Raw genomic sequence first — 113448 nt, forward strand, 5'->3', positions numbered from 1 at the left:
AGACATGGTGGGTAGCTGTGTTACCATAAGGCAAGAAATCAAGATTAAGAAAGTTCGGTCCATATGAGTTTGAATTTTTCGTAAACTTTGGTTTTGAGAAATTCACATGGATAGGAACACATACACCATTAAAATCTAAGTGTCATAAGATTCCCTCCTTCATGGAAATGACTGTGAGGAAATGCTTTCACTAAGAGAGATTTTAAAAAGATAGTGACTGTGAAATTGAATTCTCGAATTCGATTATGGTTACGATATCCCTTTCCATGATTTGAATTGTGAGATTTGGCAATTAGTCTAAATTGTTTAGACACACATATGAGCTATCTAAAAGAAAGGTGTATAAGCTTAGATAAAGGGTTATCAAAGCATTAGGTATTAGAAACATGAACTTAAGAAATTCAATAAGTATTGTTTTTCTGAAAGTTAAGCTGTTTCTAAATACATGTCAAAGCTAGTGGGAGCATAAGTGTTATGTTTATAATAATCATCATGATAGTGGGAGCATAAGTGTTATGATTGTATGATTATTATGGAAAGTATTGAAAGTTAGCAATATTAATTATAGAAAAACAAAAGTCATACTTTGCAAAGTTGTAAAGGTTGAATAGTTGTTTTGCTATAATTAAGGGAGAGAATATTATGCTTCATTTCAAATTTAAGGTTTAGGTTGTGAAATGTTAATAAATTTAGTCAAGGAAACATAGTGTGTTCTCAAATTTCTATTATGATTACGGCATTCCTCTTCATAGTTCGAATTTTGAGAACGTAGCACATAAAATATCATGGCAGAAGATTGATAAAGTATCAATTCTTTATGTAAGACATTATGCATCGTGTCCCATACGCTTCAGGTATAGGATCAATTGCAAATGCTATAATATTTGACCATTCTAAAATTTTCCAAATGTCTAGCACATTTAGAGGGAAAAGGACAAGAATCGGTTTTGACTAAGATAATTAAACAACTATCAAAGGACAATCCAAAGTTCGCCTAGGATTGGTCGCTTGTGAGTAGTTGGAAGTATAGTATTGGATGGACCATATCAACATTATTATGAATAGATAAGATTCTATTGAGAATGAGTTGCCATATGGTAAGTATGGAAAGTTTTCCATATTGGGAATTGAATATTGAAAATATATGTCTAGATTAGAAACTTTTATGCAAAAGGATGTTCAAAGGAAAGTGCTTTGAGTGAGAGACATGATATCTACGGAATTGTATTGTAACAATCTCCGATAGAGGACCTTGTAATTCATTGGCAATAGTCTTTGTGATTTTGGTGCAGTGATATTACGAAAGGATCATTGCATAAAATGTTAGAATCTTTCATATTCAATAAGTGGCAAGAATTTGATATTCTTTCACTTATGAAAAAGGATTTGGAGTTGTGAAATGAGTATGATTGGAAATGTGTTCGTTTGATCTATTTCACAAAGTAAGAACCATAGGTAAACATTGTGTGCATGGTAAGAGCATGGGACAAGTGTTGTAATAATTCAAGAAAGAAGTTGATTACCCGAAACAACAAATAATGAGTAATCGATATGGTGATAAATAAAAGGTGTTTTATTTATACTCAAAGGTTTGAGGCCATATGGGACTAGTATTATCCCTGTGTTTCACTTTTCATGTTTTGACTTCCTGAATAATTTAATTGGTTGAGAACAGTCAAATTATTCAAACGGGCCACAGTCGTTCATATGTTGGAAGTAGGTATGAATAAAGACTATCATGAATTGGTGTGTGGATTGTCTAAAAGGTATTAGACATAAGCAAATGTTTGCTGCAACGTTCATGAGTGCTTATGAATATGATTTGAGCATTGGATTAAACCCACGCTCACTTGGATCACTCCATGAATTGTATCACGAGTGATTGGTGAGACGATAATATCTTATATTCTTGAAACCGAGATGTGTGAGTTGTATCTTGCAAATCGGTTGCACATTGATAATATGTAAACGCACTAGTAACTTGGTGTTATAAAACATATTGTTGTGTGTAATTCGGTGAGTGAGTGCAAGCAAGCATTGTATCAAAGTTTATCCGTTCCTTTTATCCAAAGTAGGATAAAAGCGATATCTTTGGGCCCCTCGATGATTTAGTGATGACAAACGTAAATGCTCGGCCGGGCTAGGGCTAATTTGATTTGTTCAATTAGTCAGTTGTCATAAATTGGAAGTCGAGAAATAGTACAAAGAGAATGATTTGAAATCATGTCTCATACGATATCTAGAATGGAGGAATATATGATCCCTTATCTAAAGGACACGCGTATCTGATAGGATCAGAGTTGACAGTGGCTTTGGAAAGCTACGATTGCAGATCAGGATCTGAAGTCATACGCATAATAGTTATTAGACTTATCCAAGTGGGAGACTGTTGGATTAGTGTCTAAGTCCATAACTATTTTGGTATGTACTTGACCCGATGGTGCATGGTCCTTTTGGGTTGCCTTCACCAAAACAACTTGATATGATGAATTATGGAGAGAAAGGATTAAATATGATTTATTAATATATTATGGGAATAATATATTAAAGGAGAAATTATATTGTTTAATTAATATTAGTCAATAATTAATTGATAATTAGTTTTGTGACTAAAAGAGATTAATTAAACTTAAGGGAATGGACTTATAATTACAGGATAATTGCAATTTGGGCCATGGATTGTCTTATATTAAGGAGTGGATGAATTCTATGGGGAAACCCATAAGGAAATCGTCCAAGGCCATAATTAAAGGAGTCCATGGGTTGCTTAGGGCTTAAGCATCCAAATTAGGGTTTCCTTGTTAAGATAACCCTAATAGCCTCCTATATATAGATCCCTTAAGGACCAAAAACGTCGCTAAGCTTTGTTCTAGGGTTTCACACGTTTTTTGGGCAGCCTCCATCCTCTCTCCTCTTCATCCTCTTGCTTATGGTGTTTGTGAACCATTAGAGGAGTGACATTTGTGACTCTAAGCTTTCTAAAGTCAATAGAAGAAGGATTTGGGATTGTTATTGCTACATAACAATCAAGGTAATATCTTAAACCCATTCTTATGTTAATATGATTACTTGTATGCTAGAATTAGGGTTTATAGTCTTGGATAACTTGCATGTACAATAGAGAAACCTAGATCCAAGCATTAGGGTTTGTATGAGCACATAGGATGTTCTTATGACCAAAAACCTATCAAATATTGCTAATAATACAAATGTAACCAACACTTTCATAGATGTCATTACAAATAAATATAAAGTAAACCAACTATATAAACCAGAATTTTACTTTTATTGATAATAAACGAAAAATTGGAATTTTTCCTTACAATGCATAAATGATAACAATGTTTCTAGACATTTCCTAAGCAATCTATTAAATTATCATAAATCCTAAGTAGTAGTTTCCAAAATCTAATCATCGAACCATGCGACCGAATTCCATATCTCACGATCAGATTCAACTCACTCTTTTTAAGTTTTCTTCTTTCTCTTAGATCCTGCAATACCATCAAAATGTGATCATCACATCATGTATTAAGAGTCTATGAATAGGAACTTATTAAAATAATGGAGTTAGATAATAGATGTACCTGAAGTAGAGTCACACGACTTGATTTTACCATCTCTAAGATCTTTCAGGTAGTTTGGGCAGCTTCGCAACCAATGTCCCTTCAATTGGCAATAGAAACATATGGGCTTTTTAGGGTTAGCAGATGGAACTATCTCAGAACTAGCTTTTCTCTTTACCATACGATCAAACAATTTGACCTTGGTCGATCCCTTTCCATTGGGAAGAGAAATCTTTTATGGACCACCATTGTGAATGTCCATGGAAACTTTGGAATTTGATCCTTCAAACATTTTTGCTTCATTTGTGCTCTTAAGCATTTATACTTCATCATCGATCAACATATGTGTCAGATCACTTAGGTTTATGTCGAGGTCGCTCATATAAAATTTCTCAATGAACTGACTATATGACTTAGGAAGCAAAAGTAGAACCAAATCAATGGCCTGCTCCATTGGGAAAACGACACCCAATCTATCCAATTTGTCAATGTACGATTTCATTTTCAGAACATGCGTACACACATAATTTTCATCCTCTTGTTTACATGCCAATAGGGCTTGAGTAATTTTGTATCTTTCGACTCTAGGAAAACGTGACGTGGGGAGAGTCAATGGAGGACGATGAAGAGTTAAAGAAGCATGACATCCAGTTCCACCATTTCCCGAAGAAGAGAAAACATTTTCTCCTTGATCTGAACGTGGAAGATCATCTTCAGAAGGAAGAAGAAAAGTATATCCAAAAGAATCAGAAAGACCATTGTTGTCTTGACTTGACATCTATAAAGGGAGAAAAGAGAATTCAAGTTAGTTGATTTTAATCCTTAATTATTAACCCATAAAATTAAACTAAGGCTAGGATCCATATTTTCGATTTGAACTTTGAAGAGGGATGTTGTAATCAAATGCGAATCTATTTTAGGTAGGCAAGGCTTTTACCAGTTTCAATCTTATGAAACTCCTAGATCATTTGAAATTCATTAAATCTAATCAATGACATGTTTAATCTCGATTATGCTCTCACTTTTGTGATTGGGATGCCGAGGATCACAGACGAGATGTGAATAACCATGGAAATTAGCTTGGTACTCTCGCTGTCATTTATCATCTCATTTTAAATTGTTGGTTAGCCACACACGCTCCATTAATCAACGATAATTTTCGAGAAACGCGTTACCACTCTTTATTAGTCCCCCATTAGTGTGTCGGTTAACCACACACGCTCCATTAATGACTTGTAAAATGCAATATGCAATTTCATGGATTAGCATACAAATTCACATTTTCCTAAAGTAACTAAGAGTGGGATTTTAAAATAGTTTAGTTACTTTTAATCACATTATACTTATTAATGAGAATTAATTGTCCTATCAAACCCGTTCGGCTAACAACCCTTCACCATACAAGAGAGAAGTAGGTAAGAATGGATACCCAATGACGGTCATTGTATAAGTCGCTTCCTTAAACTCCCATTATACCATGACTTCGTAAATGAGGCGTACTAGCGGTTCGAATGACTTTTCTTATATATATAATATATATTAAACTTTTAACTATATGCGTAGTATACAATGTATTTTAAAACATTTTAAAATTCCAAAGGTTTAGTCTTTTAATAAATTAAACTTTTAGTTTAATTAAACTTAAACAATTTTATGGAATTATTGATTATCTTTTAACTAATCACTTAATTAAATTAATAATAAGATCCATAATAATGTATTTTAAACTTTTCAAAATACTAGGGTTTATATTTTAAATATCGAAAATTAAGAAATTAATTTTAATTTAAAAGTAAACCAATTATGAATTCAAGATAAGGATATCCAATTACTTAGATAATTATTCAATTTTACTTATTTAAAACATTATTTAAGGTAATTATCATAATTAATTCATGAGATAAGCAAAAAATCCAATTTTTATGGATCTGACAGTCCACCACGTCGTGGTAAGCAATTACCACGCCGTGGTCGGACGAATTCGCAGGTCACCACGCCGTGGTGGAAACCACCACGATGCGGTGGCCGAACATAATGATGATTCTATTTTGCTTCTCCTAGTTCAAGTTCAACAATTGCAACAATTCAATAGAAAACAAACCCTATGCTCTGATACCACTGATGAGAATTATGCAAAACATATAAAATCTTATGTGTGCATGCAACCCTAGTTCTTGATCTATGTTTTCTCTAATTGAACATACAACTTTGAACAACAAATAAGAATCCCTACCTAGCATATTTTCAAAATAATACTAATTAGGGTTACGAGAAACATAACTTGATTATTATCAAAGAAACCTTCTTGTTGATCTCTTGGAAGCAAGCACCACAAGTGTTGCGCCTCCAATGGTTCACACCCAAACCTTAGCAACCAAGGAGCTTGAAGAGAGAGAGAGAGAGAGAGAGATAAAGAGAGAGAGAGAGAGAGTATATATGTGTATGCGTGTGTAAAATTCGAAATTCCTCTTAGGAATCAAGGATTGGACGAAATTCAACCCCAAAGAGGGTTTATATAGGTAATAGGAAAATATTGGATAAGACAGGTATCTCCAAGATAACCCTAATCCCTTTACTTCATCCTTAAGGTATCCAATGCACCCTTAGAGCCCGAGGAAACCCTACAAGGGATTCTAGAATTTGTCCCCTGTGACATCCCCATTTTCACGGCCAGAAAAGACCGATTTTGTTTATGCTTTATAAAAACTAGAGTACCTCTTTTAATAAAAATGTTGCGGAATTTGTTCCCAGTAAAACATGATAAATACGTTATCAAGACATTTCCGAAGAAAAGTATTTTTATTCATTTTAAAACATTTGGGATGTCATCGTCAATACAGAAACATACGCATAAACATAACTTACATTCATTATCATTAGTGATTTATATCTCCTTAACCTCTCAGTGTAATGTGACTTCATATCAACACTTGTGATATAAACAAACTGAGTGGGTTAGGTTGGGAAAACCGGTGAGTACATAGGGTTTTCAACCCACAATAATATAATTATTATGTTTAATCTTCAAACAATTAATCAACACAATTACCCATCCACATTATCTTATTTAATCTTAAGGATCTACCCTAAGAATCAGCTATTCCCCGTTACCAAGGTTTATAGATTACAACTGGTGAACATGTAGTCCAAAACATCTGGTAAACACTTAGTTCAAAAATAACTAGTGAACACACTTAGTTCAAAAATACCTAGTGAACACATTCAGTTCAAAAATACCTAACTCAGTTCAAAAATACATAGTGAACACACTCAGTTCAAAAATACCTAGTGAACACACTCAGTTCAAAAATACTTAATGAGCACCTACTTCAAAAACACCTACAGGTTACGAGCCTGCTAGCGTTTCACCGGACTGTCTAGTATAGTATGTGGTCATCATCTATACTCCACTAGATGACTGGATCACTATCAACATTGATGTCTTTCATTGTGTTATCACACAACAACTATTTCATCTACCCATGTTTTACCCAACACATTTTGTAGACATAAAATACATATACAGTTTAAATCATTTAAAACATATATAAAAATCTTTCACCTAGCATAGACAGCAAGTATTCAGACAATATGCACACATAACACATAATTTATATTAAAATACTTCATATCTATGTGTAAGATGAAAAGGACTATCCACTCACTTGGTTCTCAGAACCACGTAACATATTCATCGTAGTCGGACTCAATTCGATATGACCACTCGGGTCGGAATAAAAATCATCTTCTTAGTTATTACCGAAATGATGGTAACGACATATTTGAATAAAACGGTATCAATTACTAGCTTCCTGGCAACCTTGTGACTTTCCCTGATCCAAGCGTGAGTCATGTGCTTCCGGTAGTATATGCTTCTACTACCATTCACACCTACTCATACTCGTCTCAAGTATTGTCTTGTAGTTTTCCAAGTCACCATACAAGAAAATCACATAACGGTTTAACACGCCATATAACAAAACGAAGGTTTTATTATTTCTTGAAACTATATTACATAGGTGTTCAAGTTCACCCTGTGCCTATAATAGGCTACATCATATGATTCTATCCCCTTGGCTACTTCATAACTCGATCTTTGGGTATGAATTCCTCATCCTCAATTCCTTGCATTGTTTTCTGCTCCGTCGAGGATCATGTGGAATGCCCTTGGCCTTGGTGGTGTGTTTGGCCTTGCTGCTTCATTCTTTTTTGGGCAATTCTTTGAAAGATGCCCTCCTTCATTACATTCATAACACACCCTCTTGTTGGATGTACACTCATTGGCGTAATGCCCAGACTTTCCACACTTGAAACATGTCACCTCCTTGCCGCATTTTCCAAAGTGTTTCTTCTTGCTTTTATCACACCATCTTGCTTCATCTCCTCCTCCTCCAGACTTCGGGAATTTTCTCCCCTTGTTGGACCTTGAACAACCTTCATGTTTCATTTTCTCGCCAACTTCAGCTCTCTCCAGACCCTTCTCTCTTATCTGGGTCTCAACATTCCTGGCTGCTCTAACGATCGTTTTCAACGTATTTGCCATTTTGACTGTTGGGACAAAGTCTGTGGGCAGTCCGTTAGCAAACCTATCGATCTTGGAGAGTTCAGTAGGAACCAAGTAGGAGAATAGCTTCATCCTCTCGGTGAATGCGGTGGCATACTCATCCACACTCATCTTTCCTTTCTTCAGGTTCTGAAATTCGTTGTTTAGGTCTATCAGATCTATCCCTGAGTAGTACTGCATTTTCAACTGCTCCACGAATGCTTCCCAAGACATTCACATGGCTTCTCCTCGTGGCATTGTATCTGCTAACAACTTCCACCAACTTAGCACTCCAGTCTTTAGTTGTCTGACTGCAAAGACGGTCTTTTGCCTGTCGCTACAGTCACAGCTCTCAAACACCATCTCCACTTCGGAGATCCAATCCATAATCTCAACCGGCTTCGGGCTTCCGGAAAGGCTTGGTGGCTTGGCACCCAAGGAGTTCTTATACATTCGTCCATCCTTCTCGTTTCCCCCTCTGGGACATTCCTTCGTTCTACTTGAGTCCCAACTTGACTCACATGGCGGCTATAGTTCCTTTCCTCTGATTGCTCGGGAATCAGCTCAGGTTGCTCAATGGGCATGGTAGGTTCGTCCCTATTTTCATGCAACATCCTCCTCATTTCTTCCCTTTGTTCATCCAACATAACCTGAATCATGGCTTGTACTCCAGCCATGGTGATTGGTTCAGGTGCAACTTCTACTACAACAGGTATTTGTTCAATCACTAGGGGTTGTTGATTCCTATTTCCATTTGCGTTCCCGACTCCACTTCGGGTTCTTGCCATTTCGATCTATACACCAATTCGGACGTTCGGTGTGTAATGACAAGAATTAAGATTGGAAAAAGATTTTATTTACGATCGACGTGTAAATCTCCCTATTACTCCGAAAAGTTACATGCCAGTTCTACTACCGTAATTAATCGTTTAGAATTCTGAACATGTAAAGTTTCCAGATCCGGTCGGCAACAGACCATAAATCCGATCATACATTTAGCATCATAAAGCATCATAAATCATTTAGCACATAAAAGCATGTTTGGCATTTTCCCTAAATAAGCTAGTGCTTGTGTCTATTCAAGTGTATTACCTAAGACACACTCCTCACAATCATTTCTTAGCATTCTAAATTTAAGTCTAGAAATAAATTCATATTCCTAGTTCGCTTAAACTAATGCTCTGATACCAACTAACATCCCCATTTTCACGGCCAAAAAATACCGATGTTGTTTATGCTTTATAAAAATCATACTACCTCTTTTAATAAAAAAATTGCGGAATTTGTTCCCAGTACAACATGATAAATACGTTATCAAGGTATTTCTAAAGAAAAACATTTTTATTCATTTTAAAACATTTGGGATGTCATCGTCAATACATAAATATAAGCATAAACAGAACTTACATTCATTATAATTAGTGATTTATATCTCCTTAATCTCTCAGTGTAATGTGACTTCATATCAACACTTGTGATATAAATAAATTGAGTGGGTCAGGTTGGGAAACCTGGTGAGTACATAGGGTTTTCAACCCACAATAATATAATTATTATGTTTAATCTTCAAACAATTAATCAACCCAATTACCCATCCACATTATCTTCTTTACTCTTAAGGATCTACCCTAAGAATCAACTATTCCTCGTTCATTTATTCCTAAGGATTATCCTAAGGAATAGGTACGAAGTCCATCGTTACCAAGGTTTATAGATTACAACTGGTGAACACGTAGTCCAAAACATCTGGTAAACACTTAGTTCAAAAATAACTAGTGAACACACTTAGTTCAAAAATACCTTGTGAACACACTCAGTTCAAAATACCTAGTGAACACACTCAGGTCAAAAATACATAGTGAACACACTCAGTTCAAAAATACCAAGTGAACACACTCAGTTCAAAAATACCTAGTGAACACACTCAGTTCAAAAATACTTAATGAGCACCTAGTTCAAAACACTTATAGGTTACGAGTCTGCTAGCGTTCCACTGGACTGTCTAGTATAGTCCGTGGTCGTCATCTATACTCCACTAGATGACTGGATCGCTGTCAACATTGATGTCTTTCATTGTGTTATCACACATCAACTATTTCATCTACCCATGTTTTACCCAACACATTTTGTAGATATAAAATACATATACAATTTAAATCATTTAAAACATGTATAAAAATCTTTCACCCAGCATAGACAGAAAGTATTTAGACAATATGCACACATAACACGTAATTTATATTAAAATATTTCATATCTATGTGTAAGATGAAATGGATTATGTCCTCACTTGAAAAGGTGGTGAGTCGGCACTCGGACAACACTTCGTTATTGTTAAAACAATTTCCCTCGGACAAAACAACGACTTTTATTGAAAAACCGGGCTTCGCTGGAGCAGCGTTCCCGAGCTGAAAGACCCTTTTTCTTGAGACTCTGGGAGCCTTGGGGCTTCCTTCGGGTGCTAGGGGGTTTACCTAGACTTTAGGGAGCTTAAGGGGAGTTAGAGAGAAGTTTTAGAGAGAGAAAGTAGAATGGGATGGTGTAAGGAATTGGTTTCACCCGACACCTCTATTTATAGGGGGATGGAGGCCATTTCACATCGTGAAACATAAATTCACTTCGTGACCCGCTGGAGATAGCCAGGCACAGCCTATTGCTGACACGTGGCATCGCACACAGGGTGGAAATCAACCGATTTTCAAAAATTCACTTTCGCATGCGAGCTCTGTTTTCAACGTTCTTTTTTTCCAGGCGTAGGTAAAAAACAAGATCTACAACTTACATTTAGACTCCGTCAGCTAATTCTCGACCGATCTTAAATTTAACAGTAAGAGGAGATTATACTGTTAAATGTCTACGTAAAATTCATAACTTCTACATACGGACCCCGTTTTCGTTTGTATTTTTACCGTTGAGCTCCTATTAATGAGATCTTCAACTCTCATTTAGGTCGCGTAGGCCAAAAACCGCTCGAACTAAAAATTCGAGTTTCAGGCCGTGCACTGCTATGCCAAATGTTAGAAAATTCATAACTTCCTCATACGAAGTCAGATTTGGGCGTTCTTTTTATGGACACTCTCATTTTAACATATTCTACGACTTTAGTTTAGATTACTAAGGCTAAAAAGTCCTCTATCATAAATTCACTATTTAAGTCTCCCGGTGCCGTGCCGGTTTTGCCGAAAAACTTCGACGGGCCATAACTTTTTCGTTATAGCTCGGATTTCGGCGTTCTTTATATGTACGGAACCCTTGTAACATATACTACAACTTGGTTAAGATTAATCCTTCTAAATAATATTCCATCGAAAACTCATTTTTGATGCTCATCATCTCTAAATTGACTAGCCCGGATCTGCGGGCGTTACATCCCCCCTATGGGAGATTCTAGAACTCCTCAATGATCAACTATTGAACATTGTCACCTTTAGTCCTCCTACTTTTAATTAATCCAATTAATCCCAAAATTAATTTCAATTAATTATTAATTAAATAATATTATTTCCAATTAATATATTATTCTCATAATATATTAACAAATTATTTATTTTGATTTCCAATTAATTTATTAACCAAGTAATAAATTAATAAATCATTCTCTCTCTCTCTACAAGATATCATATTCAATTGCTAGGTTTGAGCGCAACCCAAAAGGACTGTGCTACCATAAATTCAAGTTTATACCAATTATAGTTATGGGATTACACAACCAATCCAACATAAATGTCCCAATCTATTGAATGACAGTACAAAGCAACACAGTCTCAACCCCACTATACTATGTCGACATATACATAACAAATAATATAAATCTAGTAACAGATAAGCATATAACTAGTCAGCAGACAAACGTACAGATCTACAAATCACTACAACATAACAACATCCTATATACCATGATACACAATCTTGTGGGTCGACATTAGTGCCTTCAACCCATGAGTATAGTGATGAAAACTCAAATCACAGTCTGGAATGATAGTTGAACAAATCACCGCTCCGGATACTGACTCTACTGATCACCTATACAAAAATAGTGACCTAACTCAATTTACTACTTAGATTACTCATAATACCCATGAGTCAAACTTGGTCAAAGTCAAAATCAAATCCACACTCGAAAGTCCCACAGTCACTCGTCACGTAGTGACTCTCTAATGGTGGTTGTGGATAGAAGTTCTCACCCGAACTAAGTGTTACAAGCTTCTCTAATGGTGGCTTTGACACCCAAGTGCACATATGTTCCTCGACTATTAGGGTTTTCCTCACTTCCTTTAAATATGGAATAAACCCCCCCCCCCCCCCCCCCCCAAATTAGGGTTTTCCTCTCAGGCCGGCCTTATGTTGTTTAGCAATATGTGCTCACATCGTGAGCCCAAAGATGATGCACATTTCTGTTATTCCTCTCACGGTGTGACAAGCATCCTTCACGTCGTGAGTCGGGTTAAAATTGCCAATTTTAAACTTGATAAAATGCTCACCCGAATCGAGTGTTACAAGCTTCTCTAGGGTTAGCATAGATCGCTCCTGATAGAAAAGGGGGGGGGGGGGAGTGGATCGCTTTGCCTGATTAGTGTGCCGACACCCTTGTATGACTTGGTGAGACCCGAAACCAATTGAATCACAAGTCGACTTTCCGACATCGATGCACCCACGTTCTTTAGTTGACCAACAAGCGACTTCAAACGTTGGCAATAAGCCAAAACATTGGAAAAATTCTCCATTTTTGTGTTGACTTTAAAAGTTACCACACAAGAATTTTTGTTATCTTGGAATATGTCTCGTAGCCTATTCCAAGCTTCTATAGCAGTAGCATCTGGTTAACTATGGTATGCAATAGGTTATTGTAGATTCTAGCATAAATCCATGACAGATGCGTTGCATCAAAAGTCGACCATAAGTCCTTTTCTTCTGTAGTAGTCGGGATCTTCGTGTTTTTAGGATGAATAATATGATGAAGGATCTTATGAGAATGTGTAGTAATTTTGAAGAGCTCTGCTCATGTAAAATAATCTCCTCAAAACTTTTGGAAGAAGATGAATGGATATTACTCTAGTATCTCTGATATCATAATAAAATATTTTCCTCAAAATTTTCATTCATATTCACGTCAATATATATATACACAATACACAGACATACATTTTGCCTAATATAATGGGGTCAAACCTTATTTTAAGGAACCAACTATTGACTGTTATTTTACATAATAACATATACAACATATATTTTACCGTTTAAAAAAAAGACATTTTTCAACGTATATTTAACAGTTTAACAGAAAGACATGGATGCCTTTGTCATCATCGTTGAAAATCGACTTGGAATATTTGTTTTGACAATATCTCATCGAGTTTAGTTTAGTCTTGTATCGTGAAACAAAGAGAATAAATCAAGTTAAAACCGAAAGCTCAAAATCTTGAACAAAACATGTAAAAAAGATGGAATGGGTGGCCCAATCAAAACCAAAAGTTACATGTGTCACGATGTTACATAATTTTGTTACATATATATTTATGTTATACAAGTTACAATAATCTACTGCCATTTTTGTTGACAATTTGGGTGATTAAATTGGTTTCATTCAAGTTACTTGCCGAATCAATGTGTCATCGACTGACCAAAATAGTATGCAACATTAGGTTTGTGACATGTTTGGCAACAAAAAAGTTGGAAACTAAATTAAGAGAAACAAGATACTCGATTGCTTTTACCATTCAATTAACCGTTCATTACAAAAAATAAAATAACATCATTTATAGAAAAATCAAAATATAATTATTAATAATAAATAAATAAATATCGTATCTAAATTTTAAATTCTCCCACAACATATAATATAAAGATATGGGATCTATCATAACTTATTAATTTAATTATAATAGTTATTCGATATCTACTCACCAAACCCCATTCGTAGTGGGATTCATATGTTGAATCGGAATAACTTGAGTAAGCAATCTAACGTTCACTTTTCCCCTTCCGCGGTGCTACCTATCTTGTCTCTTCCTCCACTATTGATCCTTAAAATCCGACTGTATATACACTAATCGCACACCCTCACAGATTGTACAGATATACAGAAAAGTAAATAGATCGAGAGCACCTAAGCCTTAAATTACACAAATGTCGGATTGGGGACCGGTGTTCGTGGCGGTGGTGCTCTTCATATTGCTTACGCCGGGACTGCTGATTCAGATACCGGGGAACAACAAGATGGTGGAGTTTGGTAATTTCAAGACCAGCGGTGTTTCAATTCTGGTTCATTCCGTTATCTATTTTGCTCTCATCTGCATCTTCTTGTTAGCAGTCGGGATCCATATGTACCTCGGTTGATATAATTCCCAAATTAATTCTCGTGTAATACTCTCTTCTTTCATCACCAGATAGTTAATAGTTAAGTTTTCTGGATTCATCAGGATTGGATTGGATTGGATAATGTTATGATTCAATTACATGTCTCCGTGAACTTCGCTGATTTCCTGCTTTTATCGGTTTTCCCTTAAAAATACGTTTATCATCATTTCTAGGGAATCAATTCCTCATCACATATTTATTTGTTTGTTTTCATTTCATATATATAAATACATCATCGATCCAATGTAGCATTCTATCTACTCTTTGTAATCCATCGCGATCATATGATTTTCAGCTCAATCTGTTTCTGATAAGATCGATTGTTACTTTTGTCATACAAAACCATAATGAGAAGAGCTTGAATGCAAAAAGGTGCAATATGTAATTAACCTCAACCTCTACACCATCTTTTATACATATTTGGGGACAAAATCACAACCGAAATTACCTTAATTTGAATAGCATATTGTAGAGGGGTGTTTGAAATTGATTGATTAGTTTTTTAATAAGTTGCTTCATTGCTTATTATAAGGGAAGCCAATTACCATTTTGTCCTTGTTTAAACCTTAGAAAAATGTGATGGAGTCTTCATCTTCAAGAAATCCAAACGTAGCTCTCACCTCTGCTTCCAAAATAAGAGTTTTGGCATTATAAACACAAATAGTGGGAATAAAGGCCTAAGTTTCCTTTGGATCCCAACTCCAATACGATCCTCATGCTTCATTACCCCAAACATGCATTGTATATCTGATATACTAATTCATGTCAACTTATACGAAACTCGGAAAGAGTGTAACTCAATGTTAATAATTTAAAAAATATTGATTTGACTCCAAACATCTAAAAAGTTAAATATAAGTGATCATAAAAAGTGAAGACATTTTTTGAGTGGATTTTTAGTAGGAAGATAAGATACAAGTTGGAAAAGCAAAGCAAAAGATGAACGTTTTACATGCAAAAACACAAATTCAGTTGTCCAATTAATAAAAGCTACAACCAAAAGTCGCTGGTAGGAAGCTTTGGATTATCTTTATTTGAACTTATTTCAACAATAGTAGTGGAAGTGGCTGAGGGAAATCTTGTCTTGGTTAGTCAAGAATATAGAGATGTAAAGGTAGAGTTTGGTGGAGTCATTTTTAAACCTTTTACCTATGAAATTGGGTGGGTTTGATATTATACTAGGAATGGACTGGTTGAGCAAAAATCAAGCTGAGATTATTTGTGGTGAGAAAGCTTGTAAAAGTCAAAATGTTAGAGGGATAGCCAATTTTAATTTACGAAGACAACAAGAGTTTTAATTCGCGAATTATAAGCATGGAAACAGCTAGAAAATGCTTAAATAAAGGGTGTAATTCTTATTTAGCTTATGTAATTAATACAACGAATGAGGAAAAATCGATAAAAGATAAAGAGATTATAAAATAATTCCCAGAAATGTTTATGGAAGTTCTGTCGGGATTGCCACTAGAGTAACGAGTAGAGTTCTAAATTTATCACTTACCCATAATAGTGTAATTTGCAAAACTACCCGGAACGGATTAAACACTTAATAGAAGAGCATGAATCGTATGATAGACGTGACTCGACAACCCTTGGTCCAGTCGCGAAGTGAAGGAATGATCGTGACAATTTTGGACTTTAGTGGTCGCAATGCGACCATGAGCGAGCCACGGCATGTTGACAGTTAACCATTTGACTAGACTTTTGGTTCAAACTTTAATGGGCATTAGTTTTGGACCGATGTTTGATCTCTAATCGGTAATAATTAATAAACTACGTCTCATGGTGAATTTAGGTGGTTTGTGTTAGCTAACTTGTTTGTGGAGACTTGTGTACGTGTGACATTATATGTCATTTATGTGGTTGGATGTATGTGTATTGTTATTTTACGAATTTATGATTACACTAGAGTATCTTTGGTTATGATAGTCGGAAGGTCGTATGATGATATCATATGCCTTCGTATCGGATGATGACTGGGAGCCTACAAGTTCGATGTAATGATGACTGAGAACCTACATGCCCGATAGGATGATAGCGGAATGGTGTTAGACCGCAAGCCTACATGCCCACGATGAGATCGTAAGCGTTTATTTTTATGTGCAACGTATGTGTAACGAAATATGTAGTGTATTGGGAAATTCATTAAACTTTGTGTTTACTCGATATATTTAAATGTTTTTTTTCAGGTTGTTCTGGTGAGAAGGCAAAGTCGTGGTGTGACTGTACTTGCATTTGTATTATGTTTTTGAGACTTTTATAAAATATGGCTTTTAGTTGTTTAAATTATGCTTCAAAAATTTTAAATTTGGTTGAAAATTTAGGACGTTACAAGACTTTGGGATGATGAAACACTTGAACGATCTTAGAAAACCATTGTACATGTGATGCTCTCTGAGAAAAAAAAAAAAAAGAAGAATTAAAGGAAAGTGAACACAAATCTCAAATCTAGGTCAATTCAATTTAACCTTAAAGTTTGCCAACTCATATCATGTTAGAAAAGTGGGTAGGGTTTATAGTGGAGATCTGGATTGTATAAATACATTCCGAACTGATATTTCTACCCTATGTCTGAGTTACAAGAAATCTAACCTAGGATAATCACAAGAGGACACTTACGAATCTAGAAAACGATATGTAGGGTTTCGTTTTAGGGTTGGTCGGCATCCGTTTTAGGGTTGGCCATCAGCGTATCCCCAACCAAGGGCACTGCCCCTAGACCCCGCCAAAGGGGTATTGCCCTTTCGAAAAACCCGAACCCTGGGGCGTTGCCCTCGGGCCCTCGACTTGTCGTTAAATCGGTTTGTAATTCGATCTTATACATACATGCACACAGCACATACCCGAACATATATTAGAGTACACATTACGATTAGCTCACATGTAATTTTCAATTACACAAAATGTCCTAGTGACACTAAAATTACCAAGATATCATATATGGAAGCTACATCAATTTTTTGTCTAATTAGGAAGTGAAAAAATGAAACACCGAAACAGATCATTGTTCAATTAAATTTGAAAAAAAAAAAAAAAAAAAAAAACAACAACAACAACAACAACGTAGTTTTTAACTGAGAAAAAATAAACACGATGTTAAAATTGAAATTGTATATAAATTTAATAATTCCTAATAAAACGAGTAAACTCACACTAAAGTATTTAATCTTATAGAAGATATTTAATTTCTTTTGTTTTTAAACACAGTAAAGGATTATTTAGGAACTTTGGAAAGTAATGTTTATTTAAGAGTTTCCCGAGAGACCTGAAAATAACTTAGTGACAAAAACTTGGAAATAAAGGGAAGAAAAAGTAGGAGTAGGAAAACGGAAACATAACAGCAGATGGAGAATTGGTGGCGCTGGGGCATAGTAATGGCGCTCTGCTTACCACTTATCGCAATTCCGATTGTTGACAGTAAGGAACTCCGGCCATCGGGTCACGGACTACCTAACGAGGCAGAGTCGCCGGAAACGGCCCAAGCAGATTCTCCGCAGATGTCATCGTTCTTCGGTGGCGGGTTTTCTTCAACCACACAGCCACTACCAGAGGCGAAAAACTTCAGTGATCCGTCGTTGAGTAGTTGCCACGTAGGCGGTGGAGATCACGTGAGGAAGGTGTTAATAGTGTCCAGCTTAGTTTGCGGAATAGCAGGCATCGTTTTGCTGGTTGTCGCAGGATTTCTTTTCCTCCATCGATTCAGAAATCAAAGATCAACGGTAGTGCTTTCCAGCTAATAATTCATTTTTACTCGTTTTCTTCTTCTTCGTCTTTTTTTTTTTCTTTAAATTTATTTGAAATCAAATATTACATAAATTTTATACTATTTTTATTAGTAATATTCGTTATTTTAAATCATCGAGATAACTTGACACCGTTATGTTGTAATTGCTAGAGTTGATCGGATATTTTTTGTGTTGAGTACGTCGACAACAATTTAGACGAGCGCTGAATGTTGTATGACCACATACATATAATTTAAAATATTTACACCGATGAGATTGGCATAATATTAGATATTGTTCAATGAACTACAATAATTGCAACTGGTAATGTTTTTTTATATGATTTCTTTTAGCATGTGATTATACTCATTATAGGTTTTGGTAAACAATTTTTTTCTTCTTCAGATTAAGATAAATTTCCGCCGTGTTATCAATTGCATTGAAATGAAATCGGAAGTTAAGTTGTTAAGCATTTTATAAAAAATTAATTACCCAAACATGAACAAAACCAAAAGAAAGAGTAAATTACATGAATGGTCTCTATGGTTTGGGGGAATTTATATTTTTGGTCATTAACTTATTTTTTTAACTCGGAAGGTCAACTGTTTATTTTTGTTGCATGTTTGGTCCTTGTCTTACCTAAAAAAACTATTGTGTCCTTATTAATTTATTTTTTAATTAATTAATTTATGTATTTATTTTTTTTATATATTTAAAAAAATTAATAAACCCCATATATATGTCTAAACCTGAAATCACATTTGAGAAATTTAATCTGGGTCTCACCGGTCACCATCTCATCTTTCATCCTTCTCAACTTCTATTTTCTTTCCATCTTTAGTGACATCGCCGTCTTTACAATCCCTTATTTTTTTGATCATTCAACTCCGGCGAACTAATACCATAAAAGATGGAAACGAAATAGAAGTTGTGATGCATTGAATTGTGGTGGTTGAAAATTCGATGAAGAGGTAGTAGGTTGTGGTGTTGGTTCATCGGAGTTAAAGTACCAAAAAAAAAGAAGGGATTGTGTAGACGTCGATATCATTAAAGATGGAAATGGAATAGAAGTTGAGGAAGATGAAATATGAGATAGTGACCGGTGGGATCCAGATTAAATTTCTCAAATATGGTTTTGGGTTTAGGATGAGGCGATACAAATATGTGGAGCCTATTATTTTTTTAAATATATAAAAAAATAAATGTATAAATAAAAAAAAAATAATAATAAAATAAATTAATAAAGATATAGTAGTCTTTTTAGGTAAGACAATGACCAAACGCGCAACAAAAATAACAGTAGGGACCATCCGAGTTAAAAAAATAAGTTAGAGACCAAACATACAAATTCCCCCAAACCATAGAGATCACTCTTGCAATTTACTCTTACTTTTCGTTTTGTTCACATTTAGATAACAAACTTATTGAAAGTGTTCACATATAACAATTATGAACGGATATAACCTGCTACAGCAGGTCATAATGGTTATATGTAAACACTTTTAAAATGTTCGTTACCTAAATATATAAAAAAAAAATAGTTACCCTGATGTGAATAAATTTAAAAGTTAATTACCTTCACAAGTCATATTCTCTTTCAAAAATTGGATGTTATTTAATGACCTATAATGCTCCTTTAGAGCAAAATCCTTAATATCGGTAATTATATATTCACGAATTATCTCTTCCAAGTTCCAACTTCTAAATTTAACCATTGAGTCATTCAGTTATACAATCACCAACCCTGAGGTCACTTACGATATCAACGATAGTGAGATTTTCACGTCGGTCAGAAAAGTTGTATATTTTCTTGTGAGTCATCAAAATTCACATGGCTGACTTTGAAATTGAAATTGGGTCTATAAAAGAATACATAAATTCTGATATGTAATGAAACACCTTTTTTTTTTTTTTCTTTTTTTCTTGAGACGACAATACGAGGTGCATGAGACATTTTAAAAACATTTTTTTCTTGAAAACTGGAGTATTAACTAAGAAAGTAGTTTTGATGTTTCAGTTGCTCTAAAAACATTACGAGGTGCATGACACATTTTAAAGGATTGTTTGGTCAATTTTGTTGTGAAAATTGTGTTTTTACAAGTTCCTAATGTCAATATCATCAATACTTTTCAACAAATAAAGACTTGCCGGATAAATTGTAATTTCGTTTACTTAAGCTATTTACAACTATGTTTATGCCCGTATATCCAAGTTTCTAGTTCTCTTGTAAATTCAATATTTATTGAATGTTCAATAAGAAAAATATGAAACAAAAAATATAATTTAATAAACAAATGAGTATAACTTTTTAATATTTTTCATTATATTTTTGTAAATTTTTGTAGAGAAAATAGTGAAGTTATATGCAAAAATAAATAAGAATGTGATAATTCATTTAATTTTATAAAGTTCATTGCATTATATTATAGATGTTTTTAATTAGGTTTTTTTTTAATCCGAAAAATCCAAAATACTACTATGTTACTTCAGACAAAAATATATAATAATAAACAAATAAATATAATTTGTTAATATGTTACATTATAGTTTGTAAAGTTTAATGTATTGTAAAAGAAATGGTAAAGATATATGAAAAAAAAATAAAAAATGTGATAATTCAATAAAATTTATAAAGTTCAAACGCATCATGGAAGTTTTTCCTAAGATTTTTTTATACCGTCAATTTAAAATACTCCAAATTCCATTTAACGCCCAAACAAAACTTAAACTCTCGGTCTTCAAAAAAAGAACACCTTTTACAGATGGAGTGAAAGTCCTTTGATGTCTTTAATTAGATGTCTAGATAGTTAGTTTATGCTAAAATAAAATAGTTAATTTAAAATATTTCCTAATGTTATATAAGTAAAAGTTCAATGTGTAATCTTTTTAAACCTTAAAACAAAACAACCAATCATATCCATACGTTTTTATAACTTACTTCTGACGTGCATGCATCATATTAACAATTTTATTTTATTTTATTTTATGGTTAATATTTTATTGAAATTTGAAAGTAACCAAAATTCATCACTTTTATATATATATATATATATATATATATATATATATATATATATATGAATTTTTTCCAAAAAAAACCAATCGTTTTGTTGTTTTCTTTTACATTTAGGTTTATTTTCTATCGGAAAAAAATAAAACAAATATGTCAAAATTTATAAATTTTAGTACCTTTTAAAAGATGTTGCTTTTCTTCAAAATTCTCGCTCATCTTTGAATAGTATAAAATTACAAATATAAATGTAAATAGTGAAAAAAACAACAAAACGATGTGATATTTTTTTCTAAAACATATTTTAATATATCAATACTAATATTTATGGAAGGATGATAAAAACTTAAAATTTTTGGTATATTCATTTTTTTCGATAATAAATATATCATAATCATTAAAAAAAACGAGTTATTTTTTTATGACCCTGTGCATGCGCATCCAACCTCTAAATATACAACCTATGTTTTTTTGCTCTTGATCATTTTATCTTTAACACGTGAGATTGCTTCTTTATATCTATGGTTTAAAAATGTTCTTCATTGAACCAACTCATGTTATATATTTCCAAAGGTTGCCTACGGTGGCCTTGTAAAGGGGCTCGACAGAGGTGACCTGGCTTGGTGCACACTGCCTTGCCAACTCGACATGTCGATGTGTCATCCCCAACTCGGTAGCTCCTTTTCGAATTTCTCTCATTCATCTCCTCTCCCATCATGTAGTTCTTTTTCTCTTATTCTCTTTTCTTCCCTACTCTTCCTCTTCTTCTTCTCTTATTTCTACTGTAAAATCCTAACATTCAAGACCAAAAATTTCAATTTGAATTTAAAGATTCATAAAACAGATTACTGAAAATGCCATCAATGTTATCTCATATCATGAAAAACCATATGCCAGTATCTCTCAAAAACATATCATAGGAAAATAATGTTAGAGTACAAATCCCAAGACTCTCATGTGCGGAAAATCGAGTGTACGATGCGTTGTAATCATGTCGGCTCCTTTCCCTTCGAAGAAGAGGTACCTGAAACCAAAACTGTAAATCGTAAACATGAAGCTTAGTGAGTTACCCCATCATATCACCTACCAAATAATCACATAACGCCTAGCATATCTGGGTGTTGGCCTCCCCTTCGGTCTCTTTCAACCGGTAACTGCCTAGCATATTTGGGTGTTGGACTCCCCTTCGGTTTCTTTCAACCGGTAACTGCCTAGCATATTTGGGTGTTGGTCTACCCCTTCGGTCTCTTTCAACCGGTAACCGGGAACTATTTCACCCACTACTGCTACCATATAATACCCTAGCATATACATATATATCATATACTGCCTAGCATATCTGGGTGTTGGCTTCCCCTTCGATCTCCTTCAACCGGTAACCGGGTACTATTTCACCCCTACCACTACCAAATGATAATACAACATACTAGCATATAAAGCATAATAGATAGTGGCATACCAGACAATTATCACAAAGACAATTATCTCAACTATAATCAATACTAGTAGGCCGACATTGGTGCCTTCGACCCACTCCTACTGGAAGGTAACCCACCTCATAAATCTGAGTGTCGAATATCACGAAAAGGAATCTCTAACAGCTGCTCCGATGACTCCCCGATTGAAATGAGTCAGAAATGGTGCTAATCTCCTGGATCTACAATCTCTCTTTAAATTCTTGCTCTTTCTTCAAACTTCTTTCTCTTCCAAAACACCAAAACAACACTAAAATGCTCTCAAGTGGCTTATAAATCCCGAACGTTACATCTACCTCGGAAAAACCTTGTTGTAGTTGAGGTTGAGGTTGGCATCTCCGACACCACTCCTCTTAGCTTAATACTTTTACTAAAAGTATTTCTAATTGACTTTTGTTGAGAAAAAAAACTATTATGACTTTTATAATACCTTAATTACTAGGTTTAGCTCGTCATCAACCTCCTCAAGCGTTAAAGAAACCCTAATCTCTTTCCTCCGTTGTTGAAGCTCTTTTTGGTGTTCTTGGAAGCTATTGAAGGAAGAAGGAGGAAGTAATGAGCTAAGATCCAACAAAAAAGTTTCCATTCTTCATCTTGGCACTCTTCTGGACCTTTATAGGTATCCTATACTCGATTTTTTTTTTTTTTTATCATTTTAGGTTTTTAGATCTTGAGCTTTGTCCCATAATCTCATAAAGTTTGTAACTTTATAAATCTCTAGGAAATTTGGTGTAGTTTGTGGCTTGGGTATGAAGTTTGGTTGTATTTTGAAGTCATGTGTAACACCTATTTTCTTGAATGAATCGAATTAGGGTTTCAAGGAGTCAAAAAGTTGGATTTTAGAAGAAAAGGAGCCTCATGATGTGAGACATAGAGGCTCGCGACATGAGATGGGTTTATATGGAACTTTTTTTCAGGACTAGTCTCATAACAGGAGACATAAAGGCTCACGGTGTGAGAACTGATGAATCCAAATCCCATGATCTTTTAGGGTTTCCTTCGTATTTAAGCACATTTAAACCCATTTTAGGGATCCTTATCATCTTCCAAACCCTTTTTCACCTCAGAAAATCCTAACCTTTATCTCTTGCTTGGTTCTTGGCCATTTTGGAGTATTTCTTAGTTCGGAGAAGAAGAGAGGAAAAATAAGAAGGTCATCTTTGGAAGATGCTTGCAAGGAATCATCATCATCATCGCCTCACATTGCTTCTGGACCATTGTAAGTGTCAAAGCTTCCACCATTATTGTTGATTGTGGCTAGATCTAAGTGTTTTTACCACTTTTCTCCCTGGTTGAGCAAGTTTGAATGAATGGAACCCATAAATTTGGCAACTTTATAGGTTATAAAGGTCTTTAGAGTGCCATGAAGTTCAGATCTAGTGAATGTTTGGGGTTTGGAACCTTGCAGGAAAATTGGATGATCTTCTCTTCAATGTTGGTCCCAAATGAGAGCTAGACATGTATTGGACATACATGCCCATAAAACATCGAGTTTTAAGTGTATTATGGAGTTATAAGGCCTTCTGGAAAGTTAGGGTAAAAGGCTTAATGGATTAAGGACTTAAATTGTTGGATTTTTGGCTTCAGACTGTGCTCACGATGTAAGACATAGGGTCTCACAACCTAAGGGTTGAATGATCTCGTTTCTGTCAAGATTTTGAGGCTCACGACGTGAGAGAAGGTTGCTCACGTCGTGAGGTCAACTCAAGTGATATTTCTTGACCGAGTTGGCTAGGTTGAGTCGAGATGAGTTAGAATCGGGTCGAGTGAGCTCTCACAATGTGACCAAGGGTTGGTCACGACGTGAGGCTGAATAATTGACATATTGGGTTGTTTACTTTGACTTTGACCGTTGACTTTTGGCTTGGATTGAATTTGTGTCAATCTCTATTTTAGAAGGTAGATTTAGGGTTTGCCTTGTGTGGATTGTTAGGAAGTATTTAGCACTGATCATTTGGCTAGAGAGTTGTTAGTTGTAGTCGGCATGGTTTGGAGCTGAGTGTTAGTCGGCTTTGTGATTCAGGTGAGTCTCCTCACTGTACTCAGGGGTCGAAGGCACCAATGTCAGCCTACTAGTTTATGTTATATAGGAAGACAGTGCGGTGACCCCTAACATTTGCATGAAAGACCTGGACATGGCTCCCATTAAATTGTATGTAAGACCATTGTGTTGAGTTTTGAGCATTCTAACACTCCTAAGTGTACATGCAACCCTAAATACCTTGGATCAATGTTTTCTCTATTATACATGCAAATATGAACTTTCCAAGGTATTCATCCTAACTAGCATAATAACATTGATTCATATGAATATATTAAGTTAGAATTACATACCTCTTTGATGTAGAATATCTTCATGAAGCTTGAGTACCTAGTGCCCCAAGTGTGACACCTCAAATGGTTCACACAACACCAAATACACATGGAATGACTTGAGAGAAATTGGAACACTTCATAAAATCGGCTAGCCCTTTCTATCACTCATAGTGGCCGATTTTTCCCAAGAATAAGATCTTTATATAATGTCACAATTAGGGTCAACCCTAATTGTCATGGCTTTCCATTTCCTTGGATCCATGGGTTCAAATACACCATGGAGCATCTTATGGGTTTTAGCCCAACTCTACAATCCATGGAGCATTAGCCCACTATATAAGTATGGATGATTTACACAATCAACCCATATATTTAATTAGTCTTATTTTGATCACTTAATTAATCCTAGATTAATTCTTGATCAATACTAATTAAATAATCTTATTAATATATTAGAACTTATAATATATTAACCAACCTTAAGTGTTATTTCTCTCATTATAGTCTATCCAAATGCATGATGCCATGCAACCCAAATGGACCATGCCGAGTCGGGTCAAGTCTTACCAATTATAGTTATGGACTTAGACATTAATCCAACACATAGTATGGAACTTGGAAATTATATGTAAAATACTAGTTGTCTCTGTGATACTTGCATGGAAGACCAGGAGGTGGCTCTTGGCACTTGTCTGTAAGACCTAGGGTTTTGGCCCTCGGACTGGCAAGTGAAGACCATGATACGACTCGTGACATAATGGCAAGACTATGGTTGGCACATAACAATCTCTATTGTATGTATGGTATTTGGTATTTTAGGTAACTCACTAATCTTTGTGCTTACGATTTTATGTTTATGGTTTCAGGTACTTCCGGTATGAAAGGGAAGGGTCCGACGTCACTGCACTGCATCCACCAGAGTTTTCCGCATTGGCAATTTTAATATTTACTCTAATGTTTAAACAATATATTCACTTTGATTAGATTTGGAACTACTCGTAAACGGTGTGAAGAATTGTAATACATGTCTTTCGTTACCAAATATCATTTTAGAAGATATAAAATGATATGAGGCGAGTAGGAGAAATAGAGCATAAAATTATTTTAAATTAGGAAATGATATTTAGCATAAGATAATTGAGGAATTTTGTAGAGCATGTTGAGAGGAATTCGTGGATATAAAGATCGTCGAAAACAGAGTTCGTATGAGAAAGTTATGGCCGTTTGAAGTTTAGATAAAAGTACATTGCTATTTTGAGAAAGTCAACGAAAGTCAAGTCAATGATCAAATTTTGACCATCACGATGTGAGGTTATAATGTCATGACAAGACAATTTGACCCTCACGATGTGAGGGATGATTCCTCATGATGTGAAAATACTTGAGTCATTGAGACATGCGACAAGAGAGTGCAACATGTGGCAGAACCGGGTCTAGATCCATCTCACAATGTGTGATTATCATGCTCATGATGTGAGACATCCCTGAGTATAAAAATGAGTGTTTTGAGCCATTTGGGAGAGTTTTATACGCGTTTGATCAAGGTGATGCATGGATTCGGTTATGGGATGTCATACCAAAGTAGTATGTTGATATATGGGAGATATGAGGCTCGCGGAGGTATCTTTTACCCCGTTCATATTGTTATTATGAAATCGTTATATATGATTATTATTAAGATCTGATAGACCCCGAGTATATGTTATGGTTATCCGTAATATGGTGCTATTACGGACCTGTTGGTAAGTTTTACGAGTAAATATTATGATTAAAGATTTAGTTAAGACTATAAAGTTTATAAACCCTAATATTTGTGAAATACTTGTTATGAGAGATTTAACTAATGGCTTACGGGTTAATCCTATTATGTTAATATTATGAGATTTTTAATTAGTTTGGTGACAAGAAGTCCTTGAGGATAGCTAGTAGTGATTTATGACAAGTTTTGAGAAACTTGTTATTTAATGATTAAGTGCTACCACATGACGAGCTAATAGGCAACATAGGATTGAATCCGATACTGGAATTAGTCAGCTAACTAGTTATGTGAGTAACACTACTCTAACACCCATTAATGTACTATTTGTATTATACATTACACGATTTATATGATTATTGTTAAAGAGAAATTAACTGATATTGGAGGAATCGATTATTCTGAAAGATAAATATTTGATAGAGAGATTGATTTTGATTGATGAGATATATATTATAATTGAGATATAGATTAAAGATAGATTTTTATGATTAGTTGTTAGATTTGTGATATATGCGATAATTATGATATTTATGATATGCGATATATGAATTGTACAGAGATTTTAAATATATTAATTTTGTTCAAAAATTATTCAATTCTATGAGTTAGAATATTATTGAAAAATACGTTATAATTGATAGGTTAATTATAAATAACAAATAGGTCATGATTGATGGATTATTCATGATCAAGTGATAGATTAGGATAGAGAGATTAATTCCCATTGGAAGAGATAGATCTTAATAGAGAAATTTATTAATATTGAGAAAGATAAATTATGATAATGAGGGACATTGATAGATTAATTGTGAATTGAGAGAGAGAGAGAGAGAGAGAGAGAGAAAAGAGAAAGAGAAAAGTAGAGAGAGAGAACGAGAGAGAGAGAGGGAGTGAGATAGAGAGAAAGAAATAAAGAAAGAAAGGAAGAGATCATTAATTGGGAGAATGATCACGATTGAAAAATAGATTAATGATAGGAAGATAGATTATTAATTGGGGAATAGACTCTGAATGAGAATTAGATTATCACATAGATGTTGGTTATGATAACACCCTTAATAACATAAATTAAATATTACCCAAGTGAAAAATAAGATATAATGTGATTTATATGATTATGTTTTCGTAGTTGTTATTCACTAAGCCGTGAGGCTTATGTTCTTATGATGATTTGTTTTGTAGGTTTATATTTGTGATGCTCGGCTCGATCCTATACTTGAGGCCAGTACAATCCTTGTGGTAACTACTTGTAACATCCATAAAATTCATAAAAATTTAAAACTTTTTCAAGCATCCAACAACCATTATTTATTACAAAATGATTTCAAAATAGTTTTATATCAGAAAATCCCAAAAATCAAAATCATAAAATGTGAGGAGGTGCACTATCGTGTATTCGCCTTCTCGCAATCACCAGAAGTACCTGAAACAAAATCCAAAACTATAAGCCTGAAGCGTAGTGAGTTCCCCCAAAATACCAACGCCATACAAAACAGAACAATGTCATAACAAACAACATGCATATAGAGTCTGCAATATGATTGGACCGCCCTCACCGGGCCTTCAGTCTGTCTGGCTCACTCTCAGAACCTTCAGCATGTCTGGTCCGCCCTACCGGGCCTTCAGCATGTCTGGACCATTTCCTAGGCCTTCGGCCTGACTGGTACGCCCCATTGGGCCTTCAGTCTATCCGGGCCACCCTGGGTATGTTGGTCTAGAGCACAAAGTAGGACCATCCTCAACCCACCCCCAAACATACAATCAACATATATATATATATATATATATATATATATATATATATATATATATATATATATCAAAAGCTAGCTAGCATGTACAAACAGTCAGACAGATCTAACAGATCACTAATCATAACATCATCCTATATACCAGAATATCAATCTAACATGTCACTAAACATAACATCATCCTATATATCAAGATACATATCTAATAGATCACTAAACATATCATCATGCGATAACGAGGATAACAATCCAAAAATGACCGACATTGGTGCCTTCGACCCTGTTAGTATAGTGAGGAAAACTCACCTCACAAGTAGTGTTGAACCAATAAATTGAATCCCAACTCATAGCTCCAAACTCAACTATTTGTAACCACCATATGACTGATTCCATTAGAATCCCAAATAACTAAAATACCCTTAGAAATCAAAATTGGTCAACAATGGCCAAAGTCAAAGTTAACGGTCAAGGTCAACAATCCATGTTGACCCAACTCGTCGAGTTCCTTCATATCTTAAAAGGTTGTGAAAAAATCAAGACAACTCGCTGAGTTACCTAAGTAACTCATCGAGTTCTTCAGTGTTCAAAAGACCGGGAAAACCCTAATCAACTCGCCGAGTCATCTCATCCACTCGCCTAGTTCACTTAGTATCCAGAAAGGTGGGTAAACCCTATCCAACTCGTCGAGTTGGCTAAGAAACTCATCGAGTTCCTCCTGTCTTAACGTGTTCAGCCATTTCCTGTAGAATCCAAGGCCCCGAACTATAGATCTAGCCTCTTAGGACTGAGATACCACGTAAAGTTGCCAACTTTACGCGCATGCAAGGCTTCAAAGGGATTGAAACACTAAAACTAATATTAACAAGAGGTTTAGGGTATGGAGGATGGCCAAAGCTTGATAAAGCTTGTATCTTTAGACCTAAGGGGCCTAGAGGTGTCCAGATCTGGAGTTACAACTTCGAATCATGCTAATCTTCCAAAAGTGGATCCAAAATGTGCTAAAAGACACTAAACTTTCATAGAAGAAGATCTAAGAAATAGAAAGCCAAGGTAAAGCCTTTTTACCTCCAAATGGTTCCTAACATAGAGTAAACGTCGGATCTACAACTTCTTCCTTCACTCCAAACTCTTCAAGCTCCAAGTTCATTCACAACCACACCAAAATCACTCTCCAAGGCTCTCTCTCACACACAAGAAGGTATAAGGCTCGAGCTAGGGTTTCTATGGATAATGATGTGGTAAGGGAGGCTGGTGAGGGGACTTAAGGTCATTTAAATATGGTGCAAACCCTAAAAATTAGGGTTTTCATGCACGACCTCAACTCATTGAGTTGGGGTCCTCCAACTCGTCGAGTAGGTTCCATAAACCACGCGGCCTGATCAGTTTCTACACGACGAGTTGTGCCTCAAACTCGTCTAGTAGGTCATAAGTGATGTATAAAAATTATTGAAATTCATACCTGGGAGTCGGGATGTTACACTACTTGTATTTCAGAGTACTAATGTACACCAAAACTATTGTAAACTTTAAAATGATAATTGAATTTTTTTTGGGTGTACTTAGTGCGAAATCCTAGGCGTTACAAGAAAGGTGTTTATTGGGAGACGGTGTTCGAAAAATTCCACAATATCTTTAAGGAAAAAACCATAATGCAATTGTGATATGCTTAGTAGCAAATGGAGTCAAATAAGCAAGTGGTGCACAAAAATCAATGGTTTATACAATAGGCTCCAGTCGCAATAGCAATGCAGAACCAACGACTTTGATTTGTTCAAATCCACAAAAGAATAATATCAGGTTGAGATGGGACACGTGTTTGAGTTTGAAAAAGCATGATAGTTGGTGTGAGTAGATACAAAATGGATTAAAACTCCTACATCATCGGAAGTTCAATCGAAGAGGTCTCACAATGCAATTTCGTTCGATGTTTCAGACGCACAGACTCACATTGACATCAACGCGGACACTGATGACATTCTAGATGACATTGAGGATATCTCCTCGCCATGACGACTGGCAGGACACGACAAAGCGAGGTGCCTTGTAAAACATGCGGAGGAACTTCATATGAAAGCAAGAGACATGGTGGAAATGAAAGCAAAGTTCGATGAGTACAATTTAATACAAAAAGAAAAAAAATAAGTAGAAACATCGGCACATGGAGTTCCTTAAAAGGCAAGCGCATAAGGAGAAGGAGCAAAGAGAGTAAGAACAAATGACAAATCAATTATCAATTTTTTGGCTAGCGATGAGAGTTTGTCGCCTCGAGATCTCGCAATACTACAAGCGATGCAAGAGCAGATTAGGAAAACTTATTTGGGCAATCAGGACTATGGTTATGTTAGGATTAATTTAAATGTTATGTTTTTTTTTTGTTTTTAAATGTTTTTTTTTTGTTTTTAAATGTTTTTTGTTTTTAAATGTTATGTTTTTTTTTATAATATTATGTTTTATAAAAATATATTTGGTTTGATAATTAAAAAAAAACTCGCAAAAAATGATGACATAGAAATTAGTGGGTGTTATAACATTGTGATCATTTTCTCAATTGAATGGCATGTGAGGTGACACCAAAACGATGTTATAACATTTTGCTTACACCCAATACTCTTATACGTGGCTTTTATAACAATGAATAGGGTTGTAAACGTACATAATGAATACGAATAAAGGCTTGTTCATGTCCGTTCGTTTAAGTTAGTTGAACAAATGAACAAACACGAACGAATAAACCAACACATTTTCTTGATAATGTTCGTTCATTTAACAAATTACAATGTTCGTGTTCGTTTGTTTATGTTCATGAACCTGCTAAACGAACGTAAACAAATGTAGATAAAAAAATAAGTATATGAAAACAAACGAACATATAATATAATAATGTAATCAAACACAACTGAACATATATGAACATAAAATAAACTTAAATGAACGAACATAAACAAATATAAACGAACAACATAAACGAACGTTCATGAACATAATTGGACGAACGAGATCATCATTCATGTTCATTCATTTAACTAAACGAACAAGAACTTGTGTTCATGTTCATTTATTAAATAAACGAACATAAACAAAATTGTAACATCCTAAATACAGTGATATAATTTTTCATTTTATAAATCATTAATACCCAGCCCTGGGGTATATTCTAACCCAACAGACAATCATGGGCCCAACCATGTGGTATGTTTCAACCAGGACAGGCTATAATGGGTCAAACCTTGGGGTTTATTTCAACCCAAACATACAATTATGGGCCCAACCATGGGGTTTATTTCAACCCAAACATCATACAGGAGTCACAAAGACAACACAACAAGAATCCTACATAGCACAATCTAGTGGGCTGACATTGGTGCCTTCGACCCACAAGCACAATGAGAAGACTCACCTCTTAGTCGATAAGCCATTAGCTCTTCTTCCAAAACCATGAATTTGACAAAAATTCAACTCAAGTCAAAAGTCAATGGTCAAAGTCAACGATTACCGTTTACTTTTGTCAACCGCCATGTCGTGGCCATCCATGGTCAGACGGTGTCCCTCATACATTGAGACAGTCGGGTTTTTCCCAGTCGCAACGTCATGACATCCTAAGGCCACACCGTGGGCGTTGGGTTTCCAACAACTTAATGGATTAAGATGTTTTCTTCGATTCCAAGAGCTCCAAAGCTCAGATCTGGTTTGAAACGTGGTATAAAAGAATAAAGTTTTCAACTTTATCCATTAACACCACCAAAAAGGTCAAAATCTCAAAGCCTAGGTTCCAAAAATGCTAAATAAGACATGGATTCATCCATTAAGCACTTATTCCAAAAATTCCTTAGCCCATTAACTCCAGAAGGGCTTCAAACATCAAAACTAACATAAAAGTTGGTGCTTTATAAACATGCATGTCTTGAAGCCATAGTGAGTCAAAATAAGGGTTTTTGATAAAAATCTCATGTGTGCTAAAAAACTCAGCTATACTTCAGATCCAAATCAACAATCATACCAAATGTTCTATAAATTCATAAATTTGCAAACTTTATTAGATCTCACCACTCCAACTAACAAGAACATGAAGATTAAGGGACAAAACTCACGATCTAGCAACCTAACATGTTAAAAATTGAGTCTTGGACACTTACAAAGGTCCAGAAGAATGTTATGACGAAGAATAGAGACTTGCTTGCTGAATCTTAGCTCACTTCTTCTTCCTTCTACCTTTAAGAACTTCCAAGAACACTAAAAAGAGCTTCAACAATAACGGAAGAGGATTAGGGTTTCTTCAGATCTTTAGGAGGCTGAGGGTGAGCAAACCCTAGCCTCCTCATTCCTTTTAATATGCAACAAACCCGGAAAAAAATAGGATTTTCCATCAGCCAGCTGTGACGCCGTTGCCATATACTGCCATGCCGAGGTGCCTTAATTGAAACACGCGTTCCAATTTTCATCGCCACGTCGTGGCAATCCTAAAATGCCAAAAATTGAAAACATAAAGTACCTCAAGATCCAGACATTACAGAACTTCCCGTCGAATGGTTCATGAATAGTTCGTCGAACGTTTTGTTCGTTTATAACCCTGATAATGGATGTTATATAAACGACATAGTATTGGTTTGCGTAAATTGTTAACCCAAAGGCGTATAGTTGTAGTTTTGAGGTTGTAATTTAGGGTTTGGACGAACTAGATAATGATATAACTAGTTACATTTTTTTCTTATCATAGTACTGAACTTTAATATTCTATAACATTCAAATACAATATCTCTTCACTATTATAACTGAATATTTTTTCACAATTAACAAAGCAAAAAACTAACATATTATAGTTTGGGACGTTAATAAGATAGAAAAAGTAGTATTATAAAATATAATTTAAAAATCAGTATTGTAAGTTATATTAAATTACAAATTATAAATTATATTATATTATTCTTATTGTACTTATCACATTAGTTTTAATTAATTTTAGTAAAATAACCACAAAACTGTTGGCTAATATTGGTACCCGAGTAAAATCGCAAATACTCGCAAACGAAACGAAAGAGCGTTGTTTTGCATTTGTGGGAAAAGACGTCCACGTGCACACACGTTTACACGTACACACACACACTTTTACATGCTCACTTTAAACCTGTTCACACCCAGCTCACGACGTCTTCTTCAATTTCCCCCTTTTTCCCTTTCCCTAATTCCGTTGATTCAACATCATCTGGAGTCTGAAGAAATTAATGGCAGACTGGGGACCAATACTTGTGGGTGTAGTACTCTTCATATTGTTGCAACCCGGACTCCTTTTTCAGTTACCCGGAAACGCCAAGCAGCTGGAGTTCGGGAGCATGAGGACCAACGGCAAGGCTATCGCCGTTCACACTCTCATCTTCTTCGCCATCTACACCATTCTCGTCCTCGTCCTCCATATCCATATCTACACTGGCTGATCTCAGATCTATCTGGATCCCTAGGGCCTAGTTAAAGCTACGCAACTGATTTTCATTGTCGTATCAGGTTTTGATCAATCATTAATGGATAGTGTTATGTGTTTTTAACTTCCTATCAATTAAAACCTGCCTTTTGTTGACTTGTTGTGGATCTATCTGTTCGTGTTTTTTCTTTACTTGTATGTCATTGTCATGTTTGTCTCATCGATTTTGCCATTTTGGAGCTTTTACCGTATGATGTGCATGAACCCATAACCCATCCATTGCTTTAATTACGTGTATGTCATGTTTTGCCCAGCTAACGACTTGATAGATTTTTATTTTTGTACGAATCTCCTTGTCCATAATTTATAACATCTTTTCAAATATTTACCTTTACAAATAAATGTTTAATGCTAATTTATTGTGTTGCATTGTGATATCTCCATTTAGTTTTTATCCATCCATTAAAAAAAAAACTTTTTATACTTTTTATACCCATCATCACTATTCTTTTTCTTCAAATAGGTATAAAAGTTAAAATATTTTCTTTTACAAATAGATGAATAAAAAAGTAGGTGGAAATATCAATGCCCTAAATTGAGAATCTGATTAAAAGCGACCCATGAATCAGACATCCAATGATCCCATTATAATTTTTGGAAAATTAAGTAAAAATTATGTATTTTTATTAAATTTTAGACACCATTATAATTGTTGGAAAATTAATTGTTGTATATATTATTAACTTTATTGGAAAATTAATTGTTGTGTATATTATTAACTTTATTGGGTTATCTTCTCCTCAGCGAGAACTTCGAAAAGATATATATTGTGTTTAAAATAGATAATATGTGAATAAATATTGACGTTAAAAAAATCAGTATTTTGAAATAAAGTTAGCAAATAAAAGTAACTGAGAGAATGACCCCCACATATGAGAAGGAGCAAACTCTTAGTGGATTTATAAGCTATATGTGTGATGAATTTACAAACTTCTAAGCATGGTTTTGCTCTAACATCTATTTGTGTGCAAGGAGTTGCAAAATCTTGGATTGCATAGACCAAAGTCACCGAACTTGTGTGTGGGCATGACTTGTGGACACGAAACCCCGAACGAATATTCGCTTCTCTTGTGTCCATATCCAAAATTGATCGGTCAAATCGTAAGTTACATTCTTTGATCCAATGCGAATTCTACCAATCCATTCCATTTATCATACAATTATATTTATATAATAAATATCAAACTATCATCCGATTAGCATCCATCAAATTACAATATTGCATGTTTGGCACGAAGTTTTTCAAAACATTTAACGTTTAACAAGAAAAGTAATGAAAAAAAAACTTGTTTGACAGTAAGAGTTTCTAGTTTTATTTTAAACAAAAACTCTTAATCCAAAGCTACTTCAACTAGCTTTTAGGAGCTTTTGGATTTGATTTTTATAAAATTTGCATCCTTAAAAGCTAAAATTTATTTTTGCCGAACACTTATACACAAAATGAACATTACATATTTTAGTTATTGGCTATTAACTACCAACTACCAATTATTAACTACAAACTATCGACTATTGGATACATGCATCTGTCAACTTCTAGGCATCAGCTAGTTTTGTCAAACACATTTATAATATCTTAATTTCAATTAAATAGGTTTGGTTAGTTGAATAAGATCAGATTAAAAATATTTTATATCTAATGCATGGTTTGATTGAATCGGTTCTATCCAAAAATATTAGACATAATAAACAGGCAACCATATTATTATTTATTTTTGAACGTCAAACATACACACACATCCCATCAAATCATACTCTCAGTGCTACATATTTGTCTACAACGGAGCTTGAACCCTCAACAACTTGAGAAATAACATATTTTCTGCATATTTTGATACCATTAGGCCATAGACCCTTTAATCCTATTATTTTTCTTTGATAATAAAGAAATTTATTAAATAAGAACCTATTTTGACATAAGCTAGGTGGCTCAAACTATAAATAGTTAATCATTCAAATTCCAATTTTGTTAATAGATATTAATCTTTGGTTCTATCATCATAGATTTTGTTGCTTTTATTTATATGAACACCCGTTCGTTGGACGAGAAAAAAATTTATGCTAGTATTAAAATGATCTATTTTATTGAAAAACAACTAAATCACTATAATTTCTAAAAAAATAGATTTTAATACTCACTAACACAACCATATAAATGCATTTTTATATTTAAAATATGTATTCTTCAGGTTTGTTCACACAAAGTAACCGAGTTAAGGGAATTTACAAAGACAAATTTATATTTAAGTTGAATTCAATCGCTTCAAGCATGAAGTTCAAGCGTTATAACACATGTGGTAGTTTGGAACTAATACCCTTTGACAATGGAAAACACGAGAAACGATTTTTTGAATTTTGAAGTAATTCGTACATAACAATTTTTCCTCGTACATAATAAATTTATGTTTTATAGAGTTGTACAATACAATTTTAAAGCACAAATTGTTGTGTGGAGAAAAAATGTTATGTAAGAATATATATATATATATATATATATATATATATATATATATATATATATATATATATATATATATATATATATATATATATATATATATATATATATATATATATATATATATATATATATATATATATATATATATATATATATATATATACTTAATTAATTATAATAAAAAATGACTAACAGTTATCATTCATTTTTGTCGACCGTCTACATTTGATATTTCATTTGAATAAACATATTACCCCCATCGGTATACGTCTCATGCTTTTTTTTGGGTCAAATAATAAGGGGAATTATTATGGCTAATATAAGTTATATGGTTTTTAAAACGAAATAGATTTCATATCGATTGAGAACTACTAAATTGCATCCGCATGTTGCAGAAGTGACAATCTATTTTGTTGGTTGAAATTTGATAATTATATTAATAAAAAGTATGTACCGTTGTGTTTGTTGATAGATACATATACAAGGTCGATACCATTACTTACTAAAATTTATACCATCGAATGAAAACATATTATATGTGATTCAACTCATACAAAAGAAACGTATACCAAATGAGCACGAAAACATACACAAAAATTTATATCGAAATCTATAAAAACTTGAATTTATAGTGACATATACATAAAAATAAGTAAGTAATATATTTTTTAAGTTAAGGAACGAAATTTCAAAAAATAAAAATTGTATTATATGTGATATGACTTATACGCACGAAGCATACATAAAAATAAGAACAAAAATATAAAAAAAAATTATGTTGAAACGTAGACAAACTCAAATTTATACTGACACGCAAATGAAAAAAAACCGTGTAATTTTTTTTTTCTAAAATTAACAAACGAAAGTTATTAATTACGTCGAAACGTGACAACTTTGAATTTATACCGACATATACATACTACGGGGGATAAGCACAAAAATTTAGAAAACGAAAGACGTGAAAATCACATTTTCAAAAGTTCAAATTGAATTGGCTCAAAATGACATTTTAAAATATAAAATAATGGAAAAATATCATTTTATAAAATATTTAAAAAAAAATAGAAAGGTGAAATATATAATTTTTGTAAAAATAGAAGAGTTGCCACAATTGGTAGAAACTTCCAACATTACAACTTGCAAAGTGATATACAATATAATTACATTTAAAGCATCATCCTCCCTGATAAATGAAAATAATTTTTGTCACATATCATTCTCTTATTTATTATGCCACTAGTTATGATACCCGTATAATATACGGGTTGATTAAAACAAAATGTTAAATACAAATGATTAAATAGCAAGTTTTATTTGAATTTGAAATTTAAAATAAGTATAAATTAAAAAAAATGAAAAAATTAAATTAAAATTATGTGTTTAGTTGTCAGACCCGTGTATTAAATGTGCTAATTATAACAAAATTTTAAGGGTAAATGACACAAAAAACACACTTTTTACACAGAAATTCGATTTTGACACTGTGTTTTTTTTGTGTCAATTTTGACAATGTGTTTTTCAATTTGTTACAATTTTGACCACTTGATTGGTTAACCAGGTTGCATGCTGACGTGACATGATGACGTGGCATGCTGACATGATATGCTGACGTGTCAAAATTGAATTTTTTTCTCACAAAAAACACTAAGTTTTCATTTTTTTCGATTTTGACACTACGTTTAATTTTTCTTCAACTTTGACACTATGTTTTTTTGTTCCAAATCGAACATCATTTTTTCCAATTTTGTTCAATGTTGACAATTTTCTATTTGAAACCGTATAACTATTTTTTTAATACATTTAAACCGTATAAATATGTTTTTTTTTTTCATTTAAAAACCATAGTTTTGTATAAATACATTTTTTTTACACTCAAACCATATTTTTATGTATAAATATGTATTAGCTATATAAAAATTGTATTTTATATTAATATGCAACTTTAAAATGTGTTTGAAGGTTTATAGGCGTGTAGTTGATCAAAATTTGGATATCAAGTTTGCAACCCATCAAATTTTTACATCTTATTAGAAGCTTATCGTTAGTTTGATTCTCATGATATAACTAATGCTTTGAATGTAAGAAAAAAAGCACCTTGTATTTAAATAAAAATATGGTTTTTAAATGAAAAAAATATGTTATACGGTTTAAAATGTAATAAAAAAAATATATTTATACGGTTTCAAATGGAAAATAGACAAAATTGAACAAAATTCGATAAATGATGTTCGATTGGAACAAAAAAACATAGTGTCAAAATTGAAATAAAAAATTAAACTTAGTGTCAAAATCAAAAAAAAAAAGTGAAAACTTAGTGTTTTTTGTGGAAAAAAAATCAATTTTGACACGTCAGCATATCATGTCAGTATGCCACGTCATCAAAACTGACACGTCATCATGCCACGTCAGCATGTAACCTGGTTAACCGGTCAAGTGGTCAGAATTGTAACGAATTGGAAAACACAGTATCAAAATTAACACAAAAAATAACACGGTGTCAAAATTAAATTTCTGTGTAAAAATAGTGTATTTTTGTGCCATTTACCCAAATTTTAAATACGAAAGTTTGAAATTGAAATTGAAGTTTGAAATTTGAAAATTAAAATTTGAAATTAATATAGTTATTATGGTATGTTTAATTTATAGAAACTAAATAAATGGTATATATTCAATAATGATAAATAAAGTAAATGACAAGTGAAAAATGAATATCTCAAAATTATGACAAAATGACATGTGATATAATGAATGAGAATATGACAAGTGACAAAAAAAACCTTTATTTATTAGAGAGGACATGTAATTTTATCATAATTTTAAGATATATATTTTTCACTTGTCATTTACTTTATTTTTTATTTTTCAATATATCATTAATTTAGTTTCCATAAATTAAACATATCATAATGATTATATGAATCTCAAATTTCAAATTTCAAACATCAATTTCAAATTTAAATAAATTTTTAGTTTAAACCTTTGTATTTAATATTTTGTTAGAACTATTACGTTTAATACATGTGTCTGACAAGTAAACACATAATTTTAATTTTTTCTTTTGCATTTTTTTTTTCATAATTTTTACTTATTTCAACTTTCATATTCAAATAAACTTTCCGTAATATTTTGTTTTAATCAACCCGTATAATATACGGATGTCACAACTAGTACATATTTTGTTTTAATCAACCCGTATAATATACGGATGTCACAACTAGTACGTTATTATTTCAACAAGAAGTTCACTACATAGAAAGCCTATCATTCGTTATCACCTCCGTAAGCTTAAAGATAAATCGAACAATTTTGTGATGCCTAATTTTTGTGGTTCACATATTTACTTTGAAAAAGTTAATTGATTTATTTTGAAAATGGAAACCATAAAAAAAACTAAAAAATTCGAATAATTTGTTTTAGGAAAAGAGTTTCAAACGCGGTTCTAACATTCACAGAAGACAGAACTGTCAGCTCGGATTCCAGATAATCAGGTGCCTACTATAGTTAGTACTAATTGTAATTTAAAACTTTCAAGACTTTCAATTACTTTGGTTTTATTCACCAGACCTCTGTTTTTGGGTAAATACTAAAATTGTGTTGTACGCGCAACAAGTGACCAATATCAAATTCAATTGATAACAAAGGTAATAGTAAAGCCCAACTAAAACCCAGTTGAGGTTGGCCTTGTCCAAAACATTGAAGAGCCCAATAGTCCAGACAAGTCTGAAAAAGCCTGGAGATCGAGCCCAATCAGTTTGTGCTCCGGTCCTTGTAATATAGACTTTTTAAGGTGCAAAATACTCGACACATTTAAAAGAAAAATTAAAACAAATGATCAAGGATCTCTTGGTTCAGCTAAACGATTAATACCCCTTCAAAACAAATAAATTCACGGTGCATGGGATATAAACAAACATATATCAACAATTGAAAACATCTCAAACTAATGGATAGGATCAACAAAATTCATTTTCTAAACATCGACATGGCGAAAAAAACATTGAAATAAGTTATTACATGCCTAAAAGCATCCCATAAGTGCACAACATATGAGATACCAAAAATTTAGGTAAATCCCATAAGCCATATCCAACAAGAACAAAATGTATAAAAACAAACGGAAAGAAGCCTTAGAGCATATAAGAAGGAGCGAGAATCATCAATATTCAAGTACGAATGTGAATACCAATAGCTACAACCAAGATGGTGTAAATACAAAAGTACAAAATCGCATGAACTAGAATCGATATGCCACTGGTGTACATATTACCAAATTCTATCACTCTTGTCCTCGCTGGCAATTGAAATAGCAACCCTGGGGACAATAATACAAACATCACCACTGCAACAGCAGCTGGACCCCAATCTGTATGCATCTTAATTTGATATCAAAAAAATATGGACTGAGTTTAACGAGTGAGTGAGCCTCCTTTCAGGTTAAGTGAGAGAATGCATGAGTTGCAAATTATAAGTAGAGGGAATTAACTAACTTACTTGGTGATGAAGGCAGGGAGGGGATGCTAAACTTCAAAAGGAAAACAAAAAATAGTGGAAATGAAGAATTGGAGGGAAGGTATGTTTTTTATTTTCTTTCTCTAGTGGAGGCTATGGGCTTTTGCTTTATCTTACAACCTTCTTTTTTGTTCTTTTTACAATTATTGATCCCAAGAGTGTTTCTTTTCATCTGCTTTTTTATTGTGGTTTAGAGATTAATCGTTGTCATTTGTGCAAAGAAAAGATTACGAAAAAAGGAAGCACTTGATGTAGGTGTAAAGCTAGATGGCTTACGAAGCGCCATATTGGGATATGTATATCCTGTTTGCTTTACTCGTGGATCTTGAAATAAAGAGATCAATATATAGGCACGATATATTCTAATTATTATATGTTATGTCTAATGAGCACATAGCATGATGTTAAATATATAGTCGAACAGGAAAACAATATATAATTTATATATTGGAAAGTTGACAAATTGCACTAAATAGAATAAGCAAGTAAGTTTATATAGTCTACTATCTACATATTCTATGCCATCTGCCGGCTTAAATATTCATAGTAAGACAAATGTTAATATGAAGAACGACGTATACGATGCTTCACAGGCGAAGTTTGTATGTGTCCTTTGTCACCTAGTTTTTTTGTCATATGCCATATGGCTAAGGTTTCCATTTATATATCAAGTATACCATGTACATGGTTTGGCTTAAATCTATACAAAAAAGAAAATTAAATGGCAGATTGGGCACCTGTTCTAATAGGGGTGTTGCTGTTTGTGCTGTTGTCGCCCGGTTTGTTGTTTCAGCTTCCGGGTAAAGGGCGTGCAGTTGAGTTTAATAACTTCCAGACGAGTGGGGTTTCCATTTGTGTCCACACAATCATCTTCTTTGGAATGATCACTATCTTACTCATTGCAGTTGGTATCAGCATCAACATAGGCTAGCTAGCAGATATATAATGTAGTTCTTACTTATCTTATTTGACCTTTTGGTCTTTTCAAAGTATTACTTCACTCTTTTTCCAATTATTCTGTGGTTATTAATTTGGAATATATATATATATATATATATATATATATATATATATATATATATATATATATATATAATCATGTGTGTATGGATTATGAAACAGTGGTGTGTTAATATGTTATGATAAGTAATGCGGTTTGGAAGAAATTAAGCACAATAGATTACACATGTTATCATACTTCGAATGGGAAAAGGAAGATGTTATTCGATCATTAAATCTCCATGGCTGCTCATTTCATACTTGTATTAATTAACACAATTGTAACTAGTAACTTAACTAATGTGCTAGATCTAGACTAGTTACTTAACGTTCTCAGCTTCATGAGAATCTCCATGCCGCATAAGGAACCATTAAATGTGTCAATACCGAACTAAACCTGAAACAATCCTCGTAGATGGACGGAGAACGGCGGCGACCAAGTAAGTCAAATTGGAAACGATTCCGGCCAAGTAGAACAGCATTACCAAAGCAATCACCAAAGGCATCAACATGACCCCGATAACGAAAATCGCGGATCCAAACAGCATCAACGCGAAGGAAATCGAGACAAATAGTGCAGCAAATCCAGTAGGAGACACATGTGGTCGATGTGGCGAAGGGGCCGACGATGACGACGAAGAGGAAGCTACGGTGGCGCCGACGAAGGAGGTGGGGAATGGGAATGGGATAGGAAGAGGAGGTGAACCGAGGATGTTGATGATCATTGAACAGAGCTGGTACAAAACCCGAGTTCGATCATCTTGGTCTCTCATCTTTTAGTGTTGATCACGAGAGTTTGAAATAACACGGTGAAAGAAATTACAGTATGATGGAGGATAAGATTGAGTAGAAGATGTTGTTGGAAAATCGAGACGAACAGGATAAGCTCTCACATCCGTAATTCCAAATTCGTCACAGCAAGGCGGCAAACGAGTCGATGCTATTCCGGTTTCAACACGTGTTGAACTCGTCTGGAATTACACTATATGTATAGAATAAAGAGTGGATGCTTTGGCACGGTGTTTTGGAAGCTTTGGAGCTTCTAGCTTTTAACTTTTGATAAAACGTTCTAGTTTAAATTAAAAGCTTCGTTTGACAGTACGATCGTTTAACTTTTAGTTTTAACAAAACGCTTCGATTCTAAAAACTACTTGATGTAGCGTTTAACAAAACGCTAAATCAATTTCTATAATTACCTTTAAAAATATATTTATATATTTATTTATTTTTAATCAATTGTCTTTTTATGTAATTTTATATATTTCAAAAGCTTCTAACTACTTTTGCCAAACATTCATATAACAAATAAAAGCTACAATTTCCCGCTACCAGCTACCTGTTACACGCTACCAGCTACCCGCTCCTATATTATTGATTTTTGAAAATTAAATATCATTCTATTTTTTGTTGCTATAAATTCTTTTACCTGATTAAATAATGAATCTATAACATGTAATGTAATGTTTATTTAATGATATTTTAATATATCAATATAACACATGTTATCATTTAAAATGAGAAAGAATTAATAGAAATAAAAAGTAAGAGAATATTTAATTTCTCTTAATTTATGATGCACGTTTAATCACGATTTAACTTAAAAAGACTACTGTGTCTTTGTATATTTTCTTTTTAATAATTTTTATATTTTTTGATTATTTATTTATTAAATAAATATATTTAATAAAAATGTGGGTCTCACCACCCAAAACTTAAGTGCTTAGCCCTTTTATCTTTTTATCTTGCCAACTTCTTCATCCATGAATCAAAGAACACAAATCGTCGCCTCTCTTCTACACATATGTTGTCGAAAAACATTGCAAGCAGAGAACCCTCCATCTCCTTCATTTCTTTGTCACCATATCCGCGCATAGGGGTGCACCGGAGAAGCCCTGATCTACCAATATTGTAACACATGCGTTTCCAGGCTAAACATTATAATAATGATGTAATAGTTAGGATCAACAATTGTAACCTATTTTGAAGTAATGAAGAAAAATTATTTGAGTATTATGTGATTTATATGCAATATACGTGCTTGTAACAATGTAATAAAATAATAATAAAAATATTCGTCAAAAATAAAATAATAGATAGACCCAATATCTATGAAGAAAGTTGAAGTGGTCGTAACAAGGATTTCGGGGATATAAGAAACGCTGAAATCCGATTTATAACGAACAAGTTATGACCCGTCGGAATTTTGTTGGATCTAAATCAGATTTGTTCCCCCACCGTTGGTGTCGTTGTCAGAGCATCAAAAATCACAAATCGCAGTCATCATCTCAACCTACATGTGCTAATCTTGATTTTGTTTTGTTCCAGAACTCTTGAACTTATTTTTTCTCTGATATGTTCCATCACCAGCAATATGTTTGTCGGATTTGTACCAGATTTGTTATGTATCACTTCCTTCTCATCTATAACTCATTTCCATCTCTTTCTCTCTTATCTCTAGTCAAAACACCACCAAATCGACATCAGATCTGATGTGTTTGTCTATTTTCAAGTTAGATTCGGTGTGTGTATGGTGTTTACATTGATGGTGTTTACAAATGGAAGTTCTAAAAAAAAGATGCACACATGGTGTCTGATGAAATGCCTCAATGAAATTTGGTAAATTATTAAGTTGTGAATGCATATTTTTTTATGTATTAAACTAAGAAGTTTGTGTATTTAGTTGTGATATTTGTGTTTAAAACTATGAATTGAATGCATTAAGCTGTGAATTTATTGTTTAAACTATAAACTGATTATATTAAGCTATGAGTTTTGTATATTTAACTATGAATTAATTGTATTAAACTGTAAATTGATTGTATTAAAATTTTTAAGTTGATAATATGCTTTTGAATGCATACTTTTTTGTATTAAACAATGATTTTCTATATTAACTTGTTTATTTTGAGGCTTAAACTGTGGATTGACTGCATTTAGCTGTGAATTTCTATACTAAGTTGATATTTTTGTGTTTTAAACAGTGAAATGACTGCATTAAGTTGTGAATTTTCTGTTTAAACTATGAGTTGACTATATTAACTTGTGAATTTATTGTATTAAGTTGTGAATTGACTATATTAACATGCGAAATGACTGGTATTAAACTGTAATTTTTTTTATTATAATTTTTTTGTTTGCCTCTGAAATATAAGTTTGAAGAGACACTATACACATATATCATTTTATCTAATTTTGAATAAAGTATGTAAAACTTAAATTGTAAATATTTTCTTAAATAAACTTTGAAAGAAGCACTAGCATATAAATCTGAAGGTATATGTGTAATTTGAAGTTAAAAATATGGTTGTGAATGTATAGTTTTTTGCATTAAACTGTGAATTTTATATATTAAGCTGTGGATTTTATGTATTGACCTGTGAATTGATTGTATTAAGATGTAAATTATTAATAAATTTATGTTAAATATGAATGACTTATGTATGAATGTTTGTATTGATTTTCATGTGAACTGTAACGTCCCAAAAATACGAGCCAAAAATTTCATTTTTAAAACATATACTTAGTGAAGCATTAGAAATAAAAGTGTTCACCGATCATAACATTTTATAAAAGATATCACATGTCTGGAAAACATTTTCATAAACATAATAATGTCAGAGTACAAATCCCCAGGAAGATCTCATAGTGCGGAATACGAGGCATGTGTGTGATGGGCCGCTACCACGCCAGCTCCTTCCATTTCGAAGAAGAGGTACCTGAAACCAAAACTGAAAACTATAAGCATGAAGCTTAGTGAGTTCCCCCATAATACCTCATATCATACAAACATACAATGAACAGCTAGGAGATACGGGCCTCGCCCACACTCATGAAGATACGGGCCTCGCCCACACTCCGTTAGCTGGGAGATACGGGCCTCACCCACACTCCCTTATCTGAGAGATACGGGCCTCGCCCACACTCCACTATCAGAGAGATACGGGCCTCGCCCACACTCAGCTGCTAATCCATAACATACAAGTATCACACAGACAACGAGTATAGACAAATCTATCATACTGGCATATATCATCATCAGACTCAACCATGAGATACGGGCTCTGCCCACACTCCAACACTAGCACATCGTTTATACGGGCCGAACTTGGTGCCTTAGACCCGTTACTACTGGAAGGAAACTCACCTCGAAGAGTAGCTACCGAAAGTCTGACTGCTCAACGTCTGGCTGCTGCACCGGTAATCCTCCGGCTACAAACCCATAAACATAGATTAGCCACTCATAAATACCCTTAGGCCAATTGACTGACCCATCCCTGGTCCAAGGTCAACTCCTTGGTCAAAGTCAACTTCCAATTGACTGGACTTGCCGAGTCGTGGCGTAGACTCGATGAGTCCTTCTCCTATTAACCTGGTCCTACTCGCCAAGTCCCTCTTTCGACTAACTGAGTCACCCTTGACTCACTACTCGGGACTATGGAACTGACTCGTGATCCGACTCGCCGAGTCCGAGAGCAACTCGCCGAGTTCCACGAGCAGGTCTCCTACTCGCTTCCAATCCTCACCAGAACATCCCGCAAGAGGATTTGGGGTTTTGGGACTACGTTACACTGTTAATCCCGTGTGCAGATACGAAGGGTTGGACCTTCAACACGTAAACCCCTCTTACTCAGCAAAAGTTCATATGACTCGCCGAGTTTGAAGAACAACTCGGCGAGCTCCAGGCAATCTTCATAGGACTCGCCGAGTTGTTCATCCAACTCGCCGAGTCTAAGACCATCTTCATAGAACTCGTGGAGTCCCACTTTGGGACTCGCCGAGTCCCTTCGACCCACTTCCCATACAGACCAAAACTAAGACATGCAATGCTTCTAACCCATAGATCTATGCTCCTAGGGCATGCTTATCACGCAAAGTTGCAAACTTTACGTGCATGCATGGCCTTATAAGCTCAAGAAGGCAAATCCAAGCTCTTTAAGGGGTCATACACTCAATAGGGACCTCAATAACTCCAACCACAGAGACTTTATACTTCTAGGACGTCCATAAGATCCCAATCTGAAGTCCTTTCAGAACTTAAAGCATAATTACATGGAATTTGAGGTTTTAGGGCTTGAAACCACTAATTTGGGACAAAAAGGGGATCTAATGAACTAATGATCAAGGTAAGAACTTTTCTACCTGAATGGAAGCTTCTCACAGTGTAGATTCCGGATCTACCTCTCCTCCTTGCACACTTCAACCTCCTCTTCCTTCCTCTAAGCTCCAAACCTTCTCCACAAAGCCAAAATCACTCTCAAGAACAATATGGGGGCTAGGGTTTCTTTCTACAGATCTCTGGAAGTGTTAGGGACTAAGGAGGCCAAGTTAGAGCGTTTAAATAGGGTGCAAATGCTCGGATTAGGGTTTTTGTCCAAACAGGGTCTACTCGCCGAGTCCAGGGACCGACTCGCCGAGTACAAGGTTCAAACCCCACGCCTTATCCTGCTCCTACTCGGCGAGTTGCTCCTTTAGCTCGCCGAGTCCAAGGCAAAAAATGCATAAAATTAAAATATTAATCACAAGGAGTACGTACCAGGAACCAGGTGCTACAAATCTCGCCCACTTATTTTAGACTTCGTCATCGAAGTCCGGTGCTCGATCCTGAAATAGCTCGGGGTAATGCTCCATCATCTCTTCCACCGGCTCCCAAAGTCCACTCCGATCCCTTTCGGTGCTGTCATTGCACCTTCACGAGTTCCACCCTCTTGTTCCTTAGATCCTTCGACTTCCTGTCGAGGATCGCCACAGGACGCTCGATGTAATTCAGGCTGTCGTCGACCTGAATATCCTCCAAAGGCACCACTGCCGAGTCGTCTACCAAACACTTCCGCAATTGAGAGACGTGGAAAGTGCTGTGGATCTGGCTGAGTTCGGCTGGCAGATCCAACCTATACGCCACCTTGCCCACCCGGGCTACAACCCCGAATGGCCCGATGAACCTTGGGCCCAACTTGCCTCGCTTCCTGAATCGGATGACGCCTTTCCACAACGACACCTTCAGGAGAACCATATCCCCGACTTGGAATTCCAAGTCTGAACGGCGCTTGTCGACATAACTTTTCTGCCGACTCTGGGCATTCTGGAGCCTACTCCGGATCTGCTGGATCTTCTCTGTCGTCTGGAGCACCACTTCGGTGCTTCCCATGACCCTCTGGCCAACCTCTCCCCAACATATCAGGGTCCTGCACCTCCTTCCGTACAACATCTTGAAGGGAGGACGGTCGATGCTCGCATGATAGCTATTATTATATGAGAACTTCGCCAACGGGAGGTAGGTATCCCAACTACCTCTGAAATCCAGAACACATGCCCACAACATATCCTCCAACGTTTGGATGGTCCACTCGCTCTGACCATCCGACTGTGGGTGAAAAGCGGTGCTGAAATGCAGACGAGTACCCAACTCGTCATGGAACTTCTTCCAAAACCTGGAAGTAAATCGCACATCTTTGTTTGAAATCACTGATACGGGCACCCCGTGCCGCGCCACTACCTCCCTGATATAGATGTCGGCCAACTTCTCGGCCGAGATGCTCTCCTGAATTGGGATAAAATGGGCGCTTTTGGTCAACCGGTCCACGATGACCCATATAGAATCCACTCCCCGCGCGGTCCTGGGTAGCTTCGTGATAAAGTCCATCGTAATATCTTCCCATTTCCACAACGGGATATCCAATGGCTGCATCTTGTTGTGCGGTCTCTGATGTTCGGCCTTGACCTTCCTGCAGGTCAAGCACCGCTCGACGTACCAAGCCACATCCCTCTTCATTTAGGGCCACCAATAGTCCAGACAAAGATCCCTATACATCTTCGTCGCCCCGGGATGAATGGAGAATAGAGATTTGTGCGCCTCCTCCATCAAGACCTGGTGCACGCCTCCGAGGTACTGCACCCACACCCTGCGGTGTAACAACAATAATCCCCTGCTATCATAGTCGAAGGAGGAAACCTGACCCACTATGCGCTCACTCTTCCGATGTTCCTCCTTCATGGCCTCTTGCTAGGCCTCCCGAATCCGCTCCAAAAGCAGGGTCACCACTGTCATCCGCATGCAAATATCCCTGATCGGCGCCGCCTTGCGGCTAAGTGCATCGGCCACCACATTGGCCTTCCCCGGGTGGTAAAGGATCTCACAATCATAGTCCTTCACCACATCGAGCCATCGATGCTGCCTCATGTTCAGATTCGACTGATCCATGAGGTACCTCAAACTCTTGTGGTCCGTGTAAATGGTACTCCGAACCCCATAGAGGTAATGTCGCCAAATCTTGAGGGCGAAGACCACCGCCCCCAACTCTAAATCGTGTGTTGGGTAGTTCGCCTCGTGAGGCTTCAGCTGCCTCGAAGCGTAGGCAATGACATGACCTCTCTGCATCAGTACCTCACCCAACCCTGAAATGGACACATCACAATATACCACAAAATCCTCTACGCCCTCTGGCAGGGCTAAGATTGGCGCCTCACACAATCTCTGTCTCAGAACCTTGAATGCTGCCTGCTGCTCAGGCCCCCATCGATAGACCACGGCTTTCTTAGTCAGTTGCGTCAGGGGTACGACTATCTTGGAGAAGTCCTAAATGAATCTCCGATAGTAGCCCTCTAATCCCAGAAAACTCTGAATCTCGGATGGAGACTTCGGAACCTCCCATCTCATCACGACCTCCACCTTGGCCGGGTCTACGGAAATCCCGTTCTGGTTGATGAGGTGCCCAAGAAACTGCACCTCGCGCAACCAAAACTCACATTTGGAGAACTTGGCGTACAAGCTCTCCCTCTTCAAGGTCTCCAAAACCTCTCTTAGATGCTCTTCGTGCTCCTCCTGCGTCTGGGAATAAGCCAATATGTCATCAATGAAAACTATCACAGACCGATCCAGCATCGGTCTACATACGTGGTTCATGAGGTCCATGAACGCGGCAGGAGCATTGGTATGCGCAAACGACATCATCACGAACTCATAATGTTCGTAACGTGTCCAAAACGCGGTCTTCTGTACATCCTCCTCTCGGACCCTCATCTGATGATACCCTGAACGCAAATCGATCTTGGAGAACCAAGATGCTCCCTGCAACTGATCAAAGAGGTCATCAATCCTCAGGAGTGGGTAGCGGTTCTTCACTGTTACCTTATTCAGCTCCCGGTAATCAATACACATCCGATGCGACCCGTCCTTCTTCTTTACAAACAGGATCGGGGCTTCCCAGGGTGAACTGCTCGGTCGAATAAATCCTTTGTCTAGCAATTCCTGCAACTGCGTAGACAACTCCTGCATCTCGGGAGGAGCCAACGATAGGGTGCCTTGGCTATCGGAGCCGCACCAGGAACTAGGTCGATCCTGAACTCTACCTGACACTCCGGAGGTATTCCAGGAAGCTCCTCTGGGAACACATCAGCGTAGTCTCGCACTACTGAAACCTCGCTCACCGTCGCCTAACCCTCCTCCCGGGTATCCATGACGTACGCGACATATCCCGCGCAAGCCTGCTGAAGGTAGCGCCTAGCCGTTGCAGCTGAACATACTGTGGGTCCACGCTGTGGCCTCTCGCCGTGGATCACCAACTCTCCCCCACTTGGGGTCCTGATCCGCACCAGCTGCTGTGCGCAATCTATCACCGCCCCATTAGGGCTCAACCAATCCATGCCTATAATCACCTTGTTCCCACGCAACGGAATGGGAACCAAATCCACCAAGTAGCGCTCCTCAAACAACCTTAGAACACAATCCCTGAACACTGCTGATGCTCGCATTGATCGATCATCAGTAATTTCCACCTCTAAAGGGCAATCCAACATGCCCGAAGACTCAGTAAACCTCTTGCTAAGCGCAAGGGAAACAAATGACCGGGTGGCACCCGAGTCAAACAACACCTGAACAGGAATACCGTTCACATGGAACGATCCTAAAGCATATATATATATATATATATATATATATATATATATATATATATATATATATAGAGAGAGAGAGAGAGAGAGAGAGAGCACATATCAATATCATAACATCATAAAAAAATAAGATAGAGGGAAAGAATCATACATGTCACCACATCGGGTGCGGCGCGTGCCTCCTCTGTCGTCAGCTGAAACGCCCGACTCCTCACCACTGGAGCCTCTACCTTGCCCTGCCGGCCATCTGTAATCCGCAGGGTAGCTGGAGCCGGAGCCTTAACCGGCGCCGATGCTGTCAACTGGGGGCAATTGGCCCTCTTGTGGCCCCTCTGGTTGCAGTAGAAACACAGCAACTCAGATGTCTGAACAACCGAGACAGGGGCAGTACAATCCCTGCTAAAGTGCCCTGCCTTGCCGCACTTGTAGCAGCCCGATGATCCCAATCTACATGCTCCCTCATGTGACCAGCCGCATTTTCCGCAGCGGCCCGCCCCTCGTTGGCCTTTCGGCCTACCATCTGATCCTTTGGGCTTCTTCCCCGAAGCCTCAACCACCTGCCCCGTCTCTGCCTTTCTCTTTTGAATGTGCTCCAAATCAATCTCCCTTTCCCTCGCCCTGGCAATCATGGACTCCAGGGTAGGGCAAGCTGAAAAGCTAACATGCTCCCGGATATCAGCCCGTAGCATGTCATGATAGCGGGTCCTCCTCATATCCTCATATCCCGCATACTGGGGCACCAGCAATGCCCTCTCCCGAAACTTGGCGGTGATCTCCGCCACCGTCTCTGTTATCTGTCTCATATCTTAGAACTCCCTGGCCATCTGCTGAAGCTCGACAGTCGACGCGAACTCTGCCTTGAACCTGGTTGCGAAGTCCGACCAAGTCATAGCCTCGACAGCTGAGGCTCCCAACGAGTCACCCACTGACTCCCACCAATCCCTAGCTCGATCTTGTAAACACCCTGCTGCGAACCTCACCTTCGACCCCTCAGGGCAGAAGCTAATCATCTTGTCTCAGCCTTCCTTAGTTCGGGTACGGATCCTCTGCTTTCAGTAGTACGATCTCATACTACCTTCCACATTTATCCGTACCTTCTCCAAGGACTGCCTTGACTCCACCAGGTCCCTTTCACTACCGCTAATCACTGCTATACTCATCCTAGGCTTACCCTAGGAGACCTCTGACTCCACCCAACCTAGTCCTCAGCTGCTGAAGGTCTCTTTGTAATGCCAATTAGCCACTACCTGAATACAATCACATGCAGCGAGGCTCGGATAATCCTTCGATTAAGGGACTCATCCCTACCACGGTTAGGACTCAAACAAGAGCTACGCAATAGGGTCGAATCCAACACTCTGAGATTATTCAACCCTAGTCACCTGTGATTTTAACGTATTCACCTAACAGCTAACTCCCATAACTTAAGGCCCTCATAACACAAAGTAACAGAATTCGGACAAAAAGAAAACAATCTCAAGCAACTCTATCCTCATAACAGGAACTGTACTAGCATGCGATGTTAAGTTCATACTATCAGACATAACCTAGTCAGGCTATCCTACTGCTGTCTACTCAATTCTAGCATGCAATTTTTCATACACTGAGGCACATAAGGCATCACTCCTAGATCCTTAGTCCTATTCTAGCATGCTGTTCTACTGAAACTGATAAACATAACATAAGCTTGTATGGGTACTTTGGGGAATACTTACTTGAGCTCGGCCGGTCGCGCACATCACACACTTTGTTCCTTCTTAAAACTCTTTACTTAGCTTTTAGAAAACATTTTCTTCTTTAAAATCTTTTAATCCCTCGATTTGAGTTCAAACACCCCCGAAGGTATGTCCGAATCCCTCAAACTAGGGCTCTGATACCAACTTGTAACATCCCAAAAATACGAGCCAAAAATTTCATTTTTAAAACATATACTTAGTGAAGCATTAGAAATAAAAGCGTTCACCGATCATAACATTTTATAAAAGATATCACATGTATGGAAAACATTTTCATAAACATAATAATGTCAAAGTACAAATCCCCAGGAAGATCTCATAGTGCGGAATACAAGGCATGTGTGTGATGGGCCGCTACCGCGCTAGCTCCTTCCCCTTCGAAGAAGAGGTACCTGAAACCAAAACTGAAAACTGTAAGCACGAAGCTTAGTGAGTTCCCCCATAATACCTCATACCATACAAACATACAATGAATAGCTAGGAGATACGGGCCTCGCCCACACTCATGAAGATACGGGTCTCGCCCACACTCCGCTAGCTGGGAGATACGGGCCTCGCCCACACTCCCTTATCTAAGAGATACGGGCCTCGCCCACACTCCACTATCAGAGAGATACTAGCCTCGCCGACACTCAGCTGCTAATCCATAACATACAAGTATCACACAAACAACGAGTATAAACAAATCTATCATACTGGCATATATCATCATCAGACTCAACCATGAGATACGGGCTCTGCCCACACTCCGGCTACAAACCCATAAACATAGATTAGCCACTCATAAATACCCGTAGGCCAATTGACTGACCAATCCCTGGTCCAAGGTCAACTCCTTGGTCAAAGTCAACTTCCAGTTGACTGGACTCGCTAAGTCGTGGTGTAGACTCGCCGAGTCCTTCTCCTACTAACCCGATCCTCCTCGCCAAGTCCCTCTTTCCACTCACTGAGTCACCATTGACTCACTACTCAGGACTGTGGAACCGACTCGTGATCCGACTCGCCGAGTCCGAGAGCAAATCGCCGAGTTCCACGAGCAAGTCTCCTACTCGCTTCCAATCCTCACCAGAACATCCCGCAAGAGGATTTGGGGTTTTGGGACTACGTTACACTGTTAATCCCGCGTGCAGATACGAAGGGTTGGACCTTCAACACTTAAACCCCTCTTACTCAGCGAAAGTTCATATGACTCGCCGAGTTTGAAGAACAACTCGGCGAGCTCCAGGCAATCTTCATAGGACTCGCCGAGTTATTCATCCAACTCGCCGAGTCTAAGACCATCTTCATAGAACTCACCGAGTTCCACTTTGGGACTCGCCGAGTCCCTTCGACCCACTTCCCATACAGACCAAAACTAAGACATGCAACGCTTCTAACCCTTAGATCTATGCTCCTAGGGCATGCTTACCACGTAAAGTTGCAAACTTTACGTGCATTCATGGCCCTATAAGCTCAAGAAGGCAAATCTAAGCTCTTTAAGAGGTCATACACTCAATAGGGACCTCAATAACTCCAACCACAGAGACTTTATACTTCTAGGACGTCCATAAGATGCCAATCTGAAGTCTGTTCATTTGAAAACTTCCATGAATTTTCAATTTCTTTCTAATAATGATTATAAGTTGGTTAATAAAGTTAAATAAATATAAAACCTAAAGTGTAATCATATATAAACTAAAATTTAATATTAAAATAATATATTTTCTTCTACTTATAAAGTTATGTTTTTAACTTTTAACATATTATACTTAATTTATTAGGCCTAATATGTTGTTGTATGTAAACCATTATCATTTTTAAAGCTACAATTTTTGAACAATTTGTATAAAATACTTAAATTGTTAATTTAAATATAATTTTACAGGATCAACTTAAATATAAATTTTAGTTCAACTTAAATAACCTAAAAAATATTTTATAAATAGTTAAAAGTGATAAATTGTACTATCTTTCTAATAATGATTATAAGTTGGTTAATAAGGTTAAATAAGTATCAAACCTAAAGTGTAATCGTAAATAAACTAAATTTCAATATTAAAATAATATTTTTCTTTCTATTTATAAAGTTATGTCTTTAACTTTTAACATATTATACTTAATTTATTAGATTTAATATGTTGTTGTATGTAAACCATTATAAGTTTAAAGCTACAACTTTTGAACAATTTGGACAAAATACTTAAATTGTTAATCTAAATATTGTTGGATTAATGTCTAAGTCCATAACTATATTTGGTAAGACTTGACCCGACCCGGCATGGTCCATTTGGGTTGCATACCATCATGCACTTGAATGAGAGAAATAAGACACTTATGGTTATTAATATATTATAAGTTCTAGTATATTAATAATAAGAATAATAAGATTATTTGATTAGTATTGATCAAGAATTAATCTAGGATTAATTAAATGATCAAAAGAAGACTAATTAAATATATGGGTTGATTGTGTAAATCATCCATACTTGTATAGTGGGCTAATGCTCCATGGATAATCAAGTTGGGCTAAAACCCATAGGATGGTCCATGGATGCTCCATGGTGTATTTGTACCCATGGATCCAAGGAAATGGAAAGCCATGACAATTAAGAGTTTACCCTAATTGTGTAACTATATAAGCATCTTATTATTGAGGAAAAATCGGCCACTAGTAGTATTCAAGAAAGGGCTAGCCGATTTTGGTGAGTGTAGAATTCTCTCAAGTCATTCTAAGTGTTTTGATGATTGTGATTCCATTTGAGGTGTCACACTTGGGGCACTAAGCACTCAAGCTTCATGAAGACTTTCTACATCAAGAGGTATGTATTCTATCTTGTTACATTATTGTTTTGTATGCTAGATTAGGATAATACCTTGGAAGTTCTTATTTGCATGTATAATAGAGAAAACATAGATCCAAGGTATTTAGGGTTGCATGTACACTTAGGAAGTGTTAGAATGCACAAAACCCAACAGTGGTATCAGAGCCACGGGTTGTTTTCTGTTATATTGATGCAAATATTTTATTTTCAAAGTTGAAAAAAAAAAACATGTAGTTTGTCAAATTTTAAAATAATTACTTGTTCTTGTGAAAAACTAATTATTTGTAAAATTTGAATAATTTGCTTTATGAGTTGAATTAGGTCAAATTTAATAAAAGATAAAATAATATGATTATTTTATTAGTTTTAAAAGTTTGATCTAAAAAGTTTTTTTTTTTTTTGAAACCTCCATAAGTTATGGATTTGAAAAGGTTTTAAAAAAAAAAAATTGATTCAAAGTTTTTTTTGGAGTTACAAAATTTGGTGTTAATGTTTTAAAGGATTACATAACTTAAGAATAAGTTATGGATCACCAAAAGTTTTTTGTGTTATCTTGTTTTATGAGTGAATTTGGATTAATGATGAAAATTATGTGATAGTTGGTTTTAATCCAAATTAATCTAAGAATTGATTCTAAAATGTGTTTTTGTAACTTGTCCTCAAGTTATATGAAAAGTCACATTTAAGAATCATAAAACTCATAAAAATTGGCAAAGGTTACAAAATGAAGAGTCTAGTTCTAATTAAATGGTTTTATGACTCCATAACTTGTCCTCAAGTTATGGAGGACCAAGAGTCTCTTCATTTAATAAAATAAAAATAAAATAAAAAAAGGTGTAACCTTAATTAATTCCATAAGTTATAAAATAAAGAAAAGTTAATTCTTTTATTAGTTTAAAGTCTTCCATAACTTGTCCTCAAGTTATGGAACTTGAAGAGTTTTTGGATTAAAACTACTTTAAACACATAAGTTATGGAATTAATTAGTTTTGAATAGTTTCAAAACTTGCCCTCAAGTTTTGGAATTTGTAAAGTTTTCTCTAATGAATACTTTAATTCCAAGTTAGCCCTTAGAATTTTAAAAGTTAAAATTCAACCCTTATACTTTATAATATTATAAGTTAATAATATATATATGTATAAGAGTAAAGTCAGTCTTACCGCTAGTACGCCTCATTCACGAAGCCGGTCTATAAGGTGGGTATAAGGTTGTTGCCTATAAAATGGCAACTTAATGGGTGTCCACTCTCACCCACCGCTTGCTTGACTGGTGGAGGGTCGTTAGCCGAACGGGTTTGACAGGACTAGAATTCTCCCTTCATTAAAAGTATTAATGATAATACTAAGTAACTAAACTCTTAATAATACCCAATCTTAGTTACTTAGGAAAAATGTGAATAAGGTGCTAATCCATGAAATTGCACTTTACACTTTGTCTAAGTCGTTAGTGGAGCGTGTGTGGTTAACCGGCACACTAACTTGGACTTAACAAGGTAGGTAAAGGGTGACTTAATATTTATCATAGTATCGATGGAGCGTGTGTGGTTAACCGGCACATCGATTGAGGGGTAATTTATTAAGGGTACCAAGTGATTTGCATGGTTACTTCACACCTTGTTTTGTGATCCTCGGCATCCCAGTCACAAAACCTGAAGGGCACACTCGAGATTGAAACATGCCTTTGAAAAGTTCAATGAATCTCAAAGATCTAGGAGTTTCAAAACCAATTAAAACCTAATAATACATTTCGTTTATCTTGGTGGAAATTGGTGAATCGTCATTCACCTACCTTCAAATATTTTATAGCTTGGATTACGGCATACCTCTTCTAAGTTATAAAATAGTTTGTTGGGTCCTAGCCTTAATATTTCATATTGGGTGTCATATTAAGGACTTTAAATCAACTATCTTGAATATCTCCCAAAAGATGTCTGGTTTAGACACCTATGATCTTCCCAAATCTCTTGAAACAAGGTTTCCTAATGAAGATGATGTCCCATGGATATCATACTTCTTCACCTCTTCAAATTATTCTCCCTAACCCACAAGTTCTTGAAAAGTTTAAGGTCACTCAGGCCCTATTGGCAAGGCAAGGTCTAGGTGTGGTCACATCTTGGAGATGTAGTCACATATTGACAAGCCGGGAGAGTTGGGTGTCAAAGTCTTGAGAAAGTTGGTGGTTCAACTACTTTCTAAGTCACATAGTGAGTTCTTTTGGAACACCTATGAAAAAGACTATGACAAGACCCTTAATGATCTTGTCTATTTGTTAAGATCAACTTCCTAAAACTTTATGGACATTGACAATGATGACATTGGATATCCAGTAAAGCATTCTCTTCCCAATGGAAAGGGATCGGCTATAGTCAACTCGGTTGACCAAATGGTAAAGAGAAAAGCTAAGTCTGTGATAGTCCTGTGTACCATTATCAAAGGGTCCATATGTTTGTATTGCCAAAGAAAGGGCATTGGTTGCGAAGCTGCCAAATTTACCTAAGGATGTTAAAGTCAATAAGTTTGACTCTACTTCAGGTAAAATCCACTATCTAACTCTGTTAATTTTCTATTCTGAGATTCTTGATACATGATGTGACTGGGTCACATGGCGATGTTTTAAGAATCAAAGGAAAAAAAAGTGAAGAAACTTAAAGAAAGAATATGCTGAATCTGATCGCGTAGATGGATTTCTATCGCATAGTTTGAAAAATCGGATTCTTGAGCTACTTCTTAGGAGTTATGAGATATTTCCTAGGAATAGATAACAACAAGTTCTCATATGGATTGTAAGGATAAGTTTTTTCCGCAAAGTTTTAAAATAAAAGAGAATTTTTTGATTTTATTTATTTTAAAATATCCTTACAATGGCATTTGAGGAAAAATTGTTGCTTATATAATTCCGTTAAGAGCAAGAGTGGAAATATGAAATTGATTCTTTCATTTGTGGTAATGTCTAAATTTACCAAATAAGGAAAGATCCTCATCATCCAAGGTTCAATTGGACCGGAACTTGGAATCATGCAAGTTGTATAGCATGATGAATGAGAACTTTCAAGTTTTGGAAAATTAAGACTAATTACTTGTTCACATGGATGTGTGAATCAAGTAAAGGACTAAGGGATCGAGTACACATTCTTGTGCACTGGTCAAGTCCACCACAAAAAGTTTGATAAGACTATTCGTCATGATTTACTTAAGTTCAGTAAATATGATTATACTTACAAGCTTAAGTGTAACTCTGAGACATTGGAAAAGGTTCCAATGTAAGGCAGAGCGAATAAGAAGAATCAATTTAGGCAGTAAGATAAAAGTTTCTCAAATCTGAAAAGATGGGAGAGTACTTTAGTATCAGTTTTTGTGATCATCTTAATGATTAAGAAACCATAGCACAATTAGTTCTCTAAGGAAATCTTAGTGCATTCTTATGACTAAGAACAGGGATCTTGAATTGTTGAAGTGGTTAAATCAAGAAGATGAGTCATACTTCGTTCCAATACAAGTCTTAGAGTCATACTCCAAGATTGTAATTTGAGTGACATGTCTCAAAAGAAGGTTAAAACACTTGTCAAATGTAAGAGTAAAAGTTTTTTCTACTCTTGTACATTTGAAATTGGTAAGTTGTGATGTTTTGGATAAAACAAAGACCAACTTAGGCCAATTGTGTGAAGTGTTTGTCTTGATTAGAATCCTCACTATCTCTTGGATATTTGACAAGGGAGTCTTATATGTCAAGAGGACAGTGGGAGTCTTAAAGGTCTTGAAAGTCTCAAGAAATAATCAAGAATAAAACCTGAAGTTCTTCGCTAGCACACGGCTTGAGGTTTATAACCTATCGTGTTGACATATCTGTGCCCATTCCAGTTAAACTTGGCTTTGCATATGAGTTCTTAGAGTTCTCAATTTGTTGCACAACAACTTGGAAGCAATGGCAGGCCCTTGAGCTGCCAGGTGGCAAGAAGTTAAGATTGAGTTCAATCCATATGAGTTTGGATTTGTCATTATCCTTGTCTTGTGACTATGGTTTTGACAATTCACATGGATAAGAACACATACGCCATTAAATATAAGTGTCATAAGGTTTCTCTCTGATTCATGAAAATGATGGTGAGGAAACACTTTCACTAAGTAGATTTTAGCTAGATAGCAATTGTGATATTTGCATTCTCAAAGTCGTTAGTGGAGCGCGTGTGGTTAACCGACACACTAATTTGGACTTGTGAGAAGTGGCAAAAAGGTCTAAACATTATGATTACGGCATCCCTCTTCATAATTGTTTAGATACACAAGTGTGCTATCTAAGGGAAGGTGTATGATTTTGATAAAGACTTATCAAAACAATCTAGTATCAGAAATCTGAACTTTGGTAAGAAAGTCAGCTGATTTCTGAGTACATGTCAAAGCTAGTGGGAGCATAAGTGTTATGCTAATAATCATCATGTTAGTGGGAGCATGATAATTATGATAAGTATTGCAAGTTAGCAATGTTAATTATAGAAAACAAAAAATTTCAATTGGGAAAAAGTTGTTTTGCTATAATTAAGGGAGAGGAAATTATACTTCATATCAAATCTATAGGGTTTAGATCTGAGGTTTTAATCATTTAGTCAAGGATATATATGAATTTCATGTTGGAATGGCTCAACATAAGGAAATTCTGTATATGGGTCCATTATTTGCGTTCTAAAATTCGATTATGATTACGGCATCCCTTTTCATAATCTGAATTATGAGAACTTGGCAAATTGAAATGGAAATATTATAGCAAAAGACTGGTTTAGTCTTTATGTAAGACATCATGAATCGTGTCCCATATGCTTCGGATATAGGATCGATTACATGTGCTATAATCATCCGTTCTAAAATTTTCCAAATGCCTGGGGCATTAAGAAGGGAAAAGGTTTAGAACTAGATATGACTAAAAGGATTAAACAATTGTCGAGGACAATCTAAGGTTTACCAAAGATTGGTTGCTCAAGGACAGTTGGAAGTATAGTGATAATTCTGGAAGGACCATATTGACTTAATCTGTAAGGAGGCAACTCTTGTTCAGAAGTGATAGTCAAAATGGAATCTGGAAATGTTTCAAAGTTAGAATTTTCACTCTGTGTAAGATTAAGGAAACTTAATGCAAGAAGGATGGTTCCAAGGAGTTGATCTCCTTTGGAATGATCTGTAATGATTGTTGTCAAGTCTTTATGACTTTGTGCATAATCATTACAAGAGGATCAATGCATATAAGTTTAGAATATGACAGATTCCAGTAAATGGCATGAATTTGGAATTCTTGCATTTGCAGTAAGGATTTGGGAGTGTGAAAAGAGAATCATTGAAGTTATGTTCAATGGATCTAGTTCACAAAGTAAAGATCATAGACAAACATAGTATGCATACTTAGTGTGTGGCATGACTAGTGTTTAGAAAACATAGTGTACATGCTTGGAGCATGGGACAACTATTGTTTTAAATTCAAGATTAAAGTTGATAGCTGAAACAGTATACAATGAATAATGTGTAATCATATGGTGATAAATAAAAGGTGTTTATTTATGTTCAAAGAGTTGATACCATATTGGATTCAATTATTATTGTGTTTCACTTTGCATGTTTTGACTTCCCGAATAAACTGGGTTATTCTTTCGGAATGACTAAGTTATTCAAACTATCCACAGTCGGTCATATGTTGGAAGTAGATATGAATTAAGACTGTCATGATGGGTTGTAGAGGTCTAAGGTGTTGGACAAGGCTACAACAATCATGAGTGCTCATAAGTTCTGAGTATTGGATTCAACCCGCGCTCATTGGAATCACTTCATGGATTTTATCACGAGTGATCATGAGACGATAATATCTTATATTCTTCAAACCTAGAGATATGAGTTGTTACTATGAGTTGATAGTACATTGATAGCACGAAAACGCATTTGGTAACTCGGTGCTATAAAACGTGCCTTTGTGTATGATTCAACAAGTAGTAGAACAAGCCATATGAGTCGAAGTTTATCCGTTCCTTTTACCTTCGGGATAAAAGCGATATCTGTGGGCCCCTCGATGATTTGATGATGACAAATGGAAGTGCTCGGCCGGGCCAGGACTGATTTGATTTGTTCAATTAGTCAGTTGTCATAAATCGGAAATCGGGAAACAACAAATGGACAGAGAGAATGATTATAATCCATGTCTCAGTCCATATGATATCTAGAATGGAGGAATATATGATCCCTTATCTAATGGACAAGTCATTGACAAAGGTCAGAGTTCATCGACAAGGTCAGAGTTCGACAGAAGCTTTTGAGAGCTACGATTGCCGGTTGGTTCCTGAAGTCATACGCAATAATAGTTTTAGACTTATCCAAGTGGGAGACTGTTGGATTAATGTCTAAGTCCATAACTATATTTGGTAAGACTTGACCCGACCCGGCATGGTCCATTTGGGTTGCATACCATCATGCACTTGAATGAGAGAAATAAGACACTTATGGTTATTAATATATTATAAGTTCTAGTATATTAATAATAAGAATAATAAGATTATTTGATTAGTATTGATCAAGAATTAATCTAGGATTAATTAAATGATCAAAAGAAGACTAATTAAATATATGGGTTGATTGTGTAAATCATCCATACTTGTATAGTGGGCTAATGCTCCATGGATAATCAAGTTGGGCTAAAACCCATAGGATGGTCCATGGATGCTCCATGGTGTATTTGTACCCATGGATCCAAGGAAATGGAAAGCCATGACAATTAAGAGTTTACCCTAATTGTGTAACTATATAAGCATCTTATTATTGAGGAAAAATCGGCCACTAGTAGTATTCAAGAAAGGGCTAGCCGATTTTGGTGAGTGTAGAATTCTCTCAAGTCATTCTAAGTGTTTTGATGATTGTGATTCCATTTGAGGTGTCACACTTGGGGCACTAAGCACTCAAGCTTCATGAAGACTTTCTACATCAAGAGGTATGTATTCTATCTTGTTACATTATTGTTTTGTATGCTAGATTAGGATAATACCTTGGAAGTTCTTATTTGCATGTATAATAGAGAAAACATAGATCCAAGGTATTTAGGGTTGCATGTACACTTAGGAAGTGTTAGAATGCACAAAACCCAACAAATATAACATTACAGGGTCAACTTCAATATAAATTTCAGTTCCACTTAATGTAACATCCCCAAAAATCATGACCAAAAATTTCGTTTTAAAATCATCAATCAACCATAATCAAGTCATGCATAGATCCTTATATAAAATCAAGTATCATTTCAAACACATTGATTTTATCAGAATAAACATCCCAGGCTCAAAACTTCTTGGTGTGTGCCATGCGATCATCCCGAGCTCTTCCCTCCGCAACCGGAAGTACCTGAAACCAAAACGTAAAACCGTAAGCACGAAGCTTAGTAAGTTCCCCATACTACCACATACCGGACGTATAACCACAAACTGGGCCCCCGCCTGCCGCATCGAGACTTGCCCGACATTAAACTTGCTCTGGCATCGGGTCACGCCCGACATCAGGCCCCGTCTGGCATCGAGCCCTGTTCGGTATACATATGTGTTTCTCTTAGGCCCCGCCTGACTCTGGGCCTCGTCCGCCATACACATATAATCATATAACATGTTAACACATAAGCAAACATACCCTACTGTATTCCTGTCCTAAGGTCTCACCTAACTTGGGCCTCGCCCCTGACCTGCTACTGATGAGTCATGGGACTCCATCCATACTCCTGCTGATAGTGAGATACGGGCCTCGGCCCACACTCACTTCTCCTTATCTTGGGCCCCGCCCCTGCTCTGCTACTAATGAGATATGGAACCTCGTCCATACTTGTAACACCTGATTCCTGGTACGCATTTAATTCTAGAAATCTTAATATTTTCTCTGGGACTCAACGAGTTGGTGGCCTAACTTGTCGAGTAAAGTCGTGGCCCGCGGGAAGTTTAAGTGACCTACTCGACGAGTCGGGAGACCGACTCGACGAGTATGTGTTGTCTGAGTGAAACCCCAAATTTGAGGGTTTGCACCCTATTTAAACAACTTATATCCCCCTTCTCTACCTCCATCGTCCGTTATACTTCCATAAGGCATTATCTTGAAACCCTAGCCTTGTTTGAGTGTTCTAAGGCCATTTTATGCATTTTGGTGGATTGTGAAGCTTGAGAAGAGGAAAGGAGCTTGGGAGTTCAAGTTGGAGCTCGGAGATCCAGAGATTGTGTTCCATTTCCAACTCATTTAAGGTAAAAAGCTCCTATCTTGATCTTCCATGTATTTAATCATCTTTAGGGTTTGGATCTTGGTATATTTAGAGCTTTCTAAGCCATTTTCGGGTTGTGAAGTGTAAGATGGAGTTATGACTTCATATCTTGGACTTTGGAGGGGTCTCATGGCATTAAGGTGCCAACTTTTTTGCCATGAGAGCCCCATGCATCTTTTAAACATCATTTATGGTTCTTTAGAGCTAAAAGACCCATGCATGCATGTAAAGTCCGTGGCTTTACATGCTATATCGACCCTAGGAGGTCAGATATACCCTTTTGATGAGATGAGATTAGCAAAAATCGAGTTTATGGGCATGGACTTTAGTGGACTCGACGAGTTGTTCTTGGGACTCGACGAGTCAGGTAGTGGTTCTCCAACCTTTGCTGTTTTGGGGTCTGGTTTAGTCTAGACAAGGACTCAACAAAGATAGACGAGATTGTAGACCTCGAAATCATGGGGCTCGATGAGTGCATGAGCAAACTCAGTGAGTTCAAGGCAATCTCCTAATCCATGAAGATGGACTCGATGATTTGTTCATACAACTCGGCGAGTCATAGATTGGACACATTAAAATGAGGGGGATGAACTCGATGAGTTCAAAGGCGAACTCGGCGAGTCGGATGAAGATAGTCCTGATGGTATGATTGAAAGAGAACCCGTCGAGTTCTTTGCAGACTCGACGAGTAGATTCGGGGATTGTTTTGGGTTAGAGTAGTATGGACTCGACGAGTTGGTAGACCAATTGGGCTAGTCAAGTCAACTGGATGATGATTTTGACCGGATTTGAGTTAACCCTGGTTAGGGTTACAAGTATGTAACGCCCGTAGATCAGGGCTAGTCAATTTAGAGACGATAAGCGTCAAAAATGACTTTTTGATAAAAGATTATTTATAATGAATAATCTTAACTAAGTTTTAGTATATGTTACAAGGATTCTGTACATATAAAGAACGCCGAAATCCGAGTTATAACGAAGAAGTTATGACTTGTTGAAGTTTCGCGACAGATGCGGCACAACGCTGAATGACGTAAAAAGTGAATTTACGTTAGAGTGATATTTAGCCTTAGTGATCTAAACGAGAATTGAAGATCTTGTTGTTAGTAGCGAAACGACGAAAAGTTAGGCAAGAACAGACGTCGGACGAAGAAGTTATGAATTTATAACGAAATTTTCTGTCCCGACCTATTAAAAATAAATAATAAAAATAAAAGTCAAAATTAACCAACGGAGTCTAAACGAAAGTTGTAGAGCGTAGTCTCACCTACGCGTGGATATAAAGAACGTCAAAAACGGAGTTCGTATGAAGAAGATATGAATTTCCGAAGTTTATTAATTAATTAAGATTTAAATTTAATCGTTAATTCGGATGTATATCCGAAGGAGTCAGCAGTCTAATCCGAAGTACGCCCCGCGTACCACGAAGCATGACGCGCCTCGCACTCGAGTTCTTCGGATGACGCATGCAGTGACGATTCCGGAGGTCCACGCCCTGCGTAAGGCAGTACGCCCCGCGTACTGCGAGGCTTCAGCCTCCTATAAATAAGATGCGAGGGTTCCGCGCTTATTTGCTCATTTCTCCTCGTTTTTGTGTTGAAGCTCTGCGTGTAAACCCCCGAAGCCACCCCGACACCCCAGATCTCATATCCAAGTTAAGCAGGAAGTTTTACGCTCTTGAGATCCCGAGAAGTGCGATTCCCGAGCCGAAGCTCTGCCCGCGAGAAGTTCGATTTTTGTAGAGATCTTCCAGATCTACCGGAGAATACTACTTCTGCGAGTCGTAGTGTTGTCCGATCATCTTCTAAGCAAGTGAGTGTATACTACCTTTCATAAACACGATAATAATACAAGTATGGTTCGAGTGTATTAAGTATATTGTTGTTTATATGTGTGAGTGTGTGGTTACTTTCTTCTAACGCATAATTATGAAGTATTTTATACGAAATACGTGTTATGTGTATAGTTTTGTTGTTATGTGTGTGAATGTATATTCACTTTCTTCTATAGATCTGATTTATTCTCTATGAAATATATGTTATGTGGGTGTGCCTCATCTGTTATGTGGAATAAGTATTGAATGAGAATGTTATACAGGTTTTAAACTATGTATAAAAATATATATTTTATCTACTAATATGTTGGGTAGAACATGGGTAGATAGTTGATGTGTGATAAACAGATGAGAGGCTCCGATGTTGTTGTTGTTGATCTAGTTATTCAGCGAGTATGGATTAGACCAAGAGGTTAATTTTAGATCCGGGAGTATGGATCAGGTAATGAAGATAAAACTTGTTATTAGTCCGGGAGTATGGATTAAGACTAAGTTAATTGTCCCTAGTCCGGGAGTAAGGATTGGGCACAGTTATTGATCCGGGAGTATGGATCGATTCAGGATTTAGGTATAGTTAATTGTCCCTAGTCCGGGAGTATGGACTGGGCACAATTATTGATCCGGGAGTATGGATTGGGTACAATTATTGATCCGGGAGTATGGATCAGATCAGGAGGTTAGTTTTAGATCCGTGAGTATGGATCTGGTAGTTTTAGATCCGTGAGTATGGATCAGGTAGTTTTAGATCCATGAGTAGGGATCAGGTAAAGAGGAAAATTTTAGATACGAGAGTTTAGATCGTGTCATTGTGAGGATCGATGGGGTGGGTTAAGAGTTGCCTTTATATGGTGAAATAGTGCAAGTTTGAATGTTCTATATTTATAAATATATGATATAACATTGTGGGATGAAAACCCTATATGCTCACCAGGCTCCCAAGCCTGACCCACTCAGTTTTCTTTGTATCACAGGTATTAATACAAAGACATATTGCACAGAGCGATTTAAAGGAGATATAAATCAATTGTGTAATTAAATGTAAGTTCTGTTTATGCTTATATGTCTGTATCGGAACATGACATCCCGAGGTTTTATTATTAAATGAAAATACATTCTCTTTGAGGAATGTTTTGATAAGTTATTATCATATTTTGTTTTGGGAACAAATTCCGCAACTGTTTTCTTTAAAAGAATACTCTGATTTTAAAACAAGCATAAACAAATCGGTCTTTTCTGGCCGTGAAAAATGGGGATGTCACAAAGTACAAGTTGATAACTTAAAGGAATTGGCGTGTAGGGATCGAGGAGCCGAGGAGAGTCGATTTTCATGCCGAGGACAGTTTGGATGCTACACGACTTTGAGGTGAGTCTTCTCCTAGTAGGGGTGGGTTTATGGCCACAATGTCGGCCCACTAGTAAGAGTTTTGGTTAGATAATTGTCTTTGTGGTAATTATCTAGGATTGTTATGTGATATGCTTGCCGTAAATGATATGATTATGCTTGATATGCTTACTGTGCTTATTATGTGTTAGTAGTAGAAGGGGTGAAATAGTTCCCGGTTACCGGTTGAAAGATACTGAAGGGAAGGTTAGTTCCCAGATACTGGTTGAAAGATACTGAAGGGGAGGATAGTTCCCAGTTACCGGTTGAAAGATACCGAGGGGGAGTTTAGCTCCTGGTTATGCCTGACAGTTACCGGTTGAAAGATACCGAAGATTTTGCATTATTTGGTATGGGTATGATGCGGGAACTCACTAAGCTTTGTGCTTACGGTTTTAATTTTGGTTTCAGGTACCTCTTCAGCCAAGGGGAGAGAGTCGGCGGCGTAGCAGTGCATCACACCTTCTCACATGACTTTTCTGCATTGAAACCTGAGATTTGTACTCTGATATGATATAATTTACTGGAATGGTTTCGAGACTATGGCTTATGTTTTTATGTTAAATGAATTGTAATGATGTTTACCGATAACTATTTTATAAGTAACATAATTTTTTTTTAAAAATGGGTCTAATTTTGGGATGTTATAAGTTGGTATCAGAGCCTTGGTTTGAGGGATTCGGACACACCTTCGTGGGTGACTGGACTCAAACCGAGGGATTAAAAGATTTTCACAAGAAAACAGTTTTCTAAATTTTGAGTTAAAGAATTTTTGGAAAAAGAACAAGGTGTGTGATGCGTGCGACCGGCCGAGCTCAAGTTTTCCCCAAGAAACCCATACTTGTTATGTTTATGATATGATTATGAGAACTGCATGCTAGAATAAGGCTAAGGATCTAGGATGGATGCCTTGCATGCCTGTCGTATGAGCTGTATGCTAGGGCTGTCTAGTCAGCAGTAGGATAGACTGATTAGGTTATGCTTAATTTGGTTACTCGATCCACAAATGCTTCTTACGTTGTGCTACAGGGTTCTGGCCAACTTTAACTAAGTAGTGAATGGGTATGTAACAGTATTCGCAAGCTAGTTAGGGAAGGGTGGTAGGGACCACTAGTGCAGCTGATGGCGGATAGTAGATTGGAGGTCAGGCCCGGTTTAGGGCAAGTGCCAAATGGGCAATGGAACAGGGCCTAAAAATTTAAGGGGCCCAATTTTTTTTTTTTTGTGTAATCATCAGCGTCAGCCCCAAGCAATCCAACACCATTCGAATCTCAAATTGGGAAATCGGTGTCAAACAAAAAGCGAACAGCAGCGAATCAGGCAATCAGCGATCGATCAATTGGTCTTGCAGTCTTGCTCATTATCCTTCAAAAAAAAAGTCGATTGCAATTTGCAGCAATCGACAATCGTGGAAGACTGTAATCAGGGCAGGGAAACGATCAAACGAAGGGCAGTGGCGCAGTGCATCAGCGGACAACGATCCATCAGGTTAGCCACATCGACAGCAATCAACAAGACATCAATTATCAGTCTTCATCCTCCAGCATACAACACTACAGCAGTTTCTAACTTTTTATTTTCTAGGTGAGGGTATTAGAGTCTTAGACAATTAGAATATTAGAATTTATCTATCCTCAGTATCCTGTTATCAATTTATCAATGACCCAATTATCCATTCATGATTTATCCTGCTAATGTAATAGATTATGAGATATTAGGGAATTAGAAATAAGGAATTAAGGATTATGAGTTTGTAAATTATAATTCTCAATTCAATTGCATACTTGAATGAGTTGAATGTATTATCAAATTTTCAGATTCTTGTGTAATTGTTTAGATAAGCAACTGTTTAATTTTCAGATTCTTGAATGTGATTCATGATTTTTTAATTGTTTATCACTATGTCGTATTGTCATTATGTCATATTATCATATTTATGTCATATTATCATATTGAAATTTGATTGAATGATTCACAATGTTGAATGAAATCAATGAATGATTTTGAAATAGATTATTAGAAACATAAATTAAATTATGAGATTATGTTTATTGTATAATTGTTTATCAGAAATTTGGAATTCAGAAACCATAGTATTTAAAGAATCAAATTATGTTTATTGTTTGAAAAATTGTAGAGAGGAAGTCTAAACAACCATCCGGTAGTCAAAAACGTAAAAAAAGAAAACTAGATGAAGAAAAGAGAAAGGCTGACGCCGGTGCTCTAGATAAGTTTATCCATAGACAACCTATTGAAGAGCACATTGAAGAGGATGTTGAAGAGCACATTGAAGAGCACATTGAAGAGCATGTTGAAGATAAAGAGCATATAGAAGTAAAAGAGTCAAAAGAGCAAGAGCCCGTTAAAGAGCTTGTTGATATATATGATCCAAGAAGGTGGGAAAAACTTAGTTCTGAGGAGATTAAACTTTTGGTCCAGAAAGGCCCTAAAAGAGATAATAGTATTATGTATGGTCCCTACGGTAAATTTGGTAGACGGTTTTCTGCAGCTTTATATACAAGAACTTTGCCAAATTTGGAAAAGTGTGATAGAGAATGGCTAGTATATTCAAAAGAGTTAGACAAAGTATTTTGTTTCTGTTGTAAAGTGTTTAGAAAAGGGATTTCAAAAGGTAAGTTGGATGGTGAAGGTTATGCAGATTGGCACCATGTTACCACTAGGGTTAAAGAACATGAAATTTCATTGGATCATCTTACAAATAGGAATAAGTGGTTTGATATGCGTAAAAGATTGAACTTGAATGAAACAATTGATAAAGTTCAATACGAGCAATTCAAGAAAGAAAGAGATTACTGGAAACAAGTCCTTTTGAGAATCATTGCAGTAGTGAAGTTTCTTGCTAAACATAATTTAGCATTTCGTGGATCCAATGAAAAGTTGTATAAAAAAGGTAACTATAAATTGTACTTTTTTTGTTCTAATTCTACCAAATACCTTTTTGTTAATTATTATGACTGATTTCACTTCTTATTTGTTAATTGTATGTAATAGGTAACGGAAATTTTTTGGGTGTCATTGAAATGTTGGAAGAGTTTGACCCGGTTATCAAAGAGCATGTGCGGCGGATCACAAGTGATGGGCTTCATGTGCATTATCTTGGCCACTTAATCCAAAACGAACTAATATCTTTGCTAGCTCAAGAAATTAAAAAAGAACTTATCAAGAAGATAAAGAAAGCAAAGTACTACTCAATCATACTTGATTGTACTCCCGATTCAAGTCACCAGGAACAAATGACTATAATAGTGAGGTATTTAACATTATCATATAATTCTGTTACTGTCGAGGAGTCCTTTTTAGGTTTTTTGAATGTTGATGATACTTCTGGAAAAGGACTATTTGATATTACACTTGAGGAGTTAAAGTCTCTTGGTCTTCAAATTGATGATATGCGTGGTCAAGGCTATGATAATGGAGCAAACATGAAAGGAAAACACCAAGGAGTGCAAAAGAGATTTTTAGATATAAATCCTAGAGCATTTTACACTCCTTGTGGTTGCCATTCTCTAAATCTAACATTATGTGATATGGCTAACAAGTGTGTTAAAGGAAAGAACTTTTTTGGATTCATTCAACGCATTTATACTATATTTGCAAATTCTACTAAGAGGTGGGAAATTTTGAAAGATAATGTTAAAGCTTTGAGTCTTAAGTCATTGTGTCAAACTCGTTGGGAAATCCGGGTTGAGAGTGTAAAGGCTATTAAACTTCAACTTGTGGATGTACGGGAAGCTTTACTTCAAGTTGGAGAACAAGATAATGATGCTGCAATAGCAAGTGAAGCAACTTCACTAGCAGAAAAAGAACTTGGTGACTTTGAATTTTTGGTATCAACTGTTATTTGGTATGAAGTACTAAACCATGTGAATATTGTGAGTAAGAAGTTACAATCAAAGGATATGCATCTTGATAATGCTATTACAGAAATAAACAAATTGATTGGGTACTTCAAGAGTTATAGAGAAACTGGTTTTTCAAAAGCGATTGTTGAAGCTAAGGAGATTGCTATTGAAATGGGTATTGATCCAATATTTCCACAAAAGCGTTTGATTGAAAGGAAAAGAAGGTTTGATGAGAGTTCAACTAGCGAAGAAGTTTCATTTACACCTGAAGAGAATTTTAGAGTCAATTATTTCTTATTCATTGTTGATCAAGCTATTTCTTCTCTTGAGACAAGATTTGAACAATTCAAAGAGTATGACAAAGTATTTGGTTTTTTATTTCCACATAATTTAAGGGGAATCGAAGATAAAGATCTCAAGTCGTATTGTCATCGTCTTGAAAAAGCACTCAAATTTGAAGAAAGATCGGATATTGATGCCGAGGAACTTTATACGGAGTTGAAATTATTTGAGACATTGGAAACCAATGAATTTAGCAACCCTATAGATGTTTTGAAGTTTTTGAAAGAACTTGATTATTTCCCAAATGCAAGCATTGCATATAGAATATTGTTGACTATTCCAGTAACGGTTGCATCTGCAGAAAGGAGTTTTTCTAAATTGAAGTTTGTGAAATCTTATTTACGCTCCACAATGACACAAGAAAGACTTAGCGGTTTGGCAATGATATCTATCGAGAACGAAATCTTAGAGAGTGTAGACTATGAAGAGTTGATCAACCAATTTGCAATCAAAAATGCTAAGAGAGCTTCACGGATCGTCGGTTAGCTGTTAGGATATTTAATTACTCTTTATTTGTTTATTGCTATAAAGTTTATCGTCGTTTTAATAAAAATATTAGTTTATGTAAGTTAATTTGTTACATGTTAAGGCCTAAGGCCCTTTTTTAACCATCTCGTCCTGGGCATTTGAATCCTTAGAACCGGCCCTGTTGGAGGTTGCCCTAGGAAAGCCTAGGATGAGATTAGTTGGAAAGGGATATTGGTTAAGGGACTTGGTGAAGTTGAGGAAATCCTTGAGGAAAGTACGGATAGATGTGGAAGGTAGTATGGGCCCGTACTACTGAAAGCAGAGGATTCATACTCGAGTCAAGGAGGGCCGAGATGGAACCAGGAAACTTGGGGAGTGTGTAAGACCTCTCGAGAGTATGTATGATCCTGACGTTTACATGTTTATTTCAGTATGGTGGTCACGCGGCATGGAGCAGGAGGTTCAGGATCAGGATTAGGCTCGGGTGTAGGGTCCGAGCAGGTCGATGATGGACTACATGAGTTCATCGCATCTGAGATCACGAGAGGTATCCTTGAGGCGAACCCGATCATTTATGGGTCGATCAAGGAGGGGATTATTGAGCTGATGGAGGATCTCCTCCGGACATTCAGGAATGATTTGGCGTCTACCCAGACGATTACAGGCACACTGTCCTTGATGGAATTCAGGTGGAGTGGTGCGCCGAAATTTCACAGGGTGAATGACCCCATTGCTGCTAGGAGATGGCTCGTAGACATTGAGTCTGCGCAGTTGACGAGCTTCTGCCTGGAAGGATCGAAGGTTCGCTTTGTTGCAGGTTGTTTGAGGCATCGAGCCAAAGATTAGTGGGAGTTAGTTGGTGATTCATTGGGGCCCCCAGCCATTGAGGCTATGACTTGGTCAAATTTCGTGACCAGGTTCAGGACTGAGTTTGCGCCAACTGTGGAGCTTCAGCAGTTGGCCAGGGAGTTTCTTGATTAGACTACGGAGACTGTGACGGAGATCACCACCAAGTTTTGGGAGAGGGCCTTGTTGATACCTCAGTATGCAGGGGATGAGGAGATACAGAAGACCCGCTATCATGATATGTTGAGAGCCGACATTCGGGAGCATGTCAGCTATTCGGCCTACCCGACCTTGGAATCCATGATTGCCAAGGCGCGGGAGAGGGAGATTGATTTGGAGCACCTCAGGAAGAGGAAGGCAGAGAGTGAGCAGATTGCACTTACTCCTGCTCCTGACCTCTGGGATAGTTATCCCCCACTTCGATTCGACTAGATCCCTACAACTCACAGCTTGGGAAGGATTCCCAATCCTTCTCTCCATCTAAAGGGTCGATGTGCTGACATCCAACACTTACCACTGCTAACGCGCCAACCAACTAATACCAAATCTGAACCACTCTTGAAGACTGACAGGACACTTCCTGAGCCCCACTCACACCTGCTACACCGACTGCATCCCGAGAACCGGCTCAAAAAGGGGGGAGGTACTACTATGAACTACTGCCCGAAAATCCATGGTATGCAGATAGCATATGATCCGAACACGAACAGAAATAAAGTTCTAACATACACTCACTAACATAGATGTAGTACCATAACAATATGATCATGAATAAAAGTTGGCAGGAAAGCAAAAGATACATACTTGCAACGTCCAATGCTGCTCGCGTCTCCACTTTAGATAACTGAAAAGCCCTGCTCCCCACCGCAGGCGCCTCTGCTTAGCCCTTACGGCCATCGGTGATCCTCAAAGCTGCGGAGGCAGGCGACATCACCTGTCCTACTGGAAGCAAGCTCGGACACTGGACCTTCTTGTGACCCCTCTAACTACAATAGAAACATATCAGGTCTGATCCATGAGTGGTGGTAGCAGTACAATCCCTACTAAAATGACCAGTCCGTCCGCACTTGAACCATCCATAATCACCCCCACTACCACCCCTGCACGCACCCTCGTGCGTCCTGCCGCACTTGTCACAATGACTACGGCCTTGATAATCCCTTGATCTCACATCCGACCCCTTAGGACTCTTGCCTAAACCCGCGGCTACCTGTATGGTTGTACCTTCTCTGGCTTCCTCTTCATGAGGTGCTCCAGATCAATCTCCCTCTCCCTGGCCCGATCAATCATATCCTCCAGCATCTTGCAGTTGGACCTGCTCACAAACTCCCAGATGTCACTCCTCAGCATCTCGTGATATCGGGACTTCTTCATCTCCTCGTCTGCGATATACTGCAGAACAAGAAGAGCAATCATATCTGCCACTATCTCTGTAGTCTGTCGCAAATCCTGAAAATCTCGTGCTAACTATTGCACCTCGATCAATGGTGCAAACTCGTCCCTAAACCTGGTCGAGAAATCACTCCATGGCATCGCGTCTAACGCGGCATCATCCCCAATGGCATGAAAAACCTCCTCCCACCAATCTCATGCTCTGTCCTTCAGAATACAGGAGGCAAGTTGGACCTTGTCCCCCTCGGGGCACCGGCTCGTACGGAAAGCGTTGGCGACATCAACCAACCACCTGCTGCTAGCAATGGGGTCCTTAGCCCCATGATAATCCGGAGCTCCACAAGCTCTGAACTCTCGAAATGTCAGCGAACGCGCTCCTATCATGGTTATCATCTCAGTGCGGAAGGTCTCCAGCCTCTCATCCAAAATCTCCAGTATGCCCTCCTTGACCGTACCAAAGATCACAATAGTCTGGTCTAGAATGTTGCGCGCAATCTCAGCTGATACAAACTCCCTCATCCGCTCCTCGAGCTACTCGGTTCCTGAACCCGAGCCTGATCCCTCTCCGACGCCTGATCCGCCCACCGGTCTCTCACGCAACGTCACCATGATGAAAACAAGCCAAAACAATCATCAAATAAAGATCACTATCGAGGGATCACACACGCACTACAAGTTCCCTGGTTTAATCTCGACCCTTCTTGAATCGAGTACAGATCCTCTGCTTTTAGTATATGGGCCCCTACTACCTTCCAAATCTATCCGCACTTTCCTCAAGAATTGCCTCGACTACACCAAGTCCCTTTCACTGCTACTAACACTGCTCCTAGCAGTACTCTCATCCTAGGCTTGCCCTAGGGTATCCTTTCATTCATTTCGTCCTCAGCTGCTAAAGGACTTCCCAATAATGTCAACTAGCTACCTCATGAATATAGCCACATACAACAGAGATCAGATAATCCTTCGAGTAAAAGACTCATCCCTAGAACGGTCTGACTCAAACAAGAGCTGTGCAATAAGGTCAAATCTTGTCACTCTGAGATTATCCAGCCTGTGACACATGTGACTTAGCATATTCACTTAATAGCTAGCTCGCATTACTAAAAGTCCCACAAGCACAAAGCAAGCAGCATTCAGACAATGGGGAAAAACTAACCACATAACCTAATCAAACTGTTCTATCCCTTACTCAGGAATCTATACTAGCATGCAATTCATAAAGCTCATATAATCAGGTATAACCTAAACAGGCTATCCTACGACTGACTAATCAATACTAGCATGCAGCTCAATAAACACATATAACAGACATAGAAGGCATCCTTCCTAGATCCTTATCCCTAAACTAGCATGTTGATAACATAATCATATCATAACATAAACTTGTATGGGTAATTTGGGAGAACTTACTTGAGCTCGGTTGATTGCATGCGCCACACCCTTTTCTGTTTTCAAAACTCTTTTCCTTTTCTCAGAACGCGTTTTTATAAAAATGATTTTATTTTGAAAATTTTCATATCATGCCCTCAGTTTGAGTTCAGTCACACCCGAGAGTATGCCTGAATCCCTCAAACCAAGGCACTGATACCAACTTGTAACATCCCCAAAGATCATGACGAAATATTTCGTTTTAAAATCATCAATAAACCATAATCAAGTCATAAATAGATCATTATATAAAATCAAGTATCATTTCAAACACATTTATTTTATCAGAATAAACATCCCAGACTCAAAACTTATTGGTGTGTGCCATGTGATCATCCCGAGCTCTTCCCTCCGCTACCGGAAGTACCTGAAACCAAAACGGAAAACCATAAGCACAAAGCTTAGTGAGTTCTCCATACTACCACATACCAGACATATAACCACAAACTCAGCCCCCGCCCGCCGCATCGGGACTTGCCCGACATCGTACTTGCTCTGGCATTGGGCCTTGCCCGACATCAGGCCCTGCCTGGCATCGTGCCCCGATCGGTATACCGATATGTTTCTCTTAAGCCCCGCTCGGTATACATATCTGTTTCTCTTAGGCCCCGCTCGATATACAGATCTGTTTCTCACCTTACTAACACCCATCTCCCAAACAACTGATATGCGAACGCAACTGATGATTCTACGCGTGAAACAACATTCCTTAGACACTGAAAGCCAACTTGGTCTTCCCTTCTGAATAAAACAAACTTCAAACTTTTGCAAACCCCAAGCTACTTCACACACAGGACCCTCATGATAGACACTTCTGCCCGAACACAATACTGCCTCCTACCTTCTTTCCAAAAGAACGGGGACCTCCCAGGTCCGAACTTTTATGTCCACCATCCGAAATACCGGATTCCCTTCGGTTACTTAACCCAAGCTCCAACTCTCAGTCGCTCCCAGCAACCTCTGAAGAAACTTCAGTTAGCTAAAACTTCTCTATCTACCTTGCCACTCTGGTTCCCTAAGTCTTGGGATCCTCGATCCTCTAACTTGGCCCTACGGTCTCAACCAAGTCCCATAGGCATTGCTATAATCATACGGGCCTCGCCCACGGGTCTCACCCAAATACATCTCGGAGTGGCCTCTTCCACAGGTCTCACCTATCTTGCGCTATGCAGGCCCTACTCCATCCTAAAAGTCAATGAACTACCCTCTCTACCAATCTTCATTATGCTAACTAGGAGATACGGGCCTTGTGACAACTGTCAGTTTCCGGTCAAGTCAAAGTCAAATAAAGTCAAAAAGTCAAACCGGTTAACTCAATTAACCTTACATATTATGGTATACATTATGTTACTACTATACAACTTGCTATTTTAATAAGAAGTTATCACTTGAAAAATCCATATGTTGAGAATTTTCAAACCCAAATCAGGATAAATGATGAAACTACTTAGTAAAGCACTATCCCATACCCCTCGGGGGCGTATAACATTCATAACAAGGCTTAACGGGGTTTACACACCTTGCATAATGAAGCTAAACATCCAAAAAGGTCTCAAACGAAATCTCTCCCAAATCTCTCTAAGTATGTGAAATCTCTCCAAGTATGTGAATCTCTCCCAAATCTCTCCAAGTAGGTGAAATCTCTCTCAAATCTCTCCAAGTATGTGAAATCTCTTCAAGTATGTCAAATCTCTCCCAAATCTCTCCAAGTAGGTGAAATCTCTCTAAGTATGTCAAATCTCTCCCAAATCTCTCCAAGTAGGTGAAATCTCTCCTAGTATGTCAAATCTCTCCCAAATCTCTCTCTCATAACCTCCCTTAACTTTTTATAATCATTCGGGGCATCCCGACCCTTGACTTAGCCAAAAACTACGCAAAACGGGGAGTTAACGCGAAAATCAGCCGTATAGGGCCGAACCTTCTTAGGCCGAAACCCTAAGAAGCGAAACCCATAAGAACCGAAACTCTGATGAGGAACCGAAGCCGAAGCAGGAAGAACCGAAATTGCTTGAGGATCGAACCTTGCCTGAACCGAACCCGAAGGCCCCTAGGACCGAACCTCGCTTCGCTTCCCTCCCTTCTCGCCTGCGAGATTTCTCAGACCGAAGCTACTCTCGGCTCTTACCCACAACCGAAGCCACCTTCGGTTCTCAACCTCTGAAGACCGAACCCTCGGCTGCTTATCCGAAATTTCGTAGCTTCGCTTTATTTTCCCGGTTTTCGACCCCGACTCCGTTTTAAGCCCGTTTTTCGTGATTTTAACGCGGGATTTTCACCCAAACTTATATTTTAACATAAGAGACCCTAGATATTCATTTTTTTTCTTATTTTGGGAAAAATCCTTGTCCAATAATAAAATCTATTAAGTTAGATTTTGTGATTGAGTGTTGACTTTAACTAGTGTATGACACAAGCAACCCCTCCCCATACCCACTCCAGGTCACTATTCATGATTTATGTCACTATTCCCATCAACCCTAGTCAACTAACTGTCCTTTCACCGCCCCTTTTCCAGCTAGATTCAATACTCAAAGATGGGAAAAAAATTCTTATCTCTCCTCCCACTTATTACACTTTTTCTCAAGAAGAACAAACACATCTCTCTCACTTTCTCTCTCTAAAATTCGAGATTCAAAGGCTGGTCTTGGGTTTTTCCTCCACATTTGGTAAGTATCTTCCTCCTACACTTTCTACTATCCTTCCTCCAAATTATGGATTGCTTACACAAATATCATCATATTTGTTCATAGAACCTTCAAATCTTCAAGCATCACCCAAGTGTTCTTGACTTGGAAACTCCTTTTCTCCATCATCCATCCTAAGAGATCACTCAAGGTGAGTTCATACCCCTATCTTTTCATGTTTTTCTTAAGTTTTAAGGTGGGGAATACAAGTTAAAACACCAAGAACACAACTAAACTCAAACATCAGTTTTCAATAGAAAAGTTAATGTTCATTCACGGACTGTTTTGAACATCTTAAACTTTTTAGTTTTCAACACTGTATTAGATGAAAATAGTTCAGGTTTATACCTTTAAAATGACTACTTGCACATATTCACACAACTTTTCTACAATTTTTGGTGATTTTTATAAAACTGCCTATCACTGTAGCTACGAATTCGGACCAGTTTGTGAATATGAACGCTTTCACACCAGTTATAAACTTCTAAAAATCATGAGAAAAATTAGGAACGAACTACACACAATTTCTAAACTCTCAGAATTTATAGAATCAGTTTTTGACTCCGTATGATTTTTCTATAATCATTCCAAGAACAGGAACAGAAAAGATAAAAGTAGCAAATTGTTAATAACTCATTTACACCTTGTAACTTGTTGAGCAAGGTGTGTATTATCATATATAAATACATGTTGGTTATATTACATGTCTTTTACCTCATTATAAAGGTTTACATCATGTACAAAGAGGATTTCTACCATTACAAAATGTTTTTGATAAGCTATAATAGGTATAGTTTATGTTTCCATTAACACAACAAACATATTTCGGGAGGTTTTATTCCCACAGAAAAAGGTTTTACACTCACGCACACTACACGTAAACGTGTTAATGTAAATTGTGAGACATTCTTCTTAGTACTCCTAGAGTACGGGTTAAAATTCCTAGTAGTTATAACCAGATTCTCTTGTAGGGAGAACGTGATAGTTGTGTATAGATCTATATTGGGTTTGACAAACCACACCTGAGCTGCATGCAACAACAATACCAGCAGGTCTGGGGTGACAAGTTTCATTATCTTTTTCGACGCCTGAGAAACGTCGTGGCAGGTTCATTAGTCATAGTATGGTTATAGCGACTCACATAGGGAGTTAACAACACATAAAGTTTACAAGGATTTTCTCAAATCAAAAAGGGTTTTATGTCGATTTAAAATCACTTTTTATATCAATAAGTATGGATATTACTGTACACTTTCGGTCTTGGAATTAATGACTACACATCACTTTTGTAAGGAAAATATTGAATTTTTCATGGTATCACACAATTCATTACAAAGACCGGTTTCCAAACTCTTCATCTAAAAAGCTTATGAACTCACCAACTTAATTGTTGACATTTTTTTTAAAACTACTTGTATTCTCAGGAAATCAACAAAACCATGTAATCACAAGATTTTGAAGATGGAATGCTACGGAGTTGAACAACTATTTTTATATCATGTTGTAATCAATCATTGAAATATGTAACACTTGAAACCATGTAATTCTTTTCCGGTTATATTTATAATTGGTTGTATTGTTTTGATCACTATTATACTCGTTGTTATGATACTATACATGAAGTCCTCCACCCCCAGACGTTTTCGCCATCCTTGGTTTGGGGGTGTGACATATTGGTATCAGAGCATTGTTTATAGTGAACTAAGTATATCGAACCACATAAGATATACAAACTATAAATGCATTGGGACTAAAGTCTATGATTTAAACAGTTTCAAATAACTATACTTTTTAGAAATAAAAAGTTTCTTGTTAAAAGTATAAGTACATACATGCATACCGGTATAGTGTCACGTCTAAGGAAAAAACAAAAGTAAAACGAGGAGTTGGACATTACGGGTAGACCTTAGGATATGTAATCAGACTTGGGATGAATATAATATAATCAATTATATTTGTCCGAGGTGTGACTATTGTATGCCGGGGCATGATCGTAGTAAGCAACAAGCCTAAAAACTTCCCATACAAGAAAGTTGCGAAGAACCAAACATAACATTTAAAAATACTATAGGAGTATTTTGTAATATTATAACTTATGTAAAAACTAAACAGATCCTTAATAATAGATCTATAGTCACTAAGTGGATACTCTAAAGTTATATATAACTTAGAGATCATAGACTTGGAATATGTGGTCATTGCCTTACTTCCTTTTCCTTGTTTGGATGTGGACCTTGGGTAGGATCACTTATTTGAAGGCTATCATATCTTTGTTATATGTAATTAGTATGCACTGTGTCATTATAGAAGTAACTAATGAGGATCAAACCCCTATAAGTATTTCTAGGAATACGACTAATATATGCTTCCTACCCCTCCTATTCTCGCACATATAACATGGAAAGACTCTACTTACCAGGCGACCCCTATTTTGCCAACCAGGGAAATGGTGGATGGTTAGGAGAAGAACCCGAAAAGACCCCAATGAAGAACCCGAGGAAAACGAGGAAGAAGAATCTGAAGATGAGGAAATTGAAATAATGACGAGTGAAGATGAAGACGAAGAAGAATCAGAAGAGGAACCGGAGGTGATCAACCCTCCATACATAGCCAAGGTTCCCACAAACCTCTTCGGCTACATTGTAATTGTGCCCTGTTGGCCAACCGTGATCGAGGGTTGGAGTCGACAGCAACGACAACGATCACCATTTAGAGACCAACGAAGTTGCTATGACCTCAACCACGGGGGACCGACTGACAGAGCCCTCCCGACGAAGACCCGACAGATCGCGAACATTGGGGATCAAAACAGGGAGACTGCAAATCGAGTTCGGAAACTGCACTCTACTACAGACACTACCATCTCACGTACCCGAGACATGGAAAGAGACTGCTATTTCAGAGACCAACTCCTTAAGAACCTTATCGCCGCTCGGGTGGAGGCAAAAGAGAAATAGGGTAGACGCACGACACTCAAAGAGAAGAATGGTTGTAGCCAAGCGTCGATTGGCAGAGCTGCAAGGTGAATCGGCTTTGTGTCAGGCATCGCAAGGGACAGATCGTCGTGAGTAGAGTTCATACTGCTCACAAGACCTTGTAGATTAGGTTCATGAGTATGCGTTGGTGCTACTTTATTATATGTGTAAGCTCGACCCTACGATTTATGTGGTTATTCTAATTAGGGGATTTAATTGCTATCAAAACTTTTCCTTACAATGATTTTGTGTAGACCTTCATCGAGGTCAAAATTTTCTCTGAAACTAAAATTACTAGAATCATATCAACAAAATGGGCTTACGGCAGACCCATTAGGCTCAAAGGTCTATTAAGCCTTACTCATGCAACTAAGCATACATCAAGTGGTCGTAAGAAGGACCTAGCTTGGATCAAATTACAAGGTTTCACTTGGATACAGAACTACTAAAATACATGGGTTTATTACATACTTTCATTAGGAATTGCTTTCAGAACACCATAAAAATCGAAATACAATACACTTAGAACTAAGATAAACTTAGTTGGATAACCCACGAAGCATAGCCCTTTCTAACGACTCATTATCGTCTCACCTTTAAGACATTTTGGTTGAAAGGTGCCTTCTTCGTAGACCTATAGGGTGCGATCATACCAGCACTAATACACCGGATCCCATCAGAACTCCTCAGCTAAGAGTGTTTGGGAAAAGATAGTAACTAGGATGGGTAAACTTAACATTCATACAAAACCTACTTCTACCCATTTTCGTAACTCCGTCTCGGGAGTGTTTAGCAGAAACACTAAGAATAGTGCAGCAATGTGTGAAATTTATATATGTGAATATAAATTGTAAGAATGCACTTGAGGTAATCATCCCCACTCACGAAATCGTTCTTCATCATGAAACATAATTATGTCTTCACCAAGAGGTAACCAACCAACTAGCAAGGCGCCAAACCTGCAGATAGACTCTGCTACTTTTCAAGTTGCAGTCATGGCAGCCGTGGTAGCCGTCATGGCACAACTCAATGCTAACCACGCCAGCGGGCGCGGAGATGGTGTCGGAAATACTAACCGCAATAACAGTCAAGAACACCAGCGGGCGTCTACCAACGAAAATACCTTAGACCACAAACCTAAGAGCAAGAAACGGAAGTTTTGGAACAAAAAGAAGTGCAACCCATATCAAAAATTTGCTAAGAGACAGTAATCCGTGGCTGCCCCTACAATTACGACAACAGCCATAACATCTGTCACTCAAGCACCAGACATGCGATATATGGGAACACTTCCTAAGTGAAACAAGTGTAAGTACCATCACACAGGAGCTTGACGGATTCCACGTTGTATCAACAACAACAGGAAAGCACATACCGTTCGCTTCTGCAGGACCCCGACCCAGCACATCGCTTCAACCACCAATACTGGTGTAAGTCTAGTATGCTTCCTATATGGTGAAACGGGACACTTCAAGAGAGATTGTCCAACTGAGAGGAATGATGGGGAGTAGGAGGAGTGTGACAAACAAACCAGCAAGAGCAACAAGGAATCTTATTAGGACTTTTGTGGTGTTTCCAATAACAAAAACGTTTAAGTACCATATGTTTGTAATGAATTTGGTATGTTCGCTAAAAATTACCATCTTTCAAAAAAAAAGTAGTTAAAATACCCTCTCATTAAATCAAATCAAAGACACTCATATGTGACCTTAGGATCATTACCGGTGAGCTGTGATGAATTGATCTATACATCAGGATTAATTATAATCAAAATACTACAGACTTAAAGTGAATAATTCCATCCTAATTCCTATTCCATGTCTAGTGGTGGGATTAGGGTAGAGCCATTCACTCATCGGTTTCATCAATATCAAATGACATACGACTTGCATATACCGATCGATCATAGAATGATCGGCTGGGGATCACGATATAAAGTATCATTACTAGATATCATAACACACTTACTACCAGCACTAGCTACTGTGGTATAAATCATTTGCAGTAACAATAACATCGATCAAAACGAAAAACACTAAAAAGAAACACAAGATGCACTATCACTCTAACGAATACCTCTTACGAATATGACTTGATACATGTGTCTGATGGGTTTTAGCCATAAGAACATCCTATGTGCTCATACAAACCCTAATGCTTGGATCTAGGTTTCTCTATTGTACATGCAATTCATCCAAGACTTCAAACCCTAGATTTAGCATATGATAAACAATATAATATATGAATTAGGGTTTAGATCATACCTTGATTGTTATGTAGCAATAACAATCTCAAATCCTCATTGTAATGACTTTAGAAAACTTAGAGTCACAAATGTCACTCCTCTAATGGTTCACAAACACCAAGAGCAAGAGGATGAAGAAGAGAAGAGAAGGAGACACTAAAAAACGTGTAGAAACCCTAAGGATTCAGTTCACCACGTTTTTGGTGCCCAAGGGGTCCTTAAATAGTGAGGCTATTATGGCTATCTAACAAGGAAACCCTAATTTGGATGCTTAGGCCCTAAGCAACCCATGAACCCTTCTTTAATAAGCCTTGGACGATTTCTAATGGGCTTCCCCATAGAATTCGTCCAACCTTATATTATAAGTTAATCCATAGCCCAATTGCAATTATCTTATAATTACAATTCCAGTCCCTTAAGTTTAATTAATGTCTTTTAGCCACAAACTTAATTCTTATTAATTCTTGACTAATATTAATTAAACAATATGATTTCTCCTTTAATATATTATTCTCATAATATATTAATAAATCATAATTAATCCTTTCTCTCCATAATTCATCCTATCAAGTTGCTTTGATGAAGGCAACCCAAAAGGACCATGCACCATCGGGTCAAGTACATACCAAAATAGTTATGGACTTAGACACTAATCCAACAGTCTCACAATTGGATAAGTCTAATAACTATTATGCGTATGACTTCAGATCCTGATCTGCAATCGTAGCTTTCTAAAGCCGCTTTCAACTCTGATCTTATCAGATATGCGTGTCCTTTAGATAAGGGATCATATATTCCTCAATTCTAGATATCGTATATATATGAGACATGAACTTAATCATTCTCTCTATACTATTTCCCGACTTCCGATTTATGATGACTGCCAACAGACTACAATTGAACACATCAATTTAGTCCCGGCTTGGCCAAGCGCTTAGGTGCCATCACTAAATCATCGAGGGGCCCACATATATCGCTTTTATCATACTTTGAATAAAAGGAACAGATAAACTTTGATTCAATGCTCGCTTGCACTTACTCACCGAATCACACACAATAATATGTTTTATGACACCAAGTTACTGGTGCGTTTACATATTATCAATGTGTAACCGACTCACAAGATACAACTCACACATCTCGGTTTCAAGAATATACAATATTATCATCTCACCAATCACTCGTGATACAATTCATGAAGTGATCCAAGTGAGCGTGGGTTTGATCCAATGCTCAAATCATATTCATAAAGCACTCATGAACGTTGCAGCAAACATTTGCTTATGTCTAATACTCTTTAGACAATCCACACACCAATTCACGACAGTCTTCATTCATACCTACTTCCAACATATGAGCGACTGTGGTCCGTTCGAATAATTCGATTATTCTGAAATAATTAATTATTCAGGAAGTCAAAACATGCAAAGTGAAACATAAGAATAATACTAATCCTATATGGTCCCAAACCCTTGAGTATAAGTAAAACACCTTTTATTTATCACCATATCGATTACTCATTATTTGTTGTTTCGGGTAATCAACTTTATTCTTGAATTATTACTACACTTGTCCCATGCTCCTAGCATGCACACAATGTTTACCTATGCTCCTTACTTTGTGAAATAGATTAAATGAACACATTTCCAATCATACTCATTTCACAACTCCCAATCCTTTTCACAAGTGAAAGAATATCAAATCCTTGCCACTTATAGAATATGTTAGATTCTAACATTTTATGCAATGATCCTTTCATAACGTCATAGCACAAAAGTCACAATGACTATTGCCAATGAAATTACAAAGTTCTCTATGATTGTTACAATACAATTCCATAGACATGATGTCTCTTACTCAAAGTACATTCCATTGCACATCCTTTTGCATAAAATTTCTAATCTAGGCATAGACTTTCAATATCCAACTCCCAATGTGGAAACATTTCCATATTTTCCATATGACAACTCATTCTTAATAGAATCTCATCTATTCATAATAATGTCGATATAGTCCATCCAATACTATACTTCCAACTACTCACAAGCGACCAATCCTCGGCGAGCTTTGGATCGTCCTTTGATAGTTGTTTAATTATGTTAGTCAAAACCGATTCTTGTCCTTTTTCCCTCTAAATGCACTAGACATTTGGAAAATTTTAGAATGGTCAAATATTATAGCACTTGCAATCGATCCTCTATCTGAAGCGTATGGGATACGATGCATAATGTCTTACATAAAGATACAATACTTTATCAATCTTTTTCCATAATATTTAATGTGCCACGTTCTCGTAATTCGAACTATGAAGAGGGATGCCATAATCATAATCGAAATTTCGAGAACACACTATGTATCCTTGACTAAATTTATTAACATTCCACAACCTAAGCCTTTAGATTTGAAATGATGCATACTATTATCTCCCTTAATTATAGCAAAACAACTATTCAACCATTACAACTTTGCAAAGTGTAACTCTTTTTTTCTATAATTAATATTGCTAACTTGCAATACTTGCCATAATAATCATACAAGCACAACATTTACGCTCCCACTATGATGATTATTATCACATAAGCATAACTCTTATGCTCCAACTAGCTCTGACATGATAATCCTTAATCTAAGTTTCTCAAACTTATACACCTTTGCCTTAGATAGCTCATATGTGTGTCTAAACAATTCAGATTAATTGCCAAATCACACAATTCGAATCATGGATAGGGATACCGTAACCATAATCGAATTCGAGAATACAATTTCACAATCACTATCTTCTTAAAATCTCTCTTAGTGAAAGCATTTCCTCATAGTCATTTTCATGAAGGAGGGAATCTTATGACACTTAAATTTTAATGGTGTATGTGTTCCTATCCATGCGAATTTGTTAAAACCAAAGTTTGCAACAAATCCAAACTCATATGGACCGAACTTTCTCAATTTTGATCTCTTGCCTTATGGTAACACCAGTGCCTACCATGTCTTCCAAGTAGTTAAGCAGCTCACCCTTTCCTATCAATGTACTTTCCATTGATCAATGTGCTTGCTGTTTATGCGTTCAAATGAGAACTCATAGAACTCATATGCATTATTAACTTAAATGGAACGGCACAGAAACAAGATAGTGTCAACACGATTGGTCGTAAACCTCAAGTCGTGTGCTAGTGATGATCGATAAGTTTTAATTTTGATTTGTTCTTGAAACCTTTCAAGACCATTAAGACCCCCACTGACTCCTTGACATATTAGATTCTTTTGTCAATAAATATTTCTTGACAAACAAATATTCAAGAGTTAGTGCAGCTTTTATCAAGTCAAAACACTTCATAAATTGGTCCTAGTTGGTCTTTGTCTTATTCAAGACATCACAACTTACCAATTTCAAATGTGCAAGAATAAGAAAACCCTTTTCCAAATTCTACATTTGATGAATGTTATAAACCTTCTTAATACTTGTCACTCAATGTCACAATCTTAACTCTAAGACTTGTTTTGGAACATAGTATGATCGACTTTTTGATTTAACCATTTCTTCAATTCTTGATTCCTCTTCTCAGACATACAATTGTACTAAGACTCACTTAGAGGATCAATTGAGATATGGTTCTTAATCATTAAGACCTATCATAAAACATAATAAAAGGTACTCTCCCTTCTTCTTAGAAAAGAGAAACTTTTATCTTTCTGCCTACTTGATTCATTTTATTCGTTCTGCTATTGATTTAAACTCTTTCAATCAATTCAGAATTACACTTAATCTTATAAGTATAATCATATTTACTAAACCTTCAGTAAATCATGACGAATATCTTTGTTACTCTTGTGGTGGATTTGATCAACACACAACTTTCTGTACTCGATTTCCAAATATGAAATTTCTCATTCATCGCGCAACCAAGTTGCATGATTCCAAGTTTCTGTCCAATTGAAACTTGGGTGATGAGAAACTCTCCCTATTTGGTAAATTCTCGACATTTCCACAAACAACATAATTAAGGATCACATCCACTTGTTGTAGAAATATACGAGTATCAATTTTTCATAACGATTTCATTGCAAGGAAATAAATAAATAAATAAATGAGTCAAACCAAAATTTATTTTATTCATAAAAGCAGCGGAAAACATTTGTCCTTACAATGCAAAATCAACTGAAAAACTATGTAGTCAAATATTCCTAACAACTCTATCATAACTCTCTAAGCTTAAAATCTAATCTTCAAGTCCAGGCGATCGAGATCCATTTCTTTGTGATTAGACTCATCTTGCTCTTTCATCAAGCTTCCTCTCTTTTCACTGATCCTGCAAAACATTCAAATGCAATCTTATCACATTATGTATTAAGAATCAACGAATAGGAACTTAATGGAGTTAGATAGTGGATTTTACCTGAAGCACACCCATACTCTTTGACTCTCCCATCTTCTGGACTCTTCAGGCTCTTAGGGCAGACTTGTATCCAACGCCCTTTCACTTGGCAGAAAACGCAGGTCAGTTCTCCTAGAACGTCCTCTGAAGCATGGTTGGCTGACTTTCCCAACAAATATGCTCCATTGCCTTGCCAAATCATTTCTGATTCAGCAGCAATGAGCATGTAAGTTAAGTCAATGAGGCTTACGTCATGATCCATCATATGATACTTTCTTTTGAACTCATTATATGATTCAGGGAGTGACTGCAGAACCCAGTCCACAACCAACTTATCAGGGAACGATGCACCCAACATTTTCAACCTATCGATGTGTGATTTCATTCCCAAAACGTGGGCACACATGGGTTTACCATCTTCATGTTTCATTTCCAATAGGGCTTTAGTGACATTGAACCTCTCAATTATTCGATCTTGTGGGTTAGGGAGAATAATTGGAGGAGGTGGAGGAAGTGAAGCATGATCTCTTGTTCCTCGATCGAATCGTGGAATATCATCTTCATGTGGAATGCTTGTTCCACGGGATTTGGGAAGACCATAGTTGTCGTACTTTGACATCTACAAAATGGGAGAAAAATAAATTCAAGTTAGTTGATTGATTGAATCCTTAATAAATCACCCAAATGAGATATCAAGGCTAGGACCCAACACAATATTCCACAACTCGGAAGAGGGATGCCGTAACCCAAATTGCAGAACATTTGAAGGTAAGTGAATGACGATTCAATAATTTTCCACCATGAAAAAGAAAAACAGATTAAGTTTTAAATGTATTGAAAACTCCTAGATCCTTTGAGATTCATTGAACTTTTCAATGGCATGTTTAAATCTCGATATGCCCCTCTAGTTTGTGACTGGGATGTCGAGGATCACAAAGCGGGTGTGAATAACCATGAAAATCTACATGGTGCCCCCACATGTTATAGTCACATATTCGATGTGCTGGTTAACCACACACACTCCACCGAACTATGACAAACATTGAGTCACCCTTTGCTACCTTTGCTTAGAACCATTTAGTGTGCCGGTTAACCACACATGCTCTACTAATGTCTTCGCAAGGGCACAAAGTGTAATTTCATGGAATTGCATCAATTCACTTTTGCCTAAAGTAACTAAGATTGGGAATTTGTAAAACATTTAGCTACTTTTGTGTAACAGCCCGGAATTTCAGGTATTGTTATATTTATGATTTTGGGTGTTTTAAGAGGGGACTCGGCGAGTTGGAGCCTAGACTCGCCGAGTAGGATCGCGGATCTGGTCGCGGGTTCGCGACTGGACTCGACGAGTCCGGATATGGACTCGGCGAGTCTGCGCTGTTTAGCGAAAACCCTAACCGTTCAGGTTTGGGACGTATATGAGGGACCTTATGGCCGTCATTGTTCACCCTAGTCCTCTGAGAGAAACCCTAATTCGATTGGTAGCATCTGGAGCAAGGTAGAAGACCATTGTTGATTTTGGAAGTGTTGTTTTGCAAGGAAGAGGAGGCTTGGTTAAGGGAACAGCAAGGGATGCCACGTCCTGAGGATTGGGGACACAGAGAGCACGTTATTCAGGTAATATTTCGAGTTGCATCCTTCTATGTTGATGTGTATATGGATTTAGGGTTTATTGAACCCTTTTGTGGCTAGATTGAGTGTTACCTTAGTCCCCCAAACGATTGGAACCCTGTATTGGGATCTTTGGAAGTCCAGAATGTCCCATGCCTGAGCATTTCGGGAATCAATTGAGGTTTTGGATTGGAATCCTTATGCCTTAGGTCAAAATGTAAATTATAAGTCATGGGGTGTATTATGAGCACCGAAATGAGGACTTTACATGATGAATCAGTCTAGGAAGGCCAGACCTATGAATGGTCGGAGCAGTTCTGACCTTAGAAAGCAGTTTGAGCGGTTGCATGGCATGGACTCGCCGATTCCGATGAGCAGACTCGGCGAGTAGCTTGAAGATTAACTGGGACTCGTCGAGTTGTTCTTCAGACTCGGCGAGTTGAGTCGGGGTGGCCCCGCGATTCTTCCAGGAGAAACTCGTCGAGTCAAGGAGGATACTCGACGAGTAGAAAGGGAATCTTAGAGAATTGGTGAGGACGTCTAGACTCGCCGAGTCGCCCTAGCACTCGCCGAGTCAGGTCAAGTTGACCGTTGACCGTTGACCAGAGTTGACCTATGTTTGACCTCTTAGGGATAGTCAAACTTAGAAGATAAAAGTGTTAATAAGAGATGTATGATGTTATAGGGAGATTGTAGCTCGGTGGATCGAGTACGAGTGACTTCGGGATTTGCTAGCTTTCGACATTCACGAGGTGAGTCTTCTCACTATACTGTACCCGGAAGGGTTTGACTGTGTGACCGGAAGGTCGGATATGATATGAGATATATGTGCTATATGTGATAAGTTACTTGTTATACGTGCTATGTATGTCATGTGGGCCGGAAGGCATTATGTTATAGGCCGGAAGGCGATTATGTTATGGGCCGGAAGGCGTTGTGTTGTGGACCGGAAGGTCGGCGTGGGTAGGACCGGAAGGTTTACCCAGCAGGGACGGAAGTCCCCTGAGACACATGGACCGGAAGGTCAGGGCCTGGAAAGGCGTATGTGCGTAAGTTGTATATTGGGGAACTCACTAAGCATTTATGCTTACAATTGTTATGTATGTGTTTCAGGTACTAGCGAGGATTGTGGGAAGGCGTCGGCGTGATCTGTACACACTGAAAGATGTTTTGTGATCTTGGGATTTAGATGATTTGTATTTTGACATGACACTTGAAATGTTTATGCCTTGTTTTGAATGAAAATACTATATTTTGAAATGAAAATTTTGTTTGAAAATTTACGGTGTTACAAATTGGTATCAGAGCCTTGGTTTGAGGGATTCGGGTGCACCTTCGGGCGTAACTGAACTCAAACCGAGGATTTGAGGAAAACTTTTAAAATAAAGGCATAAACTTTTATAAATGATTTTGTGGTAAACAAGAAAGAAGCAGTGTGTACGATCAGTCAGCGCCCGAACGGTAAAGATCCCCAAAATACCTTACTATGTTATGTTATGAGATAAGTTATGATATGAATTGTTATGCATGCTAGAAGACTAGGTATTCATGATAGGACTAGAGTGGCATGATTTGTGATGCCTTAGTCTAGGGAGAATTACCGATATGAGATGCTTTGATAGCGTGCAGATAGATAGTGCATATCAGAGGTAGAGTACTCACTATCCGGGGTTTGGGGAGGAAGATTTGGGATGAATGCTGATGCGGTGTAGTCGGTAGTATTGGTCCCATACTACCGAAGACACCGGGTCAGTGGGAGACCCAAGTAAGAATCCCTGGATATCGGAGACTGAGTAGGGTTGCGTTATCGAGTGCAATTACACTCGATGGAGTCTCTGATAGTTTTATGTTGTATTTCAGAGACATCATGGTTAGACCACGCCACGGAGCGAGTACGAGCGGTGTGAGTGACGAGGAGATTCGTCAGATGATTCATGAGGAGGTGGCTGCAGCGATTCGGGCTGAGATTCCAGAGATGTTTGGGTCTATTAAGACCACCTTGATAGAAACTTTTGAGGAGCGGTACGCCGCATTGACTGAGGCTGCAGCCGCTGCAGCTACCGCAGCTGTGGCCGCTGCCAGGCCACAGGGGGGTGACTCGTTGCTGTTTCGGGAGTTCAGCAACACGAAGCCACCTGAGTTTGATGGGACGCAGGATCCGATTGCTGCGATGAGGTGGATCGCTGATATTGAGGGGTGCTTCTACACTTGTTCATGTCCGGAGCATCTGAGGGTACGGTTCGCTTTGAACCAGCTCCGTTTGGGAGCGAAGGATTGGTGGAAGTTCGTGACGACGAACTTCATGTTGGCAGAGATTTCAGCAGTGACATGGGAGGGGTTTACCTCTATGTTCAGAGACGAGTACGTTCCCCCGGTGGAGAGGGAACGATTGGTTCAGGAGTTCTTGACCCTCAAGCAGGGTACTGATTCGGTTGCGGTGATCACGCGGAAGTTTCATGAGAGGGCGATGTTTTGCCCCGAGCTGGTGTCCACAGAGCAGGATCGGATGAGCCGGTACTTGGATGTTTTGAGGAGGGATATCCGGGAGTTTGTGTCAAACTCCACCTATCATACCTTTGTGGAGCTTCAGGCGAATGCCAGGAAGCGCGAGATTGAGTTGGAGACCCAGGCCAGGGAGGAGGCCGAGTCTTAGCGGGTGGACCGGCGGCCGGCTCAGTCTCAGCCGGCAGCCAAGCGGACTAAGTTCGCCGATTCGAGGACGGGAGGTCCGAAGGGCCGCACTTGCGGAAAGTGCGGCAAGGGTCATGATGGGGCATGTCGATCTGGTGCTTGCTACAAGTGTGGCAAGGAGGGGCACATTGCTAAGGAGTGCCCCAAGGGGTTTACGGTTTGCTTTCATTGCAACCAGATAGGCCATCGGAAGGCCGAGTGCCCCCAGCTTCTTCAGGGATCTGCACCTACTGTCAGGGCTACTGCGACTCGACCGGTGAAGGCCGAGGCCCCGAGGGCTCGTGGGAGAGCCTTTCAGCTGACTGCGGAGGAGGTCCGCGCTGCGCCCGATGTTGTGGCAGGTATGCTGTATTTCATGTATTTATTTTGATGTCGAGATGTTATGCTTATGTTATGATATGCGTAGGTACTTTCCTTGTGAACTCTGTGCCTGCTTTAGTGTTATTTGACTCGGGTGCGAGTAGGTCCTTTGTATCTTTAGCTTTTAGTCAGCATATCAGCGTTAGTCGTGAGTCGTTGAGTCGGCCTCTGAGAGTTTCTATAGCTGATGAGAGAGTGATTTGTGCCACGGAGGTTCTCCGGGGATGTGTGTTAGAGATTTTCGGGGTCGAGTTTCCGATTGACCTGATTCCTATTACGATGGGTGATGTCTGTGTCATTGTGGGCATGGACTGGTTAAGCCGATTCGGCGCTGTCATCGACTGTGAGCGTCAGCTGGTGACTATACGAGACCCTAGTGGGGGAGTTCTTTCGGTGTACGGTGAGGGTACCCGTTCGGGATCAGCTTTTTGTTCGGCCGCTAGGGCGAGGCAGTATCTACAGCAGGGCTGTAAGGGTTTTGTGGCGTATGTGATGGATACGCGGGAGGTTTCCGAGAGACCGAGATCAGTTGAGGAGGTCCCAGTGGTGCGTGAGTTTCCAGATGTTTTCCCCGAGGAGCTGCCGGGAGTACCTCCTGTGAGGCAAGTAGAGTTTGGTATCGATCTGGTTCCGGGGACCGCGCCTATCGCTAAGGTGCCTTATCGTCTTGCACCTCCAAAGATGCAAGAGTTGTCCTCGCAGCTTCAGGAGTTGCTGGGGAAGGGATTCATCCGGCCGAGCAGCTCGCCGTGGGGAGCACCTATTATGTTCGTCAAGAAAAAGGATGGTTCACACCGGATGTGCATTGATTACCGGGAGTTGAACAAGTTGACGGTCAAGAACCGTTACCCATTACCAAGGATCGATGATTTATTCGATCAGTTGCAGGGAGCATCTTGGTTTTCCAAGATCGATCTGAGGTCGGGGTACCATCAGGTGAGAGTGCGGGATGAGGACGTCCAGAAGACAGCGTTTAGGATGCGATATGGGCATTATGAGTTTGTGGTGATGCCTTTCGGGCTCACCAATGCCCCGGCTGTGTTCATGGATCTCATGAACAGGGTATGCAGGCCGATGTTGGATCGGTCAGTGATTGTATTTATCGACGATATTCTAGTGTACTCGAGATCTAGAGAATAGCATGAGGAGCATTTGAGGGAGGTCGTTGGGGTTTTGAGATCGGAGAAGCTTTATGCAAAGTTCTCCAAGTGTGACTTCTGGTTGCGGGAGGTCCAATTCCTAGGACATGTTGTTAATCAGGAAGGGATATTGGTCGATCCGGCCAAGGTTGAGGCGGTGATGAGTTGGGAGGTGCCGAAGTCACCTTCTGAGATCAGGAGTTTCCTTGGATTGGCAGGGTATTATCGGAGATTCATTAAGGACTTCTCCAAAGTTGCAGTGCCACTCACTAGATTGACCCGAAAGGGGGTTGCATTCTCATGGGGACCCGAGCAGCAGACCTCCTTTGAGACACTTCGCCAAAGGTTGTGCGAAGCTCCGGTATTAGCTCTCCCGGAAGGGATGGAGGATTTTGTAGTATATTGCGATGCATCGATTTCGGGGCTGGGTGCAGTATTGATGCAGAGGGGTCATGTGATAGCTTATGCGTCGAGGCAGCTGAAGCCTCATGAGGCGAGATATTCCACGCATGATTTAGAGTTGGGGGCAGTAGTGTTCGCTCTCAAGATCTGGCGTCACTACTTGTATGGGGTTCGATGTACGATATACACGGACCATAAGAGCTTGGAGTATTTGATGGATCAGCCCAACCTAAATATGCGTCAGAGGAGGTGGTTGGATGTGGTCAAAGATTATGATTGTGAGATCCTGTACCACCTAGGCAAGGCTAATGTGGTAGCCGATGCATTGAGCCGCAGGGCGGAGAGCACTCCACTGCGAGATGTATGTTTGAGATTGACTGTAATAGCTCCAATATTGGATGCTATTCGTGGGGCACAGGCCGAGGCTGTGCGACCAGAGATGCAGAAGAGAGAGCGGGTTGTCGGTTTGGTTTCAGAGTTCGTTACGGATGGACGAGGGCTTATGACGTTTCAGGGTCGGATTTGGGTACCGTTCGTGGGTGGTACGCGTATTACTTTGATGGAAGAGGCTCATCGATCGAAATTCTCGATCCATCCCGGGGCTACGAAGATGTATTTGGATTTGAGGAAAGAGTATTGGTGGCCCTGTATGAAGAGGGACGTCACATGGTTCATGGAGAGGTGCTTGACCTGCCGTAGGGTTAAGGCCGAGCACCAGAGACCGCATGGCAAGTTGTAGCCATTGGAGGTTCCCGAGTGGAAGTGGGAACAGATCACCATGGATTTCATCATCAAATTGCCAAGGACTGTCAGAGGAGTCGATGCAATTTGGGTGATTGTGGATAGGTTGACGAAGAGCGCTCACTTCCTTGCCATCAGTGAGAGTTCTTCAGCGGAGAAGTTGGCGGAGATATATGTGAGAGAAGTGGTATCTCGGCATGGGGTGCCGATCTCGATTGTTTCAGACCGTGATGTGCGCTTCACTTCCAGATTCTGGAAGAAATTCCATGAGGAGCTGGGTACTAAATTGCATTTTAGTACCGCATACCATCCCCAGACAGACGGTCAGAGCGAGCGAACGATTCAGACGCTGGAGGACATGCTTCGAGCGTGTGTGCTAGATTTCGGGGGTAGTTGGGATGCGTATTTACCCTTGGCAGAGTTTTCCTACAACAACAGCCATCATTCGAGCATTGGTATGCCACCCTTTGAGCTGTTGTATGGTAGGAGGTGTCGGACTCCCATTTGCTGGGGAGAGGTGGGGCAGAGAGTGATGGGCAGTACAGAGATCGTGCTTTAGACGACAGAGCAGATTCAGCAGGTTAGACAGAGGTTATTGACCGCCCAGAGCCGACAGAAGAGTTATGCAGACAGACGCCGATCCGAGCTTGAGTTTCAAGTCGGCGACTTCGTTCTCCTGAAGGTCTCTCCTTGGAAAGGAGTGATTCGATTCAGGAAGAGGGGCAAGTTGGGACCCCGGTATATTGGGCCATTTCGTGTGATTGCAAGGATAGGCCGGGTAGCCTATCGTTTGGAGTTGCCAGCATAGTTGGGGCAGATCCACGACACTTTTCATGTGTCGCAATTGAGGAAGTGTATAGCCGATGAGTCGGCAGTGGTTCCATTAGAGGATATTCAGGTGGATACGAGCCTGAATTATGCCGAGAGACCAGTGGCCATCAGGGATCGGAAGATCAAGGTTCTGAGGAACAAGGAGGTACCTCTGGTGTTGGTTCAGTGGCAACACCGGAAGGGATCGGAAATGACTTGGGAGCCAGAGCGTGAGATGCGGGAGCAGCATCCGGAGCTATTTTCAGAGTGAGACTTCGAGGGCGAAGTCTAGTCCTAATGGGGGAGAGTTGTAACAGCCCGGAATTTCAGGTATTGTTATATTTATGATTTTGGGTGTTTTAAGAGGGGACTCGGCGAGTTGAAGCCTAGACTCGCCGAGTAGGATCGCGGATCTGGTCGCGGGTTCGCGACTGGACTCGACGAGTCCGGATATGGACTCGGCGAGTCTGCGCTGTTTAGCGAAAACCCTAACCGTTCAGGTTTGGGACGTATATGAGGGACCTTATGGCCGTCATTTTTCACCCTAGTCCTCTGAGAGAAACCCTAATTTGATTGTGAGCATCTGGAGCAAGGTAGAAGATCATTGTTGATTTTGGAAGTGTTGTTTTGCAAGGAAGAGGAGGCTTGGTTAAGGGAACAGCAAGGGAAGCCACGTCCTGAGGATTGGGGACACAAAGAGCACGTTATTCAGGTAATATTTCGAGTTGCATCCTTCTATGTTGATGTGTATGTAGATTTAGGGTTTATTGAACCCTTTTGTGGCTAGATTGAGTGTTACCCTAGTCCCCCAAACGATTGGAACCCTGTATTGGGATCTTTGGAAGTCCAGAATGTCCCATGCTTGAGCATTTCGGGAATCAATGGAGGTTTTGGATTGGAATCCTTATGCCTTAGGTCAAAATGTAAATTATAAGTCATGGGGTGTATTATGAGCACCGAAATGAGGACCTTACGTGATGAATCAGTCTAGGAAGGCTAGACCTATGAATGGTCGGAGCAGTTCTGACCTTAGAAAGCAGTTTGAGCGGTTGCATGGCATGGACTCGCCGAGTCCGATGAACAGACTCGGCGAGTAGCTTGAAGATTAACTGGGACTCGTCGAGTTGTTCTTCAGACTCGGCGAGTTGAGTCGGGGTGGCCCCGCGATTCTTCCAGGAGAAACTCGTCGAGTCAAGGAGGATACTCGACGAGTAGAAAGGGAATCTTAGAGAATTGGTGAGGACGTCTAGACTCGCCGAGTCGCCCTAGCACTCGCCGAGTCAGGTCAAGTTAACCGTTGACCGTTGACCAGAGTTGACCTATGTTTGACCTCTTAGGGATAGTCAAACTTAGAAGATAAAAGTGTTAATAAGAGATGTATGATGTTATAGGGAGATTGTAGCTCGGTGGATCGAGTACGAGTGACTTCGGGATTTGCTAGCTTTCGACATTCACGAGGTGAGTCTTCTCACTATACTGCACCCGGAAGGGTTTGACTGTGTGACCGGAAGGTCGGATATGATATGAGATATATGTGTTATATGTGATCAGTTAATTGTTATACGTGCTATGTATGTCATGTGGGCCGGAAGGCATTATGTTATGGGCCGAAAGGCGATTATGTTATGGGCCGGAAGGCGTTGTGTTGTGGACCGGAAGGTCGGCGTGGGTAGGACCGGAAGGTTTACCCAGCAGGGACGGAAGTCCCCTGAGACACATGGACTGGAAGGTCAGGGCCTGGAAAGGCGTATGTGCGTAAGTTGTATATTGGGGAACTCACTAAGCATTTATGCTTACAATTGTTATGTATGTGTTTCAGGTACTAGCGAGGACCGTGGGAAGACGCCGGCGTGATCTGTACACATTGAAAGATGTTTTGTGATCTTGGGATTTAGATGATTTGTATTTTGACATGACACTTGAAATGTTTATGCCTTGTTTTGAATGCAAATACTATATTTTGAAATGAAAATTTTGTTTGAAAATTTACGGTGTTACATTTTGTACTTCATTATACTTATAATGGAAGGTTTCTGTCCTATCCTACCCGTTCGGCTAACGACCCTCCACTAGTCAAGAGTGCGGTGGGTAAGAGTAGATACCCATTCAATCGCCATTTTATAGGCAATTTCCTTAAACACTCTTTATAGACCAGCTTTGTGAATGAAGCCTACTAACGGTAAGACTGACTTTTACTCATACATATATATAATGTTAGACTTTTAATGTTATATATAGTATAGGGTGTATTTTACACTTTTAAAATACTAGGTGGTCAATTTTAACAGTTATACTTATAATTCAATTAAATTGTGAACCAAAACTTTATGAATTTATTAAACCTCCTTTAATTATACACCTTAATCAATTAATAAAACCATAAGGGTGTGATTTGAACTTTTTCAAAACAATACTAGGGTTTTAGAATTTAACATTCCTAAATTAAACTTTTAATCAACTTTTAAATTCCAAAACTTGAGGGCAAGTTTTGAAACATTTCAAAACATTAGGGTTTAGAATTTAAATATTTCAAAATCAAACCTTTTAATTAAAATTTAAATTCCAAAACTTGAGGGAAAGTCTTGAAACTTTTCAAAACACAAGGATCAAATAGCAAATAACTTAAATTAAACAATTAATCTAATTATTATATAATTTGACCTAAAATCAATTCCTTGCAAGATAAGTTACCCAATTAATACAAATAATCAAGCTTTAATCAAATAAGGAAGTTATCATCTAATCAATTGGTAATTATCTTTTGTTTAATCAAGGATATACTCAAAATATGATTAAAATTCGAATTTTAATGACCCATAACAGTTAAGGCAAGTATCTTTGAGTAAAATAGCAAGAAATCCTGAAACTGCCTCCTTCTGACGCTCGAACTCGCCGAGTAGGAGCCAACTCGCCGAGTCCACATTGGAACTCGCCGAGTTCATCAGTCAGAAAGCCAAAATTTCGATTTTGCAACAAGAATGAACATGCAAGGCATCAATACAATAGAAACCAATCAAGGCTTTAATACCACTAATGGGTTTTAGCCATAAGAACATCCTATGTGCTCATACAAACCCTAATGCTTGGATATATTTTTCTCTATTGTACATGCAATTCATCCAAGACTTCAAACCCTAGATCTAGCATATGATAAACAATATAATATATGAATTAGGGTTTAGATCATACCTTGATTGTTATGTAGCAATAACAATCTCAAATCCTCCTTGTAAAGACTTTAGAAAGCTTAGAGTCACAAATGTCACTCCTCTAATGGTTCACAAACACCAAGAGCAAGAGGATGAAGAAGAGAAGAGAAGGAGACACTCAAAAACGTGTAGAAACCCTAAGGATTCAGTTCACCACATTTTTGGTGCCAAGGGGTCCTTAAATAGTGAGGCTATTAGGGTTATCTAACAAGGAAACCCTAATTTGGATGCTTAGGCCCTAAGCAACCCATGAACCCTTCTTTAATAAGCCTTGGATGATTTCTAATGGGCTTCCCCATAGAATTTGTCCAACCTTATATTATAAGGTAATCCATAACCCAATTGCAATTATCTTATAATTACAATTCCAGTCCCTTAAGTTTAATTAATCTTTTTTAGCCACAAACTTAATTCTTATTAATTCTTGACTAATATTAATTAAACAATATGATTTCTCATTTAATATATTATTCTCATAATATATTAATAAATCATAATTAATCCTTTCTCTCCATAATTCATCCTATCAAGTTGCTTTGACGAAGGCAAGCCAAAAGGACCATGCACCATCGGGTCAAGTACATACCAAAATAGTTATGGACTTAGACACTAATCCAACAGTGTCATCGAGAAAATCCGGTGTCGTCACTCGATATGGATTGGTTTGGATCAGCACCTTATTAATCTGGAGATTACTACAACGACCCCATAGTCTTACATCCTGAATAAACTTTCATCCTACCGAGAAAATCTCCCTCCTGGTTCCCACCCAGGTATTATCTACCGCGAAAACCCGAACTCAATGTTGGGAAGTTACCCAAACTCCCAACTCGCGCACTCCTCTAATCCAACAGCCACTAGGGCTGCTTTCCTTTCTAACAAAGTTGCGAACCCATCCCAATCTCCACTTACTCCTGCTCCTGACCTCTGGGATAGTTCTCCCCCAGTTCAATTCGACTAGATCCCTACAGCTCCCAGCTTGGGAAGGATTCCCAATCCTTCTCTTCATCTAAAGGGTCGATTTGTTGACATCCAACACTTACCACTGTTAACACTCCAACCAACCAATACCAAATCTAAAGCACTCTTGAAAACTAATAGGACAATTCCCGAGCCCCACTCGCACCTGCTACAACGACTGCATCCTGAGAACCGGCTCAAGGGGGGGGGGGGGGTACGGTTATGAACTATCGCCTGAAAATCCATGGTATGCAGATAGCATATGATCTGAACACGAACAGAAACAAAGTTATAACATACATTCATTAACATAGATGCAGTACCATAACAGTATGATCTTGAATAAAAGTTGGCAGGAAAGCAAAAGATACATTAAACCATATATTATATTTAATTGTATTCATGAGTAACTCGCGGGTAGAGGTCATTCAAAAGATTGAGATTATGCAGTTTTAATAGATATATATAATCATATAATTCAAAATAATCAATATATTATATCAACTTAGTATAAGAATTATTATATCAAATTTAACAATATTATTGTTATATTTAAAAAAAACATATATTTGTAAAGATTTCAGCTATATAGATGCTTCTACGCAACGCGCGGGCGTTCGCCTAGTTTGTTTTATTAAGCTATGAATATAACCAGAAAATGTCATTAAATTTATTATTAGTCCAACAGTGCCCCGGCGGCTGTCCAACAACAAGTGACAATTAGTTGTAAATTAGAGAATATAAAGTTTGTTTAATAATATTAATATTTGATAAGTCTAAAATGCTCTTAATGAAAACGTTTAAAAAAATGGTTCTTAGGGTTCTTAATATTTTGAGTAAATTACACGAATGGTCCCTATGGTTTGGGGTAATTTGCATGCTTGGTACCTAACTTATTATTTTAACTCGAAAAGTCTCTAATGTTTGTTTTTGTTACGCGCTTGGTCTCTATGGTTTGTTTTTGTTTTGCGATTGGTCCTTGTCTTACCTTGTAACAGCCCGGAATCTCAGGTATTATTAAAAATTATGTTTTTGGGGTGATTTAAGAGGGGACTCGGCGAGTTGGGGCCTAGACTCGCCGAGTAGGATCGCGGACTTGGTCGCGGGTCCGCGACTGGACTCGACGAGTCCAGATATGGACTCGGCGAGTCGACGCTGTTCAGCAGAAACCCTAACCGTTCAGTTTGGATCGTATTTAACGCCTCTTAGGCCGTCATTTTCAGTCTTTTGGTCAATTGAGAGAAACCCTAATCGCTGTGGACGCCTAGAGCAAGGGAGAAAGCTTTGGAACTTGGAAGAATTGGTTAGGCAAGAAGAAGAAGGATTCGGCTAAAGGAATATCAAGGAGGATTGAGTTCTGAGATTTGGGGGACACAGAGAGTGCGTTTCCAGGTAATAACTCGGACCAAATCTGTTATTTTGATGTATTTATGAAATTAGGGTTTATAGAACCCATTTAGTGATTTGATGAAGAAATGCCTTGTTACCCCACGATTATAGTCTTGTATTAGGACCTTTAGAGGTCCAGAAGGTCCCATGCATGTGTACTTCGGGACGAGACCTATCTCAGGAAGCAGTTACTCGTCTGCATGGCATGGACTCGCCGAGTTGTTCTTCAGACTCGGCGAGTAGCTTGAAGATGTGCTGGGACTCGCCGAGTTGTTCATCAGACTCGGCGAGTGGAGTCGGGGTAGCCCTGCGATTCTTCCACGAGGACCTCGTCGAGTCGAGAGGTATACTCGACGAGTAGAAAGGGAATATTCAGGAATCTGTGAGGACGACTAGACTCGCCGAGTCGCCATGGTACTCGCCGAGTCCAGTCGAGTTGACCGTTGACCGTTGACCAGAGTTGACCTAAGTCTGACTTCTTAGGGATAGTCACACTTAGCTGATATGAGTGTTAATGAGTTATGTAATGTTATAGGAGGGTTGTAGCTCGTTGGTTTGTGCGCGAGTGATTTCAGGAGTTGCTAGCTTTCAGCACTTACGAGGTGAGTCTTCTCACTATACTGTACCCGGAAGGGTTTGACTGTGTGACCGGAAGGTCGAATATGTTATGTGATATGTATGCTATATGTGGTAAGTTAAGTGTTATATGGATATGTATGCTATATGTGGTGAGTTAAGTGTTATATGTGTTACGTATGATATGTGGGCCGGAAGGCAATATGTTATGGGCCGGAAGGCGATTATGTTATGGGCCGGAAGGCGTTGTATTGAGGACCAGAAGGTCAGGGCCTGGAAAGGCGTATGTGTGTAAGTGTATATTGGGGAACTCACTAAGCATTTATGCTTACAGTTGTTGTGTATGTATGTATTTCAGGTACTAGCGAGGACCGTGGGAAGGCGCCGGCATGATCGATACACACCGAAGATTGTTCTAGGATCTTGGGAGTTTGAATAATTGTATTGACCGAATAATTAAACTATTTATGCCTTGTTTTAATGGAAAATATTATGTTTTAAAAATGAAAATTTTGTTTGAAAAATTTGAGTTGTTACAATTGGTATCAGAGCCTTGGTTTGAGGGATTCGGGTGCACCTTCGGGGGTAACTGAACTCAAACCGAGGATTTGAGGAAACTTTTCAAATAAAGGCATAAACTTTTGTAAATGGTTTTGTGGTAAGCAAGAAAGAAGCAGTGTGTACGATCAGTCAGCGCCCGAACGGTAAAAGATCCCCAAAATACCTTACAATATTATATGATATGGATTGTTATGCATGCTAGAAGACTAGGTATTCATGATAGGACTAGAGTGGCCTGATTTGTGATGCCTTAGTCTAGGGAGGTTGCCTATATGTGATGCTTTGCTAGTATGCGGGTAGATAGAGCGTATCAGAAGTAGAGTACTCACTATCTGGAGTTTGGGGAGGAGGACTTGGGATGAACATTGATGCGGTGTGGTCGGTAGTATTGGGCCCGTACTACCGAGGACACCGGGTCAGTGGGAGGCTCAAGTAAGAATCCCTGGATATCTGGGACTGAGTAGGGTTGCGTGTCGAGTACGATTATACTCGGTAGGATCTCTGATAGTTTTATGTTGTATTTCAGAGATATCATGGTTAGACCGCGGCACGGGGCGAGTACGAGCGGTGTGAGTGACGAGGCTATTCGTCAGCTGATTCAGGAGGAGGTGGCGGCGGCGATCCGGGCTGAGATCCCGGAGATGTTTGGGTCTATCAAGACCACCCTTATGGAGACGTTCGACGAGCGGTACGCCGCATTGACTGAGGCTGCAACCGCTGCAGCTACCGCAGCTGTGGCCGCTGCTAGGCCACAGGGGGGTGATTCATTGCTGTTCCGAGAGTTCAGCAACACGAAGCCACCAGAGTTCGATGGGACGCAGGATCCGATTGCTGCGATGAGGTGGATCGCAGATATAGAGGGGTGCTTCTACACTTGTTCATGCCCGGAGCACCTGAGGGTACGGTTCTCTTTGAACCAGCTCCGTCTGGGAGCTAAGGACTGGTGGAAGTTCGTGACGGCGAACTTCACTTTAGCAGAGACTGCGGCAGTGACATGGGAGGGGTTCACTACCATGTTCAGGGATGAGTACGTTCCCCCGGTGGAGCGGGAACGATTGGTTCAGGAGTTCTTAACCCTCAAGCAGGGTACTGATTCGGTGGCGGCGATCACGCGGAAGTTCCACGAGAGGGCGATGTTTTGCCCCGAGCTAGTGGCCACAGAGCAGGCTCGGATGAGCCAGTACTTAGGTGTTCTGAGGAGGGAGATCCGGGAGTTTGTGTCAAACTCCACTTACCATACTTTTACTGAGCTTCAGGCGAATGCCAGGAAGCGTGAGATCGAGTTAGAGACTCAGGCCAGGGAGGAGGCCGAGTCTCAGCAGGCAGACCGGCGACCGGCTCAGTCTCAGCCGGCAGCTAAGCGGATCAAGTCCGCCGATTCGAGGACGGGAGGTTCGAAGAACCGCACTTGCGTAAAGTGCGGTAAGGGTCATGATGGGGCGTGTCGAGCCGGTGCTTGCTACAAGTGTGGCAAGGAGGGACACATTGCTAGGGAGTGTCCCAAGGGATTTATGGATTGCTTTCATTGCAACCAGACCGGCCATCGGAAGGCCGAGTGCCCTCAGCTTCGTCAGGGATCTGCACCTGTTGCCAGGACTACTGAGACTCGACCGGTGAAGGTCGAGGCCCCGAGGGCTCGTGGGAGAGCTTTTCAGCTGACTGCGGAGGAGGTCCGCGCTGCGCCCGATGTTGTGGCAGGTATGTTGTAATTCATGTATTTATTTTAATGTCGATATGTTATGCTTATGTTATTATGCGCGTAGGTACTTTCCTTGTGAACTCTGTGCCTGCCTTAGTGTTATTTGACTCGGGTGCGAGTAGGTCCTTTGTGTCCTTGGCCTTTAGTCAGCATATCGGCGTTAGTCATGAGTCGTTGAGTCGACATTTGAAAGTTTCTATAGCTGACGAGAAGGTGATTTGTGCTACGGAGGTTCTTCGGGGATGTGTACTAGAGATTTTCGGGATTGGATTTCCAATTGATCTGATTCCTATCGCGATGGGGGATGTCTGTGTCATCGTGGGCATGGACTGGCTGAGCCGGTTCGGCGCTGTCATCGACTGTGAGCGTCAGTTGGTGACTATACGAGACCCTAGAGGGGGAGTTCTTTCGGTGTACGGCGAGGGTACCCGTTCGGGATCAGCTTTTTGTTCGGCCGCTAGGGCGAGGCAGTGTCTACGGCAGGGCTGTAAAGGTTTTGTGGCGTATGTGATGGATACGCGGGAGGTTTCCGAGAAACCGAAGTCAGTTGAGGAAGTTCCGGTGGTGCGCGAATTTTCAGATGTCTTTCCCGAGGAGTTGCCGGGAGTACCGCCTGTGAGGCAAGTAGAGTTTAGTATCGATCTGGTGCCGGGGGCAGCGCCTATTGCTAAAGTGCCCTATCGTCTTGCACCTCCAGAGATGCAAGAGTTGTCTTCGCAACTCCAGGAGTTGCTGGGTAAGGGATTCATTCGGCCGAGCAGTTCGCCATGGGGAGCACCTATTTTGTTCGTCAAGAAGAAGGATGGTTCACACCGGATGTGCATTGATTACCGGGAGTTGAACAAGCTAACGGTCAAGAACCGTTACCCGTTGCCGAGGATCGATGATTTATTTGATCAGTTGCAGGGAGCATCTTGGTTTTCCAAGATCGATCTGAGGTCGGGTTACCATCAGGTGAGAGTACGGGATGAAGATGTCCAGAAGACAGCGTTTAGGACGCGATATGGGCATTATGAGTTTGTGGTGATGCCTTTTGGACTCACCAATGCCCCGGCTGTGTTCATGGATCTCATGAACAGGGTATGCAGGCCGATGTTGGATCGGTCAGTGATCGTATTTATCGACGACATTCTGGTGTATTCGAGATCGAGAGAGCAGCATGAGGAGCATTTGAGGGAGGTCCTTGAGGTATTGAGGTCGGAGAAGCTTTATGCAAAGTTCTCCAAATGTGACTTCTGGTTGCGGGAGGTCCAGTTTCTAGGACATGTGGTTAATCAGAAAGGGATATTGGTCGATCCGGCCAAGGTTGAGGCGGTGATGAGTTGGGAGGTGCCGAAGTCACCCTCTGAGATCAGAAGTTTCCTTGGGTTGGCAGGGTATTATCGGAGATTCATCAAGGATTTCTCCAAGATCGCAGTGCCACTCACCAGATTGACCCGGAAGGGTGTTACGTTCTCATGGGGGCCCGAGCAGCAGACCTCCTTTGAGACACTTCGCCAGAGATTGTGCGAAGCCCCGGTATTAGCTCTCCCAGAAGGGATGGAAGATTTCGTGGTATATTGCGACGCATCGATTTCGGGATTGGGTGCAGTGTTGATGCAGAGGGGTCATGTGATAGCTTATGCATCGAGGCAGCTGAAGCCTCACGAGGCGAGATATCCCACGCATGATTTAGAGCTGGGAGCAGTAATGTTCGCTCTCAAGATTTGGCGTCACTACTTGTATGGGGTTCGATGTACGATATACACGGACCATAAGAGTTTGAAGTATTTGATGGATCAACCCAACCTAAATATGTGTCAGAGGAGGTGGTTGGATGTGGTCAAGGATTACGACTGTGAGATCCTGTACCACCCAGGCAAGGCTAATGTGGTAGCCGATGCATTGAGCCGCAGGGCGGAGAGCACTCCATTGCGAGATGTGTGCTTGAGACTGACCGTGATGACTTCTGTATTGGATGATATTCGTAGGGCACAGGTTGAGGCTGTGCGACCAGAAATGCAGAAGAAAGAGCGGGTTGTGGGGTTAATCTCAGAGTTTGTCAAGGATAGTCGAGGCCTTATGCCGTTTCAGGGCCGGATTTGGGTGCCGTTTGTGGGCGGTACGCGTATTACGTTGATGGAAGAGGCTCATAAATCGAAATTCTTGATCCATCCCGGTGCTACAAAGATGTATTTGGATCTAAGGAAGGAATATTGGTGGCCCTGTATGAAGAGGGACGTGGCATGGTTCGTTGAGAGGTGCTTGACCTGCCGTAGGGTTAAGGCTGAGCACCAGAGACCGCATGGCAAGTTACAGCCATTGGAGATCCCCGAGTGGAAGTGGGAACATATTACTATGGATTTTATCACCAAACTGCCGAGGACTGCTAGGGGAGTTGACACAATTTGGGTGATCGTGGATAGGTTGACAAAGAGTGCACACTTCCTTGCCATCAGTGAGAGTTCTTCGGCGGAGAAATTGGCGGAGATATACGTTAGAGAGGTGGTGTCTCGGCACGGGGTGCCGATCTTGATTGTGTCAGACCGTGATGTGCGCTTTACTTCCAGATTCTGGAAGAAATTCCATGAGGAGCTGGGTACTAAATTGCATTTTTGTACCGCATACCATCCCCAGACAGACGGTCAGAGCGAGCGGACAATTCAGACATTGGAGGACATGCTCCGAGCGTGTGTGTTAGACTTCGGGGGTAGTTGGGATGCGTATTTACCATTGGCGGAGTTTTCCTACAACAACAGCCATCATTCGAGCATTGGTATGCCGCCTTTCGAGCTATTGTATGGTAGGAGGTGTCGGACTCCCATTTGCTGGGGAGAGGTGGGACAGAGAGTGATGGGCAGCACGGAGATTGTGCTCCAGACGACAGAGCAGATTCAGCGAGTGAGACAAAGGTTATTGACTGCCCAGAGCCGACAGAAGAGTTATGCAGACAGGCGCCGATCCGATCTTGAATTTCAGGTCAGCGACTTCGTTCTCCTGAAGGTCTCTCCTTGGAAAGGAGTGATTCGGTTCAGGAAGAGAGGCAAGTTGGGGCCCCGGTATATTGGGCCATTTCGTGTGATCGCAAGGATAGGTCGGGTAGCATACCGGTTGGAGTTGCCAGCGGAGTTGGGTCAAATCCATGACACTTTTCATGTGTCGCAGTTGAGGAAGTGCATAGCCGATGAGTCGGCAGTGATTCCATTGGAGGATATTCAGGTGGATGCGAGCCTGAATTACGCGGAGAGACCAGTGGCTATCAGGGATCGGAAGATCAAGGTTCTGAGGAACAAGGAAGTACCTCTGGTGTTGGTTCAATGGCAACACCGTAAGGGATCAGAAATGACTTGGGAACCGGAGCGCGAAATGCGGGAGCAACATCCGGAACTATTTGCAGAGTGAGACTTCGAGGGCGAAGTCTAATCCAAGTGGGGGAGAATTGTAACAGCCCGGAATCTCAGGTATTATTAAAAATTATGTTTTTGGGGTGATTTAAGAGGGGACTCGGCGAGTTGGGGCCTAGACTCGCCGAGTAGGATCGCGGACTTGGTCGCGGGTCCGCGACTGGACTCGACGAGTCCAGATATGGACTCGGCGAGTCGACGCTGTTCAGCAGAAACCCTAACCGTTCAGTTTGGATCGTATTTAACGCCTCTTAGGCCGTCATTTTCAGTCTTTTGGTCAATTGAGAGAAACCCTAATCGTTGTGGACGCCTAGAGCAAGGGAGAAAGCTTTGGAACTTGGAAGAATTGGTTAGGCAAGAAGAAGAAGGATTCGGCTAAAGGAATATCAAGGAGGATTGAGTTCTGAGATTTGGGGGACACAGAGAGTGCGTTTCCAGGTAATAACTCGGACCAAATCTGTTATTTTGATGTATTTATGAAATTAGGGTTTATAGAACCCATTTAGTGATTTGATGAAGAAATGCCTTGTTACCCCACGATTATAGTCTTGTATTAGGACCTTTAGAGGTCCAGAAGGTCCCATGCATGTGTACTTCGGGACGAGACCTATCTCAGGAAGCAGTTACTCGTCTGCATGGCATGGACTCGCCGAGTTGTTCTTCAGACTCGGCGAGTAGCTTGAAGATGTGCTGGGACTCGCCGAGTTGTTCATCAGACTCGACGAGTGGAGTCGGGGTAGCCCCGCGATTCTTCCACGAGGACCTCGTCGAGTCGAGAGGTATACTCGACGAGTAGAAAGGGAATATTCAGGAATCTGTGAGGACGACTAGACTCGCCGAGTCGCCATGGTACTCGCCGAGTCCAGTCGAGTTGACCGTTGACCGTTGACCAGAGTTGACCTAAGTCTGACTTCTTAGGGATAGTCACACTTAGCTGATATGAGTGTTAATGAGTTATGTAATGTTATAGGAGGGTTGTAGCTCGTTGGTTTGTGCGCGAGTGATTTCAGGAGTTGCTAGCTTTCAGCACTTACGAGGTGAGTCTTCTCACTATACTGTACCCGGAAGGGTTTGAATGTGTGACCGAAAGGTCGAATATGTTATGTGATATGTATGCTATATGTGGTAAGTTAAGTGTTATATGGATATGTATGCTATATGTGGTGAGTTAAGTGTTATATGTGTTACGTATGATATGTGGGCCGGAAGGCAATATGTTATGGGCCGGAAGGCGATTATGTTATGGGCCGGAAGGCGTTGTATTGAGGACCAGAAGGTCAGGGCCTGGAAAGGCGTATGTGTGTAAGTGTATATTGGGGAACTCACTAAGCATTTATGCTTACAGTTGTTGTGTATGTATGTATTTCAGGTACTAGCGAGGACCGTGGGAAGGCGCCGGCATGATCGATACACACCGAAGATTGTTCTAGGATCTTGGGAGTTTGAATAATTGTATTGACCGAATAATTAAACTATTTATGCCTTGTTTTAATGGAAAATATTATGTTTTAAAAATGAAAAATTTTGTTTGAAAAATTTGAGTTGTTACATACCTAAAAAAAACTATTATTTAAATAGGAAAAATTTGTGGGATAGGTATGGTAAGGTGAGGGGGGTTGCGGTTGGGGTGTGTTTATTCAAATATTTTAAAAAATCAAGGGCAAAATAGTTTTTTTAGGTAAGACAAGGACCAAGCATGTAACAAAAACAAACAGTAGGGACCTTCCGAGTTAAAAAAATAAGTTAGGGACCAAACACGCAAATTATCATAAACCATAGGGACCATTTGTGTAATTTACTCTAATATTTTTGGGTTCTCATATATATATATATATATATATATATATATATATATATATATATATATATATATATATATATATATAGGGAGAGAGAGAGAGAGAGAGAGAGAGAGTTATGTTCAAATGAGAACATTTTTGAGATTGAGAACATTTGAGAACGAATCTTAATCAGATGAAAAAAAAACGCGTGTAAGTTTTAATTTAGATGGGGCATATGTGTTATTTAACATAACTATTCCAATTTATACGCTTATTCACGCAAAAACCATCGACACCTATCTCTGATCCGGTCCTCCGCCCTAATATTGCCTCACTCCATCCTGCAGCGAACACGAGTTTCCATCAGGCCACGAGCATCACCAAATCGAGCCCTCAAAAGTCACAATTCGTAATCTCCATCGGCAAATCAGATGGCTACGCTATAGCGATTCGTGATGCCGATTTACCGCCCAACACCAACGACTATGACGATGTCAAGTACTGGTGTGATTCTAATGGTCGCATGTCTTACTGTGAAAGGAGTTGAAGATGTCCTTAACAAGTAATTATGTTCGAGCTCTCCACCAGATCTACTACAGTTTATCGCAAACTCAGGGAAAGAGAAGGAGGATTGGATCAATTCGATCAGAATGTGAATTTTTTGTTCTCAAGGTCTGTCACGATCTCCATCTCTTAACATATTTGTATAAAAAGAGAAAACATTAATTCAGTTATTTTCTGCTTTCAAACATCCTGTTGCTGCTGCAACATAGATTTAAGTCCCCAAACTAGTCGGAGAACAAACAGTCGGAGGTGGAGGAAGCCACCAGAGATGAAGGTGTCGTTGGAAGATAAATCAGGTTTTGGAAGATACTTAATCTCACATCATAAGAGACATTCTATCTGAATCGCAATCTGATTTAGGTATTTTACAAGAATATGAAATCTTTGTCTTCTCCTTTTCATTTTATTCCACTTTAGACCTTGGTACCCATCAATAACTCAATATATTATCTACACATAATACATCAGAATGGATTTGTGAACTTTTCGGCTAGTAAAGTTGATCTTTGTAGAGTTTATCAACGTTGAAGGTGGTCACTCTTATCTCTATAATTACACACACACACACAATAACAATAGCTAGTACAGTTGATATTTGTACATATTTTTTATGAACACCAAGTGTTCAAAGAAATGCCTCAATGAAAAAGTAGCATTTTATGTGAAAATGCTTAACTTAGAACCCTCATTAAGCCAAGCATTAAGGCCCTTAGTTTAAATTGGATTTCACATCTTAATATCCTAATAAGTAACCAAAAATCATATAAAAAGTGATAAACTTAAGGCTTAACCATTAAGTCCTTAATAGAACACCAAAAGTGATTTAAAAGCTATTATGATCAATTTTCCCAAACCTGTTCTCCAACTTCTAAAATTCATACAGTTGAATAAGAACATCTAAAAATCATGAGACTAAGTTTTCTGTAAATCTTAGTTTTTCTAGTTTCTTCAAATTTTGAATCACATTTCGAAATTCCAACTCCTTGAGGGGTAAAATGTGCAATCCTCTCAGGCTGGTCCAAGTTGTCACAGATTTCATGCATTGTCTTCAATAAATCATAATAAATTCATTAGAACTCCAAATGCCAAAATTCCAAATCCTATAATTAGCTATGGATGTATAATTACCCACATATAAAGGGACTTATGTAATTCTTAGTAGATTGGTAAAGTTTATTCCAAGAGTGTAGAGTGGTCCAGAAAGTGACAACCTAAAGTTACTAAATTGTAAATTTAATATAAAATCAACCAAAAAATCATTAGAATAAGATTTTATATTTTTGAACAGATAAAAGGGGGAACTTTACCAATATTATTTTATCGAAATTTAAGAATGCGTGAAAGGTGTAACGCCCGCAGATTCGGGCTAGTCAATTTAGAGACGATAAGCGTCAAAAATGACTTTTTGATAGAGGATTATTTAGAATAAATAATCTTAACTAATTTGTAGTATATGTCACAAGGTTTCCTTACAAATAAATAACGTCGAAATCCGAGTAATAACGAATAAGTTATGACCTGTCGAAGTTTCGCGACATAACCGGCACGACATCGAGAATCATAAAAAGTGAGTTTATGATAAAATACTTTTTAACCTTAGTGACCTAAAAGAAAGTTGTAGAGTACTTCTCCACCCACGCGTGGATATAAATAACGTCGGAAATGGAGCTCGTATGCAAACGTTATGGCCTTCCGAAGATTCAGCTGTCTGAGAGCATGACACGTGGCAAAAACCCTAGCCGCCTTAAGTCACGACGTGAACATAAATTTCACGACGTGAAATGTGTCAGGGACACTAATCGAGGCTAGAAAACATGTGCCAAGCCTACGGTAGTGATATGTTAAAAGTCAAAGACGTGGACATCAATTTCACGACGTGAAATGTCATCCGGACACCTTTCGAAGCTAGAACGCAGATGGCAAGCCTACGAAGTGATTCAACACTGGATTCATGACGTGAACATTAATTCCACGACGTGAAATGGCCCATAACAGCCTATAAATAGCAATTTCAGCCCTTTCATTCCTTACACCATTTCTTTTTTCTCTCTCTCTCTCTCTCTCTCGTTTCCGAAGGCCGTTTCCGCATCCCGAGCCCGGTGATCACGAACCGCCGACCATTTCTTGTTAGATTCTGTCAACTCACGCTATTAAGGTGAGTGCATATTATTTTCATCTTACACATAGATATGAAGTATTTTATATAAATTACGTGCTATGTATGCATATTATCTGTATACTTGCTATCTATGATGGATGAACCATTTTATACATGTTTTAATTTATTTAAACTTTATATGTATTTTATATGTACGAATATGTTGGGTAAAACGAGGGTAGATGAATTAGATGATGTATGATGATAATTAGGTGATGAGAGATGTGTGATGATACAAAGGTGATGATAGTTAGGTGATGATAATTAGCTGATGATAGATTGGTGATGATAAATACGTGATGTGAGATGAGAGGACATACCATAACCTTGACCGGCGATGTAGTCATCTACCAGAGTATAGATGGCAACCACTGACTATTCTAGACAGTCATGTGGAAACACCATCAGGCTCATAATCTGTAGGTGATGAATACGTGTTCAGGCGATGTTGTAACTATGTATTCATGCGATGATACTCTAACCCCTTACTATGAATAACGAGTTCAGGCGATGTTGTAACTACGTATTCATGCGATGATACCCTAATCCTTTTTGGGAATGTATTGAGGGAGTGATCCCTAAATCAATATTGTCTATGCAATGTAGGCGATGATCCTTAGGATAATTCCTTAGGAACAAACATATAAGGAAATGCGATGTAAGGAGATGAGAGGAAATATGATATAGGAGATGAACCTTAGGATAAATCCTTGGGAAAGGTACTTAGGAATAAAGAAGATAATGAGGATGGGTAATTGAGTTAATTGTTTGATGATTAAACATAATAATTATATTATTGTGGGTTAAAAACCCTATGTACTCACCAGGTTTCCCAACCTGACCCACTCAAGCTTATTTGTATCACAGGTGTCGATACGAAGCTACTTTACACTATGAGAATTAAAGAAGATGTAGATCACTAGTGTAAATAAATGTAAGGTCTGTTTATGCTTATGTTTTAGTATTGACGATGACATCCCAAGGTTTTAAAATGAATAAAAATACATTTCTTCATAAATGATTGGCTAATATATTTATCATGTTTTTCTGGGAACAAATTCCGCAATATATTTCTTTAAAAATATACTCGGATGTTTATAAAGCATAAACAAAATAGGTCTTTTTGGCCGTGAAAATAGGGATGTCACAGTTGGTATCAAAGCATTAGTTTAAGCAAACTAGGAAATTGTAGGATTTGTAGACTTAAGCTTAGAATGCTAAGAGATGATTGTGAGATGAGTGTCTGTTATATTTTAGACACGAGCACTAGTTTATTTTAGGAAAGATGCCTAAAATGATTTTATGTGCTAAATGCTTTATGTTATAGCTGTAAGAATGCCTTATATGTTATTATTTGTTCGGATCTATGGTCTGTTGCCGACCGGATTTGGAAACCTTATGTGTTCAGGATTCTAAACGTTTAATTACGATATTAGAACTGACATGTAACGTTTCAGAGTAATAAGGAGGATTTAATATGTCTATCGTAGATAAAGTTTTCCTATCTTAATTCTCGTCACTACACACCGAACGTCTGATTTGGTGTATAGATCGAAATGTAAAGAACCCGAAGTGGAGTCGGAAATGCCAATACAAATAACAATCAGCAGCCTCAACCCCAGGTGATCAAGCAAGTACCAGTGGTAGCAGCTGCACCTGAGCCAATGACAATGGTTGGGGTACAAACGATGTTCCAGATGATGTTGGATCGCCAGATGGTGGATACAAGGCATTTACTTCAATAGAATAGGGATGAACCTACGATACCTGTTGAACAGCCTAAGCTGAATAGCGGATAGTCAGAAGAAGGGAATTACAGTAGGACTGTTAGTCAAGCTGAACCGCCAGTGGTTAGAAGGAATGAACAAGATGGAGGGAATGACGGACATTGATGCAAGTACAAGGACTTCATGGCATCCAAACCACCGTGCCTTTCTGGAAGCCCAACACCGGTGG

The 113448-nt window shown here is 38.4% G+C and overlaps 4 protein-coding genes across 4 annotated transcripts; 3 read left to right on the forward strand and 1 right to left on the reverse strand.

The window, feature by feature from the left end:
• Nucleotides 1-14036: 14036 nt before the first annotated feature.
• Nucleotides 14037-14726, forward strand: LOC111888960 (uncharacterized). The gene has a single exon (XM_023885095.3). It carries the CDS (start codon nt 14236-14238, stop codon nt 14443-14445), a length of 210 nt encoding a protein of 69 aa, XP_023740863.1. The 5' UTR covers nt 14037-14235; the 3' UTR covers nt 14446-14726.
• A 25658-nt stretch (nt 14727-40384) lies between these two features.
• On the reverse strand, nt 40385-41041 carry LOC111888945 (uncharacterized). Its single transcript, XM_023885080.3, has 2 exons — nt 40928-41041; nt 40385-40809 (listed from the first exon to the last, which is right to left on the reverse strand). Exon 2 carries the CDS (start codon nt 40807-40809, stop codon nt 40600-40602), a length of 210 nt encoding a protein of 69 aa, XP_023740848.1. The 5' UTR covers nt 40928-41041; the 3' UTR covers nt 40385-40599.
• Nucleotides 40936-41957, forward strand: LOC111888953 (uncharacterized). The gene has a single exon (XM_023885088.3). It carries the CDS (start codon nt 41667-41669, stop codon nt 41874-41876), a length of 210 nt encoding a protein of 69 aa, XP_023740856.1. The 5' UTR covers nt 40936-41666; the 3' UTR covers nt 41877-41957.
• Nucleotides 41958-42454: 497 nt separating this feature from the next.
• On the forward strand, nt 42455-71536 carry LOC111889448 (uncharacterized). Its single transcript, XM_023885598.1, has 6 exons — nt 42455-42681; nt 68083-68333; nt 68983-69390; nt 69505-69756; nt 69858-70749; nt 70822-71536. The coding sequence occupies exons 1-6, from the start codon at nt 42455-42457 to the stop codon at nt 71534-71536; spliced, it is 2745 nt and encodes a 914-aa protein (XP_023741366.1).
• Nucleotides 71537-113448: the final 41912 nt, after the last annotated feature.

Source organism: Lactuca sativa, chromosome 2, assembly GCF_002870075.4.
Source record: "Lactuca sativa cultivar Salinas chromosome 2, Lsat_Salinas_v11, whole genome shotgun sequence".
Classification (NCBI taxonomy): Eukaryota; Viridiplantae; Streptophyta; class Magnoliopsida; order Asterales; family Asteraceae; genus Lactuca; species Lactuca sativa.

Coding starts and splice junctions, on each gene's coding strand:
- LOC111888953 (XM_023885088.3), top strand. CDS start 41,667: ATGGCAGATTGGGCACCTGTTCTAATAGGGGTGTTGCTGTTTGTGCTG.
- LOC111888960 (XM_023885095.3), top strand. CDS start 14,236: ATGTCGGATTGGGGACCGGTGTTCGTGGCGGTGGTGCTCTTCATATTG.
- LOC111888945 (XM_023885080.3), bottom strand. CDS start 40,809: ATGCATACAGATTGGGGTCCAGCTGCTGTTGCAGTGGTGATGTTTGTA.
- LOC111889448 (XM_023885598.1), top strand. CDS start 42,455: ATGACCCCGATAACGAAAATCGCGGATCCAAACAGCATCAACGCGAAG. Junction 68,334..68,982: donor AGCGGACAACGATCCATCAG/GTTAGCCACATC, acceptor GAAAAATTGTAG/AGAGGAAGTCTAAACAACCA. Junction 69,391..69,504: donor TTTGCCAAATTTGGAAAAGT/GTGATAGAGAAT, acceptor AAGGTTATGCAG/ATTGGCACCATGTTACCACT.